The sequence below is a fragment of the Panicum virgatum genome, chromosome 9K, assembly GCF_016808335.1.
Source record: "Panicum virgatum strain AP13 chromosome 9K, P.virgatum_v5, whole genome shotgun sequence".
Classification (NCBI taxonomy): Eukaryota; Viridiplantae; Streptophyta; class Magnoliopsida; order Poales; family Poaceae; genus Panicum; species Panicum virgatum.
This window is the reverse complement of record NC_053144.1, coordinates 7,145,060-7,266,955: the sequence shown is the minus strand read 5'-3', so window position 1 is coordinate 7,266,955 and position 121,896 is coordinate 7,145,060. Positions and strand designations below refer to the sequence as shown.

Here is a 121,896-nt window from a genome sequence, read left to right as displayed (position 1 = left end):
TCAAGTACTTAAGGATACTCTTTACAATTGTCCAGTGAGGTTCACCGAAATCTGACTGATACCTGCTCGTAACACTTAGAGCAAAGGAAACATCTGGGCGCGTGCAAAGCATAGCATACATGATCGACCCTATGGCTGAAGCATAAGGAATCGTACTCATCCTCTTTTGCTCATCAGGTGTCGTAGCACACTGACTCTTGCTTAGAGTAATGCCATGTGACATTGGCAAGAAACCTTTCTTGGAATCTTGCATATTGAACCGATTCAATATCTTGTCAATGTACGTGTCTTGGCTCAATCCAATTAGCCTTTTTGATCTATCTCTATAGATCCTAATACCCAGAATATAAGCCGCCTCTCCTAAATCCTTCATCGAAAAACTCTTTTTCAATGAGGTTTTAACGGCTTCAAGCATTGGAATATCATTTCCGATCAGTAATATGTCATCCACATATAGGACCAGAAACACAAGTGCGCTCCCACTAGCCTTTTTGTAAACACAAGACTCATCTTCATTCTTGATGAAGCCAAACCCTTTGACTACTTCATCAAAACGAATATTCCAACTCCGAGATGCTTGCTTCAATCCATAGATGGACCTCTGAAGCTTACATATTTTCCCAGCATTTTTAGGATCGACAAAACCTTCAGGCTGTGTCATATACACATCCTCACTTAGATGTCCATTAAGGAAAGCGATTTTGACATCCATTTGCCATATCTCATAGTCATAATATGCGGCAATTGCTAGGAGAATCCGAACAGACTTTAGCATTGCGACGGGCGAAAAGGTTTCCTCATAGTCAACACCTTGAATTTGTCGGAAACCTTTCGCCACCAATCGTGCCTTATAGATGTGAACATTTCCATCCATGTCTAATTTTTTCTTAAAAATCCACTTACAGTCGACAGGTCTTACACTGTCAATCTGATCGACCAAGTTCCAAACTTGATTATCATGCATGGATTTTAACTCGGATTCCATGGCTTCAAGCCATTTGTCGGAGTCGGGTCCCATCATTGCTTCTTTGTAGGTCAAGGGCTCATCATTTTCCATCAATAATACATGGCGCTCCTCCGTAATAAGGAGGTTGAGCTTGTCAGTAGCGCGACGTGCCCTTATAGACCTTCGTGGGGCTGGTGCCTCAACTACGGGTTGTGCAACATCTTGCACATCCCGTGGATCTTCAGTGGGTGCTGAAACAGTTTCGGGTGTTTTCTGAATTTCTTCAAGTTGCATCTTGCTCCCACTAAATCCTTTTGAGAGAAACTCCTTTTCTAAGAAAACACCATTGCGAGCGACAAACACTTTGCCTTCCGCCTTATTGTAAAAATAATATCCTTTGGTTTCTCTAGAATACCCCACAAAGAAACATTTGTCTGACTTTAGAGTGAGCTTATCTGACATCAAACGTTTGACATAAGCCTCACATCCCCAAACTTTGAGAAAAGATAATCCGGGACGCTTCCCAGTCCATATCTCATATGGTGTCTTCTCAACAGACTTATTTGGAACCCTATTCAGTGTGAACGCAGCAGTTTCAAGAGCATAACCCCAAAATGACAATGGAAGATCAGCTTGGCTCATCATGGACCTAACCATGTCCAACAAGGTTCGGTTCCTCCGTTCGGAAACCCCATTCCATTGAGGCGTTCCGGGCGGAGTTAGCTGCAGAATAATTCCACATTGCTTCAAATGATCACCAAATTCAAGGCTCAAATATTCTCCTCCACGATCAGATCGCAGAAATTTAATTGTCTTGCCTAATTGATTTTGTACTTCATTCTGAAATTCTTTGAACTTTTCAAACGATTCAGACTTGTGCCTCATTAAGTAGATATAGCCATATCTACTAAAGTCATCAGTGAAAGTAATGAAGTACTGAAAACCACCTCTGGCTATTGAGCTCATTGGTCCACATACATCGGTATGTACAAGTCCCAACAAGTCACTCGCCCTCTCACTCTGACCAGTGAAAGGTGCTTTGGTCATCTTTCCAAGCAAACAAGACTCACATGTGTCAAATGATTCAAAATCAAATGAGCTTAACAATCCATCTTTATGGAGTTGTTCAATGCGCTTCTCATTTATATGACCTAAGCGACAATGCCAAATAAAAGTGGGATTCAAATCATTTGGTCTAAGCCTCTTAGTATTAATGTTACAGACAGATTTATCCTCATGATCAAGAACATATAATCCATTCACCAATGGACAATGAGCATAAAAAATACCATTGCAAAAGATAGAACAACGTTTGTTCTCAATTACAATCTTAAAATCACCAACTTCTTCCAAACATGAAGAAGAAATAATGTTCTTGCTCAAAGCAGGAATGCAATAACAATTATTTAATTCCAAAACTAATCCGGAGGGTAGAGACAAGTGGTAGGTGCCGACCGCCAACACCGCAACCTTTGCGCCATTGCCGACCCGAACGTCCAACTCGCCTCTTGCAAATCTTCTAGTCTCACTTAGACCCTGCAACGATTTGCAAGTGTGAATCATCGATCCAGTATCAAATACCCATGATTCACTAGAAGATAATGCAATATTTATTTCTATAACATTTATACCTGAAGTGGAAGTCTCACTTCCCTTCTTCTTCTTCTTTTCTTCCAAGTACTTCTTGCAGTTCCTAGACCAATGTCCCTTTTCATGACAGTGGAAGCATTCATCTTCAGAAGTAGGGCCAGATTTAGCCTTAGGTGCTGGCTTTAGCTTAGAGCCTGAGGACTCACCACCGGAACTCTTTTCCTTACCTTTACCTTTGGGATTAGGAGGCGTCCAACGCTTCTTCTTTTTGTTCCCCTTCTGAATCATCATCACATGATTGGGATTCTTCTTAATGCTCTCCTCTGCTGTTTTTAGCATCCCATGCAACTCACTCAATGTTTTATCCAAGCCATTCATCTGAAAGTTCATGATAAAAGGCTCATAGCTCGCCGGGAGCGACTGGAGAATGACATCAGTAGCCAAGTCTTGGTGAAGTTCAGAACCAAGTCTATCCAAAGTCTCAATGTAACCAATCATTTTGATCACATGAGGACTGACTGGGCTACCTTTTGCCAGCTTGCACGCAAACAAGGATTTTGAGATATTGAACCTCTCAGTCCTGGCTTGGTTCTGAAACATCCCACGCAGCCCCTCGATCATGGTATGAGCATCCGCATGCTCATACTGCTTCTGCAGATCAGGGGACATGGTGGCGAGCATCAGACAGCTGACATCAAGTGAGTCATTGCAGTGCTTCTCATAAGCTCTGCGATCAGCAGCAGTTGCATTGTCAGGGAGATCATCAGAATATGGCTGCTCAAGAACATACTCCTTTTTCTCTTGCCTGAGAACAATTCTCAGGTTGCGGTACCAATCAATAAAGTTTGTTCCATTCAACTTTTCTTTCTCAAGAACAGAACGCAAATTGAAAGCGGAATTGTTACTGGCAGACATGATCTACAACATTAAAGTAAAGCAAGATTTCAGCACTAAATTTATGTAAAGACTTTCATTAACTGATTTAACAAAAGACAATCTACTATATCAATGTCATCTTCCCTCTAATGACATATAGTGGTTAAAGATCCATAATCACTAAAATTCTAGTGAGCTTTAGCATCACGGCTAGAAAAGTAGTGATACAGGTAAGTAACAAATTACTAATCACATCTCTATGCGACTCTTGTTTGTTGGGTGGCATCCAATGCCCCGGCCCCAACCCTATGCCTTAAAGCCCAAAACTGTTTTGATAGCTTTGCTGAGTAAACCAATACTATACTTGTGAATGTCCGACATCCACCCTATACAAAAATGATAGCTGAGGGTACTCTACTTTGGTAAACCTACCACACAACGATCAAAATTTATAGGTGCAGCTATTGGTAAAAGGCATCAAAAACTCAATCTTTTCTGAGGGAAGCTATTCTATCATGATTAAAGCATCCACCATATGTAAAAACATGAAAGAATAGTATAACAGGAAAATAAACATCACAGGCATATAATCATATTATATTATGAATAGTATGGCCTCTTGCATCACAATGGGCTCCATCGCCATGGCTCCAAGGTGACCTCCATTGCCATCCGTCCTGTCTTGTGGTGATCATCATCGCCATCATGATTGAAGCCTCCATGAAAAGATACTAAGCTACTACATCTAATAGCTAGTGAAATAATTACATGAGGATTCAAACATCACAAGTCGACACGCAGGTCGTTATACAATAATGGTGCAACCTCAACCCGGTTGTGTTAACTTGCGACACGCAGGCCGCACAAATCATCACATACATCATCACATGACATTGAGGCCATACCATTCACATCACACCCTACAAAAACAAGTTAGGCGTACGACGTGTTCTACCAAAGTAGCGCTTGGGAAGCCGCTACAGCGAGAAAGCAACGGCGGTCCCTATGAAAATCCAAACGAGGAGAGCGTTCATAATGACCGTGCATCTATGGAATCCCTATGAAAATCTCATCGGAGTGATCGCATCACCTCAAATCCGAGCCATTCATAATGCCTCAATTTTCACTAGGTCAATCACCTTGACCGTGCAAACTTTGCACTTGAGAAGACTGCATCTACACATGACCTTGATCTGTTGGTTCAATCTGCTGACTATGCACACAGTTAGTCCCGATGGTGATTCCAGCCGGTAGGGACATGTCGTATGCATAACAGAGAAAGAACACAAACTAATCTTTTGTCACATGCCGCGCAATCAACTCGCTCCAGTTTTAACCCCTTATGACCAATTGATCTAATCAAACCGTGCAAAAGTAATAGATCCAATCTACTACAACAACATATCACCTATATGCAAAAGATCCAGACCAAAAACTACGCAAGATGGCTCTGGTACCACTGTAGGGAAACGGGTAGGCTACGCTAGCATCACTACCGCATAAACCCAAGATACTTGCGAGTAGAAGATCATAGATCGTTACCACTAGACGCGCAGCGCAGCGGAAGAAGTCGCGCGTCGATGTAGAGGAAGTAGTCGATCACGTCCCACGAACCGAGCTCCTCGTACTTGATCCCAGCAGCCGATCAGCGCAGCAGTCGCAGCAGCGCCTCCACGGAGTCCACACGTACGGGGATGAAACGCCGGGCGTCGGTGTGCTAGCACCGCACGCACGGCAAGGGCGGCGGCCGAGAGAGAGGGAGGGGCGGCGGCTAGGGAGGTGGCGCGGCTCAGGTCATCGCCCCCCTAACCCCTCCCTCATATATATAGGGCGTACTAATGGGCTTCTATCTCATAGGCCCATTAGTAACTCTAATTCCTCTTGGATCAATATCCACTTGGGCCTTTAAACTGTATTGTGATGATGGGCTCTTGGCCATATCACCACCCCCGCGATCTGCACTCGTCGGGACGGTCTTCTACCCAGCCCAGCAAGGTTTCCTTGGCGCAGACTGCTGCTGCCTGCTGGTAACGTACCCAGCCCAGCAAGGAAGACAGCAGAATGATGGACGAAGCCTGAAGAACTGCAGCTCCTCCTCCGATCCGTGCAAAATCGATTTCCTCCGACGTGCGTCCTTCCCCTGGCGCGCCCCAGCCTGCAGAATGCTGGTACATGATTGCTGTTGTGATGACAAGGAGAGGTCGTTATCACGGACCAGACAGATCGGGCGTCAGGCCCGTGCCCTTTTCCAAAAGGGCGCCGCAAGCAAACCCCCGGGCTCCGGCCAATCCATGGCAACCCTGTGCGCGCCCACCACGCACCAGCAGCCAAGTCGTGGCGATGGCGTCTGCTGCCGCCCGCTCCGCTCTGCTCGTGAACGGAAAAGAAATCAAACTCGCATCTCCGCCTGGCGCCTGGCGTCGTCGCGGTGAACGTACGGGGCCGGCAGAAAGCGGGGCCACCCGCGGAGCACGCACTTTTGCGTGCGTGATCCGCCAGATTTAATTTTTTTACGGCAAGAAAAGCACCCCGACAGGCGACACATGCGCTGGTTCCGTACAGGCAATATATGGTAAAAGTAGGGTAATTTTGTTCCTGGACATCCTTCAATCTTGATTTTAGCTGAAAGACATTGCCCAAATTTATATTTGCTGATGGACACTTTTCAATTGTGATTATTTGCTAATGGACACTGGAAATAATAAAATATTAATTTTTAGAAGAGGGAGAGAGAAATGGACAAAAATGCCCATAAATCCAATGTTGCTCCCTCTGGATCTCGTCGTTTTCCTCTTTTCCTCATGCTACAGTCATCCTCTTTGTGGATTGTGGATTTTTCAAGCATGGCAATTTTGTTAGACGTGGCCGCATTATGCTTGCATTGCTGGCTCTCTTCATCCATCGATACTAGTACATTATAAATATCGGCATAGTTCAAGATGTACGCTGTATAATCATCGACCAAGAAGAAGAAAGAAAACAACAAAAAAAATGCAAACTCTTTTTTTTTTTGAAGAAATAAAAAAGGCAAACTCAAACAGTACAGCTCCCGAGTTCAAATATCAAAACACACATTCAGGCGAATCAAATCTACCGCATCTCCCAAACGAACAAAAAGAAACCTCCATCCAGCACGAGAACAGAAACCCATGAGAAGCCTAGAGATTTGCAAAGCACTAGTACAAATCACCCTAAAAAAACCCCTAACGTCTGATTAGCAGTGCATTACCCTACTAACCGTTAGCTTTTCGCCGAAAAGCGCAGATCGCCAAAAAGGAAGGAGTTAATTCTCTGAATGACATTGAAATTTTCGCCAATTCCTTGAATGCCACTAAATGACATTGAAGAGATTTTTTTGTGTCTATGACATGTGGGGTCAATGGTAATCAAGAAATTGGCTAAAATTTTAATGGCATTGACGGAATTGGCTCAAAAGAAAGCCCGGACACCCCAACATGGCGCTCACGTTCCCCTCCCCGCCGCCCCACCTAACGCCGACCCCACGGCACGGCTGGGCGAATCCCAGCCGCTCGATTCGCCAGCGGACGGCCCGGATGCGCCCCCGATTCGAACGTTGGGGGTTTATTGGTATTCAACGAGAGACTCCCCGCCGGGTCCTCTGCTTCCCTGTCCGCCCTGCCGTGCCCGCGCGTCCGTTGCTGCCGTGCTCGCCGCTGGCCGGTGCCCGTTCCTCGATTCCTTCGCCTCTCCGGCTATAAATCATCGCGCCCGCCATGGCCTGACCTCGCACCCTCACCACCCACACCTAGCCGTTGCGCAGCGCGCCTCCTCTCCTCGTCGTCTTCCTCCGGCCCCATTCACCCATTTGTGCTGCTTGGCTTGCTCGAGGTGTGTTGCTTCTGCGCGCACTCCTCTTGCCGAGATAATTTGCCGCTGGCTGGGTAGGAGGGACGGAGGAAGGAGGGAGGGAGCAGGATAGCCTCCGCACTGTGCGGATAGGGCTCGGATCAGAGGAGAGGTGTGGCGGAGTGAGCGCTGCCGTCAAGGAACAGTGCGGCGGGTTGCGGCGCGCTGCTGACCGGGAGGGACGCCGTCGCTTTCGATCGACCAGGTCCCCCCCCCCCCCCCCCCCGCTGCGCCCATCACCGGAGTCGTCGCCACACGCGATCGCCCCCCGGCGGTTCTTGCCTTGATCAAGACGAAGACGGCTGCCTAGCGCCAGCGCGTAAGTAACTGCAGCCCCCTGGCTCCTATTTAACTCTGGCACGGCCACCATGTAGTCGTCTTCTACCCCGGGCCGGCTTGGTTCTGGGCTTTCCCTCCCCCATTTCCGGCATTGTTCGACCTCGCGCAACTCCCCGCTTGGTTGTTGACCGGGCGGCGCTCTGCTCCGGCTGGCGGTGTTGATTTTCTTGGGGTCCCCACGGTGCCCCTCGTTCCAATGGGGACGGGGATGAAACTGCTGGCCCGAGTGAGTCCTTGTTCACACGGATTTGTACTGGCGGCTCTCCTCGTCGTCTTCACCTTGCAATCACCTTGGGCCTGCACACTAACCGTGGTAGTTAGTACTCAGTAACAATCCGCTCCAGTGCCGGTAATTCTCGCCGCCGAGAAGGGAATCGGCCGGGGAGGGGATCCAAATCCAATCCATCACGGGTTGCTTTCGCCGAGCGCCCGCGCCGGAAGGGAACAAGCCGGGACGACGAGCGGGTCTTCTATCGCGGGGGATATTTTTCTGGCGGGGGAGGAGTGGCTCGCGTCGCATTGGAGAGCTGCCATGGCGGGCGCAGTCCCTGCTCCAACCACTCCTCAGCCCTTATCCGCCATACCGGCTTCCTTGCTCCGTTATATAAAGCGCACTCGCCGGGGAGGAGAAGGCACGGCAGCCTCCTGCTCGCCTCCTATTCCTCCTCTGCTCTTCTTCATCATCTTCTTTTTCCCATCCGCCCTCCCTTTCTGGTAAGACTCGGGCGGTTTCTTGCTCCATCGAAGTGTAGTGATGCATGCTCGTAGCCGTCGCCGTCGCCGTAATTGCACTTGCACGAACACGCGTGCGCTGCCTGCCCTCATGCTGATGGCATGCAGCGCTTGTCTGGGGGCGCACTCTGCGCTGGAGTTGGAAGTCTCGGAGGGGGGCCGGCCGTTCACGCGTGTTGGGCTTTTGGAAAGGAGGGAGATGGTGGCTTTGTGTGAGGGATGGGGTTCCAATCGGTTGCAACAAACCCATTGAATTTTGCTCGCCTTTTTCCTCATAGGAGCCGTGCTCTCTGAGCCTCTGAAACGCACGGTGTAGTTGCTTCATATAAACCCAGGCCCCCTTGTGCTGTTCTTGCCGGGCTCACACATTTTGTGGCACGGCAAGGGCGCCATCTCCTCTGCTTTTGGCGACTGATTGGTTCGTTCTCATGGCTCTAGCTCCCTTCTTCATCCTTGGTTTCTCTGCCATGAAGCAGCAGCAGCAGCAGTAGTGCCTTGCAAGCAAATAGTTTGATGTTAGCGTGCTGGTTTTTCCTTCATTGCACACTAATCACTCCTGACTTTTGGCCTTTAGTCTTTACTAATACGCACAAGCCTTCTTCATCCTTGGTTTCTCTGCCATGAAGCAGCAGCAGCAGCAGCAGTGCCTTGCAAGCAAATAGTTTGATATTAGCGTGCTGGTTTTTCTTTCATTGCACACTAATCTCTCCTGCCTTTTGGCCTTTAGTCTTTACTAATACGCACAAGCTTTTGTTAGATTGTTTTTTTTTTTGCTGTGGCCAGATTTCTGTTCAGCCAGCTGGTACTGTAGTGTGTAGTGTTATGAATTTACAGAGACTGCTGCAAGAAAATCTAGTCTCCCGCATGCTAGTTTAATTCCCTTTGTGTTTTATTAAACCATGCTGCTCTGTCAGCAAAACACTAGTTAAAACTAATGCTACCATCGAGTCCCATCATGTGGGCGTCCAAAAAAAAAGTCCCATCATGCGGTTTCTCAGAGCGCCTATTGCTTTCGCAACGGCATGGATAGAAAAGGGCAGGCACCTTGATCCTGATGGCCTACCACTTAATTATTTGTTAATTTCTCGTCCATAATCTATTTGCAACTTGCATGCACCTCCAACACATGGCACGGACCTCGTTAGCACAAGCCATGATGGTTTCTTGGATCCTCTGCATCCCTGCATCCCCGTTTCTTGCCGACGTTGACCGGCCATGGGCGGCGGCGAGATCGCCGGCCGCATCAGGTCGGGCGTCCTCGAGCCCCTGGAGGACCGCTTCACGGAGATTCTGATCTGGTCGCTGCAATGCTACGACGCGCAGGTCCGGAAGCGCCTCGTCCCGCTCCTTCGCCGGCACAGGATGGCGCTGCTCACGGCGCCGGCGGTGGCCGCGCTGCTGCTGCTCTTCTGGTCCGCGGCGTACGGCGGCGCCCAGTTGCCGTACAAGGACCCCAGCCTGCCCGTGGAGGCCCGCGTCAAGGACCTCCTCGGCCGGATGACGCTCGCCGAGAAGATCGGGCAGATGACGCAGATCGAGCGCAAGGTCGCGTCGCCGCAGGTGCTCAAGGATAACTTCATCGGCAGCCTGCTCAGTGGCGGCGGGAGCGTGCCGCGGCTGCAGGCGACGGCGGCGGACTGGATGAGCATGATCAGTGACTACCAGAAGGCGTGCCTGTCCACGCGGCTGGGCATCCCGATGATCTACGGCATCGACGCCGTCCACGGCCACAACAATGTCTACGGCGCCACCATCTTCCCCCACAATGTCGCGCTCGGAGCCACCAGGCAAGCACACATTCCACAAGATTGCATTGCCAGCTTGTGCTGCTTGCTAAGTTTGACTGAATTCCTCATGTTCCTTTGAACTGCGCTGTGCAGGGATCCTGATCTGGTGAAGAGGATCGGAGCCGCGACCGCGCTGGAAGTGCGAGCCACCGGCATCCAGTACGCGTTCGCGCCATGCATTGCGGTGAGCATTCCCAATCCTTTGAACTGCGACAATGCCAGCTTCACTTCGCTCCTAATTAGTATCGCTTCATTGAATTTCATGGTGCTGAACTTGCTGTTGGGATGGGGCAGGTGTGCCGTGATCCGAGATGGGGCCGGTGCTACGAGAGCTACAGCGAGGACCACAAGATCGTGCAGGCCATGACAGAGCTCATCCCGGGCCTTCAGGGCGACGTTCCGCAGAACTTCACCAGCGGCATGCCCTACGTTGCCGGACAGTGAGTGAAACATTAATGGCAGCATCCGGTGGTGTTCTGCAACCATCTTGCATATGTTCTGAAACGGCTCGCCCAAATTGATTGTGCAGGAACAAGGTGGCAGCGTGTGCCAAGCACTTCGTCGGCGACGGCGGCACGCACGATGGCATCAACGAGAACAACACCATCATCGACCGGCCGGGCCTGATGAGCATCCACATGCCCGCCTACCTGGACTCGCTCCGGAAGGGCGTCTCCACGGTCATGATCTCCTACTCCAGCTGGAATGGCATCAAGATGCACGCGAACCACAACCTCATCACCAACTTCCTCAAGGGCAGGCTCAACTTCAAGGTGAATAAAAATTGTAACTTCAAGGAGTCCATTGGTCTCGACTACGTGGTCTTGAGATTCTATTTCTTTCGCTCTTTGCAGGGCTTCACGATCTCAGATTGGGAGGGTATTGACAGGATCACCAGCCCTGCAGGGGCAAACTACTCCTACTCTGTCCAAGCTGGAATTCTTGCTGGCATTGACATGGTAGGCAAATTTTGCAGTTCAATCTTGTTACTAGTTGCCATGTCTTGGAGATGAAGCTGATCCATTGTTGTGATGTGCTGTAGATCATGGTGCCTAACAACTACCAAAGCTTTATCAGCATCCTGACTGGCCACGTCAACAGCGGTGTAATCCCGATGAGCAGGATCGACGACGCTGTCACAAGGATCCTGCGCGTCAAGTTCACCATGGGTTTGTTCGAGAACCCCATGCCCGACGCCACCTTGGCCGACCAGCTGGGGAAGAAGGAGCACCGGGACCTGGCCAGGGAGGCGGTGCGGAAGTCGCTCGTGCTCCTCAAGAACGGCAAGCCAGGCGACGCGCCGCTGCTGCCGCTGCCGAAGAAGGCGGCCAAGATCCTCGTCGCGGGCAGCCACGCCGACAACCTGGGCTACCAGTGCGGCGGGTGGACCATCGAGTGGCAGGGCGACACGGGCCGCATCACTGTCGGCACCACCATCCTCGACTCCGTGAAAGCCGCCGTGGACCCGTCGACGGCGGTGGTGTTCGCGGAGAACCCCGACGCGGACTTCGTGAAGAACGGCGGCTTCTCGTACGCCATCGTGGCCGTGGGCGAGCACCCGTACACGGAGACCCAGGGCGACAGCATGAACCTGACGATCCCGGACCCGGGGCCGAGCACCATCCAGACGGTGTGCGGCGCGGTGCGGTGCGCGACCCTGCTCGTGACCGGCCGCCCCGTGGTGATCCAGCCGTTCCTGGGCGCCACGGACGCGCTCGTCGCCGCCTGGCTGCCGGGCTCCGAGGGCCAGGGCGTCACCGACGTGCTGTTCGGCGACTACGGGTTCACCGGGAAGCTGCCGCGGACGTGGTTCAAGTCGGTGGACCAGCTGCCGATGAACGTGGGCGACGCGCACTACGACCCGCTCTTCCCGCTGGGCTTCGGGCTCACCACAAATGGCAATGCGTACTAGGAGGGGATTGGGTGGTGGTAGGGATAGGAAATTTGAATTTTTAAACGGTGTTCTGGCGCGGGGACATGAACCGGGAGTTCTTGGTTCCTTGGTCATTTGTGTCGATTAGTTTTGGTGCATGCTCAGCTCACACTGTGGAGTAGCATCCACTAGATGAGCGATCTCATTCTTATATGATAATATTGCTTTGATCTTTGCTCAATTCTCTCAAGGGCCGTTTACTTGTACTGTGGCTTATAGTTGAACTAGCAAGTAGCCCGCGCTAATAGCGCGGCTAGTACAGCTTCAGTTATTGTAGTGACAGTTAATATTGATATAGAAATATTTTTCTTATGAGAATTTTTACAATGATTGAAAAAAATGAGAGCTGTCCATCTGATAGAATCGTATAGTGGTCAAGGTAGGAAGTACCTGGAAGTATTTAGACTAAAGTACTTGCCAGTAAAAAATATAGAACCAGGTACAAAAAGAGTGGACCGGGACCGAATACTAATTTAATTTAATTTAATTTTTCATAGATCAACGGCTAGAGAAAATTCAAGAAAAAAGTACCTAAAAATACCCTCTGTTACAATTATTGTAACAGAGCTCTTTTCTTATGCCTTGAGCAAGTGGCAATTTTATCACCGGTGATTAAGACCTTGGCGTATGTATGGTCCACAAATATCAATAAACGGACTTATGCTTTTTTGGTATTCTTCTAGATTTTTTTTCCTTGGTAACGTCGATATCCATGTATAGCTTGTGGACATCATGAACAGGACCACAATGGTATTCTCTGCTCTTATTATTTTCTTATTATCGTGTCCAGCCTGCCTTCTCAAAATGATGAGCTATATATGTATAGTATATTTTTAGTTAGTCTGTCGATGCATGTCTAGTCTATGGAGCATCATGAAACGAACACACTCTCCTTAATATTCCAATTATTATTTTTGGACCAGTTTAGATTAACCTCTATAGTCCATGTACATCAGGATGTAGAACTTCCAACATTAATATTCGCAGGCTTTTTATTAGCTATGTACCTTAGCCTTCATAGCTTGTAGTGGTGCATTATTTTGCGCTTTATGCCTTGCCTTTGCATACATCATTGTTCTTAGTATAGTACTCTACGGTGTACATCTCCTCCATCTTAACCGTCTGGATATTCACATTCGCATTCATCATGGCGAGCTTCACCCACATCTCCATTACGATGTCTTATTTCCTTTTGCGGCGTCTTGATGTTGACCAATAGAATTTCACGTCCTTAAGCAATCGCTTGGTCTTAACACCATGCTAGAATTGATCTTATATTGCTCTCACTCACTATAAATGACTGTTTCATATTATAATCCTAACTTCAGCTTCACTTGATTTTAACATATACAGTCTCCTTATTAAGGTATTTCAAGATAATAAATATATTTCAGAGATGTTTCGCATCCTGATATTTACTTTCCAAGGTTATTAGCAAGAGGAGATTGGTTCACTTCATCCCCATAATTTCATAAATCATCAAACCATGTATTTTTTTCACAATCCATAGTGTAAGCTTTCTTAATTTCATCACTATCCTCATGCTTCAGTTTATAATCCATGGCTGCTGAACTCCGGCAAGCCTCTATAAATAACTGGAGTTGGAGCTAAATTCCACTTTAAAAAGAAAAAAGATCGAGCCCTCAAATCAATCAACTTAAGTTATTTCCTTTCTGCTCTCTCTCTCTGTGTGTGTGTAAAAATCACTCCACCTTCATTCATCTTCATATACTTTACATAGTAAATCGCCAACCACGTTATTATTATAGGTTGAATTGAATTTATATCTTGACGAAATTGAGTTCAGATTCCCTAAATTGGTTAACCAATGTAATCTCCGCTTTCAAATATGTGGGTCTTAGGATTTGTGATGTATCAATCTCCACCAGCCTAGATCGATTCGGATTCTCGAATCAATCCAGAAAGAACCCTTTGCCGACAACAAACTTAAAAAAATAGATTGAAGATGTGCAGGACGAAAAGAGGCGATGATTTAATTATTGATTCGCCTCTTGATCTGCTTCTTTATTTGATTTTTATAGCTCGCTTGCTGTGCTTAGTTGCTACCTCTGGTACACCACTCCTCCGCATGCATGATGTTCCATGGATTTGGTGTACTCTAATCGAGCTGCTCGATCTGTTTGTTGTCTTGTGAGCGCCTCAATTCTGTATGTTTAATTTGTCACAAAATTAGTACCGATCTCATTCATCATGTTTATTAGCCCTCAAATCAATCAACTTAAGTTATTTCCTTTCTGCTCTCTCTCTCTCTCTGTGTGTGTAAAAATCACTCCACCTTCATTCATCTTCGTATACTTTACATAGGAAATCGCCAACCACGTTATTATTATAGGTTGAATTGAATTTATATCTTGACGAAATTGAGTTCAGATTCCCTAAATTGGTTAACCAATGTAATCTCCGCTTTCAAATATTAATCGTATTAGGCAAGGACTCTTAGCTATTTATTAATCGTATTAGGCAAGGACTCTTAGCTATTTATTAATCGTATTTGATATGGACTCTTGAGTTAATCTGAACCGTTAAATCTTCATAAAATCTGATGGTTTGAATCTTCTCTTTTTTTTAAATTAACGTGGGAATTTCTAGACCCTCTCGGCGAACGTGGTGACTTCTTTTAACACTCCATTATTAATATAACTAGCAAGGTGGCCCGCGCTAATGGCGCGGGTAGCTAGCTTATTTCATGATAATATTTGGCATTCTTTTAACTAAAATTAAATATATTTAAATAATTTTATTTCATTGTTATTATTTTGTCAAAATAGCCCAGTTTATGATATCACATTTTTATCATCTTATTTTATTGCACAAAACATGTACATGATAAAAGGGAATACTATGTATAAACATAGTTTAGATGCATATGCCTTATTTTGATGGGGCTTCTACAAACTCTACTCTTGGTTGATTAGTCCTCATCCCGTTATCCATGTACCTCAATTAGAACAAAATTATGAAATTAAGAGCAAAACACTAAAAGCAGGGGTTATGTTATATTCTTTCAATCCTCCTTTGCTCGTTAGTGTCCCTTTTCTTAATATTGTATTTGATACTTTTTTGTTCCATTTTTTGTCTAAACATGTAGTTATTATGAATTAGATTTGGTCATTTGTTTACTTCTTTTTCTTCCTGATACCTATGAAAATAGTCACACAAAAAATATATATGAAAATATATTGATTTGCATAACTTGTTTAAAAATCTCTAGGAGTTACTTTTATGTATTTGATATACAGTCTTATTTGATTACTTTTACTATTGTATGAAAATTAGGATGCTAATTTCACTTAATTCTATTGTCTTCTTGGATTCATTATGGATCTTTAATTTTAGTTGTTTCATACTTTTTTATTTTGTTTATTGTTTCTGTGGTTTCACGAAAAGCATTTACTTCTAAAATTATTTCATTGACATGTACCAATGCCTCGTGCACCCTCCCATAGCTTGGAAGCCTCTCTACCTTCTGCAAGCTCATTCACCGATTCTATTTAGCTTCTTGCATTTGCTCCACTGGTCTTTCTCTAGACTGGCTCTAGAAATTAGGACACAACGGATCTCTTTGACTCCCCTCATTGCACCTTGACGATTCTACGAATACTAATTCACTCTGCACTTATATACTATGCACTTAAGGTAATCGTCATAGGTGTGTCATCCTGATCGAGATGCTTTTAGCCTTGTATCATAAAAAAATGATCTGTTATGATAGGGATCCACTAAGATCAATGATGGAGATATTTTATGGTTTTTTACCTATTATTGTGGTAATTTATAAACTCATAGTGTGTCTATTGGATTCATTTAGCACTTAAGTATTAAGGGGGTGTTTGGATCTCAGCTGTTATTTGGATGCCAAATAAGAGAGCTACATATGGGCCAATTGGTAATCTAATTGCCCAGATAATGCTTAGTTGGTTGTTAGAGCCCGTGAGTCCTGATTAGAGCTAAACTCTATATTTAGCTCATTAGGGCACCTAGGGATAATTTTTAGTGCCCCTATTTTAGCCAATCCAGACACCGCTAAATTATTATTTTTTTCATTTCAAGGCGACACCACATGTCATGTTGCTTTTTTGAATAACTTAAGGTAAACCTACTAACAACTCTATATAACATAACAAAATTGATTGTTTTTCTTTACTTCTTTTTAATCTAAACTTTTTTTATACTTATAACTCTCTAGTGTTGATGGAATTAATTCACCAAATAAATAATAAAAATTGTAGATCTTTCATTTTCCTCATTAATTAACATGCAGATTTCTAACTCCCAGACGACATCAAATGAATGTGGTACGTGGTGGCCTTTTAAATATAAAGTATTATTTTTTTTTGGACTACTTGCTCCGGAGCCATTCTCCTTTGTAGGCGGTTAAAGAAGCGCTCTTCTTCATGTTGATGTTGATTTCTAACTCCTGATATCGGATGGATGTGGTATGTGGTAGCTTTTAGATCTAAAGTATTGCTTTCTGGGCCACCTGCTTTGGAGCCATTCTCCTTTGTAGATGGTTAGAGAAATGCTCTTCTCCGTGTTGATGGTGCGAACAACAATGCTGCTCAAATTTGATGTCTTAGTTTGAGGTGGCTGGCGAGGTGAGAGATCGCACGGAAACAAACATTTAAGACACGATGATGCATGGCAGCGCGATAATATACCACACTTTTGTGTGGTGTTTTGTGGAATGATTCTTTTTTTTTCTCCCACCATAATTCCGAATGGACAAAAGATGCTATATTATTATTTGGTTAAATTCATCATTTGTGGTACATCTATTGTTATAGTTTGGGTGCCGATTTGATCATTTGTCCTTTTCTATCATGAAATTTTCTATTTAATTGAGTCTATATCTATATATATTATTCTACACCTTAGGGGTAGCTACACGTAAAATTACAGAAAAAAGTTCAATAATAACTATTGCATACGATTGCTGACAGTTTTACTAAGTGTAATTCAGTAATACGATTAGTTCAGTAAGTAATTATGGTCCTAATACCCCCTCACAATCTAACACAACTCTTAACCCGGTCCTTAAAATGTATTGGCTTAATTTTTAGATGGAAAAAAAATATAAATTACTCCCCTAAATTATAGCCAAAGTCTAGATAACCCCCTAAATTATAATTTGGTTCAGTTTACCCCCTAAGCTTTGCAATTTAGTTAATTTTACCCTATAATACAATTTGTCCTTTTTGTTTCTCCATACACAAGTTGAATTTTAATTTCAAATTTTGTAGAGTAGTAGTGGACATCACAATGCATATTAAAAAATATTATTATAAATTTATCATCATTATTTTTCATATAGTTTTGAACTCTACTATGAAAAAGATAAATTGTATTAGAGAGTAATTTGAACCAAAATGCATAGTTTGGGGGGCTAAAATGAACCAAATAATAGTTTAGGGAGTTATCCAAACTTTGGTTCATTCAGAGGAGTAATTTAGATTTTTTTCCTTTTAGATCCATTATGGCCCTACCCATATACCACTCTCATATTGCGTCTTGGCCTTTGTGCAAGCAAGATTCTCCCACCTTCTTCTCTTTGTATGTTATATTTTTTTTTTCAATTTTCTCTCTCGCCACAAAGTGTAGGTTCTAGGTCACTGGGTCGAAGTTGAGCTATTTATTAATTAACCACCACCGAAATCAATGTCTCACTATAGCTCGAGCTCACGTACATATATGAAATCGAGGTTAATAGTGACAGTATGAACACATGAGGCTCACATTATCAGTTGAATGATTGTGTGTTGTCCATGTTCACCATTGCATGCATTGCATGAGAGAGGATGAACATGATTGTATCAAGTTGTGGGCGTGAAGAAAGCTCATAGGTCTCGTTGGTTTTGTTGCTACGTGGAACCTGCTAGTTGTGGCCATCTATTTATTTACTTGGCTGGATTATTTTTCTTTTCAAATCCTATATTTTTATTTATTGACTGATTCATGTCCAAATGCATATGCATGCGTACACTTTATAGAATATGGAATATTTTAAGAATGCGGCAGCTAAGCCATATTCTAATGCAATACGGACTCTAGGCTCAACTACGTAATAGTTTTTAATTGGATATGGTCTCTACATTAATTTACATGTTTGCATCTTAATTGAATTGGTATGGACTCTTCTGATTACTTTAGACCGTCGGATCTTCATTAAATCCGACGGTTCAAATCCTTCTCTTTTTTAGATTAACGTGAGAATTTCTAGACCCTCTCGGCGAACGTGGTGATTTCTTTTAACACTCTCTTATTAATATAATAGATAGATGAATCAAGTAGAAATCATATTTCGAGTTGATGGACCAGAATCAGAATCAGAAATGGATAGGTGCAAAAGGGGAAAAAAATCAGAGTGCCAAAAGAGAGAGAGAGAGAGATGCCTGAACATTTTTCTCAAGTGAAAGGAGCCACTGCCGTACTAGGGATTTAGAGAAGCACGAAAGCACTACCTGAACATTTCGAGGCCAAAATAGATGGCTCATCTCAGAGCTAAAACGGTAAAACTGGCAACTTAAGAATGGCTAGAAAGAAATTGTAGGGGACCAAGATTCGTGACCGTGGTGGAGGGGACACAAGAAACGGAAATACAACTAACCCCAAAGTCAGCTATCCAAGTGATTTTATCCATGTATAGTTCTGCAGCGGTGCTCGAGAACAAACTAGCACTAGAAGAATTGGTACGTCGTGTTCCCTTTCCTCCAGAAATCGTCATTTCTCATGTTCTTTGATACTTAAGCCGTGGCTGAGCGTCTACAGTGTATCCGAATTAAGCCGTAGAAGCCAACCTGATGATTGTTCTGGCAATACATCCGGCCAGGCATCAGTATCACACCATGAGCAGCCAGCAGGTCGAGATTTTTTTTTCATGCATGATTGTTCATTTGGCAGACCTTGCCGACAGTATGAACAAACAAAACCTCTAACATCAACAGGACCACTGGCCTCCAGCCAAAAAATCACGTTACGCATGGGGAGCAAAGCACAAGAGCGTCAAGAAATGTCAGAGTACATGGACCGTTCAAACCAATGCCTGCTTCCTCTACGTTAGAAAGAAGCTTGGCCTTTGAACTGACGCCGTCAGGATTTCATGCCATTTGCTGTTGTGGGGCTGACTAATTTACAACATATACAATTACACCCTTTTTGGTCTTCTTGAGCTTGTGGAACCCTTTGCTCCTTCGCGAGAGTATCCATCCCCATACATATTCTCATTAAACGAGCAGCTACCCGCACCAAAAATTTCTCCTGCGTAGTTGCTACCGCTTTGCATACAAGAGATAAGGATCTTGGGCTATGGTTAGGACATCTGGCCTCTCTGATTGGTTGTATGTCAAGCAGCGGCGTATCAGATCCTGTGAAATCAGGTACGGGAAAATGATCAAACTGGCCCACAGATGACTGAAACTGTAGATTGGAGATATCCTATAGTAAGGAGAGATCACATTTTTGAAACATCTGAAGCAACTTAGCACTGAATTAAAGCATACACACTTGACATACCCTATAGCTAGATATGTCTAATGCTCTGCCTCTGACCAGTTAAAAAATCCTGATAAAATTAAAGCATACACACTTGACATCTAGAATTTTGTATTGATTGGACTGATTAGTGTGATGGATATGAAAAAAATATTTACACCATCTGAACATATCGGAAACAGACCTTTGCCTCATTTGATACAGCTGGCTTTGAAGGGAATTCCACCCTCCGTGCGTTGATAATTGTATCTTCCCGAAGTATTCTCTCCTGAGTCTGGTCATGCCCAAATGGACGCCTTCCAAACAGCATCTGATAAAACATCACACCAGCTGACCAAACATCTACCTGCATGAAAGCAAATAGAAAATTTAATGCGACATTGCTAGTCAGGATAAAGGTCAAATGTTAAAAATTATTTCATAAGTTGATCGAGTTCAGGAAGCTCATAAATGAGTCCAGACCTACACACACGGTTTTAGCTAGGGAGGATGCATATGGCTTGGCTTTTAAGTAAATTGGATAAAAGTAAACCACCTCATGCTAGCTCCCACAAACTGTATCCCAAACTACTTACCACGCTACCTGTGTGAGGAGTTGAGTAAACTAAGAAAAAGAAGAGTAAAATGCACTGCCGATCCTCAAACTTGCTGGATGGCATTATTTTTATTTGCATTAAAAGGTAGAACTGTCACCAGATATACTTACCTTAGATGAAATAAATGGTGTTTTGCTGAGGTCAAAGCATTCTGGAGGAAGATACCTGAAAAGAGAACGGAAAAGAATTGTTGGACATGCCTGCCATCCTAAAGGAAAACAATGATGTCCTGCCATAAATAAAATCAAAATATATGAATTGCCCACTTGTTCAAATAAGGCATTATAGAAAACTGGAAAGTGATCCAGTAGCAATGCAACAGTGACTGTACACCATGAAAAACAAAAAGTAATTATTTTGGAAGGTTAAGAATGATACACAAATGCCACAACTCTAATAGTAGCACACATTACTGCACCAGGTACATAGCCAAAAAATGCAAATAGCTAAAAGATTCCATAACAGCAGGTAGCCTAAAAGTTTCCGTGAGCCATTGCAAAATATCAACTGGATTAGGTCACACTCACTGACTCACCAATAGGTTCCAGCCCCCTGAGAAGTAAGTTCCATTCCCTGAGAACCAACATCATCCTCCACTATCTTGCTGAGGCCGAAGTCTGTAACTTTTGCCACACCAACCTCATCGAAGAGAACATTGCCAGGTTTTAGATCGTAGTGGATGATCTTTTGGCCCCTCTTGTTAAGATAAACCAAGCCCTGAAATATTTGAACAATTATGATTCTTGCTTCTTTTTCTGGGAGAATTGGTGTTGCTTTAAGGACCGCATCAAGATCCTTTCCTGGATAAAAGAATAGCAATGAAGAGAAGATTATTACATTTCACAACTCACAATTTCGTGATCTTAATTTCTAGAAAATTAGGAAGGAAAATCATCGTCAAATATTACAACACTCTAACCAAAAAGGTTCACAGGACTGACCAATATGTGTCAAATGGAATGTGTGTAAATTAAGAAGATAGTGGCCATCCGAAGTTTTTTTGTTGGTTTTCAATGAGACAAAATGTATCATGTACTTAATTGTGTCGGCAGTGGCCGCTACAACAGTTGTGGCTCAAAATAGAAGTACTAACACAGCATTGTTAGCAGTCAATACAGCAGAGTTAGCGGCCCACATAATTTCAGAAGTTACATTCGCAAATTATCCAAATATATCAACACGGTGCGTGTAAATTAATGTCTGGCATTATTTAGCATTAATTTAGAACCAATAAGGCTTTACAAACATGTGTAACTCAAAATTATTGATATACTCATTATTATTTCCACTATTCTAGTGTAGTATGTACCATCCAGGGCCACAACACCAAAGCCAATCCGATGCTAAGAACCTTGTCCTCTCTACGCAGCTAAGTGAACTCAAGCATTGTTAAGGAGTCCTACTAGAGTGCTTTGCCTACTTCTAGTATATTGCACTCACGTGCTCCTATATATGGATACAGCCCCGTGGGGCTATTGTTCAATATAAGTCCTTCATAACCCTTGTCCAAAAAAATGTCATATCCTAACAAGCTCAATGAATGTCATGCACAGCACTCAAAAGACAACCAGCAGCTACATTAGACACCAGAAGGATTGAAAACAGTCTAGCAAAAATATTCCTTATCTCGTAACTCTGATATGCTTCTAATGTTAAATAATCAAACATAGTGGCCTGTGACTGCTATGTGTTAGAGAACTCGAGTTTTATTCATTCATTTCGACAACCTATCCATTATTGTCGAGACAGGAAATGGGATACAAACACGAGTCAACAGCATGTTGCCCCCCTGCCTATTTTTCGATTGGCAACCTATCCTAGTCTGACCATTGGGTAAATGCGGAAGCAATAATTGTGCAAACCATTACCACATGGAAGCATCAATTTAAGCATTTGGTTCAATTTTATATGGGTCAGCAACTTTTCCATTACCTCTCCAAGAACCACCAAGTTTTTAACTGAGAAATGGAAAAAATTCACCCAAGAACTTTATGAATAATCTGGCCAAAAGCAATATATGCCTGGCAAAAGGTTGCTCTCTGTCTAGCACATCTGAATTATGAGTTTATGCCAGTGTAAGACTGAAGAGTAAACACAGAAGTCCTCCGCATATAGGTATCAGCAACACCAGACAAATAAAACAATCTATGTTGTCATATCAAAGAGGATTTAGAAAGTCATAGAAACATATAATACCACTGCAATATTCTAGGACGGTGCAGAATGTATTGTGATCAATCTCAAATATATCCCATAGCCTGACAATGTTTGGATGCACCAGAGTTTTGTGAATATTATATTCACGAATTGCATGGCGTATGTAGCTCTGTTTTTTCTCCTCACTCCATTGAGCATTCAAACCATGAAGCTTGCACGCCACATATTTGTACTCCACCAAATCAAAAGCCTGCCCAAAAGAACTTATGTCATGTAATTGTTGGTACCTTCAACTCAAAAATCTATGAAGCAGACTCACATGCTATACCACTGCACATTGGAGTGACTTCATGAGGAAGAAGATAGATCCAATAACTAGCTAAATGTTCCAACATGATATAATCGCCAAAGCTAGTTTAAGAAGGTACAATGTAAGTTATTCTACAACATAATTTTTTCCAGAAAAATGGGCCTTAAAGTAACACCTACCCTCTTTAAGCAGGTTCTCCTAATAAGGGCACACATGTAACTAAATAGCTGCAAAATTCAGTGTTTCCTCTTTATAAGTAAAGAATGACAGCTTTTATTTTGGCTATGTCTCAAATTTAGTTTACAATATTATTGGTAAAGCAAGAGTCTTACCTTGTAAACCTCACTAAACCCTCCCTTTCCAAGAAGATTCAAGAGAGCATAACGATGGTGAAGAATTTGGAAGTTGTTAAAGCGTGATCCATCTTCATCTCTGAGACGCTTCATCTCTCGTATAAGCCTCCCCTTTTCAAGCTCATACCGATCTCTTTCTTTTAGATACTGTTCTTCCTCCTGAATACAGTCATGGAAAACAGCTTAAGATAGGTGTACCTATTAGGCAAGTAAACCATGCCCAAAAAATGTTTACCCGTTTGATACTCGTTAGCCGAGATTTACATATTTCGTCCTGTAAGAGGATGTCCTCCTCAGACACGCTAGTCTCAGCATCACTGCCATCACCTTTGTCTGAACAGAAAGTAATTACAAAAAGATAATGAATAACAAAAATGGAAAACAAAGAAAATAAATTGCCGGAAAAATTATACAATTAAGCTAGTATGCACTTTTTTTTATTTTGTTAAGATGCTATTAATTTTAATTGCGCATGTGATAAAGGAGGAAGTTTCCTTTGCACAAAAAGAATGAACTGGGATGTCAATGGAGGAAGGTTTCCTTTGTACAAAAAGAATGAACTGGGATGTCATGAGAATTGATCTACATCAACTGTTATTTCATTTCAAAAACGCCTTCATGAAAAATATTCACAATTTGGCATGTATTGACATTGTGTGCAACTGCAAAACATATACCAGATAGTACACTTCGAAGCTTATGAAGAATTCAAGTCAACACAAGGAAATAAAGGAAACATATGAATGGGGGGGGGGGGGGGGACTTACCAGATTGTCTTTTTTTAAGTGATTTACGATGCCTTTCAATAGTCTCTTTAGTTTCCAGCAAAGATTTCTGCAGAAAGATCCAGCATACATAAGCAAGTTCAGAAAATTGAAAATACATCATTACCAAAAAGGGAAAAAAATAGTAAGATGGCGTAGAAGGCTACAAACAAAGACTATCAAATTATGGATTTCATTTATACAGTTCACACATGAGGAAGGACTACAATGAGATGCTTATGTAGGAAAGTAGGAATAAACAAGTAAAACCATAGATGATACCATGATTGATTGTCACAAGACTAGGGTGAAGTCAAACTTAAATACTAGTCATCAACAGACATGAATCCGAGGCACATAAAATTGCATAACAGATTAGTAGTGAAAATCTTCTCAATAGATGAAGCTTGGTGAAAAAATTTCAATTGCACACAATGTGTCAATAAAATCACCCCCAGAGTACAAATGCGTTTTCTAACAAAGATGCTCACTATACAAGACTAATATATATAATATGACTAGAATTGTAAACAGCTAGAGTATGGAACAGAAGTTATCTGTAGAAAGAAAGAAAAAAAATTCACCACATGGAGAAGATGTCCCCCTGCCGTTGGGATTACCGAACACTTTAGGAAGGTACTCGCATGACCTGCAAGCACCTGGGTTTGAACCTAGGTGGGTGGCCTCCCAACTGGAGGCTCTACCAACTGCTGGTCAGTTCTCATCTATCACGTATCAGCAAATGGACAACCATGGAAATAAAAGGTCTACAGCGTACAGGTCGAACCATCATATGATATTGTGGCTAATATGTGTATGCCAGTAGACATATCTATGGAGTTGTAGAAACTCACCAGGTGAGAATTAAGATCTTTTATTGCCTGTCCATCTTCCCAAGTTTCAGATATGATAGTTCCAGCTCTGAGTTAGGAAAGAGGATAGATAATTAACAAAAAAAATGTTGCAATAGATAATCCATACTAAAACAGAAGAAGAGTGAAGAAACAGTGTTTGCTATGGTGTAAATTTTAGAAGGCATATAGTAGATAAAAAACTGCAGTTTGGGGAGCTCTATGTGATGAGTACTATTTTCCGATACTATTAAGCATCAAGCACCGAAACTGGAAAATTACCTCATAACACCAACATTCCCAAGTCTGAAAGATTCCTGCCTTATCCTCATTCGGGCTTCTTGCCTCTTTGCTTTCGAGACAGCTATCAGCAGATCAGACAGGACCTTCATTTGCTTCAGTAATGAAAACGAGAACAGTTATTATTACATGGGTAGTATGGAACAAATATATTGCACACAAAACTTCCAACAGAATTCAAGATCATGTGAATAAAGAAGAAAGCGAGGTTTCCTTATAGTTATTCAACATGATATGTCTGGGCAGTGAATTTAAAAGTTTTCAGAATATAGCAGACCGGTGTAAGAAGGGACGACAGCTAAATAAAATATGGTAAACCATAAGATAACATGCCAACCTTTGATCTCATTTGTTGATCGTGATCTTTGAGATCCTTCAATTCCTAGCAGAATAATTCAAAGCAAACACGTCAAAAACGCTAAAAAAAGACGTGTTTAAATGAAAATTGATAGCAAGCATCTCCTCACCTTTGCTAACCTATCACTAAGCTGATGATAATTGGTTGCTTCTTGATGCGATTTAGCAAGCTCCTCCTCCAAAAATGCAACTTTACCACGTAATATTGATAATTCCTCCTATTCAATGGAGAGTGCTTAAGAAGAGAGTTTTGAAGAAGAAGAAAGGAAGAAAATGCGTATACATGTTCTTCCTATTCACGTGCATCCCAAAGTGAAATTGGCATCAGTAAAATATTTCACTAAGGCTGCTTATGCTTTCTGACTTCTAAGGAGTAACTACAGCATACTAGCTTACAGGGTTGGATTGCCTAAACTAGCAGGTGAAAAAGAAAGTGAGTGGAAACTATCTCAGCAAATGAGAGAAGAAAAGAGGAAGAAATCATGTACAGACTGAAAGATTTCATGTTTATGATGTATGTATTAGACAGATCCAAAATAAACACATTCGGAAGCAGCAGGCAGATCCAACATAACATGAAACATACAGTTCCAAAAAGGACACATCCAGATCCATACCCTGATTTAAAAAAAGATGGAGAAATTTACAAAATTTAACAAAAGAAAATGATGTCAAGCAAAGACTTACCTGTAAAGCAGCCTTGTCGTCATGGCCAGGTTGAACACTCGATCGGGGTTCCTGATGGAACGTGTTCATGATTAGTAGGTTAGGATAAATTATTGTGTAATAGGGTGCTATCAAACAACTGTTTATCGTTGAATGTTTTTTTCTAAAATGCAGAAGATTGAGATCTTGGTAGTAGTAATTACTCAGCATACCTTGTTGGTTAATTTATCTAGTTGACCATTTGTTACAGCTGAGGAAGCTGAAGTCGCTCGTGTTTGATCAGCCTTTGAGCCACGGCCACGTCCTGTGCCAGCACGACCCCTTCCGCGGCCTTGTTTTTTCCTATTTGTGTTGTCCGAGGACGGTCTTGAATCCATGACATCTAAAATCTTCGCTGCCTCATTTGCCGATCCCTGATGCTCAAATTACAAGAGAATGGACCCAAAAAAAATCAGACTCATGACTTTATGAGTCCACCAAAGAATGCAGGAGAGAATCATATTACAGATTAACTCTATTTAGTTCCCATCAGATGAGCCCACCTCAAAATTTCCAAGAGCAAGTATGTGGTCCCCATCTGGAGATCTCGGACGCTTCAGGGTATTCTTTTGTATCAAGAATTCCTCGCCATTCTGATTAGCAAAAACAGAAAACAATGGAATGGGATCAGGGATCGGGTAAGGATAAAACTAGAGATGCAATTATTTGACTAACTTGTGGTCAGTTACACTAGCAAACTGTGCGCACATGTTTAATAAAAGAGCACAAATAATTCTGGCCAGCAAGAGATCATAGCATCATATGCAATGCACAAGCAAAGGACAATAGTAAATCGAAGATGCTAGGTAAGCACGCCACTGTACTTGGCCAGAAAAAGGAAAAAGGAATTAAGAGGGGGAGCTCAAGGTTTTGGGCTGACATCGTCATCAGAAGAGGAGGTCTCAGGCAGCTCCTCCTGGTCCATGAAGGCAACGGTGGTGGCGGAGGCAGCCGCGGGATGGTGCGGTGGTGACGATGGAGGGGAGAGAGCCTTCCCGGCCATGCGGGCCTCGAGCTTGGCGAGCTTCGACGAAGACGGGTTGGAATTGGACGACAGGTGCTGCACTATATCCTCCCCTGCCGCCGACGAGCCCGACATTGCCGCCGATTGCGCCCGCGCCGGATCGCGCGCCCCGAAGCTTCCAGAAGAAGGAACCGAAACCGCGCGAGCCAGGCACTCCCTCTCTTCCTCCCCCGCACCGCGGCGCGCGTGCACACGAGCCGGCAGGCGGGATCTATCTCAAAACCCTAGCCGTACGTGCCACGGGCGACGGCGAACGGAGGCGGATGCAGCGTCGGGTATGCCACGAGCGGGCGGCGTTCCGGCCCAGGCGCCGCAGCAACCGCCTGCTCCCTCCCCCCCCCCCCCCCCCCCCCCCCCCCCCCCCCCTCTGCTGCCTGTTGACTCGCTGGTCTCCGCTGCTGAGCACGGCGCGGCGGCGGCGACTGGAGCTGACGCCGCGAGGCGCACTCGGAGGCGGGGTCGAGCTGCTTGCCTAGCTCGTCACTCCCCCCGGATACGGAGGCGCGGCGGGCACCCACCTCTCTTCCGCTCCCTTCCCCTCCTCCCTTGCGAGCGATTCCATTGCCACTCCGCTTTATTGCTGCTCCTTTTCTCAGGCTCTACTGGGCCTGCTCCCTTTCTCAGGTTCTAATGGGCCTTTGAGCCAAACAGGCCCATGTATCTAATGGGCCTTCGAGTTAGACAGGCCCATGTAGCTGAGCTCATTTCTCATTTCGTTAAGCCCATTTGCTGCTTGTCTCGAAGTGGTGTGGGACTCACTGCAGTACTGCACGGTGGTTGCCCCGCGCCGCCGCCGCCGCCTGAGTCTTCGCTGCGCAGTGGGACGGTGGATGCGATGGCGGCGAGCGGTATGGAGGATGAGAGGGTGAGCGGGGAGGTCAGGAGGGAGGAGGAGGACGACGACGACGTGCCGCAGTTGAGTGCTGCGGCGATGGAGGCGCTGCGGGAGTTCCTGACGGAGCAGCAGCGGCCGGAGGAGCAGGATGAAGGGGGAGGGGGAGGTCGGGTGGAGCTGGTGGCGGAGGACTGGCGGCTGAGCCAGTTCTGGTACGATGAGCGCACCGCGCGGGCGCTGGTGGAGGAGGTCGTCCGCCTCGTCTCCCCCTCTGGCTCGGGCTCCGCCGCCGGCGCCGTGGCCTGCATCGCGTGCCCGACGCTCTACGCCTACCTGAAGAAGACCGACCCGGGCGTGCCCGCGCAGCTCCTGGAGTACGACGAGCGGTTCGGGCAGTACGGCGGCGACTTCACCTTCTACGACTACAGCCGGCCGGAGGATCTGCCGCCCGCGATGAAGCATGCCTACCGCGTCGTCGTCGCGGACCCTCCTTACCTGGTATGATTTCTACCTGGAGATTACTCCACCTACTAGTATTTATTGGCATATTTAGTGTAAAATTCGAGGAGAAATGATGATTCGTGGTTGTAATTGCAGAGTAAGAGTGCTTGGAGAAGGTTGCCAAGACTGTGTCTTTCCTCGCACAGCCTGAAGGTTCATTCCTGCTGCTGCTCACAGGTAACTGGTGCTCGAGGCAGTTCTGCATCAATTGATGAGATCGGTTTGACGCTGCTTTGATACTTTCATGTTGTTTTGCAACCAATAAGCAATCGTGGTGAACTCCTGCATGGTAGTTTTACCACCTTATAATCTAGCCAACAGGTCTGTTGGTTGATAAGTTAACTTGATTATGCATTGTTACTTTTGCTACAATGATCAAGTAAACTAATGTCTCTCAGTGAAGCAAGAGACAGACCAGTTGACTGCAGCAATCACAATAACATCACCTCTGCTTGTATGTAACTGTATATGATGTCGCTTACACCCTTGCAGCATCTATTTTCAAGTGTACTGGAATGTGTTATCTCTTGTAGAGTTGTAGTCGTAACCACAATACAATGGTAGTAAAGTTTGTTCATTCCGCACCAAAATGCATAATGCAGCACTGTATTGTCAAACGAAAATTTAAACGGTTTCATTCTTGTATTGCCAGGGGAAGTTCAGAAGGACCGGGCGTTGGAGCTCCTGAATGTTCATCCCTGCGGTTTCAGGCCTCAGCACTCGAACAAACTGGGCAACGAGTTCCGGCTGTTCACAAATTACGACCCCGCGGACAGACTTGGCGGTTGGGACCTGGGAGTGAAGTGATGGTGCTCCCATTTAGCTCTACACTACGGACTATTCTGTTCCTAGCACTTGTTGCTGCTGCTAATCTGCTTAGAGAATGGTCACATGCTTTGGCCGATCCAGAGCTGTTCCATCCTTATGAACACGCTGCATCTTTGTTCCGCAGCTCGCTAAGCGATCACTGCAAATTTGAACTGTAACGACTGTTGTTTGATGAATTTGTGTGCCTCACCTGTGTTTACGCCGTCACTGTACCTCATTTTCCCGTGATCATCTTTATGGGGGCTATTGACCTGTGCCGATGAACAAGACAAGCTTCTCGGCAAGCAAAAGAGGCGCTCTGAACAATTTGTGCAGGCATGCCATGCATCGATTCCTTATTCAGTTTGTACATTTTTGTACAAATATTAGTAACACAGATACAGACACACACAGCTTGATCACACTTATCGACGGCTCACAGTACAGCTACCAATACTAGTAGTAGTACTTGACAGGCATCGCCGGCCGGAGTTCACTTGGCCTGCGCTTTGGTCGGCTTGACGACCAGCACCGGGCAGCAGGCGTGATGGCTGAGGTAGTCGCTCACGCTGCCCAAGAACGCCCTGCAATCGCCGCCACGAACAAACAATCATGAGCCAACGGAGAATTTGTATTTACGTCGTGCAGATGGGTGCGGCGGGTACCTCTTGATCTTGCCGAGGCCCCGGCTGCCGAGGACGAGGAGCCCGGCCTGCATCCTCTCGACGGCCTGGCAGATGGCCTCCTTGGCGTCGCCCTCCACGACGGCCGCCGTGGCCTCCACCTGCCGCTCCCTGCACAGGTCCAGGGCGCGCGCCAGGATCTGCCGGGAGTTCTCCTCCTGCTGCTTCCGCATGGACTCCACCGCCATGGGCGGCGCGTACGCGAGGCCTTCGGATCAGCAGCAGCAGGCAGCAAGCACGGGTTAAACCAGCATCAGCGTCAGGCGGGGACCCGTAGGTAGGCGAGGAGACTATTGATACCGTGCGCGGCGACGGGGTAGACGAAGTGGTCGACGGCGTGCTGAGCGTGGACGACGACGAGCGCCGCGTCCGGGTGGCACCGCACGATGTTGTCCAGCGCCCACGACCGCGCGTGCAGGCTCTCCTCGCTCGCGTCCACGGCCGCCACGACCTTGAGCGCCTTGGCCACCGGCCTCTCGGCACCGCCACCATCATCCGCCCTCGCTCCAGGCGCCCCGCTCGCCGCCGCACCGGTGCCCTCCATGGCGCGCTCGAACGTGGCTGGGTTAACGACGCCCGGATCAGCACGGCCGGGATAGATATGGGCGGAGGCGGGGGCGGCCGTTCTTGTTCGCTTGTCACCTCGTGCCTCTTGGCTCCCATGCACGCATCCGATGTTGGCAGAGCAGACACCTGCCCCCGGCTCTGGTGCGCCGTCGCAGCGCCGCGCGGCCGTGCCGCCGCTGACGAGGCGTTGCGGGTGCAGGCATGCAGCGAACCTGAGTACCTGACAGCACAAGTGTATTGCTCTCTCACGCTGTAAGAGCAAACATGTAAATTTCATAGAGAGTGGAGCACAAACAACCGGGAGCGAGCGTCTACAGACAAAGGGAAGATAACACAAATTGAGAGCTCAGTTCCAAGTCCATTCGATAACTAGGAATACCAACATTTCAGTTGAAACTTGAATACCACACCAGTACCATACAATTTCCAGGCCAAATGCTGAATTGGTCCAAGAAAAAAATTAATATTACATCGCGTTCTTTTTTCTTTCTTATATCACTCTATCTGATGAACACAACTACTCCTTGGTCATGAATCAAGCAGAAAGGTTGTTTTGCAGATACTGAAAGAAGTACACTCCTTTCCTTTAAAACCACAAGATGATGATCGATCGGGCATCTTCTGTTGTCCGGCCAATATCCGCTGCCATCTTCCAAATATGTTAAGCAGAACCTTGGCGCACCGTTTTTTTCATGGCAAAGACCAATTTCCAGCCTTAAAGTCTTTATAGAAGGTGGACTTTCTTGAGACAACAAAGAATACTGCATGCACAAAGATGGAGTTTTAGTTCTCATTTTGGTACTAGGGATTCTACATGAATTATGTAGAATATACAAAAATTAGGAACAAACCAGGAATTGCTGGAATGATATAGTCTTTGTCCTGCAGCACTTCTTGAAGTGTTTTCCCTTCTTTTACTTTGATCCACCTACTGGAGCCTTCAGCTGCACAGAATGCAAGGAATTGTATCAACACTCATTAATACAACATGGTAACACAAGAGTTTCTCGCTCAACTCAACTGTACTCCAACTAATAGAAGAATATAGCGCAATAGCATTGTATCACCTTCCTAACAGCAATAAGAAAGGACAGTAGAGTTGATACACCATGTTATTTTCTAGTCTGAACTGTTCAAATTAATAAGCTAAAATAAAATAAAGAGCATGCTTAGTGTACATACTTGATGATGAAATTGTGCTACTCTTGCTAATCCCATGTTCTTCATCCTCCCCATCAAGTAGAGCATCTGGAAGCAACTTCGGGTCTACAGTGCCTTCTAGAAAATATCTTAATATCTCACTTTTGGACAGAGGCTTTCCAAAACCACCCTAATGTACCAAGGTGGATAATAGTCAGTAAAAGAGTAATAAGTGAGCTTCTATATCCTATACCTGATCTAACACAAATCCATCACTGATATGACGAACCTTTAATGTAACGGGGGACAACCCAAAAGTTTACTTGTGGACTAGATGGGTAAAAACAGCAATCACCATGATAATATTCAAATCTGACTATTATCTCTTCATTTCTAACCAGAGGTATTAATTTCAAAAGCAGTACAGTATAATGCGATGCCATAGATTTAATTTTTCAGGATGTCACTAATAGGCACTAATAACAATGATACAACCAATAAACAAAAGTTTGAGTATAACAATAGCACTTCAATTACTCACAACCTCGGATGTTTATCTCGGTACCCAATTCATGTCCTGTGATTGTTAGACTACTACTATGTCCTAATTCTGGGGACAACTTAAATGTGCAGCTATTACAAGTTCAATACAACATGTTATCTGCTAACCGACAGGCTTACTTATGGTTCGCCTAATCTCAACGGGATTATCCAACATCTGAAAGGGCAAAAGATCGACACTTGTTCATACGCATCATGAAGCATCAACACTTGTTATTAAAACCCTTTTTATCACAATGCTCAACGAAGAGGCTACATCCCATGATGCTTAGATTTTTCTTAAGCAACTGCAACCATAGCGCTTAGTACATACCTGATAATACAACTCAATGGCATCCCTTGTGTAAGCGTGGTTCTCATCCCATGGCAATGGTGGAGAACTTTCTGAGAACATGTTTGATAGTCAAGGTTACCATAAATTCAATCATGCAACTCATACATCTACACATTTAACTCAATCAAAGAACCCATCATGTAATTTCACAATGCCAGAAGGATATGACATCAAGATGGGGTGACAAAGTATCCGTCTCTGGAAAATCCTCGATGAAATCACTCGACATGACCTCTGGGTAAAGCAGAAGAACAGGCCAGTGAAGCACGCCCTGCTCATCCAGCTTCGGCTTCTTTACCCCTGTCAGTTCTTGATAGGCTGCCTTCCCAAGCTTCACCCCTCTCTTCTCCATGGCAGCAGCAAGATCCTATAAACAACCCAATAGCACCAGTCATTCCCACGCATTTGAATGGTAATACAGCAGTGTTATTCATTTAGCAAGAAGAGACCTTGGCTGCGGCCAGTGCTTTTGCAACTTTGGCTCTCTGACGTTCTTGCTCGCTCAGTTTTGCGTCCACTTGCGCCAGTAATTTCTTGAGCTCCTCATTAGCGGGGTCCTGCTCGAGCCCCCTCCGGCAGAAGGACGCGGCGTCCGGCAACAAGTCGAGCGCAAGCGCCGCCTTCACCGCCCTGTAGTACGCCTAGCTACAAGAACATCTCACATCACGCCGCCAGCTCCACCACAGGATCCATAATGTCACTTAGCAAAAAAGGGACGGTTACCTTGACACTGGAGGGGGAGAGGCGGATGGCCTGCTCGGCGTCGTCGAGGGCCCGGCGGTGGTTGCCGAGGAGGAGGTTGACGTGGGCGCGGTTCGCGAAGAGGACGGAGGCGTCGGCGGCGGCGGCGGCCCCGGTGTCGAGAGCGGAGAGGGGCTCCATCTGGGCGATGGCCTTGGTGTAGCAGGAGACCGCCTCGGCGTAGTGCTTCCGGCCCATCCGGACGAATTGGTTGCCCTGCTCCTTGTACTCGCGCGCCGCTGCCTCCTTGATTGCGGCGATGCCGGCCAGGTCGGCCTGCTCGCTCTCGGTCAGGGGCTCGGCGCCCGGCTCCATCAGCAGCGCCATGGCCGGCGAGTTGAGTTTTCTCCGAGCTGCGGCGCTCTTCGCTTCTCCCTTTGCGCCGCCGCCGTTCCGACGGCTTCTAGACTCCTCTTGGCTGAATTGCTTCACGATTCACAGGCTATGTAAATTTATGTCAAGTTCTTCATAGACAAGGCGCCTGTAGCTCAGTGGATAGAGCGTCTGTTTCCTAAGCAGAAGGCCGTAGGTTCGACCCCTACCTGGCGCGTTTCTTTTTCTGTTTTATCCACTTGATCATTTGTACATTTTTTTTTGCATAAATGATAAATGATATCAACATTGTTAAAGAGATTTATTATAGTTTCTTAATAATTTCTCTTCCTTGCATTTTTTGATAACACACTTCCTTGCATTAAAAAAACTACTCCTACATAGTAGTTTTAGATGAGGCACTTATTTTGAGAGAAGTGTATTAGTGATTTACGGACTATCCATCTTGACTAACTCAAGATATGTTAGCAAATTTTTCCTCGTAAAGCACGTCAGTTATCTTTTGAAAAGTTGGCCATGTGTCATGTGTGGGGCATTAGTTAGATTTGTTGCGGAAATTATAATATGGCAAACTATTAATATGTAATAGTCAGATAAACTTAAACATAATAATAGATACTAAAAAGAAACTATGGATACAACATATCATTCGAGTGATAGGAGGCCTTACCCATAAAGAAATGGATGGGTCTATAAAAAATAGACAACTGAGATTTTTGAAACTGCAACACACCAAGCCAATGTATACTCACCACTATGACTATCGTATGCATAGTCTACCTTTATGAACATCATTCACGGGCTAAATTGATATATTTTTGAGATTGATGAAGTTACTGTAAGCTGAAAACATAATTCACTAGTTAAAAGAATTCTTAGCTGAAAATACAAACATCAGCGATGAATCAAAAACTCAAACCTTTGTAGATATGTTCTAATACAATGAAATTAAAACTTGCAAGGTAAAAGTAAAAACACACATAAGTGAAAAGGAATAAAACCAAAGACAAAAAAAAGGCGATACGGAGAGATAGGGGAAAAGGAAATAATGTTAAGCGATTTATTCAGTTACCTCGAGCAAGATTCATCTGACTACTTTATAATGTATCCCCATTTGAATGTGAAGCCTCAAATATTTCGAGCACATTTGTATGTCTTGTTTGGTTGGTAACAACTAACAACAATCTATCATATATTTATAAAAATATAAACATGTTTTAGTCTGTACAAAGTTTGCACGAAGCCTTGATGGGTGTATTGATATCTTTTCTTCATTAGAAAACAACATTAAACTAAAGATATATACAAATAAGATTGCACAAAAAAGTTATTTGAATAAGTCACATTAAATGGCACCCTTGGCCTTAAGTTGCACGTAAGGATTAGTTATAAAACATTACATTTTCATCTTTGATTTAAAATAACACCTTGAGACCTTATTATAAGAAAAAACTATTTACAGCTGCAACTCTACAGGGACTGAAAATTTACAAACGCTTAGATGGAGCCATGGAGGGACCAAATTAGTGGGCCTGTTGTTTGGTAGTGTTATTAATGAATCTTAATTGAATACCGGTAACATATTTCAAGAGGATGAGATACTTATATTCGCCGTATTTCCATTTCTTGAATGAAAATTTCAAGTTTTTCTTCAAGTTTTGCATTCAAAATCTACAGATCTGGACAGGGGACCCACCACGCAGCCGCAGCAATTGTCTTTGACGCCTTGTCCTGCCTTGGACTTCCTCTCCAACTCCAAGGCCGCCAGTCCGCCGCAGCTCACGGCCTCACGCAGCTGTGTGGACGCGACCCCAAATTCGAAATTGGCCAACGTCTCGTCGCCTCCGCTCCTCATTTCAAACCAAATCCCAATCTCAGCTGCCGCCCCCCTCCACCACCGCCGTCTCCGATCCGCCATCGCCTCCGCCCAACCCAGACGCGGGAGTTCTCCTCCGCCTCCCTTGCACTTGCGATGCTGTTGGACGGCGTCGACGACGAGCTCGGCGGCGGCAGCGCCGCTCCCTCACCCGCGCGGTTCGAGCTCCAGGAGGACCCCGCCTTCTGGAAGGAGAACAACGTGCAGGTAGGGTTTCCTCCTCCTCTCCGCAGGATGCTTCCTCCCCTTCTCTCCCGCCGCGCTTTCTCCTGCATTAGCGGCAGGTCTCTGGTCTAATTCGGCCGGTTCGTGCGGCTGTGTCGGCGAGCATTTCGTCGAGTACCTATCGGTGATTGCTTAACTGCTCCAATCTGCTGCAGGTTGTGATCCGTATCCGGCCTCTCAGCGGCAGCGAGATATCGCTGCAGGGGCAGAAGAGGTGCGTCCGGCAGGACAGTAGCCAGAGTCTTACGTGGACTGGTCATCCTGAGTCTCGGTTCACTTTTGATCTCGTTGCGGACGAGCATGTCACGCAGGTGCTCTTGCTACTCTCGATTCCCAGTTAACCCATTTGCTTCTTATTGACTTACTTATTTGTACACAATGCCTAACTGTTCCTCATTTGGTGCTCTTCAGGAGAATATGTTCAAGGTTGCTGGAGTGCCCATGGTGGAGAACTGCATAGCTGGCTACAACAGCTGCATGTTTGCTTACGGGCAGGTTAGCTACAGGTTTCACTTGCTGCTGCAGATTCTCAATTTCTTTGGTTGTCACAGATTCTTCATCATTCTTTGTTTACCTTTCAACGCTTGGTATCTGCTTCTTCTAGACTGGCAGTGGAAAAACGCATACAATGCTTGGTGATATAGAAAATGGGACACGGAGGAACAGTGCGAATTGTGGTATGACGCCTCGAGTGTTTGAGCATCTATTTGCTAGAATCCAAAAGGCAAGTATCTATGATCTGTTGCTTTTTGGACGATTTCATTTTGGTTAATATGTCATGTTATTGTTACTCAACTATTCTTTGCTACTGTTTGCAGGAAAAGGAAATAAGGAGAGATGAAAAACTTAGATTTACATGTAAATGCTCTTTTTTGGAGATATATAATGAGCAGATTCTTGATCTGCTCAACCCAAATTCTGTAAACTTGCAGGTAATTCACTGAAAAACACAGCTGAATACCGTGCAAGGTTTCTGTTATTCTGATCTTTATCGTTTTCGCATCTTCGGTTCAAGTTATGTCTAGACTACCAATAACATATTGACTGCCTTTTCTTTGTTGCATATTTGTACCCAACCAAAATCATATATAGTGTATAGTTTGTCAACTCATCTTCTGTAGGAGGAGGTAGCATGCAATGCTGTTGGAAAATGTCTGCATTTCTAGATATATATTATTTAGGTTATGAGCTGATTAGCTCCAATTGCTTTCGTTCAGATAAGAGAGGATGCCAAAAAGGGTGTCCATGTTGAGAATCTGACGGAACATGAGATCTCCAATGCTCGAGAAGCACTTCAACAACTAATTGAGGTTAATTAATGAAATGCTATCATTTCTGGTCTTTTAGTTGGGTTTGAAGCTTGAATCTCTTTTATCAGCTTCAAATGCAATCAATTATTGCACAAGTCACTTTAATCTGGTACCCGAGTTTAAGGTTCAGTACATGAGTTAAACCTTAAGGCATTCTGCATTTTATTTCCAGGGGGCAGCAAACAGAAAGGTAGCAGCCACCAATATGAACCGAGCAAGTAGCCGCTCTCATAGTGTTTTTACTTGCCTTATAGAGAGTAAGGTATATGAAACAAGTAATTTCCAAATATCTTTCTATGGTTATGATGTCGTTGTACATGCAATCATGTTATTGTGGGTAACAACATATATGTGTTTCCCCTTACTCACTCTTGAAATTAATTATTTAGTGGGAGTCTCAAGGTATCAACCACCACCGATTTTCTCGACTCAACCTTGTTGATCTTGCGGGCTCAGAGAGGTAAGTTGCTCAAGTAGCACTGTCTATAATTATCTGATACGATTTTAATAGATTTTCAGTGCAATCACACAATTTTTCTTCATTCTCTTTCACCCTCCTATTCAGCATGTGTGACTTGTGCCTTTCAGGCAAAAGAGCTCAGGTGCTGAAGGGGAGCGCTTGAAAGAAGCTACCAACATCAACAAGTCACTCTCAACTTTGGGGTTAGTTGATCATCTTCTAGTATATACCTCGTACTAAAAAAAGTTTGAAGTTTGTTATGAACTGAGCGCTGTAATCTCAATGCATTACACTTTGTTTAAGATTATTTTGGTCTATGACATTCTTGCAGACTTGTCATTACGAACCTCATTGCTGTGTCGAACAAAAAATCACACCATGTTCCCTATAGAGATTCAAAATTGACATTCCTCCTCCAGGTAATATGCAAAACTGAGAAAGTAAAGGTTCTTGTGGTTGTAAGTTGACAGCGACAGCTAAGGAGCTATTATGAATTAAAAAAAACTGGATGCAAATTTGTGTTAGCGTTCATTTATCATAAAAGTTTTGCTTATGTTCTATCTCTGCTTTATAGGATTCACTCGGAGGAAATTCAAAGACGACTATAATTGCAAACATAAGTCCATCTTATTGGTAGGTTCCTATTTCCTAATTATGATATGTGGTTTTATTCAGTTGTCCTCTATTTTGAAACGATTCTAGATGATATATTATGACACAATTCTTCTTTTTTAACCAGTTGTGCTGCTGAGACACTAAGCACATTGAAGTTTGCTCAACGAGCTAAATACATAAGGAATAATGTATGTAATTTTTTTGCATATGAATTATGATTCAACTTTTTTTTTTGCTGCGCGTTAGCTAACCATTACTCTATGCAGGCTATCATTAATGAGGATGCCTCTGGTGATGTTCTTAGCATGCGCTTACAGATCCAGAACCTTAAGGTATAGATGAGTTTGAGCTTTCTCAGTTTTTTACTCTATATTGGATTCCATTTCCCTAAATATTCTATTGCGTAAACATTTCTATTTTTTAATTTATCATGTATCCAGAACCTTTTTTTTTTGGGAAAAAAGGCTATGTTGTTGTTGTTGTTGTTGTTGTTGTTGTTGTTGTTGTTGTTGTGTATCTTAAAACTGATACAATATTGCAGAAAGAAGTTAGCCGTTTGCAAGGACTAGTGGGTTCTAATAAAACTGAAGGCATTGGTTCCCATGGATTTGTCTGTGAGTCTCCTAGCACGTTCAAATGGGATCAGGATCATGGCACATTCAGTCCACTTATTTTTGATAAAAGGGCTACACAGGTATTCATATCTGTTCTTGCTCGTAGAACTTGATATGATTCACAGGCTACTTACACTGGGTTTTTGGGTGTGCTGTGTTCAGACAAATGATTACGATGCTGCCCTTGTCGCTGCTTTTAGGAGGGAACAAGAGAAGGAAGCACAATTGAAGGCAACAATAGCTGCAAAGCAGATTGCTGAACAGCTGGTCCGTAGTTCTTCATGGTTTTGTATCTCTACCTTACAATCACTTCATAACCAAAGAAAGTGTGCGCAAGTAGTCATTTATTTTATAACTTAATATTTTGTTTCTCCATAGGCAGCTCAAAAGACAGAAGAGGTAAGAAGTTTCAAGATGAGGCTTAAGTTTCGTGAAGAACGGATCAAAAGATTGGAGCAGGTTGCTTCAGGGGAATTATCTGCTGAAGCACATCTTTTGCAAGAGAAGGAAAATCTCGTGAAGGAGTTACAGGTCCTACGGAGTCAATTAGATCGCAATCCAGAAATTACAAAATTTGCAATGGAGAACCTGCAACTAAAAGAAGAGTTGCGAAGGTTAGCACTGCTGTTAGCATCATGGTGATTTTTTAAATGACTACAGTCCTGTTGGCAAAGAATAATTGATGCTTGATTAAATTATTGGTTGAAATTAACTGTTTTCACTTGTTTATGGTATTGCTACCAGTCACTTATAACTTTTTTTAATATTGTATTATGTGATTATCAACTCAGTTTATGTTGTGTCACTGCTGCCAAGGAGTAACTGATTCTCGTATGCTTTATGTCTGAAATAAGCTCATCGGTCTGACTCTTTGTTTATCTGCTTTGTGTTTTGTTGGAAGCTTAACCATACTTTATTTGTTCTTAAAAAAAAATCAGGTTGCAGTCATTTGTTGATGAAAGTGAACGGGAAATGATGCACGAGCAAATAATTATTTTACAAGATAAGGTACATCTAGGTTGTTGATGGGGCTGATGCAGACTCTAATTATGTACAATCTGTTATTTTCTAGAAGCCTTTGGCTTATTCAACATCTCTAACTTGCAGCTGCTAGAGGCTCTTGATTGGAAGCTTATGCACGAGAAGGATCCTGTTAACAAGGTGCCAGTTAGAGATTTTTGTGTTTATTAGTAAATCCTTGACTTACATAGAAGTATAGAACTAACAGCCAAGCCATTCTTTTTGCTATATTTACTTTACCCAATATTACATGGTTAGCTGGCAATGGACTTAGATTTATAACAACTTATGCAGGGCCTCTCATTATTTGGGGAGTCAGCTGGTGATGAGGAAAATGAATTTCTTCGGTTGCAGGTTGGCTTAGAGTACTTCCAGTGAAATATCAAACTCTGTTTACTGCCTTTTTTATATAATATGCTTGTTTGTTTGTGGCTGAATCCACTTAATAATTTTGTACTGCAGGCTATTCAGAATGAGAGAGAAATTGAGTCATTGCGTAAAAAATTGACCTTTTGTGTCGAAGCAAAGGAGAACCTTGAGAGGTATAACTATTTTCCTATCTTGGCATGCTGTCATGAGGAATTTTATTGCTTCATAATCAATATGTTTCCTTCTTCCGTAGTCTGTTATGATATTAATGATTAGATAGATGGCAAATAATAGTGTATCTGTTAGAGAGCACATACAAGATGGTTAAAATTCTGAAGCACTGTGGTTATTTTCGACTCATTTCTACTATGTTGCCCTTGATTTACTTGTATTCACGTATTGTACTAGACCACTTTACCAGCTATAGCCTGTCTTGTGGTTCTGGATTTGTGTGGTAATGTTAATTAGCATTCATAATGTTCGAGAAGGCCAATCAGTAGACTGTTTATTAAATCATTCATTAGCACTTCTCCATGTCATCATTACGGCTGATTGTTCCTGATAAATTACACTCTGTGTGTGTTCATTTTCTCCCTACGAACTAGAAAATCATTCTTATGCTTCTATGGAACTTCCTTGTGTGCTATCAGCTACTGTTTGGATGTCATTACCTGAGAACCGATTAATGTGCAGGCGTGTTGATGAACTAACCATGGAGTTGGAGCTCACAAAGAAACATGATGGCAAAAATAATGAGTGCAAGGCTGTAGAGCTCCAGGAGCAAGGAGAGGAAGGTTTGCATGATGAACTTAAGACTTTGGTTGACGCAATAGCTTCTGCAAGTCAAAGGGAAGCAGAAGCCCATGAAACTGCAATTGGTTTGGCCAAAGAGAATGAAGAATTGAGGATGCAACTTAAGGTTTTGATTGAGGATAACAAGAGATTGGTTGAGCTATATGAACATGCTGTTGTCAATGTTGGGGCAAATCAAGATGATAACTGCCTTACCATTCCTGGAAATGAACATGCATGTGATCAGCAAGGCAGTCATCCTAATGCCCCACCAGTAGGCACATCAGATCTGCATGCACACAACTCATCCAACATGGAGGAAGTGTCTAAGATAGCGGATGAGAAATGCATCAATGAGGATAACTTATCAAGGAATACATGTTCTGAATTGCGTCTTCAGCTGGAAGAGATGCACGAGGAAAATGATAGACTTATGGGTTTGTATGAGAAAGCTATGCAAGAAAGGGACGAATTCAAAAGGAAGATTTTAGAGCAAAGCAACTCTAAAACTGTAGAAGAGATTCGGTCGGATGACAAAGACGTTGAAATGAGTGAAGTAGCAGATCCTAATAATCTTGAAGTGAAACATGTTCATGACTCTACAATTTTAGCTTTGAAAGAAGTGTTGCAGCTTGTTCGGGTTAAGCTGGAGCTTGTCCAAGACAAGGTCGTGTCTGCTCAGGATGCAGTAAAATACTTTGAGCTACTCGAAAGGGTTAGTAGTAAGGCGGAAGAATTTTCTGCAAGCATTCAGCTCGGTTGTCTAGAGCTGCAGCATAGTCAGGAAGGTATCATTGCCTTGAAGTCCGCACTGTTGGAATCACAGGGCAAGAAAGATACTTTTGAGGGCAAGTATTTCTTGCCTGCAGAATCATGTTGGAACTTGGATTTGAAGACCAAAGCCATTATTTCATCCAAGTTTGATTCTAGCTTTGCATTGATGAATCAAAAGCAGGAACAGTTGAATCTTCTCCAAACTCGCAAAAGCGAACTATCTACCATGAGAAGAAGGTCACATGAATCTGAAACTGAGTTGCGAAGCAAAATTGATGGCCTTAAAATGAAGCTTCGCTCTTATGAAGCTCAAAGGAAGGAGGAAGAAAAGGTTCTCTTCGCTATCGATAATCTGGATACTTCTACTTCTTCGACACATAGACCCAAGAATTTTTGTAAGGCAACTGATCTGCTGAAATCTGAGGAGGAGCGGATAAAGCTTTCATGTGAACTGCAGAACTCTCGTGAACAGCTTCGCATGGTTCAGAAGAAAATAAAAGGCATGCCGAAGTGTGATGATATTGATTGTGAGATCGCACTCCTTGAAACAGAAATAGAGGACTGCTGCCACTCCATGATGGAAGCTGACATCGAGAAGTTTGTCCGTGACCATATGTTGGCAGAGATTTGGGAGAGTGGGACGAAGGACATGGAGGCCTTGCTGATTGACTACCAGGACTGTGTTTTCCATGTCTGGTTGAAAGAGGAAGAGATCAAGATGTGTGAGGAGTCCTTGCATCATCAAGTAATGGGCTTGGATGAACTGCACTCGAAGTTAAATCAAGCGATGCGGGAGCTGGGTGAGCTTCTGCAAGACAGAAGAAGCTTAACCTCTTGCCCTTTGGATGAATCCATGCTGCCCATTGGCGAAAAGGTGGCTACGGATCTTCAGGCCGTCAGGACCTATGTCACCGAAGCTAAACAGCTTTTGCTTCTCGACAGCCAAACCAATTTGTGAACCCGAGCGACAAGCCTCAGATTACTTCACTGATGCAACGATTTCAAAATTTGCTCTGTAGGATGGAAACAACCTGAAGCCCAATGTTCTGATTTTTTTTCTGCGGCCACCTAACCTCTAGTTGGCTAAGATTAAGTCATCAACAGGTCATGCAGGCTACCACCGTATACTATTTGTTTCTCCATCGGTGTACCCTACTAGGTGCAGGACAAACTGATTTGACATGATACCGCATCCATGGAGGCTTGACCTTCTGTTTCTGTAACTCTCTAGATTAGTAACAGCCAGTCAGTGGACTTATATTGTATCATAACTTAAATCTGAACTAGAGTGGATGCTGCCATACTTTCAAGAATGCGGCTCGCCAGCATCATGTAGAAAGCTTTCGGCCTGATCCTGGCTTTTATGACAAGTGTTATTTTGCTGCAAACAGTGTGCCAGGTTTGTAGCGCGCTATGGCTGAATTTCTTTGGGTCTTTTTCTTTCCTGTTTGATGATCTGTGGTTTGAGTAGTTTGGACATCTCCGGAAGCTTCTTCAGCTCTTGTCACGTTGCTTAATTTGCCTATTTCTCCACTTAATCAGTGACCACTGACCAGCAGCTGAACCGATTGAAACCGATGTCCAGCTGGCATTTTGCCAAGGTTTCAAACGAGACAACCAGGCGGCGTAACCTTGTAGCCCTAGAGTTACAGACCACAACCACCACAATTTGACCCAATCAATCGATCGAGCCATCAATACGACGGGCGCCAGCAACCAAAACCTGGCACAGTGTTTGGTTTGTGCTACGCTAAGAACTTTAGTAACTTTGACCAATAATTAAAATAATGACAGTTTATAAAACTAACTCCAGAATCTCTGCGCTAGGAACTCTAATAAGACCTTTAACCGCGTGATTTGAGAATGGTTACTGTAGCATCACTTAGCCAATCATCGATTAATGAGCGTCATTAAATTTATCGCAAAAAGTTGCACACATCCTTAAAGAGATTTTACAAATGGACTTCATTTAGTACTTCATCCCAATTCTTATTTAGCGCTCGTTCGCCGCTACCGCTAGCAGCGATCACCAAAAGTCGGACGCGTGCAGCGAGCCGTACTGTCTGAAGGAGGTGGGAGGTGATGTCGGGAGGTTTGCATGCACACCCACCTAGTCCATGAAGATGGAAAAGCTAATGTGACGTATGCATGCATGCAAGACAATTTAATTTCGTTTTTCCCCTATAACTCATAACTCTGACCTTCATTTGTCAAACGGTTTTCACCACAATATTACTGGTATTTTTTCGCACAATACGAGCCCCATTTTGAATATTTTTTTAAAAAATGAAAGTTTTACATTCTTTGTTCAAAGTTTTAATCATCTCTATTGATAGTTTTTATATTTGTAGTTCAAAGTTTCTCGCGTATAAGCCGGAAGTTTTTATATTCGTTGTTCAAAGTTTTTATATTTCTATTGAGAGCTGTTATATTCGTTGTAAAAAGTTTATCGTGTATAGACTGAAAGTTTCTAATATTTCTATTTGATAGTTTTCATATCTCCAGTTCAAAGTTTCATATCCGTTGTTCAAAGTTTCCAACATCTCTATTGAAAGCTATTATATTCATTGTTCAAAGTTTCTCATGTATAGGCTGAAAGTTTCAAACATCTCCATTGATAGATAGTTTTTTGAAGAAAATTAATAGATAGTTTTCATATCTCATGTTCAAAGTTTTTCGTGTTCAGACTGAAAGTTTCATATCCGTTGTTCAAAGTTTCCAACATCTCTATTGAAAGTTATTATATTCATTGTTCAAAGTTTCTCATGTCTAGGCTGAAAGTTTCTGACATCTCCATTGATAGAGTGTGTTTCATATCTCATGTGCAAAAAATTTCATGTACATACTGAAAGTTTCATATCCGCTCTTCAAAGTTTCCAACATCTCTATTGAAAATTATTATATTCATTGTTCAAAGTTTCTCATGTCTAGGCTGAAAGTTTTTGACATCTTCATTGATAGATAGTTTTCACATCTCATGTGCAAAGTTTCTCGTGTATACACCAAATTTAAATTTCAAGTTTTTTCAAAAAATATATTCATAGTGGATCTCATATCGTGCAAAAAAATGCCAGCAATTTAGTGGTGAAAATCGATTTTAAGGTGCACGTCTGTGTGAAAAGTTATTTAGAAAAAAAGAAATTAAATCACTTGCATGCATGCGTCAATAGCTTTTTCCATCCCTATGCAGTTTAGATATGGTGCATGCAAAATCACTTGCATGCATGCGTGAATAGCTTTTTCTATCTCTACGGAGTTTAGATATGGTGCATGCAGAGGAGAGGAGGAGGCGGTGGTTACGTGGGGACAACTACACGCGCTGCTACTAGTAGCAACCCACGCCCGCGGTGCAGTTGCCAGCCTGTTCTCCGCCGCTGACGCTCATTCGCTGCTAGCGGACGTAGCAAACGCGCGCCAAGCAACGGCCCTCGTACTTGATGGATGCAAAAGAAATTCGCACAAACAACTAGCACAAAGAAACCAAACGGACCAATATCCATCCTCTGATCTGATCCACACCTGCCCGGGGCATGCAAACCTGGGAGAAGGCATCTTCCTTCGGTCAGGGCACGGTACACCACGGAGGTGGAACCCGCGAATCCTTCGCACTCAGCAAGACGTGTGTCCATCCAGTCCAGCGAAACCAAACCACCAGGCACGCGCGTGGCCGCGGCGCCCGTCCTGATGAGCCGGAGCCAGCGAGCGGCCGACTCGGGCCTTGTTTAGTTTGCTTTAAAATTCTAAAATTTTACAAGATTTCTCATCATATCGAATTTTTCAATACATACATAAAATATTAAATGTAGCTAAATAAAATAGCTAATTACATAATTTATCTGTAATTTACGAGACTAATCTTTTAAACTAATTAATTTATAATAAAATAATAATTACCAAATACAAACGAAAATACTACAGTATTTTATATCTAAAAGTTTTTGATCTAAACAAGATCTCGGACTCTACCCATCCGCGGCTGGCACGCGACGGCGCCCCCCGGCCCGTCCCTATCGCGTCCCGCGTGGCGCCGCCCGCGTGCCGACGTCAGAAACCCACCGTGTTTCGGCAAGAATGCGCAGATTTTCCAGGGCTTCCAGAGTTCCAGTTTTGCGGTCGCCATCCAGCGGACGAGGGCCAGGGAAATACGTCACGGGTGGAGGAAAATTGGGATTTGATTTTTTCTTGCCCTCCCTGGCCGCGGAGAAGCCGCGCGGGCAAGAAAAAGGAAGCCGCCGAGGCCACGCACGCCATCGCCGCCTCTATCTCCGCCTCCTCGTCGTCCTCCCTCCCTCGCTCTCTCTCTCTCCCCACCAACCAATAGAGACCGGCTCTAAATACCAGTCCATCCGGGAGCAGCGTATCTTGCTTAGATTCTTGGCAGGCTTGCTTAGGCAGCCGCAGCCGGCTTTGCTCCTGTCCGGGGCGCGGAGGACTCCGAACTCCGGAGGGCGGAGGAGCCGAAGCGTCGGCGGCGGGGCTCGCGATCGAGCGGGGAGGCGAGGGCGCATGCGCGGGCACGAGGACGACGAGGAGGAGCATGAGCCCCAGCCGGGGTGCGGGGAGGGGGCGGGGCAGGCGGCGGCCAACTGCGCGGCGGTGTGCTGCTGCTGCCCGCTGGCGCTGCTCGACATGCTGCTGCTCGTCACCGTCAAGCTCCCCGCGGGTGTCATGCGGCGGGTGAGGAGGAGGAGGAGTCGCCACCGCGACCGCGTCAGCCGCAAGAAGCGGTCCGCGACGGCGGCGGCGGTGGAGCCCGCGTCGCCGTCGGGGAGCAGCGGCAAGGCGATGATCGGCGCGGCCTCGTCGTCGCAGCTGGAGACCGAGGAAGAGGAGGAGGCGCGCGGCGAGGCGGCGGCCGCCGCGGAGCTGGAGCGCGAGATCATGAGCTCCCGGTTCTACGGCGCCGGCTTCTGGCGCAGCGTCTCCTCCGGCTCCAGCTCCTCCGCCTCCATGCGCTACCAATAGCAGCCAGCGCCGCCTCTCCTCCTCGCGATTTTGTTGGGTACGTAGCGATCAGTTCTTGAGGCTTCGGCGTTCGTTCTTGGGGTGCCAAGTCATTTGGCCGTGCACTTGGTCTTGATCGACACGTGCGAATCCGATCCGTGTGGATTGGACTGTTGGATTCGTACGCCATTGTTCTGGGCTTGGACCACACCAGCAGCGGCGGCAGTATGCGATAGAGGCGACCAAAACGGGTGGTACTGGCCCCACATGTAAGTCGCTGCTTAGATCTTCTCATTTTCTTTGTCCCTGTGAGAACCAGCAAATGCTGGTTTTTGAACAATCTGTCGCTACTGATTGTGGGGCCATTCAATAGGAGGTTCGTTTGCACATCACAGTTCGCTTCCATCTGCGTGCCTTTCTGTGATGCGAGCTCTTCGCTAGCGCCCTTTGCATTGTGCAGCGGGAATCACCGCCCCGTTTGGATGTTCCTCGCCGCCGGCCGGACCCGTTGATTCGACCCCCCGCGAGCGAACTGCAGAAGATCCGGCAGCGTGCTCTTAACTAGCGGCCGGCCGGACTCGTTTGGTCAATGCATCCCTACAAATTACTCTAGAAGATCCTGCTGCGCCTTAAATTATTGTCAATTGCGCTGGTGAGCATGAGCTTAGATAATTCTCATCCCCACTCTTAAAAACTATGCATGCATTGACCAAATAAACATAGGAACAGATCGAACTCAATGAGCACACGTGACAAATCAAGGTTCAGAAACACGAACTTGTTCGTTCCTAAAAGTTCGAGGGAGAATCTAAAACGTCAGCAACTTACATTGCTATTACTAAAGATGCTGGAGCGTCAAACAGCTCCAGGTTGCTCCAGGACTAAATTATTTGGATCGCTGTTCCTCTCAGAGACGCGCGCAACGGTGTTCTCCAGCAAACCGGGTCTGCTAAGAGGCCTTGGCGAGGTCAAACACAGCGATGAATGGCATCAGGACAGACCCTATCCAGAGCTTCCCATCCTTCTCCTCCACCTCGCTCACGGCTCTCACCACCTCCCCCTTGGTGTCCTCCAAGATGTCGAGCACCTCGCCCTCGGGGCTGTACTTGATGATCACCGCGTGGAGCTTGCCGCCAATCTGCATCAGGTAGTGGTACTTGGCGGGGATCGGGAGGCTGAGGAAGAACTTCCTCATCTTAACATGGCGGCTCATGAGTCGGGCATACAGGCTGCGCCGGCAGTGGATCGCGACCCAGAACTCGCCCTTCTCGTTGGTCCGCACATTGTCTGGGAATCCAGGCAAGATGGCGAAAAGATCCACGGTCCCTGCCTTCTCACCTTTCAACCAGTATCTGCTCAACCTGCCTCCACAAGAACACAAACGTTGAGTGCCCGATATGAAGTCGAAGAAAGCTTAGACCACCAAATATAAGAAAGCGAGTACAGACCTGCCACGTGATCCTTCACAGAAGACAAGGAATGAGCCATCCTTGCTCATGGACACGCCATTGGGAAATTGGAGGTTGCGATGCAGTACTGTCGTTTCCTTTGTCTGCGGGTTGTATTTCAAAAGCCTCCCAGAGGGATCTCCAGAGAAAACCAATTGCATGAAATTCCTGCAAATGAATGACCACGCTTACTGATAAGTCAAAGAACATAATTCAATGAACCCATCGCTAGGTTTGCAAGATCCAAGGTGATATAAGATTTGGCAAATTTGTTTAAAGTTATGTTTGCAAGATCCAAGGTGATATAAGATTTGGCAAATTTGTTTAAAGTTACGTGACATTATATGCGCCCCCAATATAACAGTAGAAACAGAGTAATGCCTTAAGACAGACACTAAAACAGGTGACTGTAATATCAAAGTAGAAGGGTTGGAGCACCTTAATACACAATAGACACTAAAACAGGTGACTGACTGACTCTGACTGTCATATCAAAGTAGAACGGTTGGAGCACCTTAATACACAATTAGACACTAAAACAGGTAAAGTTACATCTGAGTAGGACTGTCGTCCCCTAAGAAGCAATTGACCCAAGAGTAAGACTGTCGTCCCTGAAGAAGCAACTGATCCCCTTTTTTGGGTTATATATTGGTTATACTTTATTTCCAGCATGTGATTGTGCATACTGACGGGAAACAATGTTGTGATCAAGGGATCAAACAGATCACAGCATAGTGTTTACTGCCATGTCAATTAATAGCAGTCAAGATAAACAAGTACACTAACCCAAGCTGACCTTAATATTTCCGATTACCAATTCAGTAATAATTCAGGTCTACTGAGCCCAGGTTGAAATAAAGTGTTCAGCCATCCAACCAACCACAACCAACCAACCGCCAACAAACCAACACGGTGAGATGAAGATGAGACAACAGAAGAGGATCGGAAGAGGGCATGGCATCAAGCACGGACCGTCTCTGGTAGTGGATGCTGGAGTCGGTGAAGTAGACGTTGCCCTCCTCGTCGAGGTCGAGATCGTTGGTGAAGTTGAAGCGCACGCCCTCGGCCTCCGTGGCCAGCGGCGTGGCCAGCCCGCCCTCGGGCCCGACCTTGAGCAAGCCGAAGTAGGCGTCGGCGATGTAGAGGTCCCCGGTCTTCTTATCGAACCGGAGCCCGAGCGGGCGGCCGCAGATGTGCTCGTTGGGGAGGTACTCCATGGGCGACGCCTTGGGCCCGCCGCAGAGCTCCTGCGTCCAGCGCGGGGAGACCGTGGCGAAGGGCGCCCACCGCTCGCCGTCCCAGAAGACGACCCGCCCGTCGGCGACGCCCGTGTACGGCCCGCGCCCCCGCGGGTCGAAGGCGACGCTCTCGGGCCCCTGCACCTCGCCGCGGAACCGCACCTCCGAGCCGCGGAGCCGCTCGCGGGCGTCCGCGTGCTGCGGCATCTCGGCGGGCTCCGGGAGGTCGACGAAGTGCGCCTCGAAGCCCGGGAAGTCCACCATGCTGCCCGTCCGCAGCGGGTCCGTGCCGCAGAATGCCGCCAGCGCCGCCACCACCAGCGCCGCTGCCACCAGCCCCGGCGACGCCATCTCCGCTCCCCCCGCGCCTCCTCGCTCCTCCTCCACTGGGTTTCTCCGCCGCGCGTAGCTCGGACGCCCCGCCCCCGCAGTGGTCGAGGTGGGAGAGTGTGGACGGGAGTGGTGGTGGGTCTCGCTCAGCGAGGCGAGGGGAGGAGGGGGGCCCGGGTCATCACTTCGTCGCGCCGAGGCTGCCGGGGCCTTTGTATATCTCGCCGTGGAAATAGGGGTGGGCGGCGCGGCCAGCAAAGGTCACGGCCCGTGCGCGCTCCACACATGCCAACTACCCCCACGGATCCGGGATCCCTCACGTGATCCCGTCCTCCGGCACGTGTCTGGGGTCTCCCTGCCCGGCTGCCACCAATCAAGAGAGTACCAACAAGAGAGCAATGCCCGTTACGGCATGGGTTGTTTGCACAATTATTTACTTTCTTTTTTTAAAAAAAAACGTGCGTATGATTATCTTTTGAGCGACCACGAGATAATGGAGATCAGGTTATGAATAGTTTTAAAATGTTTGCTTATATAAACAACCAAACGTGTAATAGGTGCGGCTGAACCGTAACATATTAGCCGAGAATTAAAAAAACACAAGCTCCACGAAGTTGGCTCGGCAGGACAGTCGACTAGAACAGTGCCAGGTTCGGCAACCAAAACTCCACACGGTTTAAAAGAGGAGCTGGGTCCCTTTCTGTTCAGCTGCAAGGTCAAAACGAAGCGGCAAGTGCACCTGAAAACTTTCGTGTCAATGAAATCAACGTCTCGTGATGTTAAGAACACAAATGCCCCTAAAGGTTAAAAGTCCTCCTCGGGATGGTGAGCATTGGTTTCTAATCCGAATGACCAGCCAAGTGCTAGCTCAAGGCTCTGCTTTGACTGAACCAACAAGCATCACACAGATGCAAAGCATCCAGACAGACACAACAAATACGCTGCAAGATGGAATTGTAATAATCAATGTCTGATTGGTACAATGGCATGAAATAGGGCAGGAAATGTTACATACATGATGATACATAAACTCAGGCCCTATACCTACAACAAGGCACTGGCACATCCTCAACAGTACACTCTCAACAATGGCAACTACCCTCTCGGAAAGAACTGCAATGGCAACTCATACTACACATTATCGGCCGCGCCATAATTTTACAATTTGGCTGAATGCCTTATTGTGCGTCAGACAATGGACACGAATTTCAGTTTTAACTATGGTTGATTCAATTTTAGTACAGCCTCCACTTAAGCTATGGTTGCAAAGGATTTGTTGGCAAGTCACATCAGGCAGGCTCAACAGCATAAGCTAGACAGTTGGAGCCTCCTCAAGGTTGCCGAGCTTTTTCATTACCATATCATAAACAGTATCTACTTTGGAAGGATCAACCTTAAATAAGACACGGGCATCTTCTTTCTTGAGGCCATTACTCTTAAATATCTCCTGCATTAGCACCTCCTGCATTCTCAGATAATGACTGGGTAGCAATCGGTTCTGACAACATAGAAGCTTTTCCTGAAATAAAATGAGTGGATCATTCTTAATGTAACACACACAAAAAAGAGAGTATGAATAAGGCTAGAATACCAGTGTGCACAAATGACAGCACAAGTCACTGAACAGGGCATTTGGATTTGAAATGAACTTACACTAGAACTTAATAGCTCTGCCCCAGGAAGACCAACTATATCCCAGTCATCCCATTGCTTCACATTTGTAAGTCCTGTGGTTTTAGGAGAATCTAAGCCGGTGCCACCTTTTTTTGGATCCAAATTCCCATCAGATTCAATTTTCATAGGTCGATTCATCTTTTGTACTGATTTATTATTTGGAATAAGCTGGCCACTTTCCTTAGATTTTTGGGAATTTAGCTCGTATTCCTTTTTCCTCTTTTGCTCTATGTGTATCTTTGCTTCAGCCAGTGTACGGCATCCAGCAGAACGACATTCCTGAAAAATAAAAATTAACAATTACATTTATATATTTGCACAACAGAAAATATGGATGCTAGACACACATACAGGTTGTTAATCCTCTACATATGAATATATGATCAGTAGGGATGTCAAGAACAAGGTTGATCAGTAGCACAATTCATTCTATTGAATGTTTTCCAGGAAACGAAAAGGAAGCGTCATATGTGAAACCTAATACAAAAAATTGTACTCAAGACAGTACTATGCAAGAACTTAAGCACAACTTCCATGATGAGTAAACAAACATGTAATGTCAGTCCACTAAAATATCATAAGGTTCCCCTCACAGGAACTTCCAGAAATGTAGAGTAGTCCATAAGAATAAGAAAAACAGATAATTTGCTGGGCAAATGGTGGGTTGCGTGTACAAGTGGGAATACAAGAGATGGACAAACAAACTTAAGAAATTATGAATGTTGCAATATGTGCAGACCTTCCATCCATCTTTCTTTTGTTTAATAGAAAAGGGGACTGCACTGCTAGTTCAATATTCTCTTATATGAGGCTGTGTTTTGGCTCATTGCACATTCCTACTCCTACATCCTAAGAACAAATAGGAATTTGTATAAGATTAGTTCTCAGCCAACAGTTTCAGTCACATTTAATTATTTGTTCATTTGCATAATTGAATGTAAGTTTTATCCACAATCACTTTCAGTTTCATGTAGCACAAACATATATAAAGGAGTCAATCCATTGAATAAATAGTTCTAGCGGATTAATAGAGAAACTTTAACTGCAATATTTCTATAATAAGAATAAAAAACAATTGTTGTAGTCGATTTAGTAAGAGAGCGCAATGAACAAATATAATACCTGAAGCTCTTGAATTCTCCTCCGAATTTTTCGCTCCTCAATGACACTCCTGACAAGGGCTTCATGTTCCTCTTTGGAAAGAAAACGCATAAATACCTTATAGCGATGATAAACTTCCTTGTCTTCATTTGTAAGATCTTTCTCCAAGGGATTAGGGAATAATAAATTTCTTTCCAATATGAACTCTTTTCTCCTTTTTCTTTCATCAAGCCTACAAAAGCAACAGTTACGCAGCACTATAAAATAATATAATTAATGAAAACCAACATGCAAACATTCCTACTTCAACTATTAACTCAGCAACTGAAGCACTATGAACATGAAATTCATCTCAATACTAACTATTGCAAACTTAGGCAATAAACACAGGACAAAATCAGACAACTATGTTGCTAAAAGTTACTGCAATAATATTAGCATGTTTCTGGTTACTATGAACAAAAAAAATTGTCCCACATTAAACGAACCTGGACAAGTAAATACGCAGCACACGCAGTTTCAGTTCACGATCAGTTTCCGAATCAGTTTCTTTAAATTCCATCTCGGCAAGCGCTTGTTCAGCGTCATTATCATACTCAGGGTCAAACTCATGTCTCTTTGAATTGTATCCACTCAATTCAGTCAATGAAGGGCCTTCATCTGCAGAATATCTGGGCTTCTTCACACCAACACTTCTATCAACATGACCATCTGACAAATAGAAATCAAATATGCCAAGGCTCAGCATGTCACTTAGGCAGTAATCAACAACATCAACAACATAGCCTTTTTTCCCAAGCAAGTTGGGGTAGGCTAGAGATGAAACCCGAAAAAAATAAGTTCAAGGTTCAGGCACATTGATAGCTAGTCTCCAAGCGCTCCTATCCAAAGCTATCTCTTTAGAGATGTTCCAATCCTTAAGGTCTCTCTTAACCGACTCATCCCACGTCAGTTTAGGTCTACCTCTACCCCTCTTTACATTATCGACTAGCTCAAGGATCCCATTACGCACCGGCGCCTCAGGAGGCCTTCGTTGGACATGTCCAAACCATCTCAGCCGATGCTGAGTAAGTTTCTCCTCAATTGGTGCCACCCCGACCCTATCCCGAATAACTTCGTTCCGGACTCTATCCCTCCTTGTGTGCCCGCAAAACCACCGCAACATCCGCATCTCTGCTACACTCAGTTGCTGCACATGTCGTCTTTTTGTAGGCCAACATTCAGCACCGTATAATATCGCCGGACGAATTGCTGTCCTATAGAATTTGCCTTTTAGCTTTTGTGGCACCCTTTTGTCACAAAGGATGCCAGAAGCTTGCCGCCATTTCAACCAGCCAGCTGAAATTCTATGCCTAACATCTTCATCAATGTCGCCATCCTTTTGTAACACCGATCCTAAATACCGAAACGTATCCTTCTGGACCACCACTTGCCCATCTAGACTAACGTCTCCCCCCTCATGCCTAGTCGCGCTGAAATCGCACATCATGTACTCGGTCTTGGTCCTACTAAGTCTGAACCCTTTCGACTCTAACGTGCGTCTCCACAGCTCTAACTTCCTATTAACCCCTGCCCTACTCTTGTCAACTAGCACCACATCATCAGCAAAGAGCATACACCAAGGGATCTCACCTTGTATATCCCTTGTGATCTCATCCATCACTAAAGCAAATAAATAAGGGCTCAATGCTGACCCCTGGTGTAGGCCTATGTTAATAGGAAAGTCAGTGGTGTTGGCATCACATGTCCGGACAAACGTCGTCGCATCTTTGTACATATCCTTAATGAGGGTAATGTACTTGGTTGGGACTTTGTGCTTCTCCAAAGCCCACCACATGACATTTCTCGGTACTTTGTCATATGCCTTCTCAAGGTCAATGAAGACCATGTGCAAGTCCTTCTTCTGCTCCCTATATCTCTCCATCAATTGTCGTATTAAGAAAATCGCCTCCATGGTTGACCTTCCAGGCATGAACCCAAATTGGTTTTGGGTCACACTTGTCCCTCTTCTTAGGCGATGCTCGATGACCCTCTCCCAAAGCTTCATCGTATGGCTCATCAGCTTAATCCCACGGTAGTTAGTACAACTTTGAACATCGCCCTTGTTTTTGAAGATAGGTACTAATATACTTCTCCTCCATTCTTCCGGCATCTTGTTTGACCGAAAAATGAGATTAAAAAGCTTAGTTAACCAAACTATTGCTCTATCTCCTAGGCATCTCCACACCTCAATGGGAATACCATCAGGACCCAACGCTTTACCTCTCTTCATCCTCTTCAAAGCCTCCCCGATCTCTACCTCCTGAATTCTCCTCACAAAACGTCTGTTGGTATCGTCAAAAGAGTCATCTAACTCAAGGGTAGGGCTCTCACTCTCCCCATTAAACAACTTGTCGAAGTACTCTCTCCATCTATCCATGATCTCATCATCCTTCACTAGCAGTCGATCTGTCCCATCCTTAATGCATTTGATTTGGTTGATGTCCCTTGTCTTCCGCTCGCGGATCCTAGCCATCCTATAAATGTCCTTTTCCCCTTCTTTCGTGCCTAGCCGCTGATACAGGTCATCATACGCCTTACCTTTTGCTACACTCACAGCTCGCTTTGCAACCCTCTTCGCTAATTTATAGCCCTCGATGTTGGCTGCACTCTTGTCAAGATGGAGACGCTTGAAAAACTCCTTCTTCTCCTTAATAGCCCTTTGCACCTCGTCGTTCCACCACCAGGTGTCTTTCCCCTCCTGTTTGCCTCCCTTACTCACGCCAAACACCTCTGAGGCCACCTTCCGAACACATGTTGCCATCTTTAGCCACATGTCATCTGCGTCTTCTCCTTCTTCCCAAGGCCCCTCACCTAGCATCCTTTCCTTAAACGCTTGTGCCGCTTCCCCTCTAAGCTTCCACCACTTTGTTCTCGCAATCTTGGTACATTTGTCCCGGTGGACACGTACCCGAAGACGAAAGTCCGCCACCACAAGCTTGTGTTGAGGGACAACACACTCCCCACTTAGGCAGTAATAATTAGGAAAAAAATTCTAACAACTTTAATTAAAAAAATTATATGTATTTCTCCATTACATACAATGCCATAAAAAGATCACCCATTTCCATTTCATTTCTTATATCTTTCCAACAAAACCCACTTTAATTAAAGAAAAGGATAGAGCACTACTAATATTTTTGAGCATTTCATTCCTAAGAATGTGGTGTTCTTGATGAAACAGATCTAAAGTCTAAAAAACGTATGAATATATTCTAATAATTGTTCTGTTTCAATTTTATTTGTCCATTCATCACTAAGAACGGCAAACTGGTGTTGCTAACTTGTTATTGATATAAGGGCATTAATGGAGCCTGGATGCTGAGTGAACGTAAAAACTAAAAAATAACAGTGATGTATTTATCTATCATACCTTCAACCTTTGATACGTTAGCACCATCTTTAATCTGTCCAGCGTTTGAAGCTTTTTTATTTGCACCTGCAGTAGATAAACCAGAATTAGCAGAATATGATAGCATCTCTTGACATAGACCAAAGAAGCACTACTACAGTATTGGGTTGGTCTAAGTAGTCATTCCCAATACATACCACCAGCCATGTGAGAAGGGGATCGACCTGCTGGACCATCTCCAAGTGCATCTTCCAGCCTATGCAAGAAAACTAGCTGGTAACAAGCCTCTTTGAAGCTTAAGTGACATATTCGTATGTATTCATAGATAAATTATGGCATACTTGACCCTGGAGGGAGAAAATGGAGATTCAGCCTTAGGGGTCAGTTCACCAGGTAACAGCGAAGTCCCTATATATGAGCAAAGAAGAAAGATGAGATATAAAGACAAGACAATATAGTAATATATCATCTTTCAAATATCTACTGACTGTTGTTATTCTTCTTTTCAGAATTGAAATAGTACAGGACAGCAGTTAGAAAGTACCAAACATATCATTACAGAGTTTACTGACATAAAAAAACTTATAGTAGCAGTGTCGTTCGATTTTTCTTATCCGATTATCAGCTCGTGCAGAACAGCAGATCCTTGTGTTCATGCCTGTGGATACAGACAGAGAAGCTGCTGCTACTGCTAATGGCATTGGGTGTAATGAGCATGCTATTATCTGTGCATACTGTCATTCTTCTTTCTATTAAATCCACAACCAGAAAAATTAAGCTATGTGGATATGAGATCAAAATGAGACCTTTTGCTTTCCTTAAAAAAAAGTCATATATCCATTTGAAAGTAACTTTATGGCACCAGTTGGATGGATTGCCCAGTAACAAACATCCTATAATGGGATTAAGACCAAATACACAAGGGAATCTAGTTAGTTATAAGATTTTGTACAAATTACAGTTTGATTCTAGTGCCATTTCTCCAAAAAAGATATTACCTTCGACTAAATACCATATCCAAAGTAGAAGTGCTTTCGCAAAACCACCGCTATGGCAAACACAGCCTCAATATATCAAAGACAAATAGCAAGTGACCAAACACATGTTAAATTATACTAGACTAGGTAGCAACCATGAACCAAACCCGATCACTGAATAGCACCGTTGAAGTCAAGTCTTCACTCTTAACTCTTAAGGTGCTCAAAAAATGTATTGAATGTTTCAATCACCTAGCAAAACAATCTTGGCTCACCTTTTTTACTCTCACCCTGCACTTTAGCCATAGCAAGAAGTTCCTTCCTGTTCTTGCCATTAACATGAGACATATCCTACAAGCATCAGGTAGCATTGAGTTAAGAAGTGCCAACTCATTATTGCACATATAAACAGGTAGAGAAAATAGTTACCGGGAGGGGATAACAAGGTGAGTTCATATATGCTGTTGTATAATGATCAATGCACTGTAACTTTGACTTGGTACCAACATGCTCTGCAACTTCAAGCCAGTTTCCCAGTCCATACATTTCAATTCCCTTCAATCATGACAGATAAACAATCAAAACACAATGACAGGAAGTAAATGTACCAAACAGGTTCAACATTACCTCAAGAAGCAGGATTTCTTCATCTGCATTCCAATCCGGGCAAATAAGTGGGAAAGACAGGTTGTCCTGTTGCAAAATATCATTCAAATCAAGACATTATCGGGAATAGCAACCTCCACAGGATACAACACTAAGTATTTAAGCACTCACATAGATATTAGTTACGATTTTCGTGTTAGCTACTGGGTTAAGAAAGGATTAAAGTAATACTAATGTAATTTGGCTAAGCAATGATGAAGCCATAAGAGCATAAGACACTTCGGGTAAGAAAGGTTAGAAGAGTGAGATTACTTGGGTTAACTAACAATAAGCACCAGTGTATACTTCAGCAAGCAAGGGCAAAAGGCTAAATGTTTGTGTCAATGAAGCCTTGGGTGCTACAATTTTCTACTTTATTTCATTTTGACTTTGGTCACGATTGGTTCTGAACTTCTGATTTTAACTGGTAACAGCTCTCAGCTCACCAGCCTGTATGTGCCCTCACAATGCTAGCATTAACTAGGCTATTACAAACTACAAATGAGTTCAGAGGCTGGCAAATCAAATAAATATCTCTAAAGAGATAGCTTTGGATAGGAGCGCTTGGAGACTAGCTATCAATGTGCCTGAACTTTGAACTTATTTCTTTCGGGTTTCATCTCTAGCCTACCCCAACTTGCTTGGGGAAAAAGGCTATGTTGTTGTTGTTGTTGTTGTTGTTGTTGTTGTTGTAATGTTAGTGTAGTGCTACCGAAAACATAAGTCAAGCAAAGACAGCCATGGCCCACTAACCATGACCCTGTAAGGATGGTTGCTCCGGTGTGGGGTGACTTCAGCGCCAACGGAGAAGCACTCGACGCAGAGATCGAAGTCAGGGCACTTGGAACATTTAATCCGTATCTTCCCGGAAATGTCCTTATTACAGTAGTTGCAGTGGTAAAGCGCCTTCTTGCCCCCTCCCTCGCCTGCTCCTCCCATGGCCGCAGAAATGGTGTCAGTCGCATCCCCGCTCGACGATACCCTCCTCCGCTTCGACCTGCAACCAGCACCAGATCATCCCTCCGCGCGCGCGAGCTAGCAGAACGAAATCGCAAATCGGGGAGGGAGGAACGTGCCGAACCTGTGGCCGGTGTCGTCGTCGCCGGAATTCGGCACCCCGCGGGACCGCCCCATCGCGCACCCAAACCCTAGCGCAAACCCTCGAAACCCTAACCCTAGCGAACGCGCCGGTTCGTTATGCCAACGCTGCTAAACCCATCGGGCGGAATTGGGGTCGTATTGGGAGGAGTGATCGCGACGAAGGAGGGTCGATTGGAGTTGGGGATTTCCGGAGATCTGGGTATGGCCGTACGGCTTCGGATTGGGGATTTTTTTTTCTTTTGAGATGTCGAATTGGGGATACGGGGGATCGAGGTGTCGCGGAGACGACGATCATCGACGAAGGGAGGGGATGAAGCGGCCAGTCGGTCAGAAGTGGACTTGGGTCCAGGTTGGCAGTTAGACTCGCGCTGTATTTGGTGATCTCGGATCAGGACCGTCCATTGCTTCATCCGACGGCTCTCGCTGTTTGGGACTACGGTTTTTAGTTAAGCTCCAACTGTGACCCCGTTCGGCTGGCTACGGCTGCGGCTGGATGCGGCTTCGGTTCAGGGTGGGGGGCATTCAGCTTTATAGAAAAGTAAAATGGTTTTGCTCAAGGGAAAACATGTTCAGAAATCTCTTCAGTCAAAACATGATTCAGAAATCCGTTCAATTAAACATTTAGGGGTTACATTCGTAAATGTAAAGCTGACAATGTCAATAGCAAACATTTTGCTTCTAGTATAACACGCCCCAGGGAAAAAAGTTACTAATTCAAAATATTTCGAAAATTAGATCTCCCTGGACAAACCACCATCAACATATGCTTATATTATACCAGTTTCAACAATTTCACAAGCCAAAACCAAGTTGCACTTTATAAATCACATATTACCTGCATCGATTGGCAAATGCAATCCAGTGTAAAGTGTAAATAACTGCGCAAGTAAGAACACAACATAACAAAACAAACCAAGATTGCATTCCCTGCTAGATTATGGGCACTGTTATTGCGCAAGTATAGTCCACATGCTTATAAATAATTCACATAGCAGAGGGCCAGAGGCCGTAGGCTGCCTGTAGTGGCACGTTCTTGATAATGACGAACTTAAAACAGGTTCTGATAGATCTTGTCTTGGTCAGATTTGTATACTCGTCGTTTGCTGCTGGTGCCTGAGGTAGGCTTGTGATGATCAGAGCTCTTCGACATTGGCTTGCCAAAAGAATTGTAAGAGCGGTCTGCTCTTGTCTTGCTGCTGCTGTGATGAGAACCATTGGATTTCTGGCACTCCTGGTAAGTACATGATATACATGACAAAAAAATGTTATTCTGGATCTCTTTGCTTTGGCTTGAGGTCAACAAAAAAATGATAGAAGAAATTCACCTTTGTGAAATGGGAAGAAGACTGGAATTGTGCAGATACATCGGATTTGCTCTTGACAATGCAGGGGGTCAGGCAAGGATTAAGATCCTTGCTGAACATTTCATCTGGGCTACCATAGTTTGGCGTCTCAGCTTCTCCGATGCTGCACTCCTGTGTTAGACATCGAAGAGCAAGAATTAATCATTAGCAAAGTGAGGTAAAGCCTGTTTGTGCTGACGACTAGGCACTCGTGAAATACAATCAGTGTATATTTTTATAGTGCAAAGGAAGACTGCAGTTTTTTCTTCTTCTTTTTGCAGCAATGATTCGTTTTGCAGCAATGATAGGACTATAGAAGAGTATGGACCTATGTTTTTCTTAAACAACGATAAAAGAACTAGGAGCTGAAACCATTCAACCGAATTCCTAATGTACACACAGCTAGCCTATAGCATCACCATTGGCATTAGACCAATAGTAATAGGCATAGGTTTGTCACTGTACAGAGCGTGGCAGCCCCTATCTGATGTGTGAAGTAGCTATTTTCTGGACACAAAAGAAGTAAGCAATTATATAGAAAAATAATAAATAACTACTCCTATGCAGCAACGCAAATAGCTGCTCTCGTCAGGAAACGCAAAATGCAGGTTGAAAATGATATCAACAAAGTAATGCACCGATTCCCCACCTTACTTTGCCCGACTTACAGATTAATTGGTAATCAGGCATATTGCTAGGATAATCAGGCCGCATGGGAGACAACATTTTCTTTTGAAGTAAACATGGGAGACAACTCAATAACGTCTAATTTTGCAAACAATTTATCAACATTCCAATCATGCCATGCCATGTCAATTTCACTGTAAGAACAAACAAATAGTGGAGCAGTCGAGCACACCAGAGAAAAAGCTGTCTCCTCGTTAAACCCCGGCGTCCTAGGGGAAGAGCAGTATCCATCATCGTCAAAACCCGACCTTGCCGAGTGCTTCTCGGCCTTAACCTGCACAGAGTGAAACAGCAGGCGGCGGGAGCATTAGAAATCGACCACCGAGGCGCAAACGCCAAGAACACACGGTGAGATCGTGACAGGGAGCGTGCCTGGGCGAGCTCCTGCGCGAGGCACTGGATCTGGCTGGTGAGCGTGGAGATCTCGTCCCGGAGGCGGCGGTCCGGCTCCGGCTCCGGCTCCGCGTCCGGGAAAAGGACGGCGTCTTTAAGCGTCCTGATCTCCTCCCGCTGCCGCAGGCAGAGGTCCTTGAGGCGCTCCACCTCCCGGTCCTTGTTCTCGAGCTGCAGGCGTAGCGCGGCGATCTCGTCCTCCTGCGCCTTGCTCTGCGCCAGGAGCTCCCGCTCGCTGCGCAGCACCATGGCGAGCGTCCGCGTGTTGGCGTTGTTGCCGCCGTTCTTGACGTCCGTCAGGGCCTTCGTCTTCTTGGCCGCCGCCGCGTCGGCGGACGAGCCTTTCTGGAACAGCTTCCGCGACAGCCCCGGCAGCTTCCCGCCGCCGTTGTTCTTCGCCGCCGCCGCGGCGGCGGCAGGAGGGACCGGGAGGTGGGCCTTGGCGGACGGCGGCTTCTTGTCCATGGAGATGAGCCGCCGCAGCACGGAGCCCAGGTTGCCCTGGTGGTGCGGCTGCGGCTTGCCGCCGGCGCCCAGCAGGTCACGGCCGGATCTCCCCGCGACCACCAGCGCGCGGCTGCTGCTGCTGCCGCCGCCGCCGCCGCTCCCGCGCGCTCCTCCCGGTGTCGGCGCAGAAGGCGCCGCCGCGCGGCGCGGCGACGGGGACGGGGACGGCGAGTCGTAAGCCGCGTAGCGCGAGGCCGCGGACGCCTTCTTCATCTCTGCCGGCGGACGGTGGAGGTCGAAGCCGGGCGGGCGGAGGATGGGTGGGTGGGGGAATGGAAGCGGCCGGCGGCGTTCGAAATTCAAATGGGCTACTCCCCTCCCCTTCCGTGGCCTGCCGATGTGGTAGGATGCCGGGCCTGCTGGACCCCCCCCCCGGGTGCCCGCCGCTGACGACGCCTTTGTTTCGGAAAGGCGACCGCCTCGCCTGCCACTCGTGTCAGCGGCGGCTTTTGCTGCACGCCGAGCAGGGCCTTGTCAAGTGTCCCACTCCCAAGGGAGCGTGACAAAGTTTCGAATCGGATCTAGCGCCAACCACGCGAAGGGAATTCCTCCTCGTCGCCGTTTCACTGAGACTGGCCCGGCCCAGTCGAGGGGCGTCGAAGGCTTTTGGAAGCTTTACTGGGCCGTGCTTCTTAATCAGCCCACTTATCCCTAAAAAGTCGGCCCACTTAGCAGTAGTGACGAAACTGACGCACGCGAAAGGACTGGACTGCCGGCGACCAGCGCGACGACCGGAGGAGGAGAGAGGAGGAGGAAGCCAAGGAGACCAACCGAGGAAGAGGATGGTGGCGCCGACGGATCCGATGCTGTGGCACAAGGTGGCCGCCGTCTCCGGTAACCCGTCCTGCTCAGCTCCCTCTTCTCCCCTTCCTTTTCCTGTTTCCTTGGTCAGACCACCGGGATGAGCGGTTGGGTTGAGCAGGGGTCGCTGCTCTTGGACTCGGCACCTACGGCGCGCACATGTTCCGCCCCAAGAACCCCGCGTACAAGGAGGTGAGGTGACGTTCTCCCGCATCCGCATTTCTCTGCTATTTCCGATTCGTGCCTCCTGACTTGATTCATCCGCCTCTTGCAATTTTGGGGGGCGGATAATTTTGGCAGGTCTGGCACACCGCGTCCCTGTACCATCTCGTCCACACCGCGGCGCTGCTCGGGGCTCCCATCACAAAGCATCCCAATGTTGTGAGTACCAGTGTGCCGTCCGCTCCGCACTTAGCTGTTACTGTAACCCTGGCTAATTCACATGACATGTGCTAAGTGCTATTCTTGCCGTGTTTGCAGTTCGGAGGGCTACTCACTGCTGGAATCGTGCTATTCTCTGGAACGTAAGCATATGCTCCTCCCTAACCAAATTGTAAATTATCAGGAAAAGGAAGTGGCATGGACAGGAATGTGCTATTGGGTTACGTTTCATATGCTCCTCCCTAACCAAATTGTAAATTATCAGGAAAAGGAAGTGGCATGGACAGGAATGTGCTATTGGGTTACGTTTCATTATTTTGGAACTGTGAAATGTTAAAAATCATTATTGACAGAGGATGAATAATTTCATTTAGGTGCTACACCGTGGCTTATCTTGAAGACAGGAAGTTCTCTTCACCGGCACCACTGGGTGGCTTTGCATTCATCGCCGCTTGGGCCAGCCTTCTCTTCTGATGAAACTGTGCTTTAGCCAATAAAACAAAAAATCTTAAAGCTCTGTATTTGGTGCTTTATTATTAGGTTATGAAAACTGTACTTGTACATTGTACGGTATGCATCCTGGGTTAAATAATTCAATCTGTGGTTTTGTGTTACTACCAAAGTGTGATATGCTGCTTGTGATCTGTCTTCGACTGGTCGTGCCAATGAAATTGCATCTCCTGTTTTGTTAATTTAGCGTGACTTCATAGTTGTGTCTTCTTCGAAGCTTGGAGTCGCTACAGCTTGGGCATTTCAACCTTTTTATTGGCTTATCAACTTTGACCAGTTAGGCCAGCATGATTGTGGCTGGTCTTCTTGCTTCCATCCATAATGAGTCCTTTTTTTCTATAGCTCACCAGTGGCTCCATAACTTGTTTTCCTAAAAAAATCATGTTTAACACTATAGATGGTAGAAGGATTACCATATTCTGGATAGATGTGTCATGTTAACATCTTCCTCATGTGTCACTAACCCCAAGTCAGTACCGTACAAAATAATTAATGATTTGTGTTTGGTAATCTTCCAACTATTCACATTTACATAAAAAATCCGGATACATGGTACTAAATGAAAATAGGTTCTGATTTAAGTTCACGTGAAGAATTGGAACATCTGGAGTATAGAACATGTTGGCAAAAGTGCACAACCATGTTTCCAGAACTCCAACCTTCTTGTTTAACGCAATGATATGCAGTTCTCTTGCATGCTTATTTCCTGAGTCCATGGAAGATAGCCCCAGGAATGCAGGAAACAGTTCCTTATCTTGTGCTTTGTTTATCAGTATACTAGGCTGCTGATTCAAAATGACAAGAATTATGATCTGCAAGATGGAATTAAGTGAATGGTATAAGAGTAAGACTTGGAATGGTTCAGACTTTCGGAAGCCAGGTTAGACGTGTATTTGGATCTAGATCGGTGACTACTGCAGCTTCCTTGAAATAGCAAGTACCACCATGTTTCTTGGTCTTTTTCCAATAGCTGTTGAAGGCATAGATGCATCGTGCATGGTCTCTGACAGTATTGGGAAGATACCAAGTTTTGTTTGACTGAATCATGGTGCAGTCTGCACCACCGGGACTGCATGGTCAGTCAAGAGCTTTCTTCAAGACATCATCTGTTGTTTTTCATCTGCTATGCGTCATTGCTTCTCCCAATTTCAGCCATCTGGTTGCGTGGAAAGGCAAAATTGTTTCTCAAATGATTGTAACTATTTTTCTAGGAGGCATTAATTTGTTTCAGTTATTCTATCCTTTCATTCCCATGTTCATATGTGATTTGCATCTACTTGAGAATTAAGACAAAACATTGGTAATATATTTGTGATGCATCAATGTGGTGTTAGTGATTATACTGCTTCTACCATCTGCTCTAATACCTTTGTGCTCCCCCCTTTTTTCCTTCTTAAATGAAATGACGCGCAGTCCTCATGCGCCGTTCAAGAAAAAAAAAGATATATCTTGTTAGCATACCATGAATATGAATAGGAAAGGGGATTATCAATTGAGGCTCAAATACTTAGGCTTGTTCTAGAATCTGGAATCAATGATTGTAACAACTTGATACTGTGATAGGAATTTTTTTTGTGGGTGCAGCTAGAATTCTGCATATCTTCTTAAACGCTTATTGTAAATCAGTATGTATCGTTCCATATTTCCATGAAACTTCTATTACCTCATCTGGTATCAAATTCGATAAACATGTTTCATGTTTATATATTTTATTTTAGCATTTACCATCAGCTTTTAACTTGGCGGTTTTCATGGTTGCTCAGATTTAACTTATCACATTCCAGACTGATGACTTGCAGACCAGAAACTTGAGTTTTATGTTACTTTCAAATTTTTCGATAAAAAACACAACATAATTATGGACTATTGGGAAAAAGAGCAGATGATCCTTCTGGAAACAGAATCAAGCATCCTCTTACCTTGCTGAGCTGATGCTGCAAGGAAGCAGAAGATCAAGTAAAGGAGTAGTTCATCCTTGCTGCAGCACGCTTCTTTAGATCCCAACTCTTCACTCTGCCAGCATTTGATGGTAAGGAAGTATGCATTCTGCTTCGTTTCAACTATTATGTGTTAGCACTCAAATTCTTGTACAATATTGTATTTGGAACGAATAATCTACATGTAGATAGTCCAACTTGGAACTGAATAAATCTACAAGTAGATAGTCCAACTTGTGTGATGTTCACATATTGGCCAGTAACCATGTATAACAAAGGAAAACGACAGTTCCTTGCTTTCCTAAAAGTTAGGCCATCTATCCCTTACTTCATGTACAAATATGAGAATCTCTTGTCCGTTTGAATGAAACATGCGATGCTGGTGCAATGAAATGCAAAGCTACTCTGGAAATCATGATTGCACTATATCATCACTTTTAGTAAATGATTTAAATTCGATTGAAGTTAAGGTCTTTTTTTGTTTTTTGAATGATACTAATGAAACTAAAAGGTTAAATAGCACAAAGTTAATTTGTTTGAATAATGTGTGCGCTGATGTTGTGCCTAGGTAGTATGGGTCATACATATGGTGTGCATAAGGTCAGAGCATTTACAAAAAGGACAACTGGCAACATTCAGATCCTGGTATATAGTATTATATGAAAGAAATTAATAAATTCTGGGTCTGCTTAGAGCTGATGTTATTCCTTTCTTACGATTTTTGTATTCAGATTCAGATGATTGTATGGTAACTTTATTTATCTCACTTACCACTTTTCTCTCTCCATGTCAGCAAAGCAAGTTAAAGGTTGTTCCTTTCGTTATGATGCTCCCTTGACAAGGCAGGAATCTGATGCTTCTCCACATGTTGTCTCTTTCCACGCCACCTTCAGTATTGGATTGTGTGACGTCTGACTGCAAAAAAGCATATTGTTCCATAACAATATACATCTGAATTCTCCTTGCAGGGTAAAGATAGCCTCTGTCTTTGCTTCCTCGCCCTTATTCATCTATCAATCCTCCATTTCCTCCTAAGCATGGGTGACAAGATGATCACGATAGTGTCACCTTCTAAGAGGGAGCATACCATAGATATTCTAGATATTGATTTGCAGGCCTCCAAGGATGTGGAGAACATTGTGTTCTACCAGGTTCCAGCAAACTTGGGATCAGGCTTGTCCATGGAATGTGAGAGATCACTAAGAGTTCATGTCTGCACAGACAACAGTGAAGTCAACTTCCTGCACATTTTTCTTCGTCACCTTGTGGAGTACAAAGAGAAGTACAGGAATTTGATGGACCTCCTATTCCATGGTATAGAATGGCAGATTGAAGGTTTGCAACTTCTCTGTTCATTTTTAGGCCCTGGCTCGGGTGTGAAGCAGGTGGAATTCAAGAAGAATGTTTTCAGCAAAAATTCAGCATCTGCTTTTGTTCCACTCTCTGAAATGCTTCACAAGAACAACACCATCAAAGCAGTTGTTTTCTCTGAATGTAAAATTGGATCCACTGGAGCCATGTTGCTTGCTTCAGCTTTGGCAAACAACAGAAGCATGGAGGAGTTCCAAATATGGGAGGACTCCATAGGCTCCAAGGGGGCTGAGGCACTCTCCATGATGATTGAGGTGAATTATATGCTGAGGAAGTTGATTATACTTGACAACAGCCCCATTACAGTGGCTCCGCTTATCTCTGCTGTGCTGGCACGCAACCGCATAGTGGAGGTTCACATATGGGGACACAGTCGTGGCACTAAAGGTTGCATGGACAGCTGTAAAATTGTTGAGTTCCTGCCAGAGACTGGGTGCATGAGGATCTACAACAACATTAACTCCACAGGGTTGCAACGAATTGCTTGTGCTCTGGCATGGAATACCACAGTGACGACACTAGACATGTCTAGTATCCCACTAAAGTCCAAATGGACCAAAGAGCTTAGGGCGGTCCTTGAACGGAATAGGAGCCTGAAAACTGTCAAGCTTAGCAAGTGTTCCCTTGGGGACAAAGCAGTGGTGTATATAGCTGCAGGGCTCTTCAAGAACAGCTATTTAGAGAGCTTGAGTTTGGATGGAAATAGATTTGGTGGACTAGGGTTGGAGCATTTGCTATGCCCTCTTAGCACCTTTTCTCCACTTCAGAGACAAGCCAATACCACATTGAAGGTTTTGAGTTTTGGAGGACAGCAAGCGAATATAGGCAGGTATGGTGTAACTGCAATCTTGCAGATGTTGGAGACAAACCAGAGCCTAATTCAGCTGGCAATATGCAATGATGCAAGCTTGAAGCCGAATGATGTAGTCAAAATCTTTACTAGTTTAGAGAGGAATGCCACTCTTCGAAGCTTGTCTTTGAGAGGCTGCAAGGGAGTTGAAGGGGAGATAATCCTGCAGACCATTATGGCAACTTTAGAGGTTAATCCTTGGATTGAAGAAATTGACCTGCACGGAACTCCTTTGCACGTTGCTGGTAAAACAGACCAAATCTATGAGAAGCTCTGTCAGAACGGGGATCATGTTCTGCCAAATGATTTTCTCAATTTGCCACTAAGTGCTCCTACTTGCTGTCGAGTTTTTCTATGTGGCCAGGAATCAGCAGGTTCCATCAGCATTGCCATTTCCTCATTATTGACTATAAGCAGAAATGAAGCAGATATAGATCATCTAGTATTCTGTTATCATCCCTTTTCTTTTAATTTGGGGAATTGCTAATTAAATAATGTAAAATATTATTTTTCCTAGTATCTTGATAACATTCACTTGTGTACGATCCTGCTATCTTAACCTAGATTTTGTTAGCTGTTCACATGATGATATAATGTCTATAGCTCGCACATAAAAAGAAAAGGTGATATTTTCAATTTTCCATTGCAACTGTTAATCCAATTTGTGTGTCCATGCAGGTAAAAGCACTCTACATAACTCGATAATTGAGTGCATGAACCCATTAAAGTCAACTCGTACGGATGTAATAAGTACTTTGAAGACTCCAATTGAGAAAATGGCGTGCTCCAACGAGAATAAAACTAATGCTTTCTTCGATGGGAACACAAAATTGACAATGTGTAATCTTGGTGGGAATGAGGAGAGTTTTGCCTTGAATGATTTTATGTTTTTGGTGCATGGTGGTCCGTGTTTCTTCATGATTATATCTAGCTTGGTCGTAAAGCCTGCTAATAGGCATCCCAAAAGCATAGATCAGATTGAATTGGAGCTGATATACTGGCTGAAGTTTTTGGTTTCATATGCTAAGAGAGTTTCACCGCTGTTTCTTCCCAATGTAACTATAGTTTTCACTCATTATGACAAGGTAGCTCATCTACCAGAAGGGCTAGAGCCAATTTCTGCACTTGTACAAAGGCTCAGAGAGGACTTCCATTCATATGCAGAGATTTACCCCACTGTTTTTGCTGTGGATGCAAGATCATTGGTTTCAGTAAGTAGACTCACTCATCACTTGAGGATGACAGCTAAGACAATCCTCCAGCAAGTACCTCGAGTTTATGAAGTATGCAATGATTTGGTTAGAATTTTGCATGATTGGAGGTTGAAGAATAATAAAGCTGTCATCAAATGGTCTGAGTTTCGTGACATATGTCAGCTCAACGTTCCAGCGCTAAGATTGAGATCAAGACGTGATAATGTGGATAAAGTGGACACAAGAAGACGTGCTGTTGCGAAATCACTGCATAACTTGGGTGAAATCATATTTTTTGAGGAGCTTGGAGTGCTGATCATGGATTGCAACTGGTTCTGTCGAGATGTTCTCAACCAACTAGTTACATTGAAATCAATCAAGACAGAAAGAAGTGGCTTTGTCCGCAAACAAGAGCTGGAGAGGATTCTAGAAGAGAAGCTGTCCAACCAGCTTCAAGGGTCAAACTGGAGAGCTGGTGCATCCTTCCAGGGCAGTGATGTCATAAATTTGCTGTTGAAACTCGAATTGTGTTATGAACAGGATCCCGGGAACCCAAACACGTTACTTCTAGTACCAGCTATTCTTGAGGGAAGCAAAGAAGGGACTCAACAGTGGCACTTAAACATGCCAGAATGCAGATATGTAGGAAGGCGGCTTGAATGCAAAGATACACACATGTTTTTGACAAGTGATTTCTTTCCGAGGCTTCAGGTAAATTTTTTGTTTTTCTAACTTCTAGTATAGCTGCCAAAAGTGGTATGCATGATGTTCGCATATATGTACTGACAACGCCAGAATTAGTTTCTGTATATGTTTTTAAGTTTCTGAAAGAATGGCTTTTTCCAGGTTCGTCTGCACAACAAAATCATGTGCCTGGGACAACAACAGGGTGCACTCTACGACTTGGAGAAAAACCTTATCTATACAGTGATCAATGGTGTCCATGTAAGAGTGGAGCTGGGAAAGAAAGACTCATCCATAGGTGTGCTTGCGTGCTCCTGCAAAAGTGTTACTGACATGGTCAGGATATTCCACAAGTTAATAATCCCTACCATATTAAACTTGTCTTCCAGTTTGATGTTTGAGGAAAGCATTATCAGACCGGACTGTGTGAAGTATCTCATACCACATAGGTTCCTCCAAACACAGCAGCTGCCTCTGAAAATAATAAAGCAAATTCTTTTGTCGTTGCCAGCAGAAAGCATGTATGAATATGAGCAAACATGGAGTGCAATTGAAAGCAATAAAAGGATCATTTTACGATCAGGATCAGACCATGCCAGAGATATGCTATCAGATGATGACTTCCATGAAGTTCTTCACCGAAGGTACTATGATCTACAGCACCTCGCAGCTGAACTTGCTGTCACCCCAGACAATCAGCAGCAACCTGAAATCATCCCTGAAACAGATGTGGTTGATCCTTCCATATTAGGCATTGCAAAAGGTGTTGAAATGGTTCTCCAAAGACTGAAGAGAGTGGAACAAGGAATAAGTGACCTCAAGGACGAAATTGCAAGCTTAAGGTATTACGAGTATCACCTTGTGACTGAACTCCACAGGAAAATGGACTACGTGATAAATTACAACATACAGTTGGAAGAAAGGAAAGTGCCTCAGATGTTCTATCTTGTAAGCCTGGACAACCGGTCCAAACAGCTGGTCACAAGAATACTGCCTGGGATGCGGTCCCTACGGGTGCACATGCTGTGTGAGTTCCGAAGAGAAATGCATGTAGTGGAAGACCAGCTCGGCTGTGACCTGATTCAAGTGGACAACCAAACAGTGAAATCCTTGCTGCCTTACATGAGCAAGTTCATGAAGCTGCTAACCTTCGCTCTCAAGATCGGCGCACATTTCATTGTCGGGATGGGGGAGATGATACCTGACCTGAGCAGGGAAGTGGTGCACCTGCTAGACTCCTCAGTCATGTATGGCACAGCTGCATCGGCCGCGTCAGTGGGGGCTTTAGGTGCAGCAGCACTGTATGGAAGAGGGAGGAACAGCAGCTACCAAGGTGGCGCAAGCGACATGGGTGAGGATATGAAGACAGCCAGACAATGGCTTGTGGATTTCTTGAAAGGGCAAGGGGTTTTGACAGGGATGGACATAGCACAGAGGTTTGGCCTGTGGAGGGTTCGGTACAGAGATGATGGCCACATTGCATGGATCTGCAGGAAGCACATGGCCGCAAGGGAAGAGGAGATCTTCGAGTTGCCACTTTAAAACACCCAGATCCCCAGTGGTTTCAGTTTTTTTTTAAGAAGCAATGAAATGCAAGGACCTTGTGCTTTCAGGTGTGTGTAATTGTGGGACGAACTAATGAATTGCGATACCCCGAAACCAGGTGTTCCTAGAGCAACTTGTACATGTAATTGGCAACTTCACCGGATCATATGCCTACTTTTATCACCCTGTAACCTGGATGGTGTTTGTATTGCTTTTAAATATCCATAATGCATAAACGAGACTGCTGCATACAGTAGAATTTCGCTTCTCTTTGTTCCTCCCCTGAATCCACCGTACACTATAAGGGCACCTTTGTGATGAAGAAATTGTTACATTCACGAGTGACAGAACGCTGCATCGCTTAATCGATGCTCGTCTGAAATCCACGCTTCTCAAAAGCAAGGTGCAGCGTTACGCCGCGCCCTGGCACAGTGTGACATACCCCGATCACCACGTACTACGACGACGGCCAGCTTAGAAAGAAGGCACCTAGCTAGAACACCGGGCAGCCCTTGACGGCGATGCCCGGCGCGGTGGGGCAGGAGGCGAGCGGGCAGTGATCCACCTCCGTGCCCCACCACTTGAGGTCGTGGTGCGCGTTCTGCAGCGCGAAGAAGATGAGCACCCCCATGAAGGCGGTGCCGGCGTCGAGCGCCGCCGAGAGCACGTAGTTGTACTTCTGCCACCACCCCTTGCGGTACCGGAAGACGAAGTAGTTGAAGATGGTGCCGGTCACGAGCCAGGTGGCGATGTTGGTGGGCGTCGCCGGCGGCATGCCGGCGAACCCGTACGAGATGACGGGGATGTTGATGAGCGCGATCCACTTCTTCTCCGGGAACGCCCTGCTCAGCAGCCACACCGGCACCGGGAGCACGGCGCCGGCGAGGAACAGCCACACCAGGTTGCGGTACAGCCCGTGGCGGCCGAAGAGCCGGCCCGGGCCGATGAGGCCCCAGATCACGGACGCGTCGAAGGTGACGCGGTACTTGGGGCACGTCCACGGGCTGTCCGGGTGCAGCGCCTCCACGTCGCAGATGTTCTCGATGTTGTCCAGCATCCACCACGCCACCGCCAGGTTCACCACGCCGGCGACCACCGTGCCGACCAGCTGCAATTGCATTGCATGTTTAGTATAAATCATTAGGAGGATCATTAGTTTGATCCGTGTAATCATCAGTTGCATTCATGGATCGATAGATACCTGGGCGGTGTACATGCACCGTGGGGGGATCTTCATGTAGTGGCCGAGCTTGAGGTCGGCGAGGAACGAGAGCGCGTGCACGGTGCTGATCCGGCCGTAGATCTTGAAGAGCAGGTTGGCGATGGGTTTGCCGGGCAGCACGTAGCCGATCATGAACTGCGCGATGATGTCGTACCCGGGTTGCTGCAAGGATTTCAGGGTACGTTCAGACGGCGACGATGATGGCGGCGAGGGCATCAATAGATCTCAGAGCAGAAGCAATGACGAGCTAGAGCGCAATCTCAGGGGGCGTGCCTGGTTGGTGGTGGCCTGGATGACACCGATGGGGAGCGTGACGACGAACGCGAGCGCGAAGGCGAAGAGCATCCCCCACCACGGCAGCTGCACCTCCTCCTTCCAGACCAAGGACATGAGCAGCGACACCACCACGCTGCCCAGCAGCAGCACGAGGAACCACCACTGCGGCACCTGCTTGTACCTCTGCATCAGCTTGGCGTGCACGTCCAGCTTCACCGCGTTCATGGCCGACCTGCTCTGCTTCCACATGTCGCTGCCGTGGAAGAGCAGGACGTGGACGATGGTGGCGGTGAAGCGCAGGAAGCCGGAGCCGATGGAGATGGCGAAGAGCGGGCTGAGGTAGAGCTTCCCGTAGCTGTCGTAGGCGGCGACGTTGAGGTCCAGGTCCTTGGTGAGCACCTTGGTGGTGTCGTACTTCTGCCCCGCCGCCGTGAAGAGCTGGTTGGAGAAGATGGGGAACCTGCGGGCGTCGAACGTGTTGAACTGCCAGTAGCAGAGCGGCACGATGACGTAGATGAACATGACGAAGCCGACGGCCGTGTTGGCGATGGACGCCCACGGCGCCACCAGCGGGCTCCCGTGGTACGCCGAGATGCCCGCCCAGTCCAGCGTGAAGGCGCCGACGCCGAGGCCGTGGTACCCGGACCCGACCTGCTGCGCCGTGATGCTGAGCGGCCACACCCAGCACGCCCACGAGAAGAAGGTCAGGATCGGCAGCAGGTACCCCGGCAGCGCGTAGTAGGCGAAGCTCGCGAAGAAGACGATGAGGAAGAAGCGCATCCGCGACGGGCCCCGGGACTTGTCGTCCCCTTCCTCCTTCTCGTGCAGCGCCCTGCGTGCGTCATCGACGATCACCGCCAGAGATCATATATATCATTCACTTCACTACACAGGGTCAGCTACTAGCTGCTGGTGCCACTGCTAACCGAGATACTACTTAACAGAATAATGATTACTTACCTGAAGAGTGAGACCTGGGCAAGGTTAGAAGGCCACCACATCTCGGCAGGGTCGACCAGGTACCTCCTCAGCATGCCGGCCCAGCCGTACCCCAGTATCTGCAGCGTGCAAGCACCAAGTACACAAATTGTTAGAATTCCACCGTACCAGTCAATACTTCAGCAGGTTCTGCACTTCACTACTGAATCGATCAGCATCTCCTGTCACTCTAGTTAGTTTGTCCAGATGGATGCGAATTGTGAAACTAATAAATTGAAGAACCAGATCTTTCCTTTTGGATTAGTTAATCGAGGACTGGTCATTAGTTAATCCAAAAGAACTAGTGGAAAGGAATGTGTGATTTCGCTTTTAATACTTCAAGTGTTTATACTAAACACGGAAACCCATGTCTTTCAACTACTCCCTCCAAAAAAATAAGTTATTCTAGAATTCAAATTTTATCCAAGAAAATAAAGTTATTTTACTATATTTAGAAAGTGCCTGCAAGAATCAATAATTGTCAAATATTGGTGATAAATAGGAGCAAATATAGTTATCTTACTTTCTTATTAGGGAGTAATTGTCAACTGATTCTTTTTTTCCAGAAGATTGTTTTCTCAACTAGCAACCAGACATGGATTCTGAAGGTGACCACCATATAAAAAAAAATGTATGAACAACGCATGTGCACAAACAAACAAAAATGCTGCCAATTATTTGTAGGCCATCCTAGTACATGCATGCATGGTCTCATGATGACATAGGCATGAGATTTTTCAGACTCCCTTTTTCGCTTTCTTCCCTGGCTGGGGCCATGACCATGATTGGTGGCAAGGTAAGCAATTCCTACGCAAAACAAGAACAAGAACAGGATATTGATTGGTTGGCACTTGGCACATCTTGCCATCCACTTCAGCCGCACCTTTTGGCTCGATTCTTGACTAAGCGTGCCAGAGATAGGTTAAGCTAAAATGACATAGAAGAAAGTAGCAAGGCATGTCTGATGCTTACTTGACAACCATATTATACTAGTATTTCGAAATCAAAGGAACTGAAGAACTAATTTGATTAATTGCGTTCTTGATTAATTGAACCGCGTGTCAATCTTTGCCACAGTGAACTAGTGAAGTGTTGGCAAGAAGCTAGCTAGCGCGCCTAGCGTTAGCAAGCTAAGGTGCCAGCAGGCAAGTTGTACCTGCGTTGTGAGGACGATGAGCAGGGCGAGGACGAAGCTGAGCGTCTGCTTGTAGTAGGCCTTCATGACGGTGATGGCGCCGATGGAGTAGGCGTCGCCGCCTCCGTAGGAGACGCCGCAGTTGGCGAAGATGGTGATGATGACGTGCTCCTTGACGTTGAAGGGCCCCGGGTTGAGGTTGAAGCTGCCGAAGCGGCCCCCGAGGACCCTGACCTCGCGGTCGGGCAGCACGGCGGCCATGAAGCGGCCGGCGGGGAGCACGAGGATCTGGGCGAGGATCCCCGAGATGGTGAGCGGCTGCGTGCGGTACGTGAAGAAGGTGTTGAGGAAGATGAGGACGACGCAGGAGCCCAGCCCCAGCGTCCACGCCCGGAATGTCATCACCGGCAGCGACGGGTCGTCCGTCTCCGGCACCACCAGCGCCACCTCCTCCACCGGGCACCGCTCCCCCTCCTCCCCCTGCTTCCCCGCCTGCTCCGCCGCCACCGGCGCCGGCTTCCGCGACGCCATCATCCACCCGCCCCCACCTCACTCCCTCTGCTCCACTAGCTCCCTCCCAAGTCCCAACCAGCCGGCGGCCTCCGCAACCGATGCCTCGCCGCTGCGCGCCAGCCTTGGCTTCAAGATTCCGAGCTCTTGGATGGTAGCGCTCGACCCCTGCCCGCCCCGTATTTATCTTCCGATCCCCACCCCGCGCGCCCCCGTCCTGGTGCGCCCGCACTCTTCCTCCTCGTACGGGCCCGGTTCATTTTCCCGTGGAACTCATCCTGCGGCGACTGCCGAGGGATCGCGGCCGTCCGCTGGCGGGATCGGGCGGCGTGGGGAGCGGCCACCTGGGCAGTGGGCGCCCGCGGGGCACGCGCCGGCTTCACCCGGAGCGCGCGGGGGCGCGCGCGCGGCGCGCAGGGGCACATGATTTTACTCTAATCGCGCGCGCCTCGCCGCTTTACCCGGCGATTGGCGAGACACATCCATCGCTCGTGCTTTGGTGTGGAAACTTTGCCAAGCCTTTTGATCTCCTCGCTGCGATGTGCGGAGCTGACCTGACTGCCCCCCCGGCGCCTGTGCATTTTGCAAGTCTTTTTTGGAGTGGTTTTTCCTTGCAGAGCCAGGCAGGGCATTTGTACTGCCTGGCACTAGCACTGCACGACAGCCATGAGAGGACATCAGTTCCTGTGCTCGCTTTTGCAAGGCCGTGTTTAATTCTAAAATTTTTCTCTCCAAACTTCACTATTCACCTATCACGTTAAATTTTTTGTCTCATGTATGGAGTATTAAATATAGGTAAATAAAAAACTAATTATATAGTTTTAATGTACACGATGAGACGAATTTTTTGAGCCTAGTTAGATCATGGTAGGACAACACTTACCACAAACAAACGAAAAGTGCTATAGTGTGCTACAATGTCCGATGTGACTTTTTTTACCACTATTTTACGGATCTAAACACAACCCGAGTTGTTAATTTAGATCCTCCCGTTCCGGACAACAAGATATCTGCCGACTGATTTGCTCATATATTCCCCGTCCTGCGCTTTGCTGGAAAAAGATAAAGACTTCCCCCTGTCAAGCACAAATTCGGCATCCTCATCCGGAGGGCCGCCAAGACGATGATTCTGTACTCCAACCGTGGCACTGGCTTGTGGCTTGAGAAGGGATCTTGGCCGCTGAAAAATGAGCAAGTTTTTTTTTTTTGAAATTGGCAGGAAAATGAGCAAGTTGCCACCAATGCGCATGGGCTTGGAGAGTCCTGCGGGACTCCTGCGGAACCAGTGAACCACAGGTGAGTGATGCGGGGGAAGGGGCGGGCCGCGGGCATCAGGTTCTGCGGGCACAAATGGGTGGTGGCGCCGGTGCGGGCACCGGGCGGCGCGGCTGCTGCGTGCTCCACTCCACCTGCCGTGGAAGGGGCAGCGCGGTAGCGTGTCAGGCGCCAGACTGCCGTGCATGGCCGGCGGCCTGGAGCCACCGGAGGGCAGTACCAGCACCAATCACTTTTGCCATGGGGAATTGGGGATCGATTAAAGGTTGGCAGCTTTTCTGGCCTTCTTGTCCGGTCACGTGGAGTGGAGCAGCAATGCAGCATGTCGCAGTTTGCGCCGGGATCAGATGAAAGGAATCCAGAGCTTGGAGGTCAGCAAACAACTTTCCGAATGTGGAAGAGCACGGGTGAATTTTAGTCACTGTAGGTATTTTTCGACGCCTCCATTTGCCAAGAGCCGATTACTGATCACTTGATCACTAAGTACTAGTAAAAAAACTACTTCTGCAAGTACTGCGTCCATGGGACATGCTGCATGCACCCTTCTGGAGGTCCATTCCATCGATTTGATACCATTCGACTGATACACATTTGGAGGCCCGTCCAAGCACTCCGGCTCGGTCGATTGGAAGATCTGCCCCTAAAATAGCAAATCAGCCTGTGATGGCAATTTGCCAATTTCTGCAAATCATCATGCCGTCGGTTGAGTGTTGAGTGGAGTAGTGTGCAGTGGAGCTGGAGCTGCACCCGGGCAAACAGGACCATCGGACGCGCCCGGGAACACGCCAGCCGCACACGTCCCAGCTCCACCATGGAGCGCTCTCGCCCGTAGCTGGATCCGGCGGCACGGGTGAGAAGCCAGAGCAGAGCTGGCCCCCTTTTCCCCAATCCAACAGTAGCTGAATGCCCGCCCGTGTACACGCCCTGCCAGAATGATCTCTCGCTTTCCGCTATGCCGCCCCCTGTGTGCCAGTGCGCTCGCCGGAGAAAAAGCCGAAAGCGAAACGGAGCGGCCGATCCGCCATTGGTAGGTTTGGCGATAGGCCCGTGGTGGCCGTGGTGCGCGCGCACCCCTGCATATATAATGGCCGCGAGCGCGGCCGCGTGCGTGCCGCGAGGCGCGCGCGCGCGCCCCACGCGCCCGCGGCCCCGGCCCTGCCGGCTGCCGCCGGGGCCCCGCGCCACCGCGGCGCCGACGAGGAGCCAGCCGGGACGCGCCGCTCTGTGCTCGAGCGGCCGCGGCCATGCTTGGAACGCAACGCGCGCTTCCACGCGTCAGTGGAGCGTGAAGAGCTCCTAGTGGTAGTCTCGCTCGTGAACGTGGTGGCGCCGCGTTGCGTAGCCCAGCCCGGCCGGCGACGGGCCGTTGGCATCGCGTACACGGCAGTACGCTCTCTAGTCATGTGGCCTGTGGGTGGGTAGTGGGTACAGGTGCTCGACGACGGCCTACAGGGCATCTAGCGCCGTATAGGTAGCTAGCCATGGGACCTCCTGCTCCACGCGTTGGGCCGGGACGGGTGCTGCTGGTACTGTGGATGCGGCACAGGCGGACTGCGCGGAGCAGCAGCCGCGTTGACGCCGGCGGGGTCGTCGTGGGCGCTTTCGCGCCCTCGCTTTCTGCCTTTGTGCTGGGTCGCGGTCCGGTGCACAGTGCACGCAGCACGCTGGTGCAGGTCCCCCATGGCAATATGGCATGGATGGAAGGAAGAAGGCGGGCGGCTGGATCCGCGCGGGATCGGGTTCGTATTCGTCAAACAACCAAATCCACTCGGGCCGTCGGGAGGGCACGCGGATGCACGGCCACCCGTCAGCTCGAAGCGGGCCACCGTCGCCTCCCCGCCTGGTGTTTCGCGCATGCTCTCGTGTCGGCGTCACGCTAGTGTATGCACACCATGGCTCGGGGAGTTGGAGGCGACGGCCGCGGCGGCTTGGACAGTGGAATCCAAAGCTGTAGCGGTTCTTCTGTGATGGACCATGGATGGCTGGGGCTGCGCGGAGCGGAGGCGAAGGAGAGTGGGCCGTGGAATGGATTCGGCCCGGTGATGCCTTGCGATTTAAATTGGTTTGTTCCGAATTTCAAAGTGTGCTTGGAAAACTACTCCCGGCCGTCAAGTTTACGTGACAATTCCCGACAGGAAAGTTTCACCGACATGTACTTCTACGTTATTGCGTGAAAATTCATGTGAAAGTGACCTAAGGTATTATGATTTTTCCATGGGGTGAAGTGAAGCGGAGAGAAACAAGAAGAAGAGATGCGATCAAGTGACGAACTAAGGCATGAAAGATAAACCAATGCAGATACTATTTTCCCTACCGTATAGCCACCAGGCTTCGCGTCAGTTGGTGTCAAACGAACTGCTTACAAACAGTTTACACAAAAAGGCTTATCTATTGTATTTCCATGCAATAATATAGAACCGTATTTGACATCACATCGTAAATGAGTGGAAATAGAACCGTATTTAAATCACACCTGCCATAATGAGTGGAAGTGTGGAACATATCAAATGGTTTTATGTTCTAATAAATACTTGGAAAATTTCTATTCCAAAAAAAGTTAATTCGCTAAACACGTGTTGTTTAGTCATGGGAATCTGATTTGGTATGGCGCAAGTAGAAACAGATTTTAAACCTAATAAATCTAAAATACAAAGAAAACCTCCAAAAATAGTCTAAGAAACATTTATATTATATATGAAACCATTTTAGTAGGATAACAGCATGTAGCTTAGCGGTAGCAACTCCAGCTAGGAGCTCTACTCGGCCTTCCGAGTTCGATACGTACTTAGATGTCTCACCAAAGTCTGTATAATGCCATAATAATAAAATAGCCCCCGCGTGCAAATCTTTGATTGGAACGCAATGTGTTTGTCCGCCGTTTATGAAATTTAGGATGGTTTCGACGATTCTCAAGTGATCTCCTAACTCATGGCTTGTAGGTTTGCATATCTACGTGTGGCACGAGTTGATCAGTGTGTATAGGGCTAGTGTGCTGAGTATATCTAGCATAAAGAGAATCATCTTGGTAAAAGTCACTCTGTTCGGCTGGCTGTGGCTGGTGGCTGGTGCTGATTTGTTGTGAGAGAAAGATACTGCTGACTGGTTGATAACTGCTTGCTGGTGCTGGTTTGGTGTAAGAAAAAAATACTGTTGACTGGTTGAAGCGAACAGAGTGAGTAGCTGAATTTTAGGGTTATTACATGTCAATCCAACGGCTGAGGAAAAATCTAGGAGTAGCTTCTTCGGACCAGATTGCCCATTTCCTTCTCCTTCAGCCGCTCAGCCCGCCGCCGCAGTCGATTCGACCCGACCGGTCGCGCAAATAAACGGCGCCTCCTGGTCCCAAGTCCCAACAAAACAAATCCTCCCAATTCTCATTTCCCCCTTCGCCGCCGCCATACACCGGAGGTGGAGCTCGCCGTCCGTTTCTACCTCCTTGAAGCGTGCAAGCGCGCCCCCCAGAGCTCCAGCTGCACGGGCACAAGGGGAGGCTCCCAAGCCCCAACGCATCCCGGGCTAGCAACGCCACCGGCCCGTGCCTGTGTTGTCCGAACCCTCCACCGACCGCGGCCACCGTTCCCCTCCCGATCGGGCGGAGACCTTACCAGGTGAGAGCTGGTTCCTGCTCATGGTGGTTAGTGTGGATTCCGCCGTTCCGAGGGGGTCTGCCGTGTGCCGTTTGTTTCTCGATCAAGCCCAAATTCTTCAATTAGTTGTGGAATTTGTGTGCTGCTCGGCGGCCCACCCTAAGAATCTGGACCCTGGATTTTCAGCCACGCGCGGACAGCACTCCATCCGACTCTCCTCCAGTCCCCACGAACGCACGCGCACGAGGCGAGAGTCTGGACCAGGCCGCCTGGGGTTTGCTGGTTTGGCGACCCGGCGGCGGCCGGCAACCGGTGACTTCGCGAGCGCGGGTGCGAGCTGCGAGGATCCCGCTCAGGTGGATCCAGAGTTCGGCGGCTGCTGGCTGCTAGCTGCCGGCCAGTGCGACGCTGCGCGGCATAGCCGCTAGAGCAAAGCGTGCAGCAAGCCAGGCAGCCAGCAACAGCAAGCTCCTTCACTTCACGTCCACAGCACATTTCCATTGAATTGCAAGCACGTTTGCAGGAAGCTAACAAGGTAACTTCACATTGTAATTTGGTACCTTCTTGTTAGGCATGGTAGGGATAAGGGATTTATATCTGTAGGTTACGGTAGAAATCAGAATTGTCCAGCTTCTTGTGCTGAAGGATTGTAGGCTTGTATCCATGGTAGCATTGGTAGGATTCCATAATGCAATTTGTAGTTTGTTGCGCAATTGTACTGCAGAATTGTTGAAACGTGAAGAAAAATGGAGACTTTGCAACTTCCATACTTAAGTATGTATATTGAATATGATTGTAAGACACATCATTATAACTTTTGATTTTTATTGTAAGTTTGCACTTTACATTTGTGATATCAAAAAAATTGGCTCATGGACCACCCTAGCTTCAAATCCTAGATACGCCACTGTGTAATTGAACCCTCATAACGCGAGTGAAATCCAGCCATGCACTGGGCTTTCCAAATTTTGTGGCCATATATGCATGTGAAGTGCATGATTGATGGATCAACAGGGAATTATACATGCATTGCTCAAAGACTTGGATAGTGCATTGTTATGAGTCTTAGTTTGGAAAGTTTTAGTTTGGGCAGGTAGTGGGAAGCTCAATGGTAGATAGCTGATTTTGAGAGTTCAAAATGACAGCTCACTGGAAATTTATGTTGTACGTAACTTGATTGATTCTGGAAACTAATCAAGTTCTTTATGTACAATTCAGCTGCTTTGGAGATGTGCAATCATGACTCTGTTGTGATTCCTGTTCTTGAAGTGAGTTGAGATGGGTTCTGTTTGTTGATGCACATTGCGTTTGTGTGCAGGAACATTGGTGATGTGCCTCCAACACTTAAGGGCTCGACTGTCTCCAGATGAGCAACTTGCTGCAGAAAAAAGTTTTGCCTTGTATTGCAAGCCAGTTGAGCTGTACAATATTATCCAGCGGCGAGCTGTAAAAAATGTAATTTTATCTTACAACAGCAATCCCATCTTCACATCGTTCACATATTGTTCTTACAAGTAATTGTTATGTGCAAGTGCTGAGATACCGATGATGTTCTCTATATTTGGCAGACCGCTTTTATTCAAAGATCCCTTCTATACAAGATACAGGCAAGGAGAAAAAAGAGGTTTGGCCCTTGAATAAACAATAATATACTTTAAATGCCATGCACCTCTGTGTGTGCTGTTCCATTCAACAGCTTGATAAGTATGGACCGATATGGTAGTTATGGCCCTTTATTTAATTTCACGGGCTCATGGCATGGACCCAGCCATGCGTGATCAGCACCATCGGTACAGATTTCCAGTTCTGGGATTAGGTTGATAGTTTCTTTGCCAGTTACTTTATTTTAGCTGTTGCTTTCAGTAAATTTGATGCTTATTGGACTTGCATTTCCAATTTCTCTCCTTTTTAATGGAAACTATGTACATATAATAAATAACGTTATATATTAGTGTCATATAAGTACCTATATATGTGTTTCTGTTTTGACAGAGGTACAGTCTCGTTTCAAAGATTGTAGGGTTGATCTATTTTTAGAATAACATGGCTGGAGCTACAGTCATGTATTTGCTGCTGTGGGAAATCTGGAGCCTTTTATTGCTCTGGATGCTGAAGCAGCTAAAGCGTGCGAATTTCTCTAAATTTAGTCAGGTTTTTCCATTCGAAACTAAAATACATCATAATGTCAGTTAGGTTTGGAGCAGATAAGCAACAGCAATAACCGATAATTCACCACTGATTGCTTTTGATTTTTTATTACTCCTGATTTTTCAACTTTTAGTTAGGATCTTTACTACATGTTTGCATCTTCTTCATAAGAATAGTAGAAACCTGAACAGTATCTTTGTCACAAGATTAACAAAAAAAACTTATCTGCATTTTGTAAGTTACCTGCATTTTTTGTTCAAAAAAGGAACTTGTTTGTTGCCAATATTGGCCTGTGTTTGACTTCTTATATGTACCAATGCAGGATTCAGATAACTATATCACTTTCTGGAAGTACAAATACCCATGCACAGAATATCTTTCCTCTTTATGTACTTTTAGCTAGACCTACTAGTAATATTACACTTGAAGGGGTAAGTGTAGCCCTATCTCTCGTTTGTGAAAACGGAACAATGAGCTTTTGAGGTTGCCTACTATAGGATCTTTATTTCTGATTCATGATATGATTTTGCAGCATTCTCCAATATATCGATTCAGTCGGGTTTGTTTGCTCACTTCGTTTAGCGAATTTGGAAATAAGGACAAAACTGAAGCCACATTCATCATTCCTGATCTGAAGACTTTGTCAACCTCCTGTGCTTGCAACCTTAGCATTATCCTTATTAGCTGTGGTACAGTGTGCATCCTATTTTAGTATCTGTTACTTTCACTCATTCAATGGTCATCAACTTCTTGTTTGTTTCAATAGGGCAAATAGGACAAATTGTTGGTGAAGATAACTGCTCTGGAAACTATGTGGAAGGCTCTTCCCTCCAAAGTAAGTTTATGTTGATATGGCACATAGTCAGCACTTGCTGGGATACGTTACCTTCTTCGTTTTGCAAACTGGTGCAGTTGGGTAACACAAATATCTTAAGTCATAGCAATAAATAGAACACAAGATCAAATCGCAGAAAAATTCTCAAGAAATTATTTCACGTGTAGTTAGTGTGACTTGAACCATGGCCTTAATGGCAGAAATATGACTTAAGCAGAGGGCAAAGCTTCTTTCTGTTTAACACAAGATGCTTCTGGTCGCTTTCATCTTCTGAACGTGATTGGGCTAAACTGTCCCATTGTGTTCTGAATCCAATTTACCCTGCATATATCAGGCAACAATTGTCTGAACCTGATTGGACCAAACTGTTTCGTTATATTCTGAACCCAATTCATACTTCACATAATCGGGCAACTAGTCCACACGACCCTTGAAAGCTAGAGTCACCTAAAGCTTCTGTAAACTGCAGCCATCTGCAAAGCCTTCCTGTTCATCTGGACTTCAGGGAAGAGATCAAACTGTTATGCGCTTGCTCAATAATGGAAACTTTGAGTGTATTGGTTCCATTTTACACAATGTTTTGATCTGTTAGCAAATTTTTTTATGTTTGCTCAATAAATTTTTTTTACAAAACTTTGAGCCCCAACCTCTGCACATTTGTGTGGGTAAGGCTTGGGGCTTAAAGACAACCCTTCCCCAGACCCCGCACAGTGCGGGAAGTCTACGGCACTGGGTACGCCCTTTTTTTTCAGCTGTAAAATTGGAAGGATAAGATGAATAGAATATTCTGACACTATGTGATCACTTATCCAACATGGATAGCATGTTGATAGGCCCTTTATTTGTTAGTAATTGGATTAATCTTTCTTCTTGCCAAGTGGATCCTCATTGTCATTATTGCTTTTTTTAGAAAGTATAAAATTCAAAACATTCACAGTTTTAAACAATATTATTAAGTATATAAGCCGCCAACACTCTCACGGTGCAATTGGTCAGCCGAACACGCCAGAGAAGCGGTTTGCTGAGCCAGCCCGGGTTCGAGTCACAGCACAAGCTTCTTAAGATTAAAATCAAGGGGACGTCTCTCCCTTGGTCGATTTTTTTTTCTTAAGTATATAAGCCGTTGAAAGTAAACAAACTGTAGATGTGTGTTCCTATTAAATTGACTGACTACTATTTATGCATGCATTTTGACAGAGCTTGAAGGGAAATGTTCCTGGGGTAAAATAGCGACTAATTTACTTGCTTCCTCTTTGGAGAAATGTGTGACTCTAAGTGCGGGAGAAACTGTGGATTTGGTTTCTACAGTTACAATGAGCCCGAGCTTCTTAGAGGTATGTGAAATTGAATTTCTTCCTACTAGTTAGGTATTTAAGATACAATGCTCTTAAGCATGCACTATACTATCACTTTTTTCTGAACACATTTTTTTTTGCTCAATTTATAATTATACAGGTTAGGTGAACCACTAGTATGTGAACTTGTTTCAGAAAAAAAATTCACCACAACCTTTAATTTGAATCTTGACGATTAATCCTACATTCTCTCTTATTGTGGAATCCAAACGTCCCTAAACTGTTTGGGTATCTGCATTTCATATAAACTCCTTGTTCTTTCAAATTAGCATGATGAAAAAAGTTACTGCTGATTTCTTTTCTCTATTTTATGTAAAGAAGATTTGACATGGTAATTTTGGACTGACTCAATAAAAAATGGAACTTGCACATGGAAGGTCAACCATGGAGGCGATTTTCTTAATTCGACAATTGATGGAGAGATATAGGGAACAGAAGAAGGACTTGCACATGGTCTTCATTGACCTTGAGAAGGCATATGACAAAGTACCGAGAAATGTCATGTGGTGGGCCTTGGAGAAGCACAAAGTCCCAACTAAGTACATTACCCTCATTAAGGATATGTACAAGGATGCGACGACGTTTGTCCGGACATGTGATGGCAACACCACTGACTTTCCTATTAACATAGGCCTACACCAGGGGTCAGCATTGAGCCCTTATTTATTTGCTTTAGTGATGGATGAGGTCACAAGGGATATACAAGGTGAGATCCCTTGGTGTATGCTCTTTGCTGATGATGTGGTGCTAGTTGACGAGAGTAGGGCAGGGGTTAATAGGAAGTTAGAGCTGTGGAGACGCACGTTAGAGTCGAAAGGGTTCAGACTTAGTAGGACCAAGACCGAGTACATGATGTGCGATTTCAGCGCGACTAGGCATGAGGGGGGAGACGTTAGTCTAGATGGACAAGTGGTGGTTCAGAAGGATACTTTTCGGTATTTAGGATCGATGCTACAAAAGGATGGCGACATTGATGAAGATGTTAGGCATAGAATTTCAGCTGGCTGGTTGAAATGGCGGCAAGCTTCTGGCATCCTTCGTGACAAGAGGGTGCCACAAAAGCTAAAAGACAAATTCTATAGGACAGCAATTCGTCCGGCGATGCTATACGGTGCTGAATGTTGGCCTACAAAAAGGCGACATGTCCAGCAACTGAGTGTAGCAGAGATGCGGATGTTGCGGTGGTTTTGCGGGCACACAAGGAGGGATAGAGTCCGGAACGAAGTTATTCGGGATAGGGTCGGAGTAGCACCAATTGAGGAGAAACTTACCCAGCATCGGCTGAGATGGTTTGGACATGTCCAACGAAGGCCTCCTGAAGCGCCGGTGCGTAATGGGGTTCTTGAGCGGGTCGATAATGTAAAGAGGGGTAGAGGTAGACCTAAACTGACGTGGGATGAGTCGGTTAAGAGAGACCTTATGGACTGGAATATCTCTAAAGAGATAGCTTTGGATAGGAGCGCTTGGAGACTAGCTATCAATGTGCCTGAACCTTGAACTTATTTCTTTCGGGTTTCATCTCTAGCCTACCCCAACTTGCTTGGGAAAAAAGGCTATGTTGATGTTGATGTTGATGTTGATGTTGATGTCAATAAAAAATGGAACCAACTTAGCAAAACTGTTAAGATAGCCAATATTGACTGTACATGTTTGAATATGTAGATCAGGAGAAATTCCATCAATTCTGTTTAATCTTCTTGTTTTGTTTCTTAATTCTCATGCTTCAGGGATTCTATATCCTCTCTGTTTGTTGTTGAAAGTTAGATATTGTTTTTATGCATGCAGCCAAAATTTCTGGAACAAGACAATTGCTTGACATTTTGCTCTCATAAGGTTGATGCTACGGTAAGCTCTTCCCTGTTTCTTGATTCCATGTGTAATATGATTAATTCTTTCAAATTTATGGGGGTAAATAAAGAAGTCTTCTCTGACCAAACTTTTAACTCAATTTGCATTTTTCAAATCAAATCATTCCAAACTTGTGATAAAATTTCAAAATTTTAATAGGAAAAATTCAAATTCTAATGAACTTTCTATGCTTGAAATAAAGACAATGAGATCAGAATTCCTGCAACCTAGTTTGCTAATCACTGTGCAGCTACATATGTGGGGAGCTGAAACCAGTTGTTACTAATGAGTTTTAGTAAATATTGTATCAGTTGGCTAGCAACACCTTCAATTTTGCTAAGATTGTTATGTTGTTGCAGGGTTCATACCAATTAAAAGTATGCATATCTGCAGAAGAGGCTGGTGCAAGAGACTTGTCTTTGTCTCCTTATAGTAATTACTCATATAATGATGTCCCACTTTCGATTTTACCAGAAATTATAAGGTAACTATAATACATGCATAACCCCTTCCTAGCTTTTATATCCCTGCTCATGTTCAACTTCTGTCTATATATGCACACATATATTTTGCAAACCAAGTTTCCTTTGGCCACCTAACCAGTTGTGACTAGCTTTCAATTGCTTGCTATTGTTAAAGAACATGATGTGAAGCTTATAATTTACCTTATCTGCATTTGATTGCCATACGTACATGATATAGATTTCATGATATGTGAACATTATCTAGTATCTTTGTATTTGATGGACCCGTTAACTTTGAGCTTTTCAAGTACATTGTTTGATGTAACCAAGTTCATATTGGAGATTTTATGTTCCACAGGTTGAGATCTGGCAATGTGATTTTTAATTACAAGTACTACAATAATACAATGCAAAAAACTGAAGGTTCTCCCTCCCTCCCTCCCTCCCATGATTGCAACATGTAATACATTGCCACTTTAGTTGCTGCCAGGTTGCATCATGTGTTGGCTCTTGTTTCAAGTTCTGTACATTCTCTCCTCTCACTTTATTTTCTAAATCTTATGTACGATATAAGACCACATGGTGGCAATGCCGTGTTGATGGTGGTGTTTTTATTATTTTGTCAAATCACTTATTGTGTCTACATGCTAAGAACCAGAAAGAGAAATAGCTTATTTTATTATTCATTGTAGAATCATTAGGATGTATGAATCACACACACACACACACACACAAAAAAACTAGCACAACATGACAATGTAACACCTTTCTGTTGAATGCTTAGTGACCAATATTGGTTGAAAAAAAAATCATTGCTTCTTCCTTGCTCTTAGCCTCTTATGTTCCACTTTACTTATATGATCCATCGATCGTTCTTACCAGTTACTGAAGATTTTTCTTGCCCATTTTGCTTGGTACGATGTGGAAGCTTCAAGGTAAAAACTAAAGCAGAGTTTCTTTTTGTATTATTTTCAATTCATTTATCCCTTATTGCTGCACTATGTGGTCAAGCAGGTGATGTCCTCACCTGCTACGCTTATGATAAAAGCACACATCCTTTTGTTGTTTAACTCCGCGCAATTGATTTGTTCCCTTACATGCACTTTGTTTTTTATCTGTTGTATCTAATATCATTGTTTTGGTGGTTCTAGGGCCTGGGATGTCACTTAAACTCGTCACATGATCTGTTCCACTTTGAGTTCTGGGTTTGTAGACCTCTGAAATTTCCATTTCAAAAACTTCTTCAATCTCCATAGGTTGATAATAATATTTTATGCCATACACAGGTATCTGAAGAGTGCCAGGCTGTCAATGTTAGTCTGAAGGCTGATGCCTGGAAAACTGAGGTAAATTAGTGATATAGGGCACAGTCTAAGCTGCTTTTCTTGTTACAGTGAAATTAATACTGCTGGCATTCATTTGGAGGCATCGCTGATTAACTTAATTCTACTTTGCATGTGTTTAACATGTCCCTTAGTGTTCTATCGGTTTCTTTACACACCTTCCTGCACATACATGGGTCAGCATCCCTATGTGTGCGGCTGCTACAGTGCTGCTGCTGCTGCTGTTCTGTTCTAAGGCTGTAAGCTTTTGGTTTTCTTGCGCTCTTGAGTGCAGAGTCTGAAGGTGCAGGAAGCCAGGAACAGTTATTGCTTCAAATTAGAAAATCAATTTACATTTACCTAGGAATTCTTTGAACACTATTCAGTATGCCTTGCTGATTTTTCTGTGGATAAGGTTTTACTTTTACATGATTAGCATTAGGATATTCATGCATGGTGAATACTGTTTACTTCTTGACACTGGATCTTAATTCATCAACATTTGTATTTCTAATAACTAATGGGCCACTTATATCCAGCTTTTGGCAGAGGGAGTTGATCCAAGGCACCAAACATTTTCCTACCGGTATGCTTGTTCTCTCCCCCACACACAAAATGCCACTCTATATGTTTAGTTGCCTAACTGTGTTCAATCAGCTCGAGGTTCAAGAAGCGTAGACGGTTGGTGACCAAAGCTGAGAAATTCAGGCATGTCCGTTCACATTTTATGGAACCGGGATCACATGAAGATGCTCATGCAGGGTCTGAAGATGACTATGTGCAAAGGGAGAATGGTACACTTTCATCTTGTGGTCTATTAGGGATATTTAGCAATTGCTGTGTTGTGCTTGCCGCTGCATTCTTTTTAAGCTGCTGTAGAGAAATTGTCAAAAATGACAACAGCGGTGACAAGTTGGGGTAGGTTAGAGATGAAATCTCACAAGAACCACCAGTAAATATGATAAAATAAGTAAGCCAGCCAGTAATAGTAAATTTGATTTTTAAATCTTTTAGTTAAGTTTTTAAGTTAAGCCAACTTTAGACAAGGTTGAATTGGTTATTTCTATTTTTATTCAATTACTGTATGTTGAAAAAAAATCTGCAATTCTTCCCTACTTTTCATTAACCTGGTGTAATTTTTTTTCAGGGCTTTCTGTAGCAGATGCTTCAGTTGATCCTAGTCATGCTGTACATGGTAGCAACCTTTCACCACCAACAGTGCTACAGTTTGGGAAGTCAAGGAAGCTTTCTGTTGAGCGATCGGACCCCAGAAAGTAATATTTTATGTTTAAACCATGTTGTCCATGTTAATATTGTTTCTTGAGGCACATGTTATGACGGGAAAATATTACCAAAGGCGTAAGAAGAAGGAAAGAGTAGATGCAGGGGCGCATGATGGAGGGGATTAGTTTCCTTGTATTCAGATAGTTTAATTATTTCCTTAGTAGAACTCTTGCTTAGCTTAAATAGAGGATACATGTAATCAGGAAAGGACTAAGAAAGGAATTGATTCTAGCTTCCCCTATCCCTGCTCTCGTCTACCTCTTCTCTCTGTTCTGCCCTAGTTTACCGACGGCGCCCAAACGCAGAGGTCCTGGACCTCGCCCTCCTACAGATCACGGCTACAACCTCCGCAGCGTTCATCTATTAGAGAGTCCACCACGTGACAATCTGGTATCAGATTGCTCAGGTCCCTCGTCCGTAGCTACCATGGACGCCGTGTTGAAGGTGCTGGAAGACATGAAATCCACGATGACTCAGATGAATTCCACCATGGAGACTCTGGCGCCATTGGCTCCTTGTGTCGCTGATCTGGCGGCGCTACCTGGCAAAGTCTCGGATCTGCAGAAGAGTATGAAGGACGCGGGCGATCATCTACAGTCTGTCAGCGTAGCGGTGAAGCGATTGGAGTCCGGTGACCGGTCATCGGAATCCAGCAACCAGAATTACCGGCCACCACCGATGCGTGATTCCAAACTTAAAGGTGCTGCCGATGATGATGGTGTCTTGGGGTCGCCGCCGCCGGTGTTCTCCACGCCCCCAATCCAGCCCTTGCAGCAGCCGCGCGTGGATCAGTACGAGGAAGATCGTTTCCTCAAGCCGAAGATGGTGTTTCCGTCATTCGACGGCACGGGCGATCCACTTCCATGGTTGAATCGCTGCGAGTTATATTTTCGAGGCCACAACACACCGGAACACCGTAAAGTTTGGATGGCGTCTCTCCATATGACCGATGCTGCGCAGTTGTGGTACTATCATTTGGAGACGGTTAGCGGTGAACCTGATTGGAGGCGTTTCAAGCAGTTGCTGCATAAGCGATTTGGGCCGGGCATCACAGAGTCGCCCCTGGGCGAGATGGCTTTGTTGCGCCGCACAGGGTCGGTGGAAGAGTACAGCAAACAGTTCGTGTCGCTGGCGTGCCGAGACGTCGAGCTCTCGGAGAGGCAACAAGTCCAGCTCTTTATCGCTGGTCTCAACAATCCCCTGAAGACCGATGTGGCAATTCACTCGCCACCAACGCTGGACGACGCCATCCGCCTCGCTAGGGCATATGAACAGCGCCTTGCAATCGAGCCGACACAGGGGCGCGCAGGGGGCCGGCCACCATTTAGACCGCCGGGTCTGCAGGGAGCTGCGAATGTCCAAGGAGTTGCACCAGCGCCGAACGCCCAGGTGGCCGTGCGTCCACTAGCGGCAGCTCGCATCGCTGCTCTACCCCGCCGGCAGCTCACACCAACAGAGATGGCACAACGCCGCGCTGACGGCCTTTGTTTCAATTGCCCGGAAAAATATTTTGCGGGGCACAGGTGCAAGCAGCTAGCAGTCATTGAAATCGTGCCTGACAATGAGGATTTGGTGGACCAGGACGACGAGGACGTGGCCGGAGCAGAGCTGCACTTCCTCCATGCGCCACCGGCTCCTCTTCCTGAAGGCGAACAGTCGGCATCCATCTCCCTTCATGCGCTTACAGGGATCGATCCGCCTGATGTCCCAACCATGTATATTTGGGTGTTCCTGGGTGCTCGCCGACTCACAGCCTTGCTTGACTCGGGATCGTCCAAGACATTCATTAACACTCGCGTGGCGGAGGAATTACGCATTCCCGTATATCCTGATCAAGCTTTGAAGGTCACGGTTGGCAATGGAGACCAGGTGCTTAGCCCTGGACGACTAGCAGAAGTACGTGGCATGGTGGGAGGTGACTATTTCTGGTTTGATTCCCATTCGCTTCCTATGGGTTCTTTGGACATGGTTATTGGAGTTAGCTGGATGAGTCAGCTGGGGGATATCAGTTGGAATTTCAGGGAACAAACCTTTGCGTTTCGTGTGGCTGACAAGAGGATTATGTGGTGCGGCATCAACAGACCGGGTCCTGTTTCTCTTCGGTCTCTGTCCACCAAGGCCGGCCAACTCTTACCGGAATTACTCCATGAATTTCAGAGTCTTTTTGTTGAACCGCATGGCATGCCTCCTTCCCGTGAGATAGAACACAAGATCCGTTTGAAACAGGGCACTGAAGCAGTGGCAGTCCGACCTTATCGTTATGCTCATCTTCAGAAGGACGAGCTAGAAAAACAGTGTGCTGAACTTCTCAAGCAAGGTATTATCCGGCCTAGTTCTTCAGCCTTCTCCTCGCCAGCATTACTGGTCCGCAAGCCAGATAACTCATGGAGACTCTGCATTGATTATCGGGCCCTCAACGCGTGTACAATCAAAGATAAGTTCCCAATACCAGTGGCTGAGGAACTTTTTGATGAGCTGCGGGGCGCCAAATTTTTCGCCAAACTTGATCTTCGATCAGGATATTATCAGGTACGCATGTTTCCTGGGGACATTCATAAGACCGCGTTCCGGACACATCAGGGTCTGTTTGAATTTTTAGTAATGCCATTCGGCCTCACTAATGCCCCGGCGACCTTCCAAGCTTTGATGAATGCTGTTCTGAAACCGTTCTTGCGCCGCTTCGTGTTGGTTTTCTTTGATGATATCCTAATTTACAGTCAGTCCTGGGCTGAGCACTTACTCCATATCCGGGCAGTGTTGGAGGCATTACAGCAGCACGGTTTATTTTTGAAACAATCAAAGTGCTCCTTTGGAGAGCAATCAGTCACTTATTTGGGCCATGTCATTTCTGCTCAAGGCGTGGCTATGGATGAAAACAAGGTCAAGGCAGTCCTCACCTGGCCTATTCCTAAGTCAGTTCGGGCACTTAGAGGATTTTTAGGCCTTGCTGGATATTATCGGCGTTTCATCAAAGATTATGGCCTCATTGCAGCACCGCTCACTCGTTTGTTGAAGAAGGAGGGTTTCTTATGGGATGAAGCAGCACTCTCGGCATTCAGGGCCCTCCAAACGGCCTTGTCCATGGCACCGGTACTTCATTTACCAGATTTCAGCACTCCTTTTGTGGTAGAATGTGACGCCTCTGGCTCGGGATTTGGGGCAGTTCTACATCAAGGCAGTGGGCCTATAGCCTTTTTCAGTCGACCCATTGCCCCTCGACATGCTAAGCTCGCTGCATACGAGCGAGAGTTAATTGGATTGGTCCAAGCAGTGAAACATTGGCGGCCGTACCTTTGGGGCCGGGAATTCCTCGTCCGAACAGATCATCATAGCTTGAAGTTTCTTTTAGATCAGCGTCTATCCACTATACCTCAGCATCATTGGGCTACTAAACTGCTGGGATATGATTTTCGAATAGAGTACAAACCGGGCTCAACCAATATTGTGGCTGATGCGTTATCGCGACGGGAGGAGTACCAATCAGCAGAACTTACAGCCTTGTCCACCCCAGCTTTCTTGTTCTTCGATGAACTGCGCGCACAATTACAAGGTGACGCTGACCTGGCTGCCATCCGTGACAAGGCAGCTAAGGGCGAGGATGGGTGGACCATAGTTGATCATCTGTTGTTAAAGGAGGGGAAGGTTTTTGTTCCGTCGTCATATCCGGCTGTTTCCTCCTTGCTGGAATTTGCACATGGCATGGGCCATGAAGGTATTCAGAAGACACTCCACCGCTTGCGTTCAGACTTTTATATTCCGGGTGATCGCAGGTTGGTTCTTGATTTTGTTAGAAATTGTGAAGTTTGCCAGCGTAACAAAACGGAGCACCTGCGGCCTGGAGGTTTGTTGCAGCCGCTGGACATTCCGTCGGCAGTGTGGGCTGATGTGGCCATGGATTTTATCGAAGCTCTCCCTCGAGTCAATGGCAAAACTGTCATCCTCACGGTGGTGGACAGATTTTCAAAATATGCACACTTTATTCCATTGAGTCATCCATATACTGCTGCGTCAGTCGCAAAAGCATTCTTCCAAGATATTGTTCGCCTCCATGGTATGCCCTCTTCCATCGTCAGTGATAGAGACCTGGTTTTCACCAGTTCATTTTGGAAAGAGCTGTTTGCCCTGGCGGGTGTTCGCCTGAATTTCACATCGGCTTTTCATCCACAGTCTGATGGTCAATCGGAGGCCACTAACAAGATTATTGCTATGTACTTGCGCTGCTTGTCTGGAGACCGGCCACGCCACTGGATGCGTTGGTTACCTTGGGCTGAATTCTGTTATAATTCATCTTACCAGGCCTCCTTGAAGACATCTCCTTTCCGCGTAGTATATGGTCGGGATCCTCCCATTCTCAGAGCATATGAACAGGGTGAAGCTCGCCTTCCGGCAGTTGAACAGCAGCTTTTGGAGAGGGATGAGTTCTTGGCTGAGGTGCGGGATCGGCTTGAACAAGCGCAGCAATATTCTAAGGTGCAGTATGATCGGAAGCATCGTGAGCTGTCATTTGAGGTAGGACAGTGGGTATGGCTGAGGCTTTTGCATAGGCCGGTTGCCTCTCTTGGAGTACAGGGCCGCGGCAAGTTAGGCCCTCGTTATTTTGGTCCTTATAAGGTGCTGGAAAGGATTGGTGATGTCGCATACCGTTTGGACCTGCCACGAGGGGCTCGCTTACACGATGTCTTTCATGTGGGACTGCTAAAACCATTCAGGGGCACGCCGCCTGATGCTCCTCCACCTCTTCCACCAATTCAGAATGGTCGTGCTTGTCCAAGTCCAGCGAAGGTGCTTCGGGGGCGCCTCGCTCGTGGTCGCTATGAGCTGCTGGTCCAGTGGCAAAATCAAGATGCAGTTTCTGCTTCGTGGGTAGCTTTGGATGATTTTCGTCGTTCCTATCCAGATTTCCAGCTCGAGGACGAGCTGTTGCTCCAGGGGGGGAGAGATGTTATGACGGGAAAATATTACCAAAGGCGTAAGAAGAAGGAAAGAGTAGATGCAGGGGCGCATGATGGAGGGGATTAGTTTCCTTGTATTCAGATAGTTTAATTATTTCCTTAGTAGAACTCTTGCTTAGCTTAAATAGAGGATACATGTAATCAGGAAAGGACTAAGAAAGGAATTGATTCTAGCTTCCCCTATCCCTGCTCTCGTCTACCTCTTCTCTCTGTTCTGCCCTAGTTTACCGACGGCGCCCAAACGCAGAGGTCCTGGACCTCGCCCTCCTACAGATCACGGCTACAACCTCCGCAGCGTTCATCTATTAGAGAGTCCACCACGTGACAGCACATCTATTAGAACATGTTTAGCTAACTGTTTGTTTGTTTTTATATTATCTGGCAGTCGACAACTCCTGCAAAAACGTCAGTTTTTCCATTCCCACAGGGCACAGGTTAGTGAAAACCACTCACCTCTTTCTTTCTTTTATTTGAACGAATCACCACTTTCTATCTAGATTTGTGCGTGTCAGCATGTGTGTGAATACTCCTACAAAGTTCTAGCTTGATTGATTGTTGCACTTTGTTGTAGCCAATGGCAATGGAACAAGTCTTCTCGGATCATGATAGTGAAGATGAAGTTGATGATGATATTGCCGACTTTGAGGATAGAAGGGTAAGATGGGACATTATTTTGCTCTGCTCTTGAGAATAAAATATCTGCTTTTCAGTCATCACTGTTTTAACTTTGCTGAAATGCAGATGCTTGACGATTTTGTTGATGTTACAAAAGATGAGAAACTTATAATGCATATGTGGAATTCATTTGTTCGAAAACAAAGGTCAGTGTCCTTAGTTCTGACTATAATGGAAGATAGGATCTTTTAATCTGCTATTGCGATTTTTTGTTTAACTCCTATTACATGTGCTAGCCATTTTCTCTGTATGGAACAACTATGAGGGATTTCGGTCACTAAATGTTTCAAATGTGAAAATTTTTGAATAATGTTGGTGAAAACCTTTATTTTTAGAAATGCAACATGATTTGCACAGTTATGAATAAGCCTCTGGTTTGTGCTGTGTATTATGTCAGTTACTTTATAATATTGCAAGGATTTAGTTCGGTGAATTACACTGATTCTAGACCCTCTATCCAAACAGGCCTAAAATAATCATTCTCGTCTCTCTTCCCCTGTTGCCAATCTATGCTGTAAACAGAGCCTGCTGTCCCTTCCAATTAACATCTCTACCTGATCTCCATTGTTACCTCCACTGGACGTGAACCTTCACTAATCCCACATATCTGCCCCATTGCTGCGTCCATGCCCACATATGCTTATGATGTCCTATTACCGCACTGGTGGGCCTATTTTGCGCCTCCATCCCCAGTACCACAAAAATTCTATTTGGAAAGGGTACAGCTTGTTATTTTGATACTATCAAATCTAAATATCTAATTGCATTTATTAATAGAGGTATTCCCATCCAAGATTGCGCAACTGTTGAAACTTTTGCTGTTATAGTTCTGTGTTTTTTTTTGAGTTAATGAATGAATTTTAGATACCGAAATGTTATTACAATTTTTATCTCTATAGATTCTTTTGAATGCTTCAGAACATGCTACGATTGAGATGTTTTGGAGCATATGGCTGTTTCTTTTCGCTCCTCAATTGGGTACAGCAGTAGTAGCTGAGTTTGCACCACACACTCACGCGCATGGAAAACCATGCATGCTTGGTTGCGCAGCCGCAGTTTTGGCATGGCGGCCATGGCAGGGAACAAACACACCCCAAAACCTACAGACCGCACAGTAAAATATTTGTGTCCTAGTGAGATTGATGGAATTGTTGGAAGCCAGTGTCGCGTCACACATCCTGTTGTGGCTCCACGCATGAAAGCAGGACACATGAAAATATTCTTGGGGCTGGGGCTAGCCCTGGTGACTACGCCCCTTAGGGGGGGTTGAATTCAGGTGATTGGAGCCAGCAACTCAATCCCGGCCACTGCGCTACAAACCTGTACTCAGCATATGCCATTCTTCACAATTCTTTCCCACACCAGCCTTCTCATTTTCTTAAGCATTTTTTGTTCCATCACAAAATGATTCATTTAACTACTTCGTTGTTTCAGATTCATATGCAGCATTTTATTGATTTTTTTTCTTCATGTTGTTGCTTTATTGCTATAGTAAGACATGCATCTAGAAGCCATGCTATTTGATCTTAGCATTGGTTCTTACTGAAAGCGAAATTGCAGGGTGCTAGCTGATGGTCATATACCTTGGGCCTGTGAGGCCTTCTCCAGATGCCATGGCCAACAACTTGTGCAAAACCCTGCTCTGCTGTGGTGAGTAGTTGCTTTAGAAATATATAGTATATATTTAAGTAATAATAAGGAAAAAGTCCAGATTACTCCCCTCAAGTATCTTCAATAATGCCTCTCTTCCACTATGCATGCTTGATTAATCCAATTTTTAACTTATTGCTTCATGAACAGGGGCTGGCGTTTTTTCATGATTAAACTCTGGAACCACAGCTAGGGGTGGTAATGGGCCATGGCCCTAGTGGCCTCTTCACAGCCCAATAAGGCCCTTAAAATTTTTAGTTCAAAAATACATATGTTTAGAGCCCGGCCCTTTTAGGGCCCGATCCTTAGATTTTCTAGTTCAAAATGTTGGGCCCTTTACCACCCCTAACCACAGCCTTCTTGATGCCCGTACCATGAATGCGTGCAACATAATTCTTCAAGGCTACCAAGACGGAAGTTTAGGCCCCAAGTAAATTCCATGCAAAGAAACTGCTAGGCAGCTTGTGTAAAATGGCATCCGTTGTAGGTCTGGTGGATCCAGAAGTTTTCTGAACCCCCCACCCCACCCAAAAGAAAAAAAAAACTTTCTGTAGAAGTAGTGGGTTGGAGGGAACGCCTAAGAGTCCGCCCCTGGGAAGAAATGGAGGGAATGATGGGGCAAGCCGGCAAGGCTTGATCTGTGACCAAGACAATCATTGTTTCATTCATGACTCTTATTGACTATTGATTGATACTCGCCGATGTTGTTGACTGGTGGAGTGTTATGGATGACAAATCAATTTTTATTCACTTTGGCTTCTTATTTCCTGTATGCACTTGAGCTTCGTTGAACGTCTAGATTAGCCTATGTGTGCGCGCACGCTAGAACTATGCTGTTTGTACTGTTCGTGAGGATTTGTGTACGCTACAAGTATTCTGCCTGAACTGTTCCTGAGGATTTTTTGGCTGCAGCATCCGATCGGCTTCCCTTTTACACAAGGCCATTTTGTTATGTCCCCTTTCCTTTCACCGGCAGCCGCATGGCAACCGATCGACGCATGCTTTGCTAGCTATTGCCTGGGGACTTTGCTTACTAGTAAATCATTCTGTGTCCTTCACGGTAATGTTGGTCTCTTGTACTTTGGAAGGAAGCTGGGACAAGAATCCGGTCCTGTTGGGAGTCGGACAAGGGAGCTCGGTGGAGCTCGGAGCTGCACTTTGAGAGCAAGGTTAGTTACAACCAGTAAGCTCGAAGCTGCACTTTGAGAGCAAAGTTAATAATACAACTAGTAAGCTCGAAGCTGTGCTTTAAGAGCAAGGTTAATAATGCAGCCAGCTACTGCTCTACTGGCTGTAAAGATCCTTGTTGCCTATCTCTCAGCCTACTCTTATAGTAGTTAGTCTTTCACCATTAATATATAGCCCACTTGTTTCTCTCACAAGGTTTTTGGTTCTTAAAGTTGTTCCTAAGATTAGCACCAAGACAAGGAATAAAAAAAATGTAAGTATGCACCTAAGAGCTTAAATGATTTCCTTTAATATTTGTCTAAAACTCCTGGAATACTTTATATTCGGGTACAAATTTTGAACTCTTCGATATCTTACATTCGAGGATGGAGGGAGTATGTTATCAATTCAAATAAGATAATGAGTATACTCCGAATATGATGTTGTGTTGTCTGTCAGACTTGGGTACTTGGCCTCTACAGAGTTGAGGCTCGGTTGAGTCGTCACTCTGTTCTGCTGCAATTAGCTAACAGTGTTTTTCTTTCACACTAAATCAGCACCAGCCACCAGCACGAGCCAGCCAACAGTACTTTTCTCTCACAACAAATCAGCACCAGCCACAGCCAGCCGAACAGAGTGAGGCACAAGTTCTCAACGACCTACTTCGACCCCATGATCTTGCATCAGTCCATCAGTCACATATTGCTGCAAAAACATGCATTGGAGCATAGATCAGGAGCATTCGACATCGCTGCCAACTTGCCATCAGCCCATCAGTCGGGGATTTGGTGGTGGCTATCAAATGCACTGCTGAGCAAACATGGAGGAAAGAACTCACTCCGGCAGTACTCGCACCACGCCTCAGCCATGGCAATGTCGCCGCGCCTCTCGCTCCACCTCCTCGTGCTCGCCGCCACCACCACAGCCACCGCGACACCACCGACCGCGCACTTCCTGGGCGTCAACTACGGAGCGCGCTCTGAATTATCTGAAGAAACACAACACTGCCACAAGCCCACGACGCTCGGTGTTCATCACAACTTATCGGCCTCAACATGCCAACCCGCAGGCGCTGTCCGCGGTCGCCGAGCCGCATCGACCTCATCGTCACGATCTCCATCACGCTGATGAGCTGCTTGACCTCAGCAGCCAGCTCATGGATTCAATACAGACCCGTGTACGTGGCTCTGTCTCTCCACCATCCGCCGTCCACTCCGATTCCGATCCTGCGCCGCGATGGAACTCAGACGGTAGGAAGCCCGCGCTGGCGGCGCCGAGGTCGCCTTCGAAGGAAGCGGCGACGTCGATCCCCGCGTCCTCGGCCGACGAACCCGCGGGGGTGCTCCACCACGTCCCAGAGGTGCGAGGCGACGGGCTGGGCCTCCGCCATGGCGCTGGCGGCATCCAGCTCCCGCACGGCCGCGCCGGCCTGACAAGTGACAAGGCCTACCGAGTCCTCGCCCGATCTGGGCCGAACGTGTCCGATCCAACGGCTAGGACAGTACAGGGGTGGACGGTATTTGAAACACCGTCCACCCCCGGTCGGTGTTTCTGAGTACCGTCCACCCCGGTCGTCGCGGGGACGCCGCCGGGCTCGCCGGAGAGCCGCCGCGCGCCGGGGATTAGGTCACCTCCCTCTCCGAGAGCACCCTGAGGTCGTACAGCGCCGGCGCGGCAGGCCGCCATCGGCGATGTGTCCGACCATGTACGCCGCGTCGTCCTCGGCGCCGAGCGACGCGACCAGCTCGCCGCGGGGTATGGCGTGCCATCTGATGCCCCCGCAGACCCGCCGCCGGTCGGCCAGGCCGGCGCAGGCGCGCACAGGTGGATTGGTGGAACCGCCACACGCTTCAGGCAAGGGCGAGCTCGCCGTTGCCGCGCTGGGACAAGGGACAAGGGCCAGGCCGACCAGCGTTGGCGTCGCGCGCTCGACGCTGGCGCGGACGGGCTCGTGGCTTCTTGCAGTTTTCGACGCCTTGTACTCTCTCTCTCTCTTTTCTTTCTTCCAACTGGTGAGTTTGCTGTTGCTGGGTGACTCAGCAGTGGCATCTCTTTCCCCCACTGAACTTGAAGTCCTGAGCCTTCGTCGCCCTTCACTAATCCCACATATCTGCCTGATGCCGCGTCCATGCCCACGCATGATTGATGCCCCGGTGCCACAAAATTCAGTTTGTTATTTTGATTCTATCGAATCCAAAAATCTACTTGACCTAGAGGCATTTCCATCCAAGATTGCACATAACCGTTGAAACCTTGCCCAGGAACTGTGCTGTTTGTACTGTTCCTGAGGATTCGTGTACGCTATAAGTATCCTGCCTGAACTGTTCCTGAGGATTTTGTGCCTGCAGCAAAGAAAACACTCTGAACGGCGTGCCACTGCTCAAGTGCGCATGTACTCGGCTTGGGTTTGTATGCAACACGATTGATTCGGGCCCGTTACCCCCTGGGCCGGGATCAACCATTATGGAGCTAGTTTAATTTGGAACAAAATGCATCTGAAACTCTCGCACGGTTTCTGCTGAAAGCGAGCCGAAAGTCTCGCAAAAATTGATGAGCCTGAGAAGTCGGGTACGTGCACACGTGGTCCTCCGCCGTCCCTCCCTCCCTCCCTGATTCGCCGTCGCCGGCCGACGCCGCCGCGAAAGCGACCGCCGAGCTCGTCGCCCGGACGCAATGCTGACCGGCGGTCGACAGAAACGCACCATTTTTTAATGCGAGCCCGTGCACTGACGAAAAGAAGGAAGGGTCGCACGCCCTTTACAGCTCAGCCCGAGCCGGCAAAAGCCGGAGTTGATGACCGCTGAAGAATCAGCTGCTTCCGCGCGTACCCATGCCGAGGCAGAACCTTCTTGCAGTTTCTACGCCTCGAAAAAGGTGGGAGAAAAAGTCGCATCGGATACTGTAGCACTTTTCGTTTGTTTGTGGTAAATATTGTCCTACGATGATCTAACTAGGCTCAAAAGATTCGTCTCGCAACGTACATCAAAACTATGCAATTAATTTTTTTATTTAACTACATTTAGTACTACATGCATGTGTCATTTGCTATATTTAATGTTTTGATGTGATTTTGATGTGATGGAAAGTTTGAATTTTGTGGGTTTTTTTATCTAAACACACCCTTTCTTTCTTCCTTTCTTTCAACTGGAGAGTTGCTGCGTCATCTTCTTCATATTCTGTGTGCTGACTCGCCTGGATGGCCGGCTGGGTCGCTCGATCCGCCCATTCGCCCCGTACGGTGGTGCATGGGTGGGCAAGTTGCGAACGGGGCACACCTAACCTACCCCTCCCAATCGATTAGTCTAAGCTTGGATCGTGCGAGGCCGCAGCCAGGAGCCAAACACCCCAACAGCGGCTCGCCTCCGCCGCCACTGTTCGATTTCGATCGACCGGCAGGCCCCTTTTGTCATGTCCCCTCCTCTCCTTTCGTCGGCAGCCGCATCAGCGCATGGCCTGGCCACCGATCGGCGGATGCTTCGCAGGCTATTGCCTGGTCCGCTCCGGCATCTGTCGATTCCTCTGGCAGGGCGGTGGCCGACCGGTCCGGCTACATTCTACGGCTACTTGCAGTAACAGCGACTGGGATTCCTCTGGCTGAGTAGCTGACACGGCGAGGAAGGTTCTGGTAGGAGCTGCGGCTCTAACGAACCCAAAAGGCCAGAGGAAAGAAAGGCGCAGGGAACAATCGGCTCCCGCCGGAATCGAAACAAAGGCGCTTTCGACGGATCCGGCAAGCGAGAGCTGGACTGGCACCGGTATCCCTACCAGCTACAGCTTCCTTTGCTCCTAATCTCACTCAAACGGAGGCCACGCCGGCGCGCTTTCGGCGTCAACCCGGCTCGCCTCCACCCTCCCCGTCGTCATCTGCGTGTAGGGACTCAGCTGCCGGTACGCGCGTCTACACACACGCTCCCGCTGCCTGACTTGTCTGGGGTGAAAAAGATTGGAAAAAAAAAATTCGGTGCGCGCCGGCGTGGGATTGTTCACGCGATCTGCAGTGGCGAGGAGCAGAGCGGCGACCACCGACGCCGCCGCTCCTCGTGGAATGTCCGCCGGGTGGTGGTGGGTGCGTGCGTCCGCGTGGCTGATGAGGCGATCGACAGCGACCGGAGGAGGAGGACTGAGGAAGCGGCGGCAGTGACGAAGGGGCCGTCCGCTCCGCCACTCCGGGTGCGGCGCGAGATGGGGGTGCGCGCGCGCGCGTCGCTGGCTCGCCAACTAGGCTGGCGGCCTGGCGGGTGCCGGGTGGAGAGGCGGCCAGCGGCACACGCCGGCACCTAGCCCGGGGCGGCAGGGCGGGCGCGAGGACGCGTGTGGGGGCTGGGAGTGGCCGACGTGTAGCCGAACCGCGCTGGTGCAAGGTACGGGAGGGGCCAGCCGCGGCCCGGCCGGTCGGTGGCGTTGGCCCTTGGAGAACAGAAACGGATGCACTGCGCTCCCGCGCCCGGCCGCCAGCTTCGGGTTGTTGCGGAGGCTGCGGCCTGCGGACGCCACCGTTAGTTTGCAACCACCGAGGAAAGGACGGCGGCCGGCCAGGGGCCCGGGGAACGCCAAGCTAGCCTCCGTCCGTCGTCGCCTAGGCATGTGCGCCGCCTCGGCTTGCAAGTTTGCAACGTGCACGTCTTGGTCTCGGATTTCTCTCGTGTTCGCTTTTTTTTTCTTTTGATTTGAAAAGGCTCGTGTCCGCTTGATCGAGAGCTGACCAATCTAGGCGCCTCCGGTCGGTGGCGATCCGGGGGACGCAACACAGCAGCGTTCCTCGGAGAGGGTGTAGGCACGGCGCCATTTGTTTTGCTGGTTTGTTGACCTGAACCATCGGCCGGCCTCTCTTTCTTTTGGATACTCTATCAGATGGTAGGGTGAGCAAGCAGAGATACGGCACTTTGCCTTTCTCCTTTCTTTTCCCCGCGGAAAAGGCAGAGAGAATCTCTTTCTTTTCTTGGCGCAAGGCTGGTAAAAAGGCTCCTCTTTGGGTCGACGGCACGCAAATGCAGCAAGATTAGGAGCTGGATGAATTGTAGGTCTCGCATCAACAACAACCACGAGCAGCGGCTGCGATTGGGGCTCAGGTTTCGCTGCACCGAAAGAATGTCACCGGACACACGCAGCTCGCTGGTCGCCGATAGGCCGCGCGCGTCCACTGTGCGGATGACGGGCGGGTTCCTGCTATCACCATCAATCCTAGCTGCTGCCGCTGGGATACGATGCCCCATTGAACGCCGGCCGTTGCTGTGGGCCCCGAACGGATCACGGGCTCCCAGCGTGCCGCCACTCGAGCAGATGGCGGTGCTGGCGCAAGAGGAGGGGATGCATGGATGGATGGATGGATGCTGCCGCGCTCGTGTGTGGCCTGTGGGTGTGGGCATGGCCCCGTGCCACGGCCCGTCCAAGCATCCTCAGGCACGAGGGGAGGGGTGGACCATGCCGGCAGCCCATCTCGCCGTCCCAATTCCAGCCAGAGCAGCCGGGGGCAGCAGAACTCGGAACAATCTGGTAGGGTGAATCCCTCCCTGAATCCAAAAGCCCCTAGCTTACGTCGCCCACCGTTGTTCCTGTCATCCATCCTCTGCTGGCATCCAGGGTCAAAGGTCCATCAGAGGCAGAGCTGACTATAAGCTGAGGGAGGATGAGATCGAGACGATAGCTGAACTGAAACCATCCGAAAAAGGAAGAAAGAAAAAAGGTAGTGAAAACAACCCCTCGGCTCGGTGCTCAACATCTGCCTCCAGGCTGGAGTTCATTTCCACGGGCTAGTAGCTAGTTCTTCTCTTCACCGGTGCACGTATCTGCCACTGCCCACTGCCACTCTGGGAACGAATACGACCTGCTCGCGCGGCACCATCGGCGTCACGAAAATGAACCGTGCCCGTGCCAGTGCCAGTCATCAGGGAAGTAGCACGGCACGCGATCTGTCACCTGACGTGAAAGCTCCCGAGCCAGTGCGGTGATCTTTTTCTCACAAAGGAATTAAGGATTCAGGGGCGATCTTTTTCTTTTTCTTTTCTTTTTCATCCCTCAGGGTGCAGTCGTGCAGAGCCGAGCCCAGTCGTGCGGTGATCATCCTCGAGAGGAATGCCAAGTAACTGTAATGACGGCGACGTGTGGAGCTGGTGGTGCGGGTGAGCTAGCCAAGTGTTGCTGCGGCTGCGGCTGCGGCTGGGGCCGCCTTTCCAAGCGCCCTTTTTCCATTCTCTAGTTGCCTCTCCATGGCTGCTGCTATTCCATCTTCTACTTCTCACCCTGCTTTTGGCGTCGCCACGGCACCTCCAGAGTCCGGGATGAGATCGAGTCAGATGACGTGGGAGGTGGAGGGGGTGGTGGCTATATAGCTGCCTGTTCACGCCACACCACCATCTCCTCCTCTTCTGCTTCTCTCTGTCTCCACCACCACCACCACCACCTCTTCTTCTTCCTCCGCCGCCTGCCGGCGGAACCAAGGTGCTGGCTCTCACTCCCTCCATGTCCTTCTCGTTCTTTACTCTTGAGGAATTCGAGGATTTATTGTGTAAAGATTGCGTGCTGATACGATCTTCTGCCAAACTTCTTGATGGCAAGAGTGGGCCGTCCTGTCCCTGGTTGATTAGTTTGTTTATTCTGGAGTGTGTTCCACGCTTCAAACGGGCCCTTCGCTTGCTTCTTGCTGTTCTTGTTCTTGATTGTTTTCTTCTTTAATTTCGTGCTGGTACCCATAAATCAGTTGCCATCACACAGGTGGCTGGCCGTATCTGTGTTTAATTCTATGTGTGCATGAAGTCGATGCATCTCGCCTGTGTTTGTCTGCATAATCTTGTGTGCAAACACGTACAGATATTAGGAAAAATAGCCAGAAGAATTTCTTTCTGATCGTGTTTTAGTGCAGATGCCGACCATCAAAATCAAGGTGGACCTAGAATGCTGCCGCTGCTATACCAAGATCCAGAAGGTGCTCACCAGGATCCAAGGTGCGTGCTTGCTTGCAACCATGGTTGCGAGTTCTCTCTGATCAAGAAAGCTCTGTTTTTGTTTCTTTTCTTTTTTTTTCTTTTCGAAAGGGTGGCAGAAGCTTCCCGCAAATTTTCTTTTCTTGGTATCTGTTCGAGCTCGCTGATAGCAACCAACTGTTAGACTGACAATGAACTCTACTTGGGATTGCAGAGAAGGGTGAGTTCTGCATCGACGATATCGAGTACGACGAGAAGAACAACAAGGTGATCGTCACGGGGCCCTTCGACCCGGACAAGCTCGCCGACAAGCTCTGCTGCAAGGCCTGCAAGATCATCAAGGAGATCGAGATCGTGGAGCCCCCGCCCCCGCCGCCGCCCAAGGAGCCGGAGCCGCCCAAGAAGGAGGAGCCCAAGCCCCCGCCGCCGGAGCCGAAGGAGAAGCCGGCCCCGCCGCCGCCGGCGAAGGTCGACCCCCCACCGCCCCCGAAGGAGGAGCCCCCGCCGCCGCCGCCCCCCAAGGAGGAGCCCCCTCCTCCGCCGCCGCCCAAGCAGGAGCCCGCCCCGCCGCCGCCGAAGGTGGTGGAGGTCCCCTACCCGTGGCCGTACCCGTACCCGTTCCCGGCGTGGCCGGCCGAGTGCTGCTGCCACCACGGGCACGGCGGGTGCCACTGCTGCTCCTGCGGCAAGGCCCCCGAGGCCCCGCCGCCGCCCCCGCCGCAGCCGCAGTACATCCCGATGCCGCAGTACGTGCCGCAGCCGTACCCCTGCGGCGGCGGCGGCTACCGGATCGTCTGCGAGGAGGACCCCTCCTACGCCTGCGCCATCATGTGATCATCACATCCCAAACCAGAGCATTACTGATTAGCGTGCCCTCAGTTACCTACCACTCTACCCTCTCCAGCGTGAGATAAAATTAAGGAGGCCCAATTTATGAAGGTTCAAAACTCAAAGAGCTGACATGCCGCACCGTAAGCAAGCTTTAAGTACTACATGTCATGGCGCCCTAGAGCGCAATGGAGAGAACGCTTGGCAATGGTATTACATAAATATGTGTGAGCATCAAATAATATAAACCTAGCTACCTAAGCTTTTGAGGGTAGCAATTAGCATAAAAATCAAGTTATCACAAAAAACTATGAATCTATGAATTTGCAAGGTTAAGTTTTAGAAAAGAATCGACAAAGGGACTAGCTGTAGCCCTTTAGGAGTCCTGTGCTCTTCTTCCTATGTCCAGGCGACAATGCCCAGCGAGTTCAGCAGCCGGTGAGGTAGCAACAGCTAGCGAATACAATAAAAAGAGAGCGTCGCGACGCATTATCCAACAATCACAATCAAACGATGCAAAATGTAAGAAAAGCAATAGACATGATTGTACGTGGTCCTCTCTAGATAATCCTGCAAGATTCATAAATGAACTCAGATGCGTGAATTGCTTGTAATAAGCGGATTACCAAAATAAACCAAAGCCTCATAATTTTTTTTGAAAGTAAGGGAGGGCCGGAGCCCAAGTTGGCCTCCAAAAGGCTCCGCCAGTGCCCACCACCACCACCATCAGTGCCATTCCCATCAATCATGCCTCCCTCCTGTACAAGCAATCACCGTACAGATTCATATACTCGTATACTATACCATATATACTAGCACCGTGTATACCGTATCCTTGTTATCTACTTAGCAAATATACTATATATATTATATATATGTGTTCTGCTTCGTTACATGTTAGGGCAAGTAAGTGAGAGAATAAAACCAAGCAATGCTGTTGATTTCTATGTAAAAAGGACTAGGGTGGGAACGAAAGAAAAGGACAAGTGTCTACCTGCAGCCTCACTTTTTCCCCCTCTTTATGTTGCGGTCAAGAAAAGGGTTTCTTTTCCCTACCAAAAAAAGCTTTCTAGCTTCACTTTGCCCCCCTTTTGGCCCCTTCCTCCCTCACATTTGTCACCAGTTCACCACAAGAGCGATGTTTTTTATTGTGCAAAGAAAAGATAGGACCGCGATGGTGAAGGGCGTGACTGGTGCGTACCATGCCAATCCGGGTTCAGTGCTTGCCAGTAGTGGTAAGTAGAGTGTCAGTGTGTGTCGCCGCGGACGGGAAAGTGAGAAGGACACGCGTAGTGGCGAGGTGAGGGCGAGGAGGAGCGATGCGAACAAACGGGGCGAGTGGAGGTGGAGGCGCGTGACAGCGAGATGGGCGGCGAGAGCCCGACGCGCCGTGGCCTTCAGGCCGGCGGGCTGCGTACCCGGATGGAGCCAGACGGACCTAGTCACACGTAGACGTAGCCCGCGCGCGATCGACGTGGATGCGCCGCGATCGGCGGCGTATGGTGAACCTTGGCTTGCTTTGCGATGGGTCAGGGTCACGGCGATGGCGGCCGGGCCGGCTCGCCTCGCCCACCGGGGGAGCGGAGGGGACGCGAGGCGAGGCGAGGCGAGGCGAGAGGGGGGACACGGAGCGATGGGTGATCGGGGCGGTATCCTATCGCGCTCGTGCTTTGTGTTTGCCCTCCGTCCCGCTCTGATTAGGACGGGCCACCTGCAGCCGCCGCTGCTGGTGGGCGCGTTTCCGTTTCCGCTCCCGTGGTCGCGTGGGGCTCTCGCCTTGGTTGGACTCGCCTTTGACAATGAATCAGAGCCGTGCGCTTGTTGTGTCTCTCGTGCTTCTCATGGGCTTCTGAATTCTTCCCACGGTTCAGGTTAACACTACTGAATTTTCTGTCAGGGAAACAAAGCTTTCGACTCCAGCAGAGGTTATACACGAGATAAAAAATGGAGGCTGTAGGCAGGTGGCCTGCGGTGCCCCTGAGTTATCTAGTTTCAATGATTAAGTTCGCCTTCTTAGAGTCCGAGCTTTATTTATTTATGTAATATATAGACTTTGTAAGAACTGCATGCTACTCCTTTCTTAAATGACATAGCGGAGCTCCCGCCAAGCCTTAAAAAACATAAAACAAAGTTTACGGGCGATTTTGTGGCTTCTCACGGTTCTTGATGGCTCCTGAGTTGGCGAAAACTGAGCAATCTATGGCAGAGATCCACATGATGTTGGTAGCGTCAACTAAGCCGCGCCCAGTTAGCTTTGTTCATCTTTTCGTAGAGAAGTAAACTTTGTTCGTACGAACAGTTTACTGAGATTGTCTAAGATCAGGTACCATATGTTCCAAACATGGCTCCATTTTTTCTCTCTTTTGGGGTCTCAGGCTTGTGATCACCTAACACCATGCATACCAGTCACACAATTCTTCAATACACTAGTACTGTCAACCAAATGCGAGATTTCATAGCATTGTAGACGATCCTAGCTACAAGGAAGCGATCGCACGAAACCAAACGGCCAGCTAGCCCTATTGTAACCGGTCACATCTGTCCTTCAAGGACCAGAAGCCAAGCACCCTACATTCCTATCATATCTTTTATTTCTTTCCCTTTTGAAACGATTCCTACCGTGTCTTTCCCCAGCAGCGGCGGGCTAGGCCGACGACGACATCCGGGCAGGACGCATGCAGTGCAGGAGGCCTCACCCGGTTGGTTGTTCGAGCGTCCTGTCAGGTGGCCTGATCCGCCCGCTGCCGCCGGCTCTTACTTGTGGAGCACTGCGGCCTCGCGCGCGCGCCATGGTCCAAGCCTCTCATGGAGGAATCCTTCGTCTTTTAGTTCCGTCCGTGCAACTTGCAGCGCCCTGATCCTGACCAGTCCAATCATGCTTTGCGCTCCCCCCTCTAACCCCAGCGTTTTCTTTATCATTCTGCCAGGATCCTGCCTGCTTTTGATCGGAATTTGGATCGGACAGGGGACTCAGGACTCAGGAGAGGGGTTCAGGTAAGAGAGGAAGAGAACCGGCTTCCACCAACTTCCCACTGAGAGGAGGAGATGTGGGAGAAAGCAAAGAAGCAACAGTAGTTTGCTGAAGAGCTCTGTGCCCATTTAGAATTTGAGCCCACATGGGTCCTCATGGAGCGTCGTGTAGGTGTAGCCGAAGATTTTGATGATGAAGATATCCTGCCGTGTAACCAAGTGGGCCGTGGCCCAAGATCGAAAAACCAAGCCGGATAGTATTTGGCTGGGACCCTCAGTCGCGTTTGGATTCCTGTCACTAAATTTTTTTTGTCATCGCATAGGATGTTTGAACACTATTCAGAATTATTAAATATATGTTAAATATAAAATTAATTGTATAAATGGAAGCTAATTCACTAGATGGATCTATTAAATCTAATTAGTTCATGATTTGATCATATTGTGCTACAGTAAGCATCTGCTAATGATGAATTATATACGGAATCAGTTTGGGTTTGGCACTTTGCTGTCCTACTAGTACAGCGCTTCTGGTTGTAGGAGTGGTCAGCTGAAGCCTTGGAGGCCTACGCACGTTGCGCGCTTCAGGCTATCCCGTTTCAGACTATCCAGGCTGGATCGCCTCTGCACGCCGCACCAACCAAATCGCCCCAGAGTCAGTGCTGCCGCCGCCGTTTCGGCCCGCCCGCCCGGATATGCTTCTAGTGCCGGGCTTGCGTGCCGACGGCAGGCGTGGAGGGACGTGAGCCCCCACACGAATACGCGATCCTGCGCCAAAATATGGCGCGGCGACGCTGTGCGGTTTCAGAAATAGCTCGGCATGTCTGGGCTCTGTTGGAGAGAAATTATTTGTTGATCTTCTCCTTTTTTTTGAACTATTCTTCTTCTCCACAGGCAGATAGCATAAGAATATTGTTACTAAGAAAGCAGCAAATCCCTTTTTTCTACGAAGAGTCTAAATAGACTTAAAAAATTACCTTGCAACAGAAGTTTTTTTAATAGTCTGACCGATAGATCCCGGATCTTCAACTACCAGCAATAAAAGTGCCAACCTATTTTAGTTAAGCTCAGTCTTAGTAGAAGTGGGCAGCAGTATTGGGAGGACGTCTATCCACTCTTAAGTGGTATTACCAGCCATTCTGGAGTTGATTTAGCAATTTTTAGTCTTCATCTATTAGGTGTTTCATCAATTTTAGGTTGTATCAATTTTATAACTAGATGTGCTTATCCATGTCTATCCATAGCGAATTACGGTCCTGTTTGCTGAAGATGTAAGGTGTCTTTCTTCTCCAGCACTATCTAGTTTCTTCTCTTGCAGTCTTGCTACTCTAAAATAAATCACTTATCTACAGAAATTACTTCCTATAAGCTACATGAGTGTTTATGAATCCCCATGCTACTTTTCCCATAAGGATCAGATGAAGGCATGCAAAGTTATAAATTAGACTTACCGGCCGCCCGTTCCATTCAACTTGGGATTCCAGCTTTCTAGCAATCCCTTAGCTCAACCTTTATTTTCAATTCTTTTTCGGAATTGGAAGGCGATCCCTCCGAAGAGGAGTAGTCTTTAGTCGGGGTACTTTTGTTGCTTTGAAGAGTGGAAGAGGAATAAAATATTCTTTTGTGTTTTTTTTCAACTTTTCAAAAATAGTTATATCCTCTTTTTCTACTATACTCTGATGAGCCTTTGCTCGTCGAGGTGAGAAGTATCACTCCGGACTCCGGTCCAGCAGATAGAGCTCAGATAAGGGGTGGTGTCGCTGCACACATCTTTTCCGTCCTTGCCTCAAAGCAAGGAGGACAGATTCTACAAGAAAAGAAGAAAAAAAAGCGTGAAGGCAAGCACCCAGTTCTGTCGTGCCTGGAGCTTTATACGCTAGGAGTGTTACCCGTCAGCGTCCATCAACAGTTTTGTTCAGTTACACGAACACGATAAGCTAGCTGACCAGTTAGGCACAGTTGCTGGTCTCACCCATCAGGTTATCAGAGCACGAACAAGTCGACACGTCGTGGAGCTCAATACACAGGGCGGCGGTGCAGTGGCTCTGGTGGGCGCAGCGAGACGACGCCTAACCAACCTGTTGCCACTTGCCGCCGATGCAGTGCTAATACCCTGCTCCCGGTCACGCTCACCGTTGGATTTGATCCGAGGGCTGCTATAACCTGCTCACCGCTGAGTTCTTGTCGTGCACGGCACAGGGGGGCGTTCGTCCCCGATACAGAGATCAGCCCGGGTCCTCGTGCGCGCGATGGGGACGGAAAATCCGAAAATAATGCATGGGGCTGTTGGGGTCACCACCTTTGGTCAGATCGCCGGAGGCACGCGAAGACATCGAGTCAAGGGCGAGCCGAAGGTCTATCAGCAGAAGGCGACACATCTTCGCGTGTCTTCGGGTCAGGAAGCGAAGACGGTGCACCCGGAAGACTAAAGCTGACGCCAGGAGCTATCGCGGAGGTGTTCCGTCGTCGCCGTTCCACGAGCAAGAAGACGGAGAGGAGCGAAGGCTTGGTGACACGAGTCTCGCAGAGTACTTAGCAGCGGGTCCGGGAGCTTCGTCGGATGCGGCGAAGATGCCGGGGTCGGCGTGGGTCTCGCTGCTGAGCTGTGGCGCACTAAGTTGTAACGGGCAAATTACGCTCGCATCTAGGAATATTCCGGGAATATTACCGTTGTAGGGGTGCAATAGAGTAATTGTACATTGAAGTTGTAACACCACCTATAAATACTCTGTGTAATGTTCATTAAAGGGGATCTGGGGGAAATGAAGAAAGAGCACTTTATTACTTGACTTCCGTGTTGCCCATTACTGTGGTTGTGTTCGTCCGTTCCGGAGACACTCTCCATCAACAAAGGCGAGGCGTCATGTCGTACCGTGATAAGCTTTGGATCCAAGGCCTTGTTTGGTTGGGTTGGGAGAAAAAATTTCTGGGGAAGAAAACTATATGTTTGATTGCTACAGACTACATTGCTAAAACTGGGCTCAAGAGATAAGGCCATATGCAACCAAACATAAAGTTGTGTATATATAGTAATTATTAACTTTACAACTAAATATGTAAAAAAGTTTGCATAAAATTTTTTTCACCTCCAAACCAAACAAGGCCCAAATTCAACCATATGCCGCCCGGTAGAACTGAAGAAGCAAAGCTTTGCCGTGGTGTAATCAGCCGGGAGAAGCTTCGTTCAGCGGGTGTTGACCAAACTCCAAACCAAATGGCTCTTGCACCTTTGCAGGACAGAGCAGAGAACCTATAGCAGAACCTATACCCAGCCAGCAACATGGCTGACGTGGGTAATAGGATTACGATGGATTTTTTTTTTTAACACGGGGCTAATTCGTGTCGCGTTGTTTTCGGATCCTGGCAGGGCACTTCGGATGGAATGTAACGGCCACCACTTTATCTTTCAGGCCTTGTTTAGTTCGCCAAATTTTTTGAATTTCAGTACTATAGTATTTTCGTTGTTATTTGACAATTAATATTTAATTATAAATTAATTAGACTTAAAATATTCATCTCGTCGTTTACAGAGTTATTTTTTTCAACTGTATTTAATTAAACAGGGCCTCAGGAACGTGTAGCAGGTCCACGTCCCGGAATGACGAGGGATGGGCATGGCCAATCCCGATCGTTCAGGCAAGTTGCTCGTCTCGAGATCTAGGAAGAGGTCGAGGCCTCGAGGGTCAGGCAGGGTTTAACTTCCCGTCGGGAAGTTATTTCCCGGTGAAGTCCGGGAACGAAAAACCGGACGGTTTCCGACGTTTCCGTGCGGTTTCCGGCGTTTTCCGACTGGGTTTTCGTTTTTGAATCGGAACGAGAAACGGAAACCGCGTCGGTTCCCGTCAGGTTTTGTGAACCATGGGGTCAGGACAAGTTGCTCCCTCCTCTAACCACCGGCCAATTCGGGCGTGTTTGGTTGCCACGCTACATCTGCTGCTACACAAGCACCATTTTTTTTGGCGGCAGTAAAAACAAAAGAAAACCAAACAAGCACGCGATTGATTGACATGACTAGGATTAATCATCACGTTCGCGTGGCAGCCACATCTTTAATCTTATTTAATTAATCTAATCTGCTGCTGATCGCTGGCCCACCGGGATTCACGGTTACCGGAGATGGAAAGGGCATCGACCGCTGCGGGGAAGAAGACCCCCCGGATGACGCTACAAGGCTTTCCACTCTCGGAGCCCTGACCGCCCGCCGCGCCGCCCACTCGTCCCCAGCTGCGGCGGCGGGTCCGAGCACTCTAGCCCCGCGCGTCCTCCTGTTTCCGCCGCTCCAACTCCCCGCGGGCTCCTCGCCGGCGTCCGCTCCCCGCGGTCAGTCACCCAGCCGCGCATCGCTGTTGCTGCTGCTCCTTTCCTGTTCCCCTTTGCAGCAGGGCAGGGCAGGGCAGCGTGGAGGAGAGGAGATATTATCGCTGCCGCCGCCGCCGCCGCCGCCGCCGCCGCCGCTGTCCCACTCGCGCGCCACGAAGCCTCGGCCTCGGCCTCGGATCGGAGGCGTGCTTATCCGCGGCGGAATCCAATCCCCTCCCTTGCGTCCTTCTCCCCAGCAAAGGCCACCCGCCCGCTTTTGGCGAATTACCCCCCGCTGCCGCGCCCATGATTCCCGGCGATTCATCCGCCCATTTGCTCCTGCTCCCCTCGCCGCAGCTGCAGTGCGGCCGCAGCTGCTAGTTCGGTAGCGGGGGGAAGGGGGGCTTTTGATTGGGGGGCGGCGGCGATGTCGTCGTCGCGGTCCAACAACCGGGGGACGTGCTCCCGGAGCAGCTCGGCGCGGTCCAAGCACAGCGCGCGGGTGGTGGCGCAGACGCCCGTGGACGCGCAGCTGCACGCCGAGTTCGAGGGCTCCCAGCGCCACTTCGACTACTCCTCCTCGGTGAGCGCGGCCAACCGCCCGTCCGCCAGCACCAGCACCGTCTCCGCCTACCTCCAGAACTTGCAGCGGGGCCGCTTCATCCAGCCCTTCGGCTGCCTGCTCGCCGTCCACCCGGACACCTTCGCGCTGCTCGCCTACAGCGAGAACGCGCCCGAGATGCTCGACCTCACGCCGCACGCGGTCCCCACCATCGACCAGCGGGACGCGCTCGCCCTCGGCACCGACGTGCGCACGCTCTTCCGCACGCAGAGCTCCGTCGCGCTGCACAAGGCCGCCATCTTCGGGGAGGTCAACCTGCTCAACCCCATCCTCGTGCACGCCAGGACGTCGGGGAAGCCCTTCTACGCCATTATGCACCGCATCGACGTCGGCCTCGTCATCGATCTCGAGCCGGTCAACCCCGCCGACGTGCCAGTCACCGCCGCGGGAGCGCTCAAGTCCTACAAGCTCGCCGCCAAGGCTATCTCCAGGCTGCAGTCGCTGCCCAGCGGGAACCTCTCGCTGCTGTGCAATGTGCTTGTCCGTGAGGTGAGCGAGCTCACGGGCTATGACAGGGTCATGGCGTACAAGTTCCATGAGGATGAGCATGGTGAGGTTATCGCTGAGAGCAGGAGATCTGATCTAGAACCATATCTTGGCGTGCACTACCCAGCCACTGACATCCCGCAGGCGTCCAGGTTTCTGTTTATGAAGAACAAGGTGCGGATGATATGCGATTGCTCTGCCACTCCAGTTAAGATCATTCAGGATGATAGCCTAGCACAGCCTCTCAGCCTATGTGGTTCCACGCTTCGGGCTCCCCATGGTTGCCATGCGCAATACATGGCAAACATGGGCTCTGTTGCGTCACTTGTGTTGTCAGTAACTATAAACGAGGATGATGAGGAGGATGGGGATACTGGGAGTGACCAGCAGCCCAAAGGAAGGAAGCTGTGGGGGCTGGTGGTTTGCCATCACACGAGTCCGAGGTTCGTTCCTTACCCACTAAGGTACGCTTGCGAGTTTCTCTTGCAACTGTTTGGCATACAGCTCAACAAGGAGGTAGAATTGGCTGCTCAGGCAAAGGAGAGGCACATCCTCCGAACGCAAACCCTTCTGTGTGATATGCTTCTGCGAGAAGCTCCTGTTGCGATATTTACCCAGTCGCCTAATGTAATGGATCTAGTAAAGTGTGATGGAACTGCACTGTACTACCAAAACCAGCTTTGGGTGCTCGGATCAACACCCTCGGAGGCAGAGATAAGGAGCATTGTCACGTGGCTTCAGGAGAACCATGATGGTTCAACTGGGCTGAGTACCGACAGCTTAGTGGAAGCGGGTTATCCTGGTGCTGCTGCACTTCGTGAAGTTGTGTGTGGCATGGCAGCCATAAAGATCTCTTCCAAAGATTTTATCTTCTGGTTCCGAGCCCACACAGCAAAGGAGATCAAGTGGGGTGGACGTAAGCATAAAACGACCGATGGAGATGAGAATGGTCGGAAGATGCATCCACGATCTTCATTCAAGGCCTTCTTGGAGGTGGTTAAATGGAGAAGTGTTCCCTGGGAGGATGTTGAAATGGACGCGATCCATTCTTTGCAGTTAATATTACGCGGCTCCCTGCAAGATGAAGATGCCAACAAAAACAATGTAAGGTCCATTGTAAAAGCTCCATCTGAGGATACAAAGAAGATACAGGGGCTACTTGAGCTAAGAACAGTTACAAACGAGATGGTCCGCTTAATTGAGACGGCAACTGCCCCTATCTTTGCTGTTGACATTTACGGTAACATAAATGGGTGGAATAATAAAGTCGCAGAACTCACTGGATTACCTGTTATGGAAGCCATAGGGAGGCCCCTCGTAGATCTTGTCATGTCTGATTCTGTTGAAGTGGTTAAACAGATTTTGGACTCAGCTTTACCAGGTTTGTCACTATGCCTTCAAGTGATCTTCTGTTCTCTCCAGCATTGTCTGAATTGTCCATTGTTCTGTATGACATCTTAGTGCCTCCTTTCTTGTATTTCAGGAATCGAAGAGCAAAATCTGGAGATCAAGCTTAAAACATTCAATCAACAGGAATGCAATGGCCCTATAATTTTGATGGTCAACTCCTGCTGCAGTCGGGACCTTTCAGACAAAGTTGTTGGAGTTTGCTTTGTAGCTCAGGATTTGACTGGGCAGAAGATGATAATGGATAAGTATACTAGAATACAAGGAGACTATGTTGCCATAGTGAAGAACCCCAGTGAGCTTATCCCTCCCATATTTATGATCAATGATCTTGGTTCCTGCTTAGAGTGGAATGAAGCCATGCAGAAGATTACTGGTATGAAAAGGGAAGATGCAATAGACAAGTTGTTAATTGGGGAGATTTTCACCCTTCATGAGTATGGCTGTAGGGTGAAAGATCATGCTACTCTAACAAAACTTAGCATACTGATGAACACAGTGATTTCTGGTCAGGATCCTGGGAAACTCCTTTTTGGTTTCTTCGATACATATGGCAAGTATGTGGAATCCCTGCTCACAGCTAAGAAGAGGACAAATGCTGAGGGCAAGATCACTGGTGCTCTTTGCTTTCTGCATGTGGCCAGCCCAGAGCTTCAGCATGCTCTCCAGGTTCAGAAAATGTCTGAACAAGCTGCTACAAAAAGCTTTAAGGAATTAACCTACATTCGCCAAGAATTAAGGAACCCACTCAATGGCATGCAATTTACGCATAATTTATTGGAACATTCTGAGTTGACAGAGGAACAGAGGCAACTTGTTGCATCTAATGTTCTCTGTCAGGATCAGCTGAAAAAGATTTTACACGATACTGATCTTGAAAGCATTGAACAGTGGTAAGTGCCTTGTCCAAATCATCCATAGTACTGCATAGTACTCTTAGTTTAATTGTTTCCATATTTCCTATAATGCCAGAATGAATATATGGAGCATCATACAACATACACATGGAAACATACTTTGCTATTTGTATTTGAACTAGCCTATCAACCCATGGCCGTGCTCCCGCACGAGATAATTAAAATTATTATAAAATAAGGCTTATAGCTAATAATTATAATTACCTATCTCACCCTCATTCATCTATTAAATATTCTAAAACATACTCTAAAATACGTATTTATCATTATCTAGTTGCAATAGATTTCATTTTGCATCACAGCTCCATGTGTGTTTGATATATATTTAATTGAACTATTTGTTTGTGAATTGGTATTCTTATCTCTTCCATCATACAAGCATACATGGTGATATTTTTATGTAAATAACATCATAAATAATATATTAATAATGATAGAAATAGAATTTTATATTGGTGCACTTTAATATTTAGATTTAGGGGTTACTTTTATTTTTAATAATTACATAATTGAATAATTTATATGCAAAATTAGGGTGTTATTTGTATTATTTTTATAATGGCATAGGTGGTGCACGAAGATTGGTTGGTTACTTTAGATTTTTTTAATGGTAGAGGTGGGTAATTTATTAGGAAAGATAATAGATCCAATGAGTATTATGGTTTTCATAATGGCATAGGTGGGTAGTTTGCCCGAAGATTAGGGGGTTACTTTAAATTTTTTAATGGTAGAGGTGGGTAATTTAGATACATGTTTAAGGGGTTACCTTTAATCTATTTTCATAATGATAGACGTGGGTAATTTATTAGGAAAGATAACAGATCCAATGACTATTATGATTAGAGTTGTTGGATTGATAGTCAGATGTTTCTGATTTTTGTGAGAATTTCTAGGATTTCTCTATTTTTTTTAGAGTGTCCACATAGGATTCTAGGTGGCTTCACGTAGAGGCTTGAAATGAGCCTCCAATTAATAATAGTAAGATAAAATGGTCGTTAGAATTGCCGAGACATGAAATTTTTAATCAATGTATAATGTTTGAAGTGCTAAAAAATGTATGCATAAAACAAGGCTTCCCTGTTCACTTGTAATTATTTTTTATTGATAACCAATGCTTGCTGTTACAGCTATATGGACATGAACATGGTAGAATTCAAACTTGAGGAAGCTCTGAATACGGTCCTAATGCAAGGCATGTCTCTGGGCAAGGAAAAACGGATTTCTGTTGAACGTGATTGGCCTGTGGAAGTATCATGCATGTACCTCTATGGAGACAATTTAAGGCTTCAGCAGGTCCTAGCAGACTATCTGACATGCACTCTTCAATTTACCCAACCAGCCGAAGGGCCTATTGTGCTCCAAGTCATTCCCAAGAAGGAAAATATTGGGTCTGGCATGCAGATTGCTCATTTAGAGTTCAGGTAACACACCAATCATCTTATGATTCTTGTTCTTGAACTGAAAGGTGGCTTTTGATTCCTGTTCTTGAACTGAAAGGTGACCTCACGAATAAGCGAACCTCTGGATTTTGCATCAGTTTTCATTACTATAGCACAACTACACATTTGTCTCATTAAGCTGGTTGCTCTTGTTAATAAATTTGGCACTGCTCCTAAAGTCCTAGTTGTGCTATTTGTAACCCACGAACTAAAATGACTATGTTGACAAGCAACGATATCTGAGCATCTTACTTTCCACATCTTTTGGATCTTATCACTGCATCAGTCAAGATGCAGGTGATACATGTCACCTCCAGCATATGGCTACGCTGCAGTTTTTCTTAATAAAACTAGTCTGCAGTTTGAAACAATACAAATGACACCTGTGTAAAAGTGACTCCTTTCCATACTATCCATTCCTATAAACATTGCCGTCGTGAATACACGGTGACTGTGGTATGACGCCGTCACCTTGTGGGGAATCTGAAGCCCATACCCCCATGGATAACAGCTGAACTTTCTGAGTGAAATGCAGGATCGTCCATCCAGCACCGGGCGTCCCAGAGGCCCTGATACAGGAGATGTTCCGGCACAGCCCAGAGGTGTCTAGGGAGGGCCTTGGCCTGTACATATGCCAGAAGCTGGTGAAGATGATGAGCGGCACAGTACAGTACCTCCGGGAAGCCGACAGCTCGTCGTTCATCGTCCTGGTAGAATTCCCGGTTGCCCAACTCAGCAGCAAACGGTCCAAGCCTTCAACAAGTAAATTCTGACGCCGTTGCACCTGGAATTGTAAACTGCAGTCCCTTCAATGAGCGCTTGGCTGTTTAAATTAGTCAAATTCAGGTAGTTTGAAGTCTGTATCTGGCACGATCTGTGTAATGCGGGTAGATTTGGTCGTTTGGGGAGTTGGCTAGGTGTGGCCTAAGCGTAATTTTAACCGACAACTGTATGTCTATATTGAGTTGTGAGAATGAATAAAAGCTTCACCTGTGTTCTTTTCTTCTGAACGAGCTTCGCTGTGCTTTCACTGGGAGAATATTTCACAAACCATTTCATTCAAAAAAGAATCTCACGATTTTCTCAAAAAAAAAAAAAGAATCTCACGAACCATGTTCTGCTGACTGCTGGGAAGGAAGATTCATGTCCCGCTTAGAATGCTCAACTCGTCCCAAGGGAAACCATTTCATGTGAAATTTTAGTTCAAATTTTCCAAACGACAATAATCATAAGCCCGTCAGCATCAGCACATACCCATGTTTTTTTTTCACTCATGTGCTTTATTTTCTGGCTACAAGTGCTATGTATCCATCCGTGATAAAGATGAATAGATCAAACATTTGCAATGTGAGTAGACCTGGCTTGTCTATACAAGCTTATTAATATGGGATTATAATAATTCATGGCATTTGAGGCTAGGATTTGTTGACCTCATCATCATCATCATTGCCATTTCCATCACCGTCGGACTCAATCTCATCATCATCACCTTCTTCCTCCTCTTCTTCATCGCTCTCAACTTGGCTAGGATCCGAAATTTGTTGACCTCCATAATCAAGCTCAACATCTTCACCAAAAAGATGTTCTTGAGGCACAGAGACATCCCACGGGTTATAAATCTTTGGAGGAGAAGGGGAGTCCCTAGACTCACGAATAGGAGAGTGAGAAATTTCAACTTTAGCCATAATCTCCTTTTGCCTCCTCTCTATCTTGAGAAGTTCTTCATCCATATACCTTCTATGCTCGCGCATCTCTTGTGCATTTTGACGACACATGTTGAAGAAAGCAAAAACCCCTTGAGCAATGAAAGCCAACTTGTCTTTCTTGACTTTGGAAGCCTTGTGTCCACGTGAAGTAAATGGTCCCGATGGAGATGAAGGAGCAGCCCTAGAGGATGATGCACCGGAAGCAAAAGTGGATGAGTAATCACCTGGAAAAGGTCCCAAAGGTGTAATTCCAGTGTTGCGACTTCCAATGTGAAGAGCTTGCTCAATCTTGGCTTTGCTTGAACGATATGACAAGTGAATGGTGCTATGCAAGATATTAAGCTGAGTCACTGTCTTGATCATGTGGAAGATGTATGGAGCATAGTGACATGCACTAGAAGAATCCGAAGAGCAAGCAATGATCTCATGCCAAATGAATTCCATAACTGCAAACTTGGGTAGCCCGGGAGCCATTTGAGCTAGCAGATTCTTGGCTCTAGAGGATATATTGTCCGAGTCACCCCCTCTTGGAGTGAGAGTGAACCGAAAGAGAGTGTTGAGCAACCTGTAGAAAGGAGTGAGACCCTTGACTTGTCCATAAACAATGTCCCCATAAGCTCTATCATACATGAAGTGCATCTTGGAGGGCTCAAGCTCATTTCCATCATGCAAATCCACCTTAGAGGTGTCACGCTCCACAATGTAGCCACCACCATAAGCAATAGAGCTTCCAGTATGGCCAAACAAAGTGCTAAACTGAGCCATATTGTATCTGAAGCGTTTTCCCCCCAAGAAGCCAATGAACTGTTCTCCCATCTTCCTCAACAAAGAGTGTGGCATAGAATTGAGCTACGACTTCCTCATTCCAATTACAACTGAAACTCATGATGTCAACAAGATCCATCTCATGACAGCGATCATAAACAACATCAACTACTTCTTTGACAGGTGAAGCTAACCTCTTCAAGTATTCCCAATCAATCCATTTCATCTCTGTGGTAACATGCTTCTTGGTCATAATCGCAAACTCATACCAGTCAGCTTGATGAGGAAACCAAAAGCGAGCATCTCCAAAGAAACTGAACTCAACATCCCTTGGATCTTCAAGGTATCTTAGGGTTGAGACAGAGTTTCCACCCTTCTTGTAATTCACCATAGGAGGGTCATTTGGATCACGAGTTGGATGCATGATAGTGACTAGGACATTCTCAAGATAAGAGAGATCAATGCTATCATCAGGCTCATCCATGGTGTTACTTGTATCAGCTAGTGCAGAGCTAGTGAGACCTTGTGAACCTCTAGCAGCACTTTTACCTCGCCCTGGAGGATTAGACGCACCACGTCCTCTCACATTTCTTTTGGTCATGGTTCTTGCCTTTTGTTTTTTATATAAACTTCTCCATCAGAACCGGTCTCATGATCAGTAGTATCGGAGTCAGTGGGTGGACCCTTCTTCTTGGTCACCTTTTCTTTCACCATTTAGACCAAAAGATGTACAAACATGATTGAGGATATGACAAAGAAAGGAAGTGAATTCATGATCAAGTTGTTCTTCACAGAGCACAGTCGGATCATCCGGCCCTTCCTAGGGTCGGATCATCCCGCCTGTAGTCGGATCATCCGGCTCTGCTCGGGAAGAAGCTCAAGTTCATGAATCCGAGGATTCAACCCACCAAAATTTGTGAACTATAGGCATGACCTCTAGATAGATAAAGAAAGTGATTCACCGAAGGAAATCTCCTAGAACATCCTACATTGAGAGATCGGGGTGAAAGGATTTTGAATGAAATACCTTGAAGTTTCCCGCGCGAATCGAAGAAGTTTCAGAGGAGTACCGGGTCTTCCAATGCTAGGAGAATCAAAGGACGTGAAAGCTCGAAGAAAACTTGCTTGAATCACGAAATCACTGCGCGGAGTTTTGGAAGAGAAAGGTGCGGCGGCGGAGGAAAGAAAAGAAGGGATAGGGCTCCAACGGCTCAGGGATATATATATATACTTGAACTGCCAGGGCTGGATCATCCGAGAGCCACCAGAGCCGAAAAGGATCGACGAGAGCTACCAGACCCGAAAAGAATAGAGGGGCTCCAAATGCGGCACCGTTGAGGCTCTGTCATTGCTGTGTGATTCTGTTGGCAAATGCCACGAGCATGGTAGTGTACTGTTGTTGTGCCGTCATCCATTCCGTTGATCTTGGGATCCGTTGGTGGAGCAGGCACCGCCTCCACAGACGAAGCAGCAGCTATGGATGGCACACCGGAGGCGCCGGTGACATCGACGGCGACCATACGAAAGCGGGGGCGTGCCGCATGAGTTCTAGCGCGCGGATACAACGCGGCGACTGGCGTGCGTGTCTCCGCCTCCGTGTCCTCGCTGCAGGAACCAGATGAGTGGTGGCCTCGTGCTAGGGCTTGAGGGGGAGATGAGTGAGGCGGGTGTAACACCCGAGTGTTAAACTTGGGTTTAACTAGCTAACTAGCGATCCAATTCTCTCAGTTACAAGTCGAGTCACAAATCGACTCAAAACTCGATTTCAAATTTTGGAGCCAGAGGAACCCGGATATTCCGGGTTTGAATCTGGAAATTCCGGATTTACCCGGATACTCCGGATATTCTTCCGGATAGTCCAGACCTGAAGTGCTATATCACGTGTTTTGGGTCTGGTGACTGTTCCCAAATGTTATTACACCGTTTTCTCTCCCTTCCTCTCTACCTCAAGAGCTCTCCCTTTCTCTTTAGCCCTAAACTCCAAATCCTTCCCTCCAAATACATTCCCAAGGCCAAAGAAGCTCAAATCGGCGCGGGGGGTCATCTTCTCCAGGTATTCCACCATGGGGTGACTTCGTTTTTTAGTTTTTCTTGCAAGGAGAGCTTGCTCAAGGTACTAAGAGCTAGGGCAAAAAGGGATTTATTGGTCTAGGGTGTTTAAAGCGATTTCTTTTGGGTCAATCATCTCCTTAGGAACCATTCGATTAGGGCCTGAAAGGGTTTCAAATTTTGTGGGTTGGTTTTGCCAAA

The 121,896-nt window shown here is 46.4% G+C and overlaps 15 protein-coding genes, 1 long non-coding RNA gene and 1 other non-coding gene across 28 annotated transcripts; 9 read left to right on the top strand and 8 right to left on the bottom strand.

Annotated features, from left to right (window-relative positions):
• The first annotated feature begins 7,166 nt into the window (after positions 1–7,166).
• LOC120649759 (beta-glucosidase BoGH3B-like) lies at positions 7,167–12,251 on the top strand. Of its 10 annotated transcripts, none has more exons than XM_039926641.1 (7): positions 7,167–7,598; positions 9,674–10,137; positions 10,231–10,321; positions 10,432–10,577; positions 10,667–10,910; positions 10,992–11,096; positions 11,180–12,251. In XM_039926641.1, exons 2-7 carry the CDS (start codon positions 9,713–9,715, stop codon positions 12,047–12,049), a joined length of 1,881 nt encoding a protein of 626 aa, XP_039782575.1. In that variant the 5' UTR covers positions 7,167–7,598; positions 9,674–9,712; the 3' UTR covers positions 12,050–12,251. The 10 variants fall into 10 exon arrangements, with proteins under 10 accessions (XP_039782575.1, XP_039782570.1, XP_039782571.1 ...); XM_039926637.1 differs by having other exon boundaries at positions 7,595–7,844; XM_039926639.1 differs by lacking the exon at positions 7,167–7,598 and adding an exon at positions 8,109–8,332.
• Positions 12,252–18,949: 6,698 nt separating this feature from the next.
• Positions 18,950–27,327, bottom strand: LOC120649756 (serine/threonine-protein kinase TOUSLED-like). 2 transcript variants are annotated; one of them, XM_039926627.1, is made up of 16 exons: positions 26,853–27,325; positions 26,476–26,565; positions 26,146–26,346; positions 25,955–26,005; positions 25,378–25,485; positions 25,248–25,292; positions 24,893–25,005; positions 24,614–24,680; positions 23,763–23,829; positions 23,231–23,328; positions 22,975–23,154; positions 22,372–22,582; positions 20,711–20,975; positions 20,286–20,340; positions 19,764–19,925; positions 18,950–19,452 (listed from the first exon to the last, which is right to left on the bottom strand). In XM_039926627.1, exons 1-16 carry the CDS (start codon positions 27,069–27,071, stop codon positions 19,357–19,359), a joined length of 2,028 nt encoding a protein of 675 aa, XP_039782561.1. In that variant the 5' UTR covers positions 27,072–27,325; the 3' UTR covers positions 18,950–19,356. The 2 variants fall into 2 exon arrangements, with proteins under 2 accessions (XP_039782561.1, XP_039782562.1); XM_039926628.1 differs by lacking the exon at positions 18,950–19,452 and having other exon boundaries at positions 19,777–19,925; positions 20,286–20,404; positions 26,853–27,327.
• Positions 27,328–27,752: 425 nt separating this feature from the next.
• LOC120649757 (EEF1A lysine methyltransferase 1-like) lies at positions 27,753–29,377 on the top strand. Its single transcript, XM_039926629.1, has 3 exons — positions 27,753–28,329; positions 28,429–28,509; positions 28,985–29,377. Exons 1-3 carry the CDS (start codon positions 27,832–27,834, stop codon positions 29,018–29,020), a joined length of 615 nt encoding a protein of 204 aa, XP_039782563.1. The 5' UTR covers positions 27,753–27,831; the 3' UTR covers positions 29,021–29,377.
• Positions 29,378–29,560: 183 nt separating this feature from the next.
• Positions 29,561–30,431, bottom strand: LOC120649758 (universal stress protein A-like protein). Its single transcript, XM_039926630.1, has 3 exons — positions 30,123–30,431; positions 29,805–30,030; positions 29,561–29,723 (listed from the first exon to the last, which is right to left on the bottom strand). Exons 1-3 carry the CDS (start codon positions 30,364–30,366, stop codon positions 29,633–29,635), a joined length of 561 nt encoding a protein of 186 aa, XP_039782564.1. The 5' UTR covers positions 30,367–30,431; the 3' UTR covers positions 29,561–29,632.
• Positions 30,432–30,718: 287 nt separating this feature from the next.
• On the bottom strand, positions 30,719–33,582 carry LOC120649755 (tetratricopeptide repeat protein 4 homolog). Of its 2 annotated transcripts, XM_039926626.1 has the most exons (7): positions 33,148–33,578; positions 32,874–33,065; positions 32,591–32,791; positions 32,404–32,484; positions 31,572–31,719; positions 31,241–31,333; positions 30,719–31,150 (listed from the first exon to the last, which is right to left on the bottom strand). In XM_039926626.1, exons 1-7 carry the CDS (start codon positions 33,490–33,492, stop codon positions 31,080–31,082), a joined length of 1,131 nt encoding a protein of 376 aa, XP_039782560.1. In that variant the 5' UTR covers positions 33,493–33,578; the 3' UTR covers positions 30,719–31,079. The 2 variants fall into 2 exon arrangements, 1 of the variants encoding a protein (XP_039782560.1); XR_005665365.1 differs by lacking the exon at positions 31,572–31,719 and having other exon boundaries at positions 33,148–33,582.
• Positions 33,583–33,642: 60 nt separating this feature from the next.
• TRNAR-CCU lies at positions 33,643–33,715 on the top strand. The gene has a single exon. It is a non-coding gene; the product is annotated as a tRNA-Arg (tRNA).
• Positions 33,716–35,267: 1,552 nt separating this feature from the next.
• LOC120649754 (kinesin-like protein KIN-12G) lies at positions 35,268–42,967 on the top strand. Its single transcript, XM_039926624.1, has 21 exons — positions 35,268–35,581; positions 35,755–35,910; positions 36,011–36,094; positions 36,204–36,323; positions 36,418–36,531; positions 36,817–36,909; positions 37,082–37,171; positions 37,299–37,369; positions 37,498–37,572; positions 37,701–37,788; positions 37,944–38,002; positions 38,109–38,172; positions 38,251–38,316; positions 38,526–38,678; positions 38,761–38,865; positions 38,977–39,212; positions 39,537–39,606; positions 39,706–39,759; positions 39,913–39,972; positions 40,081–40,160; positions 40,681–42,967. The coding sequence occupies exons 1-21, from the start codon at positions 35,471–35,473 to the stop codon at positions 42,509–42,511; spliced, it is 3,780 nt and encodes a 1,259-aa protein (XP_039782558.1). The 5' UTR covers positions 35,268–35,470; the 3' UTR covers positions 42,512–42,967.
• Positions 42,968–45,783: 2,816 nt separating this feature from the next.
• Positions 45,784–46,886, top strand: LOC120649753. Its single transcript, XM_039926623.1, has one exon. The coding sequence runs from the start codon at positions 46,060–46,062 to the stop codon at positions 46,516–46,518; it is 459 nt and encodes a 152-aa protein (XP_039782557.1). The 5' UTR covers positions 45,784–46,059; the 3' UTR covers positions 46,519–46,886.
• Positions 46,887–47,184: 298 nt separating this feature from the next.
• On the bottom strand, positions 47,185–49,765 carry LOC120649752 (protein STRICTOSIDINE SYNTHASE-LIKE 3-like). The gene is made up of 3 exons (XM_039926622.1): positions 48,918–49,765; positions 47,946–48,113; positions 47,185–47,858 (listed from the first exon to the last, which is right to left on the bottom strand). Exons 1-3 carry the CDS (start codon positions 49,532–49,534, stop codon positions 47,447–47,449), a joined length of 1,197 nt encoding a protein of 398 aa, XP_039782556.1. The 5' UTR covers positions 49,535–49,765; the 3' UTR covers positions 47,185–47,446.
• A 685-nt stretch (positions 49,766–50,450) lies between these two features.
• Positions 50,451–58,744, bottom strand: LOC120649750 (transcriptional adapter ADA2). Its single transcript, XM_039926621.1, has 12 exons — positions 58,383–58,744; positions 58,055–58,298; positions 57,284–57,349; positions 57,086–57,211; positions 56,932–57,007; positions 56,021–56,087; positions 55,877–55,935; positions 55,701–55,766; positions 52,777–52,999; positions 52,310–52,520; positions 51,167–51,466; positions 50,451–51,032 (listed from the first exon to the last, which is right to left on the bottom strand). The coding sequence occupies exons 1-12, from the start codon at positions 58,433–58,435 to the stop codon at positions 50,826–50,828; spliced, it is 1,698 nt and encodes a 565-aa protein (XP_039782555.1). The 5' UTR covers positions 58,436–58,744; the 3' UTR covers positions 50,451–50,825.
• A 558-nt stretch (positions 58,745–59,302) lies between these two features.
• On the bottom strand, positions 59,303–61,694 carry LOC120649748 (ras/Rap GTPase-activating protein SynGAP-like). The gene is made up of 4 exons (XM_039926619.1): positions 60,805–61,694; positions 60,605–60,706; positions 59,728–59,877; positions 59,303–59,633 (listed from the first exon to the last, which is right to left on the bottom strand). The coding sequence occupies exons 1-4, from the start codon at positions 61,543–61,545 to the stop codon at positions 59,451–59,453; spliced, it is 1,176 nt and encodes a 391-aa protein (XP_039782553.1). The 5' UTR covers positions 61,546–61,694; the 3' UTR covers positions 59,303–59,450.
• Positions 61,695–61,998: 304 nt separating this feature from the next.
• LOC120649749 (transmembrane protein 256 homolog) lies at positions 61,999–63,131 on the top strand. The gene is made up of 5 exons (XM_039926620.1): positions 61,999–62,166; positions 62,255–62,325; positions 62,434–62,514; positions 62,614–62,657; positions 62,889–63,131. Exons 1-5 carry the CDS (start codon positions 62,115–62,117, stop codon positions 62,986–62,988), a joined length of 348 nt encoding a protein of 115 aa, XP_039782554.1. The 5' UTR covers positions 61,999–62,114; the 3' UTR covers positions 62,989–63,131.
• Positions 63,132–63,209: 78 nt separating this feature from the next.
• LOC120649746 (protein TORNADO 1-like) lies at positions 63,210–70,871 on the top strand. Its single transcript, XM_039926617.1, has 4 exons — positions 63,210–65,053; positions 65,755–67,556; positions 67,861–69,086; positions 69,222–70,871. The coding sequence occupies exons 2-4, from the start codon at positions 65,999–66,001 to the stop codon at positions 70,599–70,601; spliced, it is 4,164 nt and encodes a 1,387-aa protein (XP_039782551.1). The 5' UTR covers positions 63,210–65,053; positions 65,755–65,998; the 3' UTR covers positions 70,602–70,871.
• Positions 70,780–74,873, bottom strand: LOC120649747 (oligopeptide transporter 3-like). The gene is made up of 5 exons (XM_039926618.1): positions 74,237–74,873; positions 73,063–73,160; positions 72,100–72,934; positions 71,806–71,988; positions 70,780–71,712 (listed from the first exon to the last, which is right to left on the bottom strand). Exons 1-5 carry the CDS (start codon positions 74,747–74,749, stop codon positions 71,098–71,100), a joined length of 2,244 nt encoding a protein of 747 aa, XP_039782552.1. The 5' UTR covers positions 74,750–74,873; the 3' UTR covers positions 70,780–71,097.
• A 22,728-nt stretch (positions 74,874–97,601) lies between these two features.
• On the bottom strand, positions 97,602–99,413 carry LOC120649745. The gene is made up of 2 exons (XR_005665364.1): positions 98,126–99,413; positions 97,602–97,992 (listed from the first exon to the last, which is right to left on the bottom strand). It is a non-coding gene; the product is annotated as an uncharacterized LOC120649745 (long non-coding RNA).
• Positions 99,414–103,478: 4,065 nt separating this feature from the next.
• On the top strand, positions 103,479–105,320 carry LOC120649744 (protein PYRICULARIA ORYZAE RESISTANCE 21-like). The gene is made up of 3 exons (XM_039926615.1): positions 103,479–103,725; positions 104,147–104,228; positions 104,422–105,320. The coding sequence occupies exons 2-3, from the start codon at positions 104,147–104,149 to the stop codon at positions 105,039–105,041; spliced, it is 702 nt and encodes a 233-aa protein (XP_039782549.1). The 5' UTR covers positions 103,479–103,725; the 3' UTR covers positions 105,042–105,320.
• A 6,773-nt stretch (positions 105,321–112,093) lies between these two features.
• On the top strand, positions 112,094–118,185 carry LOC120649743 (phytochrome C). Its single transcript, XM_039926614.1, has 4 exons — positions 112,094–114,793; positions 114,896–115,712; positions 116,864–117,157; positions 117,711–118,185. Exons 1-4 carry the CDS (start codon positions 112,732–112,734, stop codon positions 117,946–117,948), a joined length of 3,411 nt encoding a protein of 1,136 aa, XP_039782548.1. The 5' UTR covers positions 112,094–112,731; the 3' UTR covers positions 117,949–118,185.
• Positions 118,186–121,896: the final 3,711 nt, after the last annotated feature.

Excerpts from the sequence above, each read along its gene's own strand:
- LOC120649759 (XM_039926631.1), top strand. The coding sequence starts at position 9,566 with ATGGGCGGCGGCGAGATCGCCGGCCGCATCAGGTCGGGCGTCCTCGAG. Across the intron at positions 10,138-10,230 it reads GTCGCGCTCGGAGCCACCAG|GGATCCTGATCTGGTGAAGA; the intron begins GCAAGCACACAT and ends TGCGCTGTGCAG. Across the intron at positions 11,097-11,179 it reads TTCTTGCTGGCATTGACATG|ATCATGGTGCCTAACAACTA; the intron begins GTAGGCAAATTT and ends GATGTGCTGTAG.
- LOC120649756 (XM_039926627.1), bottom strand. The coding sequence starts at position 27,071 with ATGTCGGGCTCGTCGGCGGCAGGGGAGGATATAGTGCAGCACCTGTCG. Across the intron at positions 26,347-26,475 it reads TTGCTCTTGGAAATTTTGAG|GGATCGGCAAATGAGGCAGC; the intron begins GTGGGCTCATCT and ends TTTGAGCATCAG. Across the intron at positions 26,006-26,145 it reads TAGATAAATTAACCAACAAG|GAACCCCGATCGAGTGTTCA; the intron begins GTATGCTGAGTA and ends ACGTTCCATCAG.
- LOC120649757 (XM_039926629.1), top strand. The coding sequence starts at position 27,832 with ATGGCGGCGAGCGGTATGGAGGATGAGAGGGTGAGCGGGGAGGTCAGG. Across the intron at positions 28,330-28,428 it reads TCGCGGACCCTCCTTACCTG|AGTAAGAGTGCTTGGAGAAG; the intron begins GTATGATTTCTA and ends TTGTAATTGCAG. Across the intron at positions 28,510-28,984 it reads ATTCCTGCTGCTGCTCACAG|GGGAAGTTCAGAAGGACCGG; the intron begins GTAACTGGTGCT and ends TTGTATTGCCAG.
- LOC120649758 (XM_039926630.1), bottom strand. The coding sequence starts at position 30,366 with ATGGAGGGCACCGGTGCGGCGGCGAGCGGGGCGCCTGGAGCGAGGGCG. Across the intron at positions 30,031-30,122 it reads CTACCCCGTCGCCGCGCACG|GCCTCGCGTACGCGCCGCCC; the intron begins GTATCAATAGTC and ends GCTGATCCGAAG. Across the intron at positions 29,724-29,804 it reads GGCCTCGGCAAGATCAAGAG|GGCGTTCTTGGGCAGCGTGA; the intron begins GTACCCGCCGCA and ends CGGCGATTGCAG.
- LOC120649755 (XM_039926626.1), bottom strand. The coding sequence starts at position 33,492 with ATGGCGCTGCTGATGGAGCCGGGCGCCGAGCCCCTGACCGAGAGCGAG. Across the intron at positions 33,066-33,147 it reads TCTCCCCCTCCAGTGTCAAG|GCGTACTACAGGGCGGTGAA; the intron begins GTAACCGTCCCT and ends TCTTGTAGCTAG. Across the intron at positions 31,334-31,571 it reads TAGCACAATTTCATCATCAA|CTGAAGGCTCCAGTAGGTGG; the intron begins GTATGTACACTA and ends CATTCTGTGCAG.
- LOC120649754 (XM_039926624.1), top strand. The coding sequence starts at position 35,471 with ATGCTGTTGGACGGCGTCGACGACGAGCTCGGCGGCGGCAGCGCCGCT. Across the intron at positions 38,173-38,250 it reads CTAAATACATAAGGAATAAT|GCTATCATTAATGAGGATGC; the intron begins GTATGTAATTTT and ends TACTCTATGCAG. Across the intron at positions 39,607-39,705 it reads TAATTATTTTACAAGATAAG|CTGCTAGAGGCTCTTGATTG; the intron begins GTACATCTAGGT and ends TCTAACTTGCAG.
- LOC120649753 (XM_039926623.1), top strand. The coding sequence starts at position 46,060 with ATGCGCGGGCACGAGGACGACGAGGAGGAGCATGAGCCCCAGCCGGGG.
- LOC120649752 (XM_039926622.1), bottom strand. The coding sequence starts at position 49,534 with ATGGCGTCGCCGGGGCTGGTGGCAGCGGCGCTGGTGGTGGCGGCGCTG. Across the intron at positions 48,114-48,917 it reads AGCATCCACTACCAGAGACG|GAATTTCATGCAATTGGTTT; the intron begins GTCCGTGCTTGA and ends ATTCATTTGCAG. Across the intron at positions 47,859-47,945 it reads TGTGAAGGATCACGTGGCAG|GTTGAGCAGATACTGGTTGA; the intron begins GTCTGTACTCGC and ends TTGTGGAGGCAG.
- LOC120649750 (XM_039926621.1), bottom strand. The coding sequence starts at position 58,435 with ATGGGGCGGTCCCGCGGGGTGCCGAATTCCGGCGACGACGACACCGGC. Across the intron at positions 58,299-58,382 it reads GACGACGACACCGGCCACAG|GTCGAAGCGGAGGAGGGTAT; the intron begins GTTCGGCACGTT and ends TGCTGGTTGCAG. Across the intron at positions 57,008-57,085 it reads CACCTTGTTATCCCCTCCCG|GATATGTCTCATGTTAATGG; the intron begins GTAACTATTTTC and ends TGATGCTTGTAG.
- LOC120649748 (XM_039926619.1), bottom strand. The coding sequence starts at position 61,545 with ATGAAGAAGGCGTCCGCGGCCTCGCGCTACGCGGCTTACGACTCGCCG. Across the intron at positions 59,878-60,604 it reads AGGAGACAGCTTTTTCTCTG|GAGTGCAGCATCGGAGAAGC; the intron begins GTGTGCTCGACT and ends TGTCTAACACAG. Across the intron at positions 59,634-59,727 it reads CTTCTTCCCATTTCACAAAG|GAGTGCCAGAAATCCAATGG; the intron begins GTGAATTTCTTC and ends TGTACTTACCAG.
- LOC120649749 (XM_039926620.1), top strand. The coding sequence starts at position 62,115 with ATGGTGGCGCCGACGGATCCGATGCTGTGGCACAAGGTGGCCGCCGTC. Across the intron at positions 62,167-62,254 it reads CAAGGTGGCCGCCGTCTCCG|GGGTCGCTGCTCTTGGACTC; the intron begins GTAACCCGTCCT and ends TGGGTTGAGCAG. Across the intron at positions 62,326-62,433 it reads AGAACCCCGCGTACAAGGAG|GTCTGGCACACCGCGTCCCT; the intron begins GTGAGGTGACGT and ends TAATTTTGGCAG.
- LOC120649746 (XM_039926617.1), top strand. The coding sequence starts at position 65,999 with ATGGGTGACAAGATGATCACGATAGTGTCACCTTCTAAGAGGGAGCAT. Across the intron at positions 67,557-67,860 it reads ATGTGGCCAGGAATCAGCAG|GTAAAAGCACTCTACATAAC; the intron begins GTTCCATCAGCA and ends GTGTCCATGCAG. Across the intron at positions 69,087-69,221 it reads ATTTCTTTCCGAGGCTTCAG|GTTCGTCTGCACAACAAAAT; the intron begins GTAAATTTTTTG and ends GGCTTTTTCCAG.
- LOC120649747 (XM_039926618.1), bottom strand. The coding sequence starts at position 74,749 with ATGATGGCGTCGCGGAAGCCGGCGCCGGTGGCGGCGGAGCAGGCGGGG. Across the intron at positions 73,161-74,236 it reads TCATCGTCCTCACAACGCAG|ATACTGGGGTACGGCTGGGC; the intron begins GTACAACTTGCC and ends TGCACGCTGCAG. Across the intron at positions 71,713-71,805 it reads GGTGCATGTACACCGCCCAG|CTGGTCGGCACGGTGGTCGC; the intron begins GTATCTATCGAT and ends ATGCAATTGCAG.
- LOC120649744 (XM_039926615.1), top strand. The coding sequence starts at position 104,147 with ATGCCGACCATCAAAATCAAGGTGGACCTAGAATGCTGCCGCTGCTAT. Across the intron at positions 104,229-104,421 it reads GGTGCTCACCAGGATCCAAG|AGAAGGGTGAGTTCTGCATC; the intron begins GTGCGTGCTTGC and ends TTGGGATTGCAG.
- LOC120649743 (XM_039926614.1), top strand. The coding sequence starts at position 112,732 with ATGTCGTCGTCGCGGTCCAACAACCGGGGGACGTGCTCCCGGAGCAGC. Across the intron at positions 114,794-114,895 it reads TTTGGACTCAGCTTTACCAG|GAATCGAAGAGCAAAATCTG; the intron begins GTTTGTCACTAT and ends CTTGTATTTCAG. Across the intron at positions 115,713-116,863 it reads CTTGAAAGCATTGAACAGTG|CTATATGGACATGAACATGG; the intron begins GTAAGTGCCTTG and ends TTGCTGTTACAG.